The following is a 144,179-nucleotide window of genomic DNA, read 5'->3' on the forward strand; positions in this document are numbered from 1 at the left end:
AGCCAGTGTAATTTTTCATATACAATTTAAAGTATTTACTGCAAAAAAATACCAGGCATGACTGTAAACAGAAATGATCAAAATCCAATTTTTAAATATGAGGCAATAGAAAGATACCCATAGATAGCTCAGATTCTAGAATTATCAGGCAGGAATTTTAAGATAATTATGATGATTATGTTCCAGAAAATAAATGAAAAGATGGATAATTTCTCCGGGGACCTGCAATCTATTTTTTAAAGAAAAAAGGAGTGAAAATGCTAGCCCGGAAATTAAAACAATTGAAATTAATTCAGTATATAAGTGTAAAACCAGATTAAACTCAGTAGAAGAGATGATTATTGAAAAGAGTAGAAAAGATCCAGATAGATGCAGAGAAAGGGCGGGGGGAGAATAGAAAATGCAGAAATAGGTATAAGTGACATAGAAACATCATGAAAAGGTCTTAGCATATGGATAATTGGGATTCTAGATGGAGAAGAGAAAATGAAGGAGCGATAATGGAGAAAATACTGACGACTGATGAAATACATCAAGACACAAATTCGAGGGAGAGGGGGACAGAGGACCCAAAGAGTTCTGTGAGTCTGAGCAGGATATTCACAAAGAAAACCGAGTCTCACCAGCCACTGTGGACTGCTTGGGTGGAGGCCACGGTGGGCAAGAGGCACAGTCCACAGTCCGGGTATTGCCAGGACCAGGCAGAGGGTGGCATAGGATGGACTGGGAAGAGAACATGGCCGTATGTCTGCTTCCCTCTGAGTGTGTACTCCAGGAAGGAAAATCCCATCAACAGTGTTTGAAGGAAGGACACTCCAAGCTTTGAAATATTCATTCCTTGCAAGTAAAATATCAATGTTGGATGCCAGATCAAGATTCAGAGGAAGAAAAGTTTATTGATACTATTATGTTTTACCAAGGTGAAAACAACAGAGAATTTTCTCTGGTCATTAAAACAGAGAACCAAAATGGAAAACCTATTTTCTACTAATACCTCTTTAGTTGAACCAGTTTCTTCCTCCATGGAACACTGGAGAAAATGGATGAGTTCTGTTTTTCAATACATATAAAGTAAATGATTATCTTACTCCAAGTTATTTTTAGAAGAAACACTTAATTGAGCAATTATGGGCTGGGAGCAGAATAAATGTGTTTTGAGAATTGTTCTAAAAGCAAAAAGAATGGAAAGATTGTTATTTTCAAACTTGACTCTTCAAGCAAATCACACAATTTGTACATCTTTTGTGAATGGTATGAAGGTGGCTAATGGGACTGGTATAATCCATAACACAGAGCTCAATGAGAAAATGTCTATCAGGAAAGTTCAGCTTACAACTTCATTCAATCTTTCCTATTTAGTTCTAAAATAGTGTTGGATGGGGATGAAAGGCACAACACAGAGAATGTAGTTAATGGCATTGTAAGTGTTGTATGGTGACTGATGGTCGCTACACTTGTGAGCACAGCATAACATATGGACTTGTCGACTCACTGTGTTTTACACTTCAAACCAATGTAACATTGTGTGTCAACTATACTTCAATAATATATATATTGAACACACACACACACGCAAAAAAATAATAATTCCTTAAATTGTGTTTGACTCTTTGGGGAAAAAAATCAAGCAAACATTCATAGGCACATGATATAAATGGATAAAACCAAAGTCTGTAAAATATTAAAAACTACAGGAAAAAAAATCCATTGCCTTTAAATGACAAAAAACTAAGGCCTATAGCTGACTTTTCAAAGATATTATACTAGACAAAAAAGAATAGAGTGATATAATTAACAGTACACTTCCAAATACCTCTAAGGATCAAAATCTAAAGCAGGGAAGGTACTAGAAAGTATTTTGAACTGAATAATAATGAAACCATAACTTGTGGGATGCATCTCAACTAAAGCTCAGGAGACAAGACAAAGTCTTAAATATATATTAGAAAATAAGAAGGAGGGGCGCCTGGGTGGCTCCGTCAGTTAAGTGTCTGACTTTGGCTCAGGTCATGATCTCACGGTGCGTGAGTCCCAGCCCCGCATCAGGCTCTGTGCTGACAGCTCAGAGCCTGGAGCCCATTTCGGATTCTGTGTCTCCTTCTCTCTCTCTGCCCCTCTCCCGCTCGCACTGTCTCTGTCTCTCTCAAAAATAAATAAAACAGGGGCGCCTGGGTGGCGCAGTCGGTTAAGCGTCCGACTTCAGCCAGGTCACGATCTCGCGGTCCGTGAGTTCGAGCCCCGTGTCAGGCTCTGGGCTGATGGCTCAGAGCCTGGAGCCTGTTTCTGATTCTGTGTCTCCCTCTCTCTCTGCCCCTCCCCCGTTCATGCTCTGTCTCTCTCTGTCCCAAAAATAAATAAACGTTGAAAAAAAAAATTTTTTTTAAATAAATAAAACATTGAAAATTTTTAAATTAAAAAAAAAAGAAAAGAAAAGGGTTAAAAGTCAATGAAGCATCCATTTCAAGAAGCCAGAAGAGGGCCAAGCTGGGGCAAGCAGAAGCTGCATCCAGACATCGGGACTGCACTGATACCTATTCCAGAAAGCTGGGCCTGGGCACCTGACCCCCAGGAGCAGCCGCTGGCCCCTCAGGATCTCTGGCCTTGCCCCCGTGAGCCATCCCAGGCCTGGGCGAGGGTCCTGGCAGGCTAGCGCTGCCCTCCACTGGGACCCAAGAAATGGCATCCGAGCAATGCCCAGGTCCTCCCAGGCAGGAGTGTGAAGAGACTGCCCCATCTGCTACTTCGGAGGAGTAGGTAGCCTGGGACACCGAGGAGGTTTTCCGCAGCTATGTTTTTCACCATTAGCAGCAGGAGCAGGAGGCTGAGGGGGCAGCTGTGCCTACTGACCCAGAAATGGTCACCTTGCCCCTAGAACCTAGCAGCACCATGGGGCAGGTGGGTCAGCAACTCACCATCACTGGGGACAACATCAACCAGCACTACGATTCAGAGTTCCAGGCCATGCTACAGCGCCTGCAACCCACAGCAGAGAACGCCTACGATCTTTTCACCAAGATTGCCTCAAGTCGATTTGAGAGCGGCATCAACTGGGGCCGAGTGGTGGCTCTCCTGGGCTTTGGCTACCGCCTGGCCCTCGACATCTACCAGCACGGCCTGACTGGCTTTCTGGGCCGGGTGACCAAACTGGTGGTTGACGTCATGCTGCGTCATTGCATTGCCGGGTAGACTGCACAGAGGGGCAGCTGGGTGGCAGCCCTGAACTTGGGAAAAGGCCCCATCCTGAACGTGCTGATAGTTCTGTCTGTGGTTCTGTTGGGTCAGTTCGTGGTACGAAGATTCTTCAAATCATGACTCCCAGAGGGGCCCTTTGGGGTCCTAGCTGAGACCCTTGCCTGGGCTTCAGCCAAGCCTTCTCCCATCACCTCCCCCCTCCCTTACAGGGGTCCCCCTCAAGGATACAGAAGCTTTAGCAAGTGGGCACTCCAGCTTTGGGAGGGCCCTTGCCTGGGGGTCAGTCAGGCTGCCAGAGGTGCCCCAACATTGCACGGTGCTAATGGGCCCCCTCTCTGGGCCCCATCCTGTCAGAGAGGGCATATAGCCTTCTTCCTCAGCTCTCTGGGACACCCTCAGCCCTATCTATTGGGCACTGGGGAGATTCACAACTTGGGGAAGCAAGAGGCTGAGAGTCACTTCTCCCCTCAAAATTTTTAATGGTTATATCTTTATGTAATACCCTTGGAAGGACCCTCCCCCCACCCATTCCCACGGCTCTGCCCAAGCCAGGAAGTCTGGGGTGTGGGGGTTAGTAGACTACCCTGTGTTCCCCAGGATTCAGCTGTTCTAGAAGATCAGAGCTCAATTGCTAGGCCTGGAGCCCAGTTCTGGCCCTTCCTAAGCTCTCCCCCTGCTCCCACTCCCCCCCAACCCCCACCCCATATCACATTTGCAGTGGACTCGCAGGGATTCTGGGCCTCGGTATGGGGTAGAGATGAAGTTGGGGGCACGGACCAGGGCTGTCAGAACCTCATCAGCATCCCCCAAGCCCGCCTCCCAAGATCCTCAGTTCTCTCCCTTCCCCTCATCTATTACCACTTAAACCCAACCTATTCACTACAAGTGAAGCCCACCCTGCCCCCATCACTCCAAATAAAGAAGGAGGGGTCTTGGAAGTGGAGTGCTGAGGTTCCCTCCTTGCCCAGGTACAGAATTTGGTTTGTTATTGTCAGGGAAAGAGGGTAAGGAACTCATCTTGAGGTTTCTGAGAAAAGAGCTGTTAACGCCACTAGGAACCCCAAGGTTGGGATCTTCCCTCACGGCCCGGGTAGAGTGTAATCTGGGGGTGTGGATGGGGAAACTGTGAGTACTTGAACTCTACCGCGACCCCCCACTCTCCACACTCTTCACCTGCCTAAGCCCCTCCTGTGGGTGGGGTGGGAATGCCTTGTCTATCTTGCACAGTCTAGAGGTTTGGGGGTAGATTAAGCCACATGCAGGGAGGGGATGCAGACAGAGCCCACTGGCCAGCCCCCACCTTCTGAGTGTGTCTGAAATAAACTGCAATCTCTGAAAAAAAAAAAGCCAGAAAAAAAATTAAACAAAAAAATGCGAGTTGAGAGCAAAAAGAAAAGGAGGGAAAAGAAAGAATAGAAAACAAAGATACATAATATAGAAAATATTTTAAAGCTGGTTATTTGAAGTGACCAAAAAAATGGCTGATCCCCTAAAAGAACAATCAAGAAAAAAGAAGTACAAATTATTGTATGACAAACAGACAAGAAGACATCACTACAGATTCTAGAGACTAACAATGTAGGAGGATTATGGCAATTTTATGCAAATAAATGTGAAAAATCATATTAAATGGACACGTGCCTAGGAAAAAAATGCAACTTACTAAAACCACCACAAGAAGTATCAATCTTAACAGCCCTATATCTATTAAATAAATTGAATCTGTAAATAAAAACTTTCCACTAAGAAACCTCCAGAAAAAAAAAAAAGAGAGGGGGAGAGCCAAACCATAAGAGACTCTTAAAAGCTGAGAATAAACTGAGGGTTGATGGGGAGTAGGAGGGAGGGAAGGGTGGGTGATGGGCAGTGAGGAGGGCACCTGTTAGGATGAGCACTGGGTGTTGTATGGAAACCAATTTGACAATAAATTTCATATATATATAAAAAAGGAAACCTCCAGGCCCATATGGCTTCATCAATGAACACTTCCAAACATTTTAAAAAGAACTAACACCAAATCTTATATAGATGTTTCTAAGGAATAGAAAAGAGAAAACATTTGCAACTTGTGAAGAAGCTACCACAATCTTTATACCAAAACCTGAAAAAGACATTTTTAAAAAGGAAAGTTATAGGTTAATGCCCTCTCATGAATGAAGATGACCTCGTTTAGCCAAAAGCAAGCAAAATAAAAGTAATAGAAATTAGAACAGCAGCTACCTTTGGCATGCAATGACTGGGAGGGAATGTGAGGTAGGCTTCAAGGGTGCTGGTAATGTTCTGTATCATTATATCGATAGCATCCATTTTATGAGTAACTTAACAAAACTTATGCACTAATACATATGTATTTCCATTTTAAATGGTTTTTAAATATGTAATACAAGAATCGCCTTCAACCAACACTGATCATGACCCATTTGCCATAATTCCTAGCACAGAGAAGGTAGTTAATCAATATTTGTTAAAAACCAAATGAACAACTCTTTTAGTAGAGATGCAAAACCTCAGCACAGTGTCACACACACAGTTCGTGTGCAAAATATGTGTACTTTTTAAACGAATGAACCTCTGAGTGAAGGTATATCCTCTGCCAAGCCTTTTTCATGCCAAAACTCCTTGTGGAGGCAGTGAGAGACCCAACAAGAGGAACTAACTGGATAAACATGAAATAGGAGTTAAGGACAGACAGAGCAGAAAGTAGGAAAAAAGAGACTGAGAACGTTTGATGGAAAGATAGGAAAACAGCACAAGGAGATGATGAAAAGTCTCACATGGATGTCAAGCTGCTGGAACCCAGGATATACATATAGATTTGGCTGCAAAATTAAATTGGGGAGTCTCTGGGCAGAAAGCCAGGGGCTGATCAGTCTTGATATGAGGCCTTTCTTCTTCACTGATCCTACCTCCTCTTCCTTTATTTTAGGTCTCCGAATGAAGGGGTTAGAAGCCAGGACGTGAGAGATGGGAGTCCTGAGTTCTAGATCCTACTTTGTGGTGATACCTTAGGCCAGTCATTCCAATTTCCTGGCTTCTGTGTGACTAATCAGAAAAATGGAAGGAAAGGTCTCTCAATATTTTATGCATCCACTTCTTATGACTAAAAAATTCTCCCAGGGCCCTGAGATCTCCCAAGTACTTCTGAGGTCCCTTCTTTAAAGCACAGAAAACATACTGTTGCTTTGCAATTCAGAAAAGAAGAAGAAGAAGAAGAAGAAGAAGAAGAAGAAGAAGAAGAAGGAGGAGGGGGAGGAGGAGAAGGGGAAGAGGAAAAAGAAGGTACCAAGTTCATTCTCTAAGTTGGGTTGGAAAAGGCTGGCAGCAGCCTCCAGCTCCTTGGAGGAAAGGCTTTTCAATAGTACTATTTGAAGACCCATATTCATCATAATAACTTCAGCACAATTAGACAAGCTGCTTAGTTGCTCCAAATATCTGTCTCTCTTTACAAAGTATCATTGAGGCCTGTCAAAGAAGTCTTGAGACGCCCAGACCTCTCCTCTGTGAATGTCATTATGGTCAGAGACTTGGCACTGTGTTAATTACATTAGCTGGTTCAGGCCTGCGTAATCTCACCTGATTAACACTATTCCTTCCTCTTTCTCTCTTCAGGCCCTCTGTCTAAATCTTTTTGTTCTTCTTTCACTTATTCACTTATTCATCCTGGCAAGAAATATCTACTGAGCTCCTCCTATGTGCCAGGCACTGTGCAGGTGCTAAACATATCATCAAGAAGCCAGGTAAAGTCCCTTCCTTGTAGATTTCCTTTACCTACCCTTCCCATGCCCTTCATCTTCGTGGGAGCAAAAAATGGTGGAAAGACCCTTCAGCTATAATTAGGTACCTGTATTCTTGTCCCAACTCTGCTACTAGGCTAGGGGGTGAGTCACTGAACCTCTCTGGATATAATTTTCCTCTTCTGTAAATAAAAGTGTTGAACAAGAACAGTCTCTAAGACTCTCTCACATGGACTTTTTTCAGTAGCTTCTAACTAGTATCCTTGTTTTCATTTTGCCCCCTCCCTCCCTACACATTTTATTCTAAGCACAGTAGCCAGACTAATCTTGTTAAAATGTTAAGTCAGAACTTGTTACTCCTCTGCTCGAAACCCTCCAATGGGTCTCACTCAAAAGTGAACCCAAAGTCCTTACTATGCCCTGGAGGTAGTGTATGCCCCAGCCCCCGAGCCTTCTCTAACCTGGTCCTCTCAACTTCACTCACTCCACCCAGGCACAATGGCCTCCTTGCTATTTCTCGCACACTCTAAGCATATTTCCCTCTCAGACTCTTTACATTTGCTTTCTGCACTGCCTGGAAAGCTCTCCTTCCCCTCCCCCCTCCCCGAGGTTTACAGGGCTCATTCCCTCACTTCCTTCAGTCACTTGTTCAAATGTTTTTCTTCTTTTCAGAAAGCACGCCCTGGTCTAACCACCCTATATAAAATAGTGCCTCTATATCACTCTCTGCCCTGAGACCACTTTCTTCTCTTTAATCCTTATGATTGCCTAATACATCATAAATTGCCTTTTTTTTATCTTCTGTCTCCCTCCACCGGGAGATACACTCCATTAGAATGGGGATCTCTATCTGTTTTGTTCCCTGCTATATCCCCATTCCCTAGCACAGTGACTAACACATAGTAAATGCTCAATAAATATTTTGCATCATTAATGAAAGAATGAATTGACTCTAGTAATAAGTCTCAGTATAGGTCCAAATGTATTCATACTTGGAAGGGTTCAAATCTGGCTACCTATAACGGGCCACTCAAGTATTGGAATTAGGCTACACAGAATACTTATCATAAGAAATGGACCATCTGCTGAAGCAAACTCATTCCATTCCATTGAGATTTCTGTTTCATAGCATGGTAGTCACAATAAGATTAGACCTGAATGCCATTTCTTCTATGCAGCTTCTTGTGATGAGATGAAGGGATGTTACTCTCCCTGTTTGACTTAGTTAGGCCCAAAGAGATTTGGTCATTTACCCAACATCATCCAGCCTTTTTGAGGCAGAGATAAAATAAAAACATAAATCTCTGACCTCCAAGCCTGCAGGTAGTTTCGATAGTGACCTACAACAAGAGAGAAAGATCCGAGTATACCACTTATGGGCATAAGAAATACACGAGATATGGGGTAAAAAGTGTAGATTCGCAACCATGAGGAGCTTTTCCCACTGAACCTCCAAAGTGATTTCATGTTCAGAAGTTCAAAGCACTGTTTCTCTTACATACTGTCATATCCCCAAGGCCCAGCACACTCTTACTTCATGTATGCTGATTAAATAAAAGTAAGGGCCTACTAGAAAACAGGTGCCCCCAGGCAATAATTACTCTCATCTCCAGAACAGCCCAAAGCCTTGGAGCCAGTCACACCCACTACAGCAGCAGCAGCAGCAACAACAACAACAACACACACACACACACACACACACACCACATCCCTTCAAGGAAAAGAAAAAGTAACTTCTACATGCTGCATCCCACCTGCCCACACAATCGCTTCCTAGCCAGGTAAGGAACAAGCACAAAGTTGTGACATCACAGTTTGTTTCAGTACCTTCAGGGGTACAAAAATGTCACAGATAGGTGCATACATATATGCCTTTGTGGACAGAGACCATTTACAAACACAAATGTGTAAATACACATATGCACCACACATTTGCTTCAGAATTAGGGTGGCTACGGATCACGAATCAATTTGTACACACAGAAATATACACGTTTGTCTTGCCCAAGCTACTCACAAATGTACACAAATGCATTCACAAGGATAATATTTACGTCAAGGTATTACTGTGAGAAGTAGATGACATTATGGGAAGTGCACCCTAGTACCTGATACGTAAAAAGCATGCTAGTAAAGGTTAGTGATAGATATGGGTAGGTAGGTAGGTAGGTAAGTAGATAGATAATATAAATTTTTATCAGACTCCTATGAAAGTCCACCTTTAAAGCAAAATTTCCTTTTCAGTCACTACTCAAACTCATGGAAATTCTAAGCAGCCCATTACTGTTCCAGTGTGTGGAAGCCAATAAAAGAGAGTAATGTGGGGTGTGTAACAGTGGTGTGGGGGGTGGGGGTAGGGGAAATCCCTGTTGGTAGGAGGCTGGAGAACAAAGCTTTCCAGGCTTCTTCAGGGAGAAAACCTGGGCTTGGAGAGACCTGAACTGTTAAGAACTGTTCTAGGGAAAATCAACCTCCAAAAACTCAAAAGAAGGCATTCCTAATGCTGCTGAGAAAGAGGGAAGGGTTGTCCCCACTTGGTAGGCTAGGAGGGAGAGACCCCAGAGTCCCAGCCAGTTCAAATCAGCCAGAAAATCCTGCAAGGCTATAAATCCACTAAATTCTGGGAGCTTGGAGAAAATCTGATTAACTCCACCTCCCCAGCTGGGCTCTAGAGTGAAATCTATAGCTAGCTGGTTTCTGAGACTCAAATAAGATGGGAAAGAGAGAAGCAGGAGGAAGAGAAAAAAAGGAAGCAGGAGTGGTTAAGTACTAGATACCTGTGTGTATAGCTTGGCTCAATCATTGTTTTGGAACAAGACACAGCTCTCTTAGGCTCTGTTGCTGTAGCTTGTGAAATGTAAATAAAACTGTCTCCTGTCCTGTTGGAAGACTGCATATCTTCCTTATCTCCCCTAAGGGCTCCAACAGTGAGGCCAGGACTACTCCCTCTTGACCCTGCGAAGTGCTCAAGGAATTTCTCCTGTATTTTCCCATTGCAGTGGTCCAGGGGAAGAGAAGCGGTCTTTTATGGACCAGACGTCTTTTTGAAACCTCTCCTTTACTTCTGTACCAAATATTAAAACTTCAGAGCTCTAAAGAAACTCAGGGATCCGGTTTAATTCTTCCCTTTTAAGATGGTATGCTGAGCCCAGAGGCAGGTCCGAACTGGGACCCGTGGTGTTTGTTTTCCTCACATACAACTACAGTCTTTAAATATCAAGGCAATATTTTAAGAGACCTCAAGAGATTAACTCCATAATCTCCCCTACCCCACCGCCCGCTTGCAAAGGAAAGAAGAGTCGAGGATCTCGTCCAGCACTTTAAGCGTTAAACTCAACCTAGAGTCTAAAACGCGATTGGCCAAACACTGAGAAAAGATCTGGTTTTCGCAGCCGTGGGCCAATGAGCACCTCGAGTGGGAGGGTTTGAAGATACTGAGGAGTTTTTCCCCCCTTTTTTTCCTCTCCACCCCCTCCCATCGGCCTTCGCCTGCCCCCCTCCCAGCTCCCATGCCGCCAGTTTGTTAAATTAATGCAGTAAGAAAGTCTGAAGATCTGAGCGAGTCCTGGCCAAAGGAAGATGGGCGAGCTCAGAAAATCGAGATGCATCTGAAGCCCTGGGCTCCTCAGCCCCGCGGGGTCGCCATGGACCCTGACAGCCCCTGAAACTTGCCCTGAGCTCTCTCATGCCTGCAGCCCTGAGCAATGGGACACCTTTCCTGCAGCGATCATAACTTAGTCGGCGGGGACCAGAGAACAGGGATCGCAAGGCGACAACAGACTCGCACGCAGGCAGGGAAACGAGATTCCGGGACTCGGTCGCGATGCGCCAGCCTGGCACATTCTCCGGGATTTAACTGAAGGCAGCACCGTCAATCGCTTCCCCTGGCCCCTAGCCCCCTCAGGCCAGCCCAGGGGCATAAAGCCCTGCTCTCTCTACCCAAGATGCTCGCCCAATCTAACGGTCGGAGGCCAGCGCTCTGATCCCCACAGAAGATTTTTTTTCCCTTGCATGGAGCTGGCCGTTTAAACAGAAAAACAGGGGTAAAAAAGAAAATATACCCACCCCCAAACGTGCCTCCCCAGCGCCGCAGGGAGCCAACAGACAAGCTGGAGTTTAACAAACAGCAATACTCTTCGCGCTCCTGAAAAGCAGGGCTGGACGCTCTCCGTGGTGCTGAAACGCTTCACGGCTGCCTCTGTCCGTGGTACCTACAGCCCCCTCGTTCCAATTTCCCCTGGGGCTCTCCCTCCGCGCCCCTGTTCTCCACCTCCCCTTAGCATCTGGATTATTTTTTCAATAGCGCTCGCTGGTTTTGTAAGTGCCAATTTGAAACATTTTTTACCCTCATAACTCGTGGACTACAAAGCACAAGGACCTGAAAAATGTACAGCTTCAATACTCTTCGACTCTACCTTTGGGAGACCATTGTATTCTTCAGGTATGCAATTTTCTACTGACCACATCGCTGTAATGGAAATGGGGGAAAGGAGCACTGAGGCTGACTCTGTCCGTTACCCCTTCATTTTGGGGGGAAGGGGCTGCTGTATACCGCTGCAATCGGGTCCTTCCATCCCCCGCTCCCCCACCCCACCCCTCCCGCAGGGTGTCTGGCTTGTGCGTGGAGGTCTGAGACAGTCGCTGCTCTAGCAGCTGTTTGCCTATATTTTGTGATTTGTTTGTCCTTCCATCTGCTATACCCCCGCCCCATCACTGGCCCCCAGCCCCTCTGCATATTGGTTTTCACTGGGCTGAGGACTTTAAGGGGAAGCTTTTGGAGTTACTCAGTTTAATTAGGACTGCATTCTCTCTAACCGCAGTGCCGAAAACCTCAGCTCTCCCGTCTGGGAGCCAAGTGACAACTAGCGGTGACGGGGAAGGTTGCACTCGAGCTCACTGGACACAGAACATTTCATTTTCTCTCCTTTTTTGTTGTTGTTTTCTTTTTCTGCGTGGGGCGGGGGGGGGGGAGTAGGCTGAGGTTTAGTGCTTGGAAACAATAGTGTTATGACCTCAGGTTGTAAAGCCCTGAACTTGGGTGCAGAGTGGATCTACTTAGGAACAGATTCTGGGAAAGATTTCCCTTTAGAAACTTTGACTCCCTCCTCTCACCCACTCACCTTTCCAAACTCTTACTTTGTTAGCTGCAGATCCTGAACTGATGGACAATTCTTGTTTGTTTTGTTCAATTTATGTCCGTCCCTGAATCTGTAGCTGAGTTCCCTCATCCGTTATCTCTTCAGGTTAAAATTTTCTGCCTACAGGCTTAGCATTCTATGTTAGTACAAGTGAAAAGTGAAAAATCACCCTCTTCAGGAAGCATTGAAATAGATAGTTCTTTTGTAAGTGGGTGAATCAGCCATCGTCAGAGATGGTTATGATAAATTCCATTTATATGAATTGAAAAAAATTATTCTTCCTCCATGACCCGCAGGGATCATTAATCTTCCTCATTTTAGATACCTGCCTCTCATGTTTTACCATGGCACTGTATTAACAGCCATTTGAAAAGCCCACTCTAGGTTATTTTTAAAAATAAGTAACCACCAAATATTATTCTCTCCCATCATAAACCAGCAACTAATTATTGCTTTTCCTTTTAACATTGTGGAGAATTCTGCATATGAATTGTTGGTTTGACTAACCTGTCGGTTGGTTTATTAAATGAATGACTCCTCCCCCAACCCCGGATTATAAGGGTCTATATGTGAACCTCTCTTCATGTCTTTCTCTTGAGATGGAGAAAAGACCCCCTCCTTCCCTGAGATACCCAACGCTAAAGCTTCTAATCTCTAGTTCAAATAATTCTTTGATAGGCCATAGTCCTCCCACAGCTCAGAATGCAAATAGTCAGGGAGTCAGATAGAATGAAAAAGTGCAACAATCCAGGGCCCTGTGAAATGTAGCTACTTTATGGAGGAAGGGGCAGGAAGTATCCTCTTAATATCAAATCCTTTCTCCCCTACATACATATAGAACTGTAAAATGCAGCGGAGGGGTACTTGGTAACATTTGTATGCAAATTGATTCTCTGTTTGGCTTACCGAGACAGAACTGAACCAGAAAGATTAAAGAGCAAATTAATAGGACCAAGCACATCACCTTCCCCCACCCCGCCACCACACACACACACACCCGACTCCTTTTTTATTGATGAACAGTACGTTTGATTTTCTTCTCCCCGACATTGTCTTTCACAAAAGGGAGACACGGTCTAAAAGGTTTGCATTGTAATCATTTCGAGAAGGTGATGAATCCACTGTGCTAATTCTTTAAGTAAACTGGTGGTAGCCCATCAGGAAACATCACTCTACATCTCCTTCCCCTACATGTGTCAAGGCATATCTGAGCTACAATGTGTATGGGATTCTGTGTTTATAAGGAAAGAAAAGTCATGACTCTGGATAGCTGGGAAGGGATTGGTACCACTGCACTTTCAAAATATAGGAATGACTACATCATTTGAGGAGTCAATGTTGTTTCAGAACTGTTCTGAAACATAAAATAATGAAGCTAGGAATTGAACTCAGGAAATACCCTCAGCAATTTTTCAGAGAGATCGGAAAAAAAAGGTCAAAAGGAGGGAAAGTATTATCCTTGTGTCATTGGCACTTTCATTTCTAACTCTCTCATTTTTTAAATTTTAGGTGAAAATACAGAAGCATTAAAATCTGGGGACTCAATAGAATTGTATGTGGGGGTAAATGGAGACTGGCAGCCTAGCAGGTTCCATGTGAATAACCCTTTCTCCCCCAAGGGACAGGCACCGTGTTGGAATGAGCCAATCCAATCATCTCAGGCACCCAGGTACTACTTAGATTAAATGATGCCAGCTGCTCACCTTGTTGGGGGAAATCTGGGGGCTAGAAAAGGAAAGGCCATCAATAACAGAAGTGCTGCTGCATTAGTACATAACCAGCGAAATGGCCATAATGACAGTAAACAGTAAAACAAAACAGCAGTCGAAGTGAGGCAGAAACCTCATATGGTGCCAACACAGAGAACGCATTGAGGCCTTCAAAAGAGCTGACGGGGAGAGAGACATAGGGTACTGGGACACAAACAGCATTGCAGTGCTCATCAACTGTGACCCCATAAGTAAAATGAGGTGATTTGGCTGAACTTCCTCCTTTGGTATTTTAAAAGCCTATGGTTCTGAAACCATGAGTGACATCCTAGGATTCGATAACCTAAATTTTGTCTCTTTGTTTGCAGTTGGAGATGGGGCTTTATAGCCAGACTGGCCAAAAATAATAGACAAAGATATGGTTTTTGGGGGGTTTTTTAATGGTAGAAGCACATTACTTTCAACCTCCTTTGCAAGCCAAAGGGAACTTGGCTTTGATTCACAGAATGCTTACCTTCTAGCTTATGGCTGGAAAGGCCCAGGAAGACCCCAACATTTTTTATCTTCTGGGTAATTCATAGCACATAACTGTGTTTCTCAGTCTCGGCACTACTGACATTTTGAACTGGATAATCTTTATTAGGAGGGCTGTCCTGTGCATTGTAAGATGTTCAGCAGTACCGTGGCCTCGGTGACATCCCCTCCCCCCAGTCATGACTATCAAAAATGTCTCCAGACCCTGCCAAAAATCCCGGGATAGGGAGTGCAAAAATTGTCTGCAGTTGAGAACCACTGGTATTGGAATGACCAAATTCTTAATCTGCTGTTCCGATGTCCTAATTACAATGGGGAGAAAAGTCTAGTTTCCTTGAGAACATGCCCCCCATGAACCACACAAATCACCCAATGAAGCAAAAAGGGACCTAGCTCATGCTTGCAAAGGGAATAAAGGGATAGGAGATAAACCAAGTCTAACCCATGGATGGTTTTGCCATGCTTCCTTGCACAGGGCTTTGTGCTGAATATGACACTCATTTGTTAAGAAAGGTCACTAAAATCTTGAAGGAAAGATGTTTCTATTCACACAAGGGTCAAGAGAAACATGGCAGATAGATTGTTTCATACCTGGGTCCTGGAAACCCACCCAGTTGGAAGGTAAATGAGTTTTCTTTTGAGGTGCCCCCTCTGGATCTCTTCCTCCCAGTAGCATAGATGTATTTTCCCTCAAATCTTACCCGCTGCATTTTGGGCACTGCAGAAAGCATTTAAGAGCTTCTGAAATGGGCCAAGGACTTTTTTCCCGAGGAAAGAAGTTCCTTGGGCAAGCTTGCACCAGGCCCAATCAAACTGTCAGTCTACCCTCTTCTGGGGGCTTAGGAACCTTGAGTAAGAGAAAAGAAAACATCACATCTTTTATTCCCAAAGGATAGCTTAGATATGGCCCCGAGGCTGGTAAATAGAGTTATGAATTGGTGCATAACTTGTGTGTATTTGCAAAACTGGTGATGACCTATTAGGGGATATTTAGGGAATTTATCCCTGAGACCAACTTAACTACGAAAGAGGCTGCAAATGTGGTGCAGTGGAGAAAGCAGTTAGGCTAGGATTTGAAAGCCCCCTGTTCTAAAGTGAGCTCTGCTCCCATCCTGCAGCATGGCTTTGATAAGACTCTGCATCATGGGGACTCAGTTTGCTTACCAATCAACTCAAATGACTGATTCCAACACCCCTATGTTGCCTCCAGCCTGGGATAAGGTCTTTGTGAAAGACAGAGGCCCACACCCACAAAGGCTCAGAATGAACTTGCTTCAACACTGACACTGCCTTCATTTCTTCACTAGGCATTTATTTATCATGTATTTATGTGTCCAGTCCCAAACTCTGCACTCTATGGGGGACACGGAGGTAACAGATGCCACAGTCCCTGTCCTTGCAGAAAGAGGAGACACTGCTCCCTTTAAAGCTACATTAAAAACCTCTTTCCTTCTTCAGAGGGCCCGCAGAGCTCCTCTCCCGACAGCCTGTGTACGCGTCCTGCGACAGCATCGCATTTATGTGGGCGTCATTAACTTTATTTCCTTCATCAGCTGGCAGAAGCCAGAATGATTTTTAAGACGGATGGCACTGTCTCCTGCCTGGCCATCTTGACGCTATTCTGCAGGTTTTCTGCTGCTTTAGGCAAAGCAGACTTGGCCCAAAGGGCAGGAGACCTGGGATCCAGAATTTAGCTAGCGGCCTGACCTTGACAGGGTTCCATGACCTTTCTGGCCCTCAGTTTCCCCAGCTGTAAGATGAAGGGAATCAACACATCAGTCTCTCTAAAATCATTTTTAACTGTGCCAGTTAAGAATTGTCCTCCTCCAATCTCCATGATAGAATGCTTTTGGTTAAAAATATTGCCTCATATTTCAATTGTTATATGAAGTAGTGACATTGCATTATATGCAGACTCAAAAGTCTGAAAGCAAACTGAGGACCTCATTAAGCAACTTCACTCTGGAGGGTTATCACATTCTAGATACGATTATTAACAAATCGCATGGATATGTCTCTCTCCCCCAGGAAGTGCTTTGGATGATGAGAAAACATGGTGTTTGATCACTGTCCCCATAGATCTGAAGAGGAGCATGAAAAGAGACCAAAAGTTTCTATACTTTTATCAGGGATTCTATTTCGGTTTTTTTCCTCGCCCATAAAGTCTACGCTTTTAAAATTTTGTTAACCAAATCCTATACACCATTAACTTATTTTCCCCATTTTTATTAATCGAAGGCATCCATAACTGCCTTTGATAATGTTCAGAAATACTAAACATCATGGTATAGACAGTGTCGCCACACTGAGTTGACCTAAGAAAAAAAACAAAAGCAAAGACACGTGATGCCTTTTAGTTAGTCCATAGAGCTTTGTCAGAGGTAAATATGCAATTTGTTAGAGTCTCTGAAATGTTTAAAATGGATTCCGAATCCTCATTACTATTTCATGAACCCCATAGGTATCCAGGGACCCCATTTGGGAAACATTAAAGTTGATTTATTCTATATAGCTCCAAGAGAAGAACTGGAACAAATTAATGGGTAATTATTTTACTGTACACACACACAAATTCTAGCTTAATGTAATTTGGAACTTTCTGGCAGATTTGTCAAGTGGTGCAATGGGCTGCCTCAGTGGTAGTAAGGGTCCCTGTCACCGGAGGAATGAAGGCAGAGAAACCCACCTCCCATGAGAGATGTAGAAGAAATCCAAGCTGCTTTTGAGGATTGAGATTTGTAATTTACTGCAAAAAAAGTAAATGAATGCAGGTCAGGGACAAATCTTTACGATACTTATATTCCCTCTTTTCCTGATCCCCAAATTACCCTCCGATCTTTGTAAGCTCTCTGCGTACACCCTAAACACACATTCACTCATAACTTTTCCTTCTTTAAAATGGACTGGTGACGAATAAATTGGGCAATGAATACACACACACGATGCAACAAAGGATGATTAAAAGAAACCACCTGGTTATGTAAGAGGCTGGTTTTAAGAAATGAGAAGGACCTCAGACTAAGAAAATGTCAGAGCCAAAAAAGACCCCTAGAAAATGCACTGGTCTACAGACAAGTCCACAGGCACGGCTCATGCTCACAGGACCGATGGCCTGTACGGCTGAAGGCCTCTCGGCCCTGAACTCCCGCTGTCCCTTCTGAACCAACCCTCTGGTAAGCCCAACACACAACTGCCCCCCCATAGGGCCAGCTAGCAAATGCATTCAGAAAGCACGTTAGAAGGGAACAATGCCCTTAGATGCTGAGGAGACGGACTTATCCGCACAGTGCCTATGCTTTGTAATGCAAGCTCTTATGAGGGGTGCTGAGGCCCCAAAGCCTTTGAAACTCCTTATAAAGGATCACTTTGTGGTTTTCTGAAGTTGATATTGTTCGAGTCTCCCGAGGCTAATTCAGTGCAATTAGATTACCACTCTCCGCCTTTGGATTCGGCTGTTTTTCAGTGTCCGTTGCTAAATGAGTTTACCGTCTTAACAGGGAGCTGCTGACAGTCATTAATCCCAGCCGTGAAATGGGCAGCGTTCTCTCTTGCTTCATGTACTGGGCAACCCACAGGCACCTAGAGTATAAGCCTCTACCCCCTTCCTGGCAAGGTCCGTCCTCAATTTCCCTCCCATTCACCCCCAGAAAATCACACTTTCCCTTCAGCGAGTCTTAAGTACCAACAGAATCATGGAAACTTAAGGCAATTCTAGAATTCAACAGCTCTCCAATCTAGCAGTGAGCGGCTTGTCAAACGTAGAGTTTCCTACCATCGTACCAGACTACTGAAACAGGATCCTTCAGGCGGGGGACTCAGAAACCTATAATGTTACCAAGAGTCTCAAACTTTAGTGTGTGTATGAATCACCTGAGAATCTCAGTTAGATGCTGATTCAGGCTCAGAAGGTCTGGGCTTGGCGCGGTGAGAGTCTGCATTTCTAAGAACCCTCATGTGATGCTGATGTTTCCATGGACCAACAGTTTGAGTAGCAAGGTTCTAAATGATCCTGGCTAGGGACCCCTGACATAGATCAACCCTTTTATTTTGCAGATGAAGAGAGGATAAATAACTTCCTTAAGGCCACAGCGTGAATGGCAGAGCTCCCAAGGTCCTGTGGGATTATGTTCGTCCCCCAAACTTACTCCCCTGCATGTCATCTCTAAGGGCTGTGTGCCCTCGACTCTGCCACTGCACTTTCCTTCCTTTGGCACTCTCACACGCCGTCCTCCCTCACAGACACAAACCTCAGACAGCTATCCCCATTCCCTAACCGGTGGGTGGCCTGGGCCCTGAAGTCCTAGCACACCAAAAGCGCCCATTTACGCAGCCGGGCACTCTAGCCATGTGATGCTGGATGAAGAGAAGGGGCACCTGAAGAATGGGCTTTAAATCCGGGCACCGGGGGTGGGGGGTGGGCGGCCTAGGACGTAGCACTGAGAGTCTCTCAGGACTGATAGAGGAAGTAGATCAAGGTGATGAGAGGGAGGAAATCTGTGGTTTCTTTCTCCAACGATTACCCAACATAACTAGAGTATTGTTTAGGACTCCCAGATGTTCAGACACCATTGCCCCATTCTACCATCTGTCTGACCTCGGGACCACGTCCTTCCTTCTTCTCTACCCCCTTTGGCCTATTAACCTTTCCGCAAAGCACATTATGATCGTATACATCAAATAAAGTGACTGCTATGATCTTCGGCCTTTGCGAGCTGCGTGTTGATGGCGGTGTGCTCAGTTCTGCAACACTGCCCGGCTCCAGAGGAATGCGGCAAGTCTGCTGCAACCCTGGCTGCCGGGCAGAGGTGCAGCCCTCTCTTACAAGAGCACTTTGCAGTTTAAGGAGCGTTTCACGTTCACGATCCCATGGGAGCTTCCCAATCACCTTAAAAAACAGATACGAGAGAGCGGTTACTATCCCCATTTTAGAGTTAAGAAAACTGAGGTTTGGAGAAGTGACTTGCCGAACACCCTGCTGTTACTCTCAGGGTAAATCAAGGATTCAAATATAGATCTCCTTTCTCCTAGCTCACCACACCGCCATATATATATGCAATATATATACAATATATATTCCTAAGCCACAGCCCTGGGGAGCCGGGGCGTTTATCAGGCTAACAGCCCTCACCCTCTGCCAGTGGGCTGCAGTGGGAGGGTGGCAGGAAGCTCCTGACAGGAGAGCTGGGAATTTCCCATCAGGCCTTTAGTTCGACAGTCATATTCTTCTGATTCTGAGCCAGATACGGATTTCCCTTTCTCTGTTCCTGAATATTTTTAATTGTACAATATAGGCATATATTCTCTTTTTAAAAAAATCTAATACTAGACTTAAGCTTAAAACTCCCCCTTTGATATGATCTCCAGGTCCCTCCCAGCTTTATGTTTCCTTAAGGGGTATTGTACTTGATCATTTTTATTCATATATGGGTGTGCATGCATAGACGTATACATACACACATGTGGGTATAACTATTGAAATATATACGTGTAGACTATCATTTCATGGAATTATATTGCCTACATAATTCTGCAATTCGTTTCGTTCGCATCTCCACAGGTCTTGGGAAGCTTTACCTGTTGAGGCACACAGCTCACCTCATTCTTTTAACTATTGCAAACCATTTCATGTTGTGTGTATTCCATTGTTTTCCAGCCATCCCCCCCCCACTGATGGGCATTTATACTTTTTTTTCTAAGTTTTCCACTGCCACCAGTGCTGCAATAATCACAGTGTACCTACATCTTTGTGAACACATGTGACATTTTTCCAGGCAGATAACAAGAACAAGAAATGGAACGGCTGGGGCACAGAACATGTGCATCTTTTATGCTAATAGATACTGCAGTCTGCCACTCCTTTCTTCCTGAATCTTCCCTCCTCGCTCTCTTGTGCTGCTCCCTCTCAGCCTGGGCCGTAACAATGCACTAATAATAGTTGTTACTATTTATTGAACATTTATCGAATGCCAGGTACTGTGCTAGCAACATCACGTGCCTCGTCTCGTAAGCCCACAAAAACCCTTAGACAGAAGTACTAGTATATTCCCATTTATAGGTGACAAAACTGAGGCATAAAGAAGTTATGTAATTTGCCTAAGTTAAGACCACTAGCAAGAGGCAAAATCAAGATTCAAAACCAGGCTGACTGCATAAAACACTCTTTTAACCACTGCACTGACACTGTTACTCCCAGAATGAACCGGGAGGGGGAGAGAGGGGACTGAACTGGATGAGGTAGAAAAGAGATTAATTTCCCTCTCTAGATGATCAGGGGCTCATCTCTTTCCGAGGGCCCATCTCTTTCTAGATCATAATAAAGTTAACATACATCCATAAGTAGCTGAGTTTTCAATCTCCACCCTTCACACGGGAGGGGAATGGCACTAACTCCCACCCGCATTCCAGAGGGTCATGGTTGGGGCTCTAAGGGCAGACAGGTTGCTGCAGCCTTTTCTTCTTTATGCACCTGCACCTGCCTCGTGACGAAAAGCGCTCAGATAAAAGAGCTATCGAGGGTTCTGCGAGAGAATTTCTGACCTGGTGGGGAGGAAAAGGAGAAAGCCAGCACCAATCCTGGCCCTTTTGTTTTTTTTAATTGTTAATTGCTGGCCCTTAGTACTCACATCAGAGCGAAGCCTCACATCCTAACCCACAAACACACAAGACCAAGAACACCAGTTTCCTTTTACCTTCCCTGAAGGAGGTTGGAGATACAGCCCGAGCTCCAGCCCTCACCACAGGCTCCAAATTTGCCTTTCCCAAAGCACACCCAATGATGGGCTTCTCAGAATATCCCTGGGAGGGGAGGGGCTGGGTTGCTCAGTCGGTTAAGTGTCCGACTTCAGCTCAGGTCATGATCTCACAGTTTGTGAGTTCGAGCCCCACATTGGGCTGTGTGCTGATGATTAGAGCCTGGATCCTGCTTCAGATTCTGTGTCTCCCTCTTTCTGCCCCTCCTCCACTCGTGCTCTGTCTCTATCTCAAAAATAAATAAACTTAAAAAAAAAAAAAGAATATCCCTAGGCAGGGGAAACCACACCCAGGGCCAGAGGAGGGTGGTGGGTGGTGGGAGTAGAACGGGGCCAGGAGGCAAGGACGGGGCCAGCTCTCCTATCATGAGCTGCACTCCAGACCTGGCCTGTGGGAAGCCCAAAACTGTTGCCTCAGACACCTGTTTTCAACAGCTCTCTGAGTGACACCAGAGACTTCTCCAAATGTATCCCTAGCAGGCCTGCTGCTAACAGCAGAAAAAAAACACAATAAAAACAAAGTCTCCAAATATCAACCTTGAAATAAACTTGCTGGTTTGTTTACATTATAAGCATTCCATATTTGCCATAAAATATTTAAATCACATGGGGAAATATGTTTAAAACCAAAATACACTGAAATCTTACCCCCCAGGGTAAATTACTCAACAGTTTGCTATTCATCCTTCCAGATGATTTTAATAACATAATGACCAAACCATGAATGCTCGCTTTGTGCCTGACGTCTTTCTAAAAGCTGAATATGTATTAACCCATGGAAGCTTCAGAACAATCCTGTAAGGCATTATTCATCCCATTTTATAGATGAGGTTACAGAGGAGGAAACAGAGAGGTTAAATAATTTTCCCTAGGGTTACCCAGCTTGGAAACAGCAGTGCAAGATTGAAATCCAAGCAGTCTGGCTTCAGAGAGCCTTCAACTGCTGTGTTCCACTAGTGAGCGTTTCTGTTCTACAAAAATGGGATTATACTAAACACCGTGTTCTGCAACTTACTTTTTTTCACCCAGCAATAAGTTGTCAGTGTGCACACAGATGCGTCTCATTCCTTTTTGCATTTGCACTGCCCTTTGCCGAGAATGTCAGGTTTGGGCAGGACATGGCTCTCAGCTTGTCGCAACACAGCCCCTACCTACCTTCACTACCTACCTCTTGCCTTCCCACAGACCAAATTCCAGCCCAAACTGAACTTCTCATCGGTCTCTGTAATATGCCCACTCTTCTCATCCCTGTACTATTCTCACACTCTTCCCTATCCCTCCATAAATCGAGAAACTCCCCGCCCCTCATTTCAGCCCTGAAAGGCACACCAGCCAGCCCCAGATTCAAGCTAATTTGATTTTGAATCCTGCCTCTGGCACTTCCTTGCTGTATGATCTTGGCAATTTACCCAACCTTTCTCATCTTAAAACTGTTCCTCATCTTAAAAACTGAAGACACAGTTGAGTGTCTGACTCTTGGTTTCAGGTCAGGTCCATGATCACATGGTTCGAGCCCCACATCAGGCATGGCGTGTTCGAACCCTGCATCCGGGTCTGCAGGGACAGCGTGAAGCCTGCTTGGGATTCTCTCTCTCTCTCTCTCTCTCTCTCTCTCTCTCTCTGCCCTTCCCCTGCTCATGTTCTCTCGCTCTCTCTTGCTCTATCTCTCAAAATAAATAAATAAACTAAAATTAAAAAACTGAAGAGAACAACTTCACCAACAGATAAATGAAGTTACCTTTCAAGCACTTTTTCTGTGCAGAACTTAAGCCTTTAACAAAGGACAATCCCTTTTCCACTTCCCTAAGATCTTGTCCATGCCTCAAGATCCACCTCTAGCCCCACTGCCTCTGTGAGGCAGCCCCTGGACTGCGACCAGCCCCCTAAATGGGTGTAGACCCTCCTTCCTAAATCCTCTTGGAGAAATAGGCATTACCCTTGGCACTCGGTTTACTCAAAGTGCCCTTACATACATTTGGGTGCCCTTCTGACTTCCCTACTGGACTGTGAGCCCTTCAAAGGCTAGGAACTGAATGAATTTTGTGGTACGTGTGGAAAGGGCAGCAAGAAGAAAAAGAACCCATCTCCTGGTGCTTCCCAGAATTTTCACCTTATTCTCCCTCTTCCTCATAGACAGCATCATCCCAGCGGTTCATATATATTAGGTGTTCAGTGCTTGTTAAGTTGAATTACTTTGTCCCAACGTGCCTGCTCCCATCATCTTCCTGTTGGTTCTACAGAAGCCCAGGACCGGAAGGCTTCCAACAAGCCAACCCCGAAGAACTGCTGTGTCTCACCGTGATCCCTTTTTCCTCTAAGAAATGAGTCACAGTGAGAGGGAGCTGGACGCGGCAGCTCAGCCCTGGCTCAGTAGCCATTGCGGTGAGCTGCTCAGTTTTATCCTCGCTGTCTGGCTGAGCAGGTTCTAACTCCAGGCCCTGCAAAACACCTGAGGCATCACAGCTAAAGTTGCTTCCCACCATGACCGAGGTCTGCAGAGAGGCTCCTTCCACAGGACAAGGCAAACTTTCTAAAACAGTTTTTAGTTATGCCAAAAGCATGAACTTCAGTAGAGATAGTTTTCTTGATGTGACCTAAAACAGTAGAAAAGAACAATTCTTGACAGGAGCCAAGAAAGGACTGCATCATATCCAGAGCAAAGGGGCTTGGAGGAATTCGTTGAATAGGCCTTGGAATATAGAAAGCTACACTTCCTGAAGAGGAGGGTGACATGTTTCAATAAAAGGGGTAACCCCATGCTGCCTCAAGTAAGACTGCACTAGGTAAAGACTATGGGTCTTTCCAGCATAATTCTTAAATTTTTTTTAAGTTTTATTTTTATTTGTTTAATGTTTATTTATTTTTGAGACAGAGAGAGACAGAGTATGAACAGGGGAGGGGCAGAGAGAGAGGGAGACACAGAATGTGAAGCAGGCTCCAGGCTCTGAGCTGTCAGCACAGAGCCCGACGCAGGGCTCGAACTCACGAACTGTGAGATCATGACCTGAGCCGAAGTCGGATGCTTAACTGACTGAGCCACCCAGGTGCCCCTGCATAATTCTTAAATTAAGTTGGCTCATAGAACACCCAGCAGTTAAAAACTCTTGGGAATCAGTCAGATATATTCTAGAACCCTAGTTATATTACTTGATTCCTGTATGTCCTGGAGAAAGATTGTTTTTAGGACTCCTGAGCCTCAGTTTTCATCATCTGTAAAATGGCAATGATTAGTATCCACCCCCCACACTGAAAAATCACCTGAAGGATTAAATGGGAGAAGGTATGGAGAGTGTTGGCGTGTGACACACAGAAATCGTGACACACAGAAATCGTGCGAAGCAGGAAACCATGATTACTATATTACAAGGGGAGAGGTGCAAAGCATTGTGGGAGCATAAAGAAGAGTGTAACTCTGCCTGGAGGTGGGAAGACAGCAAAAAGTCAAAGGAGCCAGGACACTTAAACTGGGCCACAAAGAATGACTAATCCACCAGGTGCCAATGAGTGCCAAGAGAGACTGTTGTAGGCAGAGAGGAAAGGCTTGCCGAACAGGCAGGCTGGAGGATGTGGACATCAAGGGCACTGGATGGGCCAGCTGTCCACTGTTAACCAGGCTCAGTCCAGTCCTACAATTCTTTGTTCTCTCCCAGTGGGCCTTTTGTCAACTGGAAGCCCAGCTGAGAGTAGACAATTTGCTAATTATCCAAAAAATATTTCTTGAATTCCTGCTATAAGTCAGTGATTGTTCTAAGTCCTGGGGATAGACACAGTGATGAACAGAACAGACGTAGTCCTTACTCTCATGCAGCCTAACATCTAGAAGGATCTACAAACAGACAGCTTGGGAAACCACAGACTTTCAGATCATGGGCAGTGCTACAAACCCAGTTAGTCAGATGATGGGACCGAGAATAGTCCATTGGAATCCACCCCAGGCTGCCTACACTTGCACACATCACCTCCCTTAAGACTTACATCCTAGGGAGATGGGCAGATGGGAAAAGTCCATTTCCTTTTACTGATGAGGAAACTGAAACCCTGAGAGGAGCAGTGATTCATCCAAAGTCTCAGCCAATAAGTGCCAAAGGCAGGTGACCTCATTCCATGCAGGGAAGTCAAAAATATCCGGGACAAAAGATGAAATGGGGGGCAGGGGGAGAAGTGCAGAGAGAGTAGCAAAATGGTGTTTACGATAAGATCCCATTTTTATTTTTTTAATGTTTTATTGTTCTCATATGGGAAAAAGAAGTCTAGAGAAATGGACCTGAAACTGTTCATAGTTGTTATTATCTCTTGAGAATGAGACTATGGGGGGCTTTTCTTTCCTACATTAAATATTTTGGTAATGCTTGAATGTTTCACAATAATGTATTACTTTTGAAGGCTGAAAAAATAGATTTTCTATAAAGAGATATCAGAGAGAATGGGAACACAATCAAACTTAGAGCCAACCTAAATAAAAGACACATGTACCAGGTAGAGAAAAAAGACTTTTGCAGTGGTCTGAACCAGTGCCCAGTTGATTGGTTTTCTCTGAATAAAAATGAACCTAGAGGCTGAGTCTGTTTGGTGTGTTTGGAAGAATTTTCTGAGCAAACAGAAGTAGGTTTTCCTACTGAAGTCACTGTTCTAGAAGTAAGATGTCATTGGAAAATGGAAGGCCAGAGTTACATTATAGACTTGGGTTTTTAGAACCAGTGATAGATGGAATATATTTTCATCGGCATGATTGAAGCCCTAACCAGTTCTTTTTGTAATTTCATAAAATCCTCATGGCCTTAAAAAAAAAAAAAGTTAGAGATGGAAAGAATTATCTGACCCAATCCCTTCAATTCCCAGGGAGGAAAAGAGGCCACAGGGAAAAGGATCTGTCTAAAGTCAACAGTGAATTGATGCCCAGCCCAGACAAGGACCAAGGACTCTAAGTCTCTTTTCACTATGACAATTTTCCCTTACACCTAAAGACTGTTCCACTGGTAGTGTGCATGACAAATTTCAGTGGTACAGGATAATTTTTTTTATTTCACTAATCATGAATTTTATTTTACTAAGTACTAGAATTTACCAATTTCATTATAATATTAGTAGTTTATATTACTAAAAACTCAAAGGTAAATTAGGGGCGCCTGAGTGGCTCAGTTGGTTTAGCATCTGACTCTTGATTTCGGCTCATGTCATGATCTCACTGTTTGTGAGTTCAAGACCCGCATTGAGCTGTTAGCACAGAGCCTGCTTGGGAATCTCTCTCTCTCCATGTCTCTCTGCCCCTCCCTACTCACACTCTCTCTCTTTCTCTCAAAATAAATAAATAAATTTTTTTAATGTTTATTTAAGAGAGGGGGTAAGGAGCAGAGAGAGAGGAAGACACAGAATCCAAAGCAGGCTCCAGGCTCTGAAGTGTCAGGACAGAGCCCGACATGGGGCTTGAACCCACGAACTGTGAGATCATGACCTGAGCTGAAGTTGGACACTTAACCAACTGAGCCACTCAGGTACCCCTTCACATGCTATTATTTAATTTACCTTTTTAAAAAGTTTATTTATTTATTTTGATGGGGTACCTGGGTTATTTTGTTGGAGCACCTGGGTGGCTCAGTCAGTTAAGCATCTGACTTCAGCTCACGATCTTGCAGTTTGTAGGTTCAAGCCCCACATCGGGCTCTGTGCTGATGGCTCAGAGCCTGGAAACTGCTTCAGATTCTGTATCTCCCTCTCTCTCTCTCTCTCTCTGCTCTCCCCTGCTCAGGCTCTGTCTCTCTCTCTTTCAAAAATAAATAAACATTAAAAAATAAAATAACAGCATGTGAATTGGGCAAAATTGGTCATATGCTATGCAAGCCATTTGGGTTTCAAGAATGCTGTTCTCCACCATTCCATCTTAAACACTGCCCTTGGATTGAATGGAAAATGCCAGAAGGACTTATGAAACCTAGTCAGTTCTGAGCAAAGCCTAACTACCTTTAAGTCTCAAACGGCTTCTCAGTGTGAGTCATGGACATGGGCTGCTATTTGAATTTAAATTGTTGAAGGAAAGATGGCACGTTTGGGTAGTAAGTAGGCACACTCAGCAGACAGCTCATGCATAGCAGGGATAGGGTCACCAACAAGGACCTATTTAAACTACAGTTTTCTATTCCCTTCTCATGTTAAAACATCTGTGCTCCCACCCTTTGCCTTATGAACAGAAATTCCTCTAAATAATGTTTATAATATTATCTGATAACATGAATTTAGAATCTACTATATGCCAAGAACTTTTCTAAAAGTTCCAGATGCATCAACCATTTAATCTTTAAAGCAACTCTATTAGGTAGGTACTGTTACCATCCCCCTTTTGTGGACGAGTACACCAAAGCGGTGATTTTTACCAATCTAGGATACCTTGAGCCCAATCCATTTCAAAGTCTTCATAGGTGGGAACACATTGCACAAACCTCTCCAGAGAGGTGTAGGGGGAGGGTGGAGAGAGTAGAGGAAGAAAACTGAGAGACTCATCCCAAGTCATAGCCCTTCCCATGAGGAAAGAGGGTGGGGACAACTTGACAACACATTTCCCCTCAGTTCTGCCACCGAAAGTCCTGATTTCCTTTCCATCCATCACCATTTGTCTCATGAAGAGAAAAAGAGAATAGAAATAATATGGCGCAAGACATAAAACATGGGGAGGGGAAGGGTGTCAAAATGAGGGGGTGAAGGAAAGGAGAGACAAACAAAGTAATCAAGAGGGAAGAGTGCTAACTCAGGTCTCCTCCGGGTTCGGCCAAGAACTCCCTGTGTAAGTCTCCCTCCCTTTCTGGTCCACAGTAGTCTCATTTGTAAAATGGACGAGAGGACTGGACTAGCTGACTTTTAAGATCTCTCTCAGTGCCAACAGTCTAGGTTCAGAAACACATGAAGGAAAAGGAAGAAGGCAGAAGGCCAGAAGGGAAGAGAAAGGTAGGTGGGAAAAAGCAAATGCTAAGGAGGAATGATGAAAGGGGAAGGAAACAGGAGAAAGGAGAGAAGGTACTTCCCAAAGCAGATGGAGTCTGCTTTCTTGTTGAAAGAGGAGAAGAAAGACTCTTGTATCAAGAATTATAGCAATAAAATCTTTATCCTCAGGCAATCAGCTCCATGCTTCCCCCTGGTGGGGGCCATGACTGATGGTGGTGAAGGGTCTGAAGCAGCCCTGGGAGGCCGGAGGGGGCTGCCTGGTTCTGGACGTCTAGGAAGGAGGACAGCCCCTCCCCGTGTGGGCCTGACAATGGACAATGATGATTAGCATATTCCCAGGCTCTAGGGCATGTCCTGGGGAAAAGACTAGAGGATGTGCCCAAGGGAGCTACAGCTGCAACATTATCACCTTGTGCCTGCAAGGTTCCCCTCCTGGGAACCTCCAGAGGATATCTCAGGCCAGCAAGAGATCTTCCAAGGTCATCTTGTCCAACCTCCTGCCTCTAAGCATCTCTTCCCTAATAGCCCCATGCCAAAGAATTTAGCACAGAATGACACTTGGTCCTATTCTCTAGTTTTCATACTTGTCTGAACCATCCCTGGCCTTGAGGCTCTTGAAGACAAAGACAGTGCCTCTGGTTGATTAAATGTACCCTTAATCCACAGGGCACAGTGCTGGGCACCCAGTGGGCTCGCCAAACCTGTCTGATAATTGGTCAGTAGGTGAAATGGCTCTAATCTCTCTCTCAACAATATCTAGCCTGCTGCTTAGCATTTCAGTCTAAACATTCTTCCTTTTGTTTATTCAAAAAAAAGGAAGCATGCTTCAAAGTCCAACCTGTCATTTGCCTGAGAGGACAGAGCTGGCAGATACCTGCCTCTGTAGAAGTAAGGTAGAATACCCACTCTGCTGATGACATCTCCAAATCTGGAACTGACCCCAGTGAAAAAGTGAATAGACAGTGTCACTACATAAATGAGAACCACAGGTGCAAAGACAAAGACCATAGATCATTGTTGACTTGACATACAATGAGCAACTTGCATATACCAGGTATTTGGCTAAGCAACTTATCCGAATTTTTTATGCTTCCCAACAATCCTAACATTAGCATAGAATATTCCTAGTTTACAGGGGAAGAAACTAAGGCTCCAGAATGTTACACAACTTTCAAGGTCATAAAGTAAGTAGTGAAGTCACAATTCTAGCCCACTCCTCAGCTGGCTCATCCTCACACATTGCTCAAAGTTCAGCCTATCCAGGAACACTTCCGGCAACAAGAAACCACCTACTTGTGTTGCATCTTCCATTATTGAGCATTGTTTGACCAGCTGATCAAAACAGCCTTTCCTCACATGCGTCGGGCAGCCACCTCCCTCTCTGAAAGGCCCATCCATCTTCTCTGGCCACCTGGAACAAGTCAGTGGGCTGTAAAAGGTGCCTCAGCTATGGAATCAGAAAAATCTGGTTCTGTTCCTACCTACCACCTCCCAGCCACATGACTTTCAACCAAGTCACTTCTGCCGTCTGGGCCTCGGTCTCTTCATCTGTGCCATAGGAACACAAATAGGTACCTCGCCTAGAGTTTGGGAGAAGAAAAAATAAATAATGCTTGCAAAGGCCTTACCTCAGTGCCAGGCAAACAGTAAATATTCAAGAACATTATTTTACCGAGTCCCTCTTCCCCATGACAACCCAACAGAGATTTGTAAAAAATGATCTCTCTGCCTAAATCTTCTCTGAGCCAAACACCCACAGAGTCTTTAATTATTCCTTACAGGTCAATTTCAAGTTTGTTTACCAGCCCTGTTGTTCCTTTCTGGACCTGCTCCAACCTGTTAATGTCCCTCTTAAAATGCAGGGCCTACAATGGAATATAATAAATTAGCCAAGATTTGAAGCACAACCCACATCCCATGTTTCCTGCCATACCTGCCTCTTTTAGTCTTCATATTTTTCTGAAGTTCTTCAGAATGATTAGGTGTAACCTAGACTGGCATAAAAGTTTAGTGAAGAATGTTTGACTCTCACAAACAAAAACTTCAATTTTTATTTGTAATAATGGCTAACACTCGAAGTGGTTTCTATGTGTCTGGCACCACATCAGCATTTGACACACATTTTCTCTTTTAACCCCAACAATCCTAGGAACATATTATTACCCTCCTTTTTCTGATAAAGAAATAGTTTTGGGGGCACCTGTGTGGCTCAATCGATTAAGACTCTGACTTCAGCTCAGGTCATGATCTCACGGTTCATGGGATCGAGCCCTGCGTCGGTCTCTGTGCTGACAGCTCAGAGCCTGGAGCCTGCTTCGGATTCTGTGTCTCCCTCTCTCTCTGCTCCTCCCCTGTTTTCACTCTGTCTCTCTGTGTCTCTCAAAAATAATAAATAAACGTTAAAAAAAAAGTGACTAAAAAAAGAGGGAGAAAGAAACCGTTGTGAAGAGGTTAAGTGACTTGCCCAAGATCACACAGCTATGTGGCAGATTGGAATCTATCATGCTATACTACCTCTCATACCAAGCATTTAGGGGATGTTTATTATATATAAGTAGTTTCAGGGATAAAAAAAAAATTGGATATGATACAGGCAGAAGACATAGGCCAGGGCAATTTAAATAACTTTAAAAAAAAAAAGACATATTACACCTGCAACATGGGACTTCTGAACTATACTATCACAATGGTCTCTCTTCTCCCCTCTAGTACGCTCCAATGTCTATGGCTTCTTGGGCAGTATGAGTATATGGAGAAAAAAGAAAAAGGTAGAAGCAGTCATCTCTCATCTTTTAACTTTCACTGCCCCACCAATTCCTTCTGCCCTTGACCCTTTACCAGACTCCACCTTGTGAAGAGTTTTCAATGAGGAACCTGCTGGTCCTGGGGTTGGAGGAGAAGGGAAGTCCCTTTACACTGGTGTACTCTCTCTGCCTTAGAAATAGTCATACTCTTTGACTCAGCACTTTTGCTTGTAGGACATGAACAGAGGTTTGTGACCAAGGGAGGCTTTCACAGCATAATTTATAACAGCTAAGAAGTGAAAATAATATGAATGCCCATCAATAGAAGGACAGCTACATGAATGCTAACACACCGACATAGGCAGTCATTAATAATAATGTTTCTAGAGGTTTAATAACAAGAGAAAATTTTCATTTAGAATCTTCAGTAAAAAAAAAAAAAGGCAGGAAACGAAACCAATTATAATCTGTAGAGGAAAAGAGAAAACCCAGAAGAAATGTACTAATGTGTTAATAGTAGGTATCTAGATAATGGAATTTCCAGATGGGTTTGGTTTTGTTTTGTTTTTTCCTTGAACCTCATTGTATTTTCCCAATGTGCATTTGTTGTTTTAACCATCAGAGAAAAATGTTGTTTTTTTAAATGGTTGAAAGAATCTGGCCTGAGGGCAGCCAGCCAGCTTGTAAAGAACAGTTTTGGCCACTGGGCACTTTCCATCCAAGCAGCACCAATTACTACTCCGCCACCATCAGATCATCTTAATCCCATTGATTGAAATGCCAGAGTAATGCTATTAATTTACCACTTGACAGATAAATTACTAACAGCATAGTAGAAGGATCCCCCCGGGGAGTGTTCCTTTAGGTGTGACCGTGGGTGGTCCTTGAACATTCAAGTGCAAAGCACAAAGAAGCCTCCAGAAGTTCATCTGTTTATCCCTCATGATAGAGGCTAGATCAACCAATTCTCTCTGAATCAATACAAATTGCATTGGACATTCACAGTGTGCCAGGCACTAAAATAAGCATTGCTAAAGAATTATGTATTCTTTACATCCCCCATGAGCAACAACTACTATTACCCCCATTTTACAGATGCAGACACAAACACAGGATAAGTTACTTGTCCAAGGCCACTCAGCCAGTAAATGGCAGAGCCTGAAATTGATGGCACAGTCCATGGAGCCTGCCCCTGTTTCAGTCCAGAAGTGAGTTGCTATTTGTGGAGTACCTCGTGCTTTCTTCAATGTGACTTCAAATAGTAAATATACAACTTAGCACAGAAGGTGACTATACTCTATGGATGAGTAAACTGATGCTTAAATATGATGCTTAAATATGATAAAGGGCTTGCCCAAGATCACACAAGAAAGGAACAGGCACAAGTCAAACCCAGGATTTCTGACTCAACATCCACAGCTTACCCCATTTCCCTGAGCTGTTTTTCTTTGCCTCTGAGACACACAGCAAGAAGCAGGAAGCAATGGAACTTGGCCCCCTGTGGGGTCCCCCAATGAGCTACAAAGAGGTGACCCTGCTGCAAGATCCTACAGGGTAGAATGGAAAGAAACCCCAGAAGGAAAAGAAAGATTCAGCAGCGACCCTCACGTTCCTTCTGCCATTAAACCTCCTTCATCTTAAAACCAGAAAAGACACCTTGTCCTTCCCTCATCATCCATCTACCTTCCTTATGTCTCATCGGGCATCACAGGCTTCACGGACACATCTTGTCCTGACTTCTCCTCAGTGAATATTTCTTACAGAAGCTTATACTAAATGGAACAGGAACTTAACACAGTGCATATTCCAGTGAAGTGAGCTGTTTTAGCACATGTGAACAGCTGCTCCAAAACTTATGCCCAAATCCCACCTCAGTTAGAGTCATGCATCAGTTCTGCCATCAAAGCACCTTGATTAGGTTATTTAGTCTCGCCAAGCCTCTGTTTCCTCATTTGAGAAATGGAGGAGAAACCAGTACCTACTTCATAGAGTTGCTGGATGAATTAGAAAGCACGTATGGAAAAGTTCTTGGCTCTGTGTGTGGCACCTAGAAAGTGTTCAAGCATTGGTGGCGATTGTTATTATTCTTAGCTAACCTCTGAGTCTGTTTCCTCTTCTCTAAGTTGGAGATGATCATCCCTACTGACTTTGCAGAGCTGCAAGATGCAGTCATTAACTTATAGCAGGTGCTCAATAAATAAATGTCTTTTTTTTTGTAATGCCCAAGATGACCAGATCTCATAATTCTATGACTCTTTTGCCTTCTTCTTCCCCAAGATTTTGGAACCTGCTGAGTGAGACAAAGATGATCCACCCCACTGAGCATAGCTGCCGCTGTCTGTCTTAGAGGATTGGGGGAGGTGGGGTGGGGAATGAACAAGGGCTATTTAGAGCAGTCTCAGAACCCTGGAGCTTCCTGTAAAACTCTGTATTTACATACAAATACCCACTTCAACTAAACCCTCTCAACTCACAGTTAAGTGCTCTCTTTCTGCAAACCAGTCACTCAGTCTATTAAAAGGCAGCTTCAGATTTGAATCCAAGCTGCTCTTTCTACAATTTGAGGTCATTCTCCCTGAGAGCCCAGTGAGGGTTGTTTATTTTCTCAACATCCTTCTTTGAAATCAGTCTCCCGGATGCTTGAGGGCCACACACCTTCAAACTCCCTCCACTCATGAAAACCTCTGTTGAGTCTGGGATAAATAGCTCCCCTTTTGTGGATGCATTTCCTGTGGCTTCATCAAACCTACTTTCCACTGTAGGTTTGAACTAATACGGACTTGGGAGGGAAAAGTGATAAGCTGTTTCTAACAGCCCCGGATATTCAAGCACTTCCGCGTCTTCACGTAGGCTTTCCTCTTTTAGTTTGGGAGTTCATGCAAACCAAGGGCTATGGCATATTCACTATCTATACAGTTGAGAGAGAAATTTGTCAGGTCAGAAGTACCTATAGAAGTTACTTAACCTCTGTGAAACTCAGTTTCCTCACCAGTAAAATGGGAGTCATGACCCCCTACCCACAGGATTATATTAAGGACTAACTATCAAAAGTAAAGCTCTTGGTGTAATACCTGGCACTTCATAACTGCTCAACACAGGCCAGCTCTTATTATTAGATTATTTCTATTTTGCTTCATCACCCAGTATAATCTCTGACTTACAGTAGGCACTGCATAAATCATTTGGGATAAATAAGTAAGTAAATGAAGTAATAAATTAATACTGTCTCAAATGAGATGATGATTACCTCAAAATGCCTGGTGAATGAAGAAGGCTGACTGACCTGAGAAGGGAAAGAACTTATTTTCACAGCTTCTGTAGAAGCACTGGGACCTTTGGCCATTCACACAACAGATTGTAAAGATTGTAAGATCTTTACAAAAGATTGTAAAGATTGTAAAGGCAGATTGTATTTTTTTTTTTATGTTTATTTATTTTTGAGAGAGAGACAAAGCATGAGCAGGGGACCGACAGAGAGACAGGGAGACAACAGAAACCAAAGCAGGCTCCAGGCTCCCAGCTGTCAGCACAGACCCCGACGTGGGGCTCCAACTCACAAACTGTGAGATCATGACCTGAGCCGAAGTCAGACGCTCAGCCGACTAAGCCACCCAGGCGCCTCAGTTCATTCATTTTTAAAATACAATCTGCCTTGGGGTGTCTGGGTGACTCAGTCGGTTGAGCGGCTGACTTTGACTCAGGTCATGATCTCCCAGCTCGTGGGTTCGAGCCCCACATCAGGCTCTGTGCTGACAGCTCGGACCCTGGAGACTGCTTCAGATTCTCTCTCTCTCTCTCTCTCTCTCTCTCTCTCAAAAACAAATAAACATTAAAAAAATTTTACGTATGGGGCGCCTGGGTGGCGCAGTCGGTTAAGCGTCCGACTTCAGCCAGGTCACGATCTCGCGGTCCGTGAGTTCGAGCCCCGCGTCGGGCTCTGGGCTGATGGCTCAGAGCCTGGAGCCTGTTTCTGACTCTGTGTCTCCCTCTCTCTCTCCCCCTCCCCCGTTCATGCTCTGTCTCTCTCTGTCCCCAAAATAAATAAACGTTGAAAAAAATTAAAAAAAAAAAAATTTTACGTAAAAGAAGTTTAAAAAGGAGTGAACTGAAATGAAAAACATAAATAAAACGAAAATGTTAATGCCAGAAACATTCTGAGAGAGAGAGAATTTAATGGTCAGGAAGGGTTTGCCCGTCCCCTTCCTGTCTTTTGGGAATGGCCACATAGTCAAGAAGCCCCCAAGCACATCTGGAGATGCCGGTCATGTTATGGCTCTGCCACCCGAGACCCAGAGCAGGTCTCTTCCTCTTTCAGTGGACCCTCAATGTCATCACCTGTACACAGAGATGCTGTGGCAGGAATGGCGCAGGGAGCCAACGCAGTGATGGATTTGGAAGTGCCACGTAAACAGAAAGCATTATTTGTGTGACAGCGATCATCACACTGTTCTCAACCCACACTTTTCCAATGCCCAGAGTTCTAGGAATTCCCACTGGTAGTTCCGAGAGTCATGCAAACATTTCATCACGAAATCACGAACCAGAGCAGGTCCTCAGAGGGACTTTGCAATCGCTATCACTTAGAAGAGTCAACAGAGTATAACGGTTAATACCACGGGCCTTACAGGCCAGTTGACTGGTGGCCTTGTCCCTCATAAGCCATCCAACCTTGCCTAAGTTTCTGAAATTCAAGCTTCCTCATCTGTAATGATGTCATCTTCATAGGACTGTTGGGAAGTTAAATACAGCAACACACGTAAAGTACCCGGCACATAATAAGCATGGAGTGAATGGGAGCTCTTACATGTCTTTGCCCTGAGCTCCATTCTCTGCAAAGACAGACTTTTCCAGTGAGATTCATCTGATTAAAAAGAAAGCTGCCTCGAAGGTGATGAGAGCTATTTGCTCTCCTGTCCAGCTCGTGGGACGCATGCTGATTACGCAGGGCCTGCTAAGAGCTTTGACTCTGGCACAGCAACCCCCATAGGCCTGTTCTCCAGCATCTACATCTCTGAGGAATCCCCCTGGATTCCTCACACTGCAACTCAACTCGGGGGGACAGGTCGGGGCAGGGGGGTTGGGGGTGCTACTTGATGCGCACAGGCTTGAGTCAAGTATTCTTTCACCGTGGAACCAGACAGCAGAATGGCACTGATGGTCAGAGGCTAGGAAAATTTCCCCAAGTGAGACATATAGGAACAGTCAGGGCAAAGTGAGATGGTAGCTGTAGAATTGTGATCAGGGACCTAAGTGGGCAGAAATGTGAGGTTTATGCATGAACGTAGGTTTGACCTAGGCCCCTGGCCTGAGTCAACCCCGTGGGATGGATGCTCCCAAAAGAAAAAGAGTGGCTTCTTCCCCTATTTTCCTGCCTTGGATTTTCCCAGAGGACATCAGTATTTTCCCTAGGGACTGACTAAAGGTTTTGCGGCCAGAATTTGGGACTTTTTTACACCACTCAATTCACATCACGGAGGCCCAGTACCTGCACAGCTAAATTCTGCTCCCCCTGGAAAGCCAGCTGCTGGTCCCCCCATTTAACAAATATCTACTGGTCCCTGACCACATGGCAGGCTCTGTGCTCATGGAAATCATACTTATTAAGAGCCTGGATAGAAACACGGGGGGAAAAAACATTCCTTCAAGGTCTTGCCTACATAACACCTTGATTGCCCCTATCCCGAGGACGAGGAAGGCCAGAGAGCAGAAGGTTGAGCTTGACCCGGAAAGCACCAAGGGCTGCTGTGATTCCAGCCTTAAAACAGACACAGGGAGTCAGGAGAAGAGAGGCAAGAGGAAGGAAAACACTGACGTAAGTTAGGCAAATGCAGCAAGGTGCGCTGCAGCTGGATCACCACGCAGTTTAGCCTTAATTGTCTCTTCTGTAAAATGGGACAGACATCTTACCTCTCAGGCTGTTGGCAGGATAAAATGAGATAAAACATGCAGTACCGTTTCTTGCCACCAGACAAGAAAAATAAAAACAAAGCTTTTTAGAAATCAAATGAGAGGCTGTCAGAAGTCTAGACTCCCTCTCCAGGTAAATGTATTCAATTACCTACAGGAAACCCTACCCGAGATGGACCGGGTTTGATGTTCTCTGATGCTGTACTGTAGCGGGACCAGGAAAGACTAGGGTGAGGCAAGTGAGACTCCCGAGACACAAAAGTTAAAAAGGTGCTCTGTCTCGGGCCCCTACACGGGCACGGTCGGCAAAGCCCTGACAGTGAGTACCTCCTTCAGTCTCGCTAGGTGCCTCCTTCCCTGACCCTGCTGCTGCCTGCATTATGGAGATACATAAAATAGAGCAGAAGAGTTAGTGGACGGAAGGTTATGCAGAGGAACAGACCAGAAGCAACGATAAGGAGTATGAAAGATCCCTAGAGATTCCGACTTCCCTAGGGGCAGGGGAAGAGCCAGATGGAATCTCAATGTTCCTTCCAGCTCCAAGGATCCAAGATTTTATCTTACTGCACAAGAGAATCATATTCAAATACATGTGCTTTCTCACCCAGATAAGGGGTTTCGTTTTTGTTTTTTTTCCTAGGAAGCAGGTATAGCTGTGAGAGGTAGGGCAGGAAGGGGGAAGGATGTCTTGTGCATCAGACTCTGGGGAGAACTGGGCTCAGAGCATGCCAACTCTGACATTCTGTTCCCAGGGGTGCTTAGCAGATCATGAAGTGAGAGTAATAAAATGTCAGGCACTCTCTGGCCAGCCTAAGCCCCTTACTGCAATCAAATAAAATTGGAATTGCACAGCTGGCCATGAGAAGCCAGATGTTGGCCTAAGGATGCAAGCCAGGAAAGCTGAGGGTGACCGACAGGACCCACGTTGTGCAATGACCCCCAAGTTCCCGGATGTCAGAGGCAGGGACACGAAACTGGACCAGTCCATAAGGACAGAAAGTGCCAGCCCCATTTCTTCCCAGGAGCCTAGGACACAGAGCCAACCGTACCACCTCTCCCCATTCCTATCCCGAGGAGGGCCCACCGGTTGAAGAAGGCTTCCCTCCACAGGCGCAACATGGGCAATGGCAAATGTTGGAGCTTTCTAAAGGTGCAGAGGCTAAAATTTCATAAAACCCAGAAAAATTCTCTGATTCATGTCCCCACCTCCCCCGAAATACTGCCTTCCTCCTCCGAACCACCACAGCAGTCCGATTATGCCACCTACGCTGGGTGGCCACCTTCGATAATTGTTTATGTGCTTAATCTATTCCATCTGCTCAACAATGAACAACAAGAGGGCAAAGGCCAGTCATCAACAAATGATTATTGATTGCTACCACATGCCAAGCACTGAATGAGACAGACACAAACTCTGCCCACGTGGAGTGCTTTTTCTGTAGGCAGTGACATGTTCACCTGCACCCCTCCATAGTACCTTACGCATATGGTGGGTGCTCAATTAATCAGAAGGGTCGGAGGATTTCAGAGCAAGCGGGCCTGCGAAACTAAGACAACCTAGCACTCCACAGTCTAGTCCCTTGGCAGACAGATGTCCCATCCTGCTACCTTCCCTGCTGGGTCAAGCCCCAGAGCTGTTCTCTGAGCAGCCACCACCAGTTGGATGGAGTGGGTACTCAACATACAACTGTTCGTTGTGCCTCATCTAATGCAAAACTGCCATTTCACAGATGAAGAAACTGAGGGCCATGTAAGACAAAGAATTAGCCCAAGATAACGTGGTTAGAGACGGAACTATGACTATACCCATTCTCCCCAGCTCTCACCTTACTGTTTTCCTCTGTCCCACAGTGACCTTTAAAACCCTGTAGTAAGTAAATGCCCATGGAAATACAGAACAGACTTTCCAACAACTTTTGACTAGTTGACCAGGTGCTTTCTGCACAGAATAAACAGCAGCTCATTGGATAACCTCCCTGCCAAAGCAAAGGAGATAGAATTCTGACCCAAGTCAGAGGACAAGTTGCCTGGAAACTAAGTCGGACACCCCTCATTCAGAGATGTTTTTGGAGGGCCCATTTCCCAAGCTTGGCCAGGCTGCAATTCAGTATAACCAGCTGAGAAATCAGGATGGATTATTTCTACTATAAAGGGATTAAGGGATGGAATTCTTCCCTAAACTTTTAAACCCACCTGTAAGCACACAGACCAGGGTGTCCAATCCCTACTATTCCAACCTCCTCACCTCTTATCATTGTTCTCTCTCTCTCTCTCCCTCCCTCTCCCTCCTTCCCTCCCTTTCTCTCTCCCTCCCCCTCATTTCCTCCCTCACACACACTAAATGTCTTTCAGTTCTCCAAGTCCTCTCTCACCTCTAGACTGGATACATGCTGTTCCTTCTACTCAAAACACTCTTCCTCCCGTATTTCTTCTAGCCCAACTCTACACCCAGCCTTCAAGGTCTACTATAAAAACCGCTTTCCCCACAAAGCCTCTCGGAAAGCCCTCGCCTTGCATTAAGTGCGGGTGCGTGCCAGTCCCCTGTGTCCACTGAACCCCTCGCTCCTAGCACTGGCCGCACCTCAGACACCTTTACTTGCACATTCTCCTCTCCCCATTTCACTCCCCTCCTCTCTCCTCCCAGGCTGCACCTGCAACTTCTCCTCCAGCCCTGAGCACCTCTCCCTTGGCTGTCCTCTGCCCCTCGTCTTGTCCTTCCTCCCCTTATCCCACCCGTGACTTCCCGACCGACTCCTCTGTGCGTGTTGAACCAAGGAGACGGAATCTGTCGAGGGGGCTCCCTCTGCTAACCCAGAATGGTTCTTGGTGCTGTGGTGCCTCACAGGGTGAAATTGAAGTTGTTTCTCCCCAGTATGGCTGCCAACCCCAGCTCATTTGAAATTCAGATTGACAGCTCCCTATGGATTCCCTATGTCCAATTGATGTTGCAACCGGAGGAGGAGAACCTGAACATTGATCTGGCCTTTCTTCCAACAAATCCCTGAAAAATGAATCGTTCCACTGGAGAAAAATCTCGAAACTGGATTGGGAAGAACAAAGACACAAACACACTCACGTTCCCCCAAAAGATTCCAGACAAATGCAGATCCCAAGACCAGATGTGTATAAAAGGAGGGGGGGGGAGGGAATATGACAGACTAATAAAATGATGCACTAGGGCCAGAAGGACTCTTAGAGATTATTCTAACCCCCTTATTTTATAGTTTGGGAAACTGAAAGCCTCAAAGGGAAGTGACACCCTGAAGGTCACAGAACCCCCACTTCACCGGGTCACTCTGCCTCCATTCCCCCTGACCCCAGCTTGGACGCCTACTCCTGGATCTTTCCATGGTCCATTTCATTAGGAGTCAAAACTGAGGTCCTTTAAGTACCACAGTCTCCCAGTATGACGAATCCCCTGGCTAAAAGGTGATAGTTTAACGCTCTTTCCAGTCGGTGTGGCTTTTGCCATAAAGCCTTCTCAGAGAGGGGCAGAACACTTGGTCCCAGAAGACCTCACTGTCTTTCTGAAATTACTATTAATCAAATCTGTCTAAACTGAGTCTGATTCACTGCATTACATTGCAGTAAATCCCTGGAACAATTTGCATCATTTCCAAATACTCTTATAGGGTCAGCAAATCCTAACAATCAAATGTTTCATTTCTCGGATTCATTCCCAGCTTCTCTGTTCAGTAGCTCACAGTCTATAAGCAAAGGTTCAAGTTCACCAGGGGTAGTGGTTCTAAAGGTGCACCAAGGGCTTCTTGATGCGTGGATTTACTATAGGGGGCCCTTGAACTAATTCTGTGCAAAATGTGCTTTCTAAATATAGACCGAAATGTCCATTGATTATCAAGTGGAGGGGCATGGCTATTTTGACATTCAAATGGAGACTTTGTATTTGAAAAAGAATTAGGGATATTTGGGTCTAGGGCGGTAAGAAAAGGGGCGGTGCTTGAGGGTGGTTCACACATAATACAGGTGAATTATTGTTGAGAAATTTTTCTTTCAGTTCTTCTCATTATCTCAAGAAGAAAGTCTCAATCAGGTGTTAACACGTCTCCAACCTTTTCCCAATATTCACTGGTCCTCCCTGAGGCTTGGGGCAAGCTCGGGCTCTGAATGTTGATAAGCCACAGCATGCAGCTAGAATTTTAGACTTCTCTTTTGGTTTTGTCTTCACTGTTCTCACCGTGGTGGTTGCGTCTATTATGGCAAACAATACTGCTTTTTCATCTGTAAGCCGTGACTATATAAAGTTCTGTTTTTAAAAAGAGTAAGTTTGAAAGAAGCGAGGCAATTTAAGGAAACATTGTAACTGACTAGCAGAGGTGGTATAGAAACAAGGCAAAAAAAAAAAAAAAAAACCCATATTTTTGATACCCAAAAGAACCCACTGGTACATGATACATGGTCAAGCTGGGACTCACAAATCTCAAAATTTCAAAGAATTCCGCTGCGACTCACTTGACAAAACAGATGGCATGGTGGTAATCCACGACTGTTTCTCCTCCGTTTTTCAGTGTGGCAAACTCGGTTGTGGGTATCAGGATGGCTGGAAGTCAGACTCGTGTTTTGAAGTTTCTGCATGTCACAGAATGTAACAAGCTTCAAAAACAAATAGGAGTAATGGCAGCCATCACCCGTGGCACTCCTCCCAATTTATAAGCCTTTCCCATACACTGTAGACTTCAGATGAAGCGACCCTTAAAAAAAATCTGAGTTCTAAACCCTTCTCTCATTAAAGTGCTGTGTGACCCAGGGCCAGTTACTTAACCTCTCGGAGTCTCCACGCCCTCAAGTTCAGGTCCGCATGCCAGGGCTTTTAGTGAGTCACCTGCCAGGTAGCCAGACTGAAATGCTGTACAGCAGACATGGGAGCTAGGAGAACCAGAAGACTCTTCAGCTTGGGGAGGATTCGGGTATTAAATGGCACATTTTGCTACCAGCAAATGGTAGGGGATAATTTGGGGCGAATTCATTCTCTCACTCTATGGCATAATAGGATTCAGGATTATGAAAGAGGCCTAAGGGCCAAGAGGGGGCTGGTGCTCTAGTAGCTGCTGGGAGGGAGTACTGTGTTCCCAAATCTTATTATCTGAGAGGAGGGGCAGGAGAGAGAACAGGAGCTTATGAAAGCTTCATAACCACCACTCCTAGAGAGGTTCTAGAAGTGAATTATAGCAGCAGAAAAGTCGTAAATCACCAGTTGCGCGCCTGTGGTCCCCTTTGCTCACACCACAGCCACAGAGCATCCAGGAGTCTGGTGTTGAACGGAGAAAAGGCTGGGACTGTGGTACTGACCGAGGGCCACAGAAGGCATCTGGCAGGACTTCCCAGCCACGCGGGGCCTGTGGTGTGGCTGAAAGCGGCACTGAGACCAGAAGAAGCCCCCAGACTGACTCTGAACTGCTTCAAACACACACACACACACACACACACACACACACACACAGAGCAAGGCAAGAGCAAGCCAATAATATTGAGTGCCCACTATGTTCCAAGAACTGTCCTAGGTGTTTTTCAGCTGTGCCTTCTCAGTTACTCCTTGTGTAAAACTAACATGACCTGAGGCAACTGACTGAAGTTCCGAGAGGTTCAGTAACTTCCTCAAGGCCACACAGCTTATAAATGAGACAGAATAAATTCCAGTCGTCCGTTCTTTCCTCTTTTCTTGCACTATTCTGTACTATCTCTCACATTTCAGAAACACATACATGCACTACACATGCCACATCTATACATCCACGAAAGCATTTGACACATTCACACCCCATACCCCACATCCACACAGACGAACGCCATGCTTAACACACTCTCACATGAACGTCAGTGTTCATCTGGTTGCACACACATATCCATGTAACACAATCCACTGTGCATACACAGACACCTCCATCACACCCGAACCCCCGCACACGTCCATGTACATCTCCCCACTTGTACACATCACATCCAGAAACCTGCCCACATCACACCAACTCACAAACATCCATGCACACAAAACCAGTAAAATGCATTTGTCCCTCACCCTGTCAATCAAAACTAGTTCTTCAGTATATGGATGAGGGGATCTACTAAATAGGAGTGTCTAAATAATCCAGAAATACCCTCTGAACCTGCAAAGGAATACCAGATTGCTTTCAGTATTCTTCATCGCTGGAGATAATAGTCTAATGATTTTAAAGTTGTTAATCCATATATGAATATTTATGAATACCCTATTAGCCAGAATATTTGATTAATTAAAGTAGCATATTATTCATTCATTCATTCACTGTACAATTACTAGGTACCAATTATGCTTGAGACACCATGGTAGGCACAGTAGGGGATTAAAAGAACAAATAAACGATAAATGAAAACACCATGATTCCCCGTCTTCAAAGACAAACACAAGTAACTATATTACAAGGTAACATGGTCCGGAACCTGATAAGGGAGGGGATGTGAGAGAAAAGGGCACAAGGAGATATGATGGCTCTGAAGATTCTGGACCTGGAGGATGGGGACCTGAAGCTTCTGGACCTGTGCCGTCCGGGGAGCAGTGGTCTGGAGGAGCAAGTTCAGAGAGGAAGCCGTGGCATTGAGGTTGGGAGATGAATTTGCTGCACAGGCAGGACAGCTAGGTAGACGAGCCCTGCGGGTGTTTGCAAATGAGGAAAGGGGGCTTCCGGGAGCAGCCAGGTGGAGACACAGATGTGAGAATCATCCATTAGAGGTGATCACTTAAACCGTTACAACTGTGATATCAGAAACAAGCCAAGGCGAAGAATGAGAGAGGTTGAGTGCAGATCCTTGGGGAATGCAATGTCGTACTTGGCTGGGTGACAGAAGCTCCCATCTTACACGACACACACACACACACACACACACACACACGTGCGTGCACACGCTCATCTATGCGTTCACCTCCTCAACGTACCTGCTCCCCAGCACTACACGATAGGTCTGCGTTTGCTCCCAGCTCTCTCCTGGTGTAATTTCAAGACTAGGAAAGCTCAGTTGCCCAAAGCAACCCAAGTGATTGTTCTTTAACCCTTCAGCTTCCAATCTTGACTTTTCTAGAAATCTGTACACCTTTGAGCGTGTGGCAGGGGGACAGCAGCCACTGTTGACAGACGTCAGTAGTTCATGCTATGGCTTGAATGAGAACCTGAAACCACTTTGTCACATAGGAATGGGGGTGGGGTGGGGACAGAAACACTGTGCAGCATCCCACAGTCTGATCTTAAATCCCCCAGTCTTGAGACACCGAGGCAGACTGACTTACTCTGAGACCTACGTCCGTCTCTTCCAGTAACTGTGCCTCAATTCTCCCAACCGAGCATTTTCTAAGGTGTAGGTTTCATGAGATGGTAGTCCCATACGGATAGGCTTCTAAGCTTGTTAAAGCTTCTGAGAAGACTCCAGGTACAGATGCCTGATTATATTTCTGTTCCCAAATGCATTTGACTTGGGCAACATTATTTTTTAATTAGTGACTCTGACTCTGAAGAGAGACGCTGGGGAAAGGCTGGACTATTAGGTCTCTGAGATTCTGTCTGGTGGTGCTATTCCCCAGGAACACCTAGAAGAATGCAGGGACCTAAAATACAGAGCTGGACCTGGTGGGAAGTTAACCCTTCAGTCTCCTCCCCAGGGAGGCCCAGCAGCCATGACTGCTCAAAACCTCAGCCTGAAGACAAGGCAGCTTCTCAGCAGCAATCAGACACCCAGCTGTCTGCCAGGATCCCACATTGGTAGATATCTGGCCGAGTAAACCACAGAAGCTGACCTTTCCTCTTTAAGGACCCACACTGCCTATTTCCCAGGCTGAGAACACTCTGGTGGTTCTCGGGTCTGGGCAAGGTGGGGATAGGATCACAGGGCCATCATTAACCCGCTGCTTTTCTCTCTCCCTTCTTAGCCTTGCTGCTTCGAAGGAGGCTGACGCTGCCCGCTCCGCACCCAAGCCTATGTCACCCTCGGATTTCCTGGATAAGCTCATGGGGAGAACCTCTGGATACGATGCCAGGATCAGGCCCAACTTCAAAGGTAGAGAAAACTTTCCGTCCAGATCCTCAGGGGTCTGCTTTCCTAGATTACAGAAGCAAGCAGCATGGTATTATACGCAGACGGTAAACACATGGTATGAATCCCACGACTCTTTCCTCTCCCAGAGGCAGACATCGTTAGTCAGTTCTGTCTTCTCCCCACCAGGACCGAAACAAAGCTGCAGAGAATCCAGCTCGACAGTACCCTGGTTTCCAGGAGTCAGTATGTGCGTGAAACCCTGTTTGCTCCCTCTGGTTATGATGGACAATTGACAAACGCGGAGAAATGGGTTCATGTTTTGTTTCAGGCACAGACTTACACTCTGAACTTGGATAAGCCTCTTCCTGTCCCTGGGCCTCAGTTTCCTCATCTCTGCGGTGATAGAGTTGGCTGGATCTGTGGTTTTTATAAACTATGTTCCACGGAGCCCTCAGGCTTTTCCCACCATGTGCCCCAAAAAGGAGCAGAGGGCATAGCGAGCAAGCCCACCCTTGCTTCCCCCCACAGGCAGCTCTGGTTGTATTTGTTTCAGAGAAGAAACTTCCAGCTAAAATGCATCTGCTGAAAGTTCCCAGGGATTGCTATATAATTTTGAGACGTTCTAGCCTAACTCAGAGTCATGATTTCAAATGGCCACAGGGACTGGGCAGGTTACTTAAATGAGTGAGGTGAGCCAAGAGGAAGGCCAAAGGGAGTTGTAGCGATTCTGGAGAAATAGAGGTGCAGGCCTCTCTGAAGCGGGGGGCCTCTCCCCAGCCCCAGCCCCAGCCCATAATTACCTGCAGGAATGAGGGAGGGCCCCATGTTGCCAGATCATCCAGTAGTCTAAGAAGAGCCAGAAATCAAGATTTATGCAAAATGTCCTGATTCCTAAAATATGTGAATTCAAGCAAAACATGTTTGCAAGCCAGATACACTGCGGGGGGGCGGGGGGGTGCAATTTACAAATCCTCACCAAACTGATCTGGAAAGCTTCTTTTAACTCTCAGAGTCCTCTGAGATCTTAACGTCTGTTACAAGAGGAAACCAGCTCCCTTTGTCCATGGATGCCCTGGGAAGTTGTGGCCATCTCAAACTACTGAACAGAGTTCCGCAGGTGTGGTCCTTAAGGGGCTCCCTGTGCACGCCTGCCTTCCTCCCAGTACCCCTGCTGAAATCTTATTTCGAGGACCAACTGCCAGCCTCCTAATCAATTCTTGATTCCAAATGCCCTTCCGCACTGTTCCTTTTGGCTCAAGTGCAAGACCAAACAAGGGATGTGACAGCTGATAACAGCTTCCTAATATTTGCTCACTTCACTCGCCATTCTCCAAGTACCCTTCTCACAGTGCTCTGCAAGTGGGGTTGGTTGTTTGGGGCCCACCTCCCACTCCTGTTTACCGTGAGGCTCCCCTGGCACCTTCTCTGAGGCCATACCTTCCAACATCATTTAGCATGACCTTGCCTCCCTCAGGGACAGGTAAGTCAGGACCAAGGTCATGGCCACAGGGTCTGGGCCCAAGCCCTTCACCAGGGTCACGATTTCAAACGCCCAGGGGGATCAGGTATGGCACATGAGTAAAGCAGGATGGGGAGAAGGAAAGAAAACCAGTAAGCACAAGTTCACCTAAGAGCAGCCATTTCTCAGGTCCTAACAGTAGCTGCCAGGTAGGAATGCAGGCCCTGGGCAGCGGGCCTTCCAAGAGAAGACTTGAGGCTGGAGTTTGCTGTCAAATCATCCAAGTTGGCAGCTAAATCACATCTTTTAGCAACACCATTGGCCAAACCGAATACATTACAGACCTGACCACCAGGTTGCCTCCGTTGCCGCTGGTGGTTTTCGGGAATTCCAGCCCAGCATGCCCCCTGGTGGGCTCTCTTGGAACTCCATCCTGAGTGCCCTGGGCTAGCTCTCCTAAGGAGGAAAGCATGTGTTGGACGTGTATGCATCCAGAGTAGAGGTGTTAGCTTTCCTCTATGCATAGCACTGTACGTGGCACGTAGATGGCCCTCGATAAACCTTTCAAAAATGAATGAATGAAACAAAATATATGCTAAGGCTTAGAGCATCCCAAGGGATGCTGTCAAGACTTCAACTCAGCTACGTTTACTCAATTCTTTGTCTAATGCTAGCAATTTATTTGTGTATTCACTCATTTATTTACTTATTTGCCTATCAATGGACATTTTTTTTTATTTTTTTTAACGTTTATTTATTTTTGAGACAGAGAGAGACAGAGCATGAACGGGGGAGGGCCAGAGAGAGGGAGACACAGAAACTGAAACAGGCTCCAGGCTCTGAGCTGTCAGCACAGAGCCTGACGGCAGGCTCGAACTCACGGGCCACGAGATCATGACCTGAGCCGAAGTCGGCCACTTAACCGACTGAGCCACCCAGGCGCCCCTATCAATGGACATTTTTAAGGAGTAAAATTTCACCCAGACTATAAAACTATTGAATCAGCTGAGAACAAACTGAGGGGTGATGGGGGGGGAGGGGAAAGTGGGTGATGGGCATTGAGGAGGGCACCTGTTGGGATGAACACTGGGTGTTGTATGGAAACCAATTTGACAATAGATTATATTAAAAAAAAAATTATTGAATCAAGCAGGGCCCTTCTCCTCCCCAGTCTGAGAACCTTACTTTGAATATCTGGGCCCCAAATCTACAGGACTAGAAAATGTCTTAGACTTTTTCCAAACCTGCAGTGTCTCTCCCCGCTTCAGTCTCCTCCAAGTTGGGGGAGGAGAGAGAACACCCCTCTCCCCACCTCCCCTTCCCAAGAACTAGGAGGCAAGTTTTCTCCACTCTCCCTTGTGGTGAGAGCTGAAACATTGGCATGAAGTGTCCCCTGCCCCCGAGCCCCATGGTCCCTTCACACTCCCACTCAGGCACAAAGAAGATTCCCCACAGCCCCATACAAACCACAGAGCTCCTGAAAAGGCCATGTAGATAAGGCCCCTGTGACCCTAACACAAGAGGAAGAGGCCTGCATTGTTTGAAAACTGCACAGAGTGATTAATCACTCAGCAGTTTCCTTCAAGCACCAGAAATTTTGCCTGCTCCTGAATCTCCTGAAGGCAGGGGTGGCTGGGAACAGCAGGCTGAGTCTGCAGAACACCGTGGCAATGCAAAGCGTTATATGGAAGTACAGAGCACTAATATCGGAGTCCAGTCCTCCCACTACCGACCCGATAGCGTGACCCGGAGAGAATCACTTGACATGTCTGGGCCTGTTTCTGCATCTGTAAAATGATCCAGTAGGACCTAGGCCCTTCCAGCTCTGATGTTCAGTATCTTCTCTAAGACTCTGTGTAGGATAATGGCTCCCAGGATCAGGGGCACAGCCTAATACAAACACATACACAAAAGCAAAATTAAACTTTAATATTTAATGAAATATATACATTATCCTGCTGCCAAAGGCAGCCAGATTGTAATTTTCTCAAGGATAATTTAATTTCAGATTTATATCAATGAACCGCACCTCCCCCATGGGGTCCCTTCGGCTGGTACCCTCTCACACACATAAATCAGGATCTAATTTGTATGGGAGTCACAGCACCACACACTTGCAGGGCCTGGGTGGGGGCTCTGGGTGTGTCATTTCAAGGCATGGGCAATAACTTTTGGGGGCATCTTAATGGTATGCGACTGAACGAAAAGAAAAGCCCGGTCTGAGTCTAAATGAGGACCAAAAAAAAAAAAAAAAAAAATTAATGGGTCTTCGTTGAAGTGGTAGTGACAAGGAGGCAGGCTTCCTCTCAGCATAAGGGAATTTTTTTAGCAGACAGAAGTACCCAACTATGGAAAGGGCTGCTCAAGACAAAATGAGTTCCCCAGTACTGGAAGTGTTCAAGTGCTCAGCCTTGAATGGGTAGCTGGTGCCATTATAGCAATGGTTCCTAACCTTGGCTGTACATGGGAATCACCCAAGTTAGCTTGTTAAACAAGAGTGTCTGGGCTAATCTCCAGGGATTTGGGTTCACTGGGTCTGGGGTCGGGCTGAGGAATCTGCAGTTTAACCAGTTCCCCAGGTGATTCTACTGCAGACAGCAGGCTGGGAAGGAATTGATTAGGTGACCTTTAAGAAAACCTTCCAGGCCTGAAATCCTGTAACCTTGTAATTCAAATGGAGAACTTCCTTAAAGGAATTCCAAACCAAAGGAGCTCAGAGTGTCTACCCAGGTCAAGAGCTACTGTCCCAGACTGAGGGGGAAATTGTTACCCAGAAACAGGAAAAGGCATGCCTAAATAAAGTAGCCAGTGCATATTGGAGCTTTATCGAAAACCCAGGGAGACTGGCACTCCCTTGGAGGGAAAACCTGGATTCCCACCAAAGACTGAGTCCCTTCCTACACACCGAGATTTCTGAAAAGAAGGAAACTTTGGCTGAGTTTGGGCAAAATGTTTGGGCTACTTTTTAAAGAGGGACAGAAGGGAGGGGGTAACAGAGGACACAAGGATTGTCTGCTTCCTTCTTTCCACAATCAGAAAACTTGGATTTGACCCCTGGCTCTACCACTTGCTGGCTAAATAAACCCAAGGAAGTTTATTAAAACTCTCTGCTCCACAGCAGGGATGATAAATTTTTTCCGGCTCCCACAGGACCTCATGGGGATCAAAAAGAAAGCAGACCTGAAAAAAATTCACAGATTGCACATTGCAATCTTCACGTGAAGGATTATGAGTTCTCATCCAAGTATTACCATTTTCAAGGTCAGCTCAAGGTTTATCACCTTCCTGAAGTCTTTCCTAATGACTTGCTCCCCAGCACCTCTCTCATACCTAGACCCCTATTGCTTATGGCAATCTTAACCCGTAGTCTCACATTCCTCTCTGGCTATTTTATACTGGTCCCCTTGTCAGCTCATGTGGAAGCCCAGCACTTAAAATCCTGGATTCTGCCACTCTGTAACCTTAAGCATGCCCCTTCCTTTCCTCGAACCTCTTTCCTCCAAGTATAGCGAGCCACCAGCTTTGGAATTAGATAAATCTGAACTCAAACCCTGGCTCCACCATTTACTAGTTGTGTGGTCATGAACAAATAACCTCTCTAAGCCTATGTTTCCTCATCTGCAAAATGGAGGTAATAACCATGTCTTCTTATGGAGTTGTCGAGAGGATGTAATGAGACAATATCAGTAACACTCTTAACACAGCAGTGAACCCTGTAATGCTCAGTAAATGGTAACTGCTACAACTAATACTATAAAATGAAGAGATTGGGCTTCAACTGGACAGAGGTCCCCTAACAATGAGATCCCAAAGAGCAAATATCTCGCCATTTGTGTCCTCTCCTTTTCAGTAGAATTCAAAAGCTTGCCTAGCAAGTATTTAACAAAGACTTATGGACTTCCCTGGAGGTTCCCTCTGGATTCCTCAGCTGATAATTCCCATCAACGCCCTTTCAGGCAATCATTCTTGGTTCATAAGTTCAAGGCGAGGAACTTGCTGTTCCTGGCGATTCCCAAGATGGCCTCCAAATGTTGTAGCCGTAAATGCATTTCAGCCACAAATTAGAAGACAGCCGATGGGGTTTGGGGAAGGGATTTCAACCATATGGCAGGATGATGAATCATCCTGTGTTAATGAAAGTACATCTCAGCTCAGCCTCTGGTGTTCTGTACCTGGTGCTCACTTGGGGACCAGGGAATCTGGCATAGCAATGTAGCTGGGAGTCCCAGCTGCTCAGGGGTGGGGTGGAGGGCAAGCAAGGGTCTCCACCACCAAGAGGGATCCATCCCTGGAGTCAGTGTCCCAACAATGGGTCCTATCCTGTGGGTTTCTTCCTGACCATGGAGCTAAGCAGCAATCTCTCTTGATTGGCAGGTCCCCCGGTGAATGTGAGCTGCAACATTTTCATCAACAGCTTCGGCTCCATTGCTGAGACAACCATGGTGAGTGAGTCAGAATACAGGCTGCTATTTCCCGCTGGGGGGTGTATCTCTTCCAGAAATATGGCACCCTCTGCATTGCGCTTCCCCGAGGAGGCGGGGAATCTGGTGGGGTTTGGGGTTTCTTTGTTTTTTTGTTTTTTTCAGATCTCTAGTGTATATCAGACTTGGACATTTTTACTGTCCTATTCAATGTTTTGGGTGAAGACGTGCATCTGAAAATGGTCAGAGAGCCGGCAAGGCTAGAACATGCCAAACACCCAGGATCACAGGAACAACATTATAGCAACAGGCTGAAGTTTTAGATGAAAAGAAAATACAAAGAGCTGCTTATAAGTTTACAGCTCAACTGTACAATAGCAGAAGACAGCTTATAGAAGCTGCAGTGGGTATACTGGGTTGATTCTACTCCTCTCTCTGCTTTTGTGTGTCTTTCAAAATTCACATGGTAACAAGTTTAGAATAAGTCAACTATAATGGGGGTGCCTGGGTGGTTCAGTGGTGTTAAGTGTCCAGCTCTTGATTTCTGCTCAGTTCATAATCTCACAGTTCATAGGTTCGAGCCCCACATCGGGCTCCGCATTGACAGCTGCAGAGGGAATCCCAGCTTGGGATTCTCTCTCTCCCCCTCTCTCTCTGCCCCTCCTCCTTGTGCACACTCTAGCACATGTGCGCTCTCTCTCTCTCTCTCTCTCTCAAACTAAATAAATAAACAAAAATAAAATAAAACAGAATGAAATAAACCAGCTATACTGGAAAAAAAGACTAGAGGGGAAAATACAAAAAAATGTTAAGAGCAATTATCCCTGGATTGCAGATTTATGGATAATTTTCAATTTTCTTCTTTCAGTATTTCCCTACTTTCTGAATTTCTGCAAGGAGCAAACATTACATTTGTGATTATAAATAAATGCAGTGATGCTTCAAAAATTTTTTTCTCAATCCTTGGGGAAAAAAATCAATTGTACTTGTTTCGAAAGGAGTGATCTAACTCATGAGAAAAGAATTAAAGCAGCCTGAAGAGTCCTCTCTTTAGGAGCAGACTGAGAGCAGCCAGCCAATCACCAAGTCCTATAGACAGATGTTACTGCCAGGAAATCCTCTCAGCCACCCATTTCTGGACATCCCCGTCCCCCTAGTCTCATTCAGGCTTCCATGGGGCTTGCTCACATTACTGCAAAAGAGTTTTAACTCCCATCCTGCCCCACGCCCATCCTTCTTTCTCACACACTGGCCCTTCTAAGACCACAGATTAGACCACACCACTGCCCTGCTTCCACACCTCCCCTGTGGCTCCCCCCGGCTTCAGCATTAAGCCCCCTTCCCTTGCTGACTGCTATTCTCCTTTAAGTCTATACTTGAATTACCTGCAGAGGCAGACTTCACATTCTTAACACAGGTGTACACGTGCAAGTTCACATGTGTGCTTGACCCAAGGCTACAGTGAGTTCTTCCCACCCATTCTCATGACACGTTTGACAGTCCCCATACTAGCCCTTACCACACATGCATACCACCATTAAGAGTCTGCTTATTCGTCCCTGTTCTCCCTGTAACGCAAGTTATTCTGGGCTGGAAGCTTGTCTCGTTTCCTGTGGTAACCTCAGCAGCTGGCACAGTGATTTAATAACGGGTACTCAATAACTTTTCAAAATAAATAAACCAACTCAAATATATTGTCGGTTGATTGACACGGTGATTCAGTCCTAAACATTTAGAGAGATTAGATATAATCTTTCAGTCCCAGACTGGCAAAAATCACTGAGCTCTATAGATCATGGGGCAAATGGTCCAAAATCTGTCCTTTTGTAAAGAGGCCTGTCTTCATAGGATCACGGAGACCCTGCCCACATCCAAAGGATGAATGATCAAACTCCTTAAAATTAATAGGCGTCTTACCTCCAAATGGAGATGATCCGACCTGTTGACTAGGAACAAATCCAGCTGCTTTTCACTGGGTATCCAGGTCAAAAAGCCAGGTTTTCCCATACTTTGAATGGATGTCTTAAGAGCGCCTAAGGAGCCCCCCTGCTTTTCTTCTTGTCCCTCCCAAATCAGAAGCTCATTGACACTTGCATTATTCAGTCTTTGTGTGGTGAGTATTGACACTTCTGCTCTTCTTCTGGAATAGTAAATAGTTATCAGATCAAGTCAGGGACCGCATAGCTATGTAAAGAACTTATTATTTGAGGACAGGTATACATATCCGCTCTCTACCCCCACCCCAACTTGTTTCTAGGTGATGGCCACAGATCTTGACACAGATTCCTAATGGAAGAGCAGTCTGCCTTTATTTTGTGTGGTGGTTAAAAGCCAGACTCTGGTGCCACATAGACCCAGGCTCATTCACTATATGTGAGGAACTAATTTGTTTCATGTCTTTAAGCTTCAGTTTCCCCATCTGTAAAATCCCAGTGGTGACTAACATACTGACTTCCTTGAGACATCATGGGTGGAAATTATGTGCAAGAGAGTGTTTAGCACAGTAAAGAGTTTTTGTAAGTGGTTTTCATGTTTCCCATGATAATGCTGATGGTGATGGTGATGATAATGGAGACCCCAAAGCTATCAGTAATTAGCTATACAATCTTGAGCCTCAGTTTCCCCCTCCCCCATGTCTCCTGTCCACCTTTCCAGACTTCACTCCTGCTGCAATTTGCTCTCTACAGAGACAGTGTAACAATTAGGACACAGCCCTCCATGGCCAGACCAAACCTGAGGTTCAGCTCTGTGACCTCGGGCAGAGTAGCCTGAGTCAGCCTTCCCATCTGTAGAGTGGGGTACCATCCGCCTTGTGACGTGTTATGAGGACTAAGAGACAAAGCACAGAAAATGCTAAGTGCAGTGCTTGACACAAAGTACACACAATGAATGTCTGCCATTACTCTTAAACACTCCTCCTAATTTTCAACACATTTCACACTCACTGTCTCTTGTCAGATTCCTTCACTAAAACTTTGGTCCTGCAACCACTCTCTATACAGTAGACATGGTGGACACTATGTCCCCCAATTTGCAGCTGAGGAAACAGATTTGGAGGTATCACATCACAGAACCAGTGAGCTCCCAGGCAGGGATTAAGATCCAGTTCTCGAAAGCCAGAGAAGGTGTCTGTTGTGCATCAAACCACCACAACATCAAAGGGCCAAGACATAGGAAATGGAGGGACCACAGACCCACACAGCACGCTTATGCAACCACCTAAGTGTCGTCAAACGTCGAAATCCAACCTCTTTTAAGTAGGCTATTGTTGAAAGTGCCAAATTAAAAGAGGTGGGATTTCTATGTTTGGCAACACTTAGGTGGTTGCATGGAAACCAATTTGACAAGAAATTTCATATTTTAAAAAAATAGTAAAATAAAATAAAATAAAATAAAATAAAATAAAATAAAGAAATCCAGCCTCTTATGGTGCCAGGCTCAGTATGCCTCAGGAGGGAACAGTCAATAATGAAAATCGAGATAACCAACAAGGGAGGCCCCGGGGGGGCCATGGTCCCCTGGGGTGGAGATACATAATCTCTAGACAAAGAATGAGAAACTGGCAATGATCTGCCTCCTTGGGAGTGTTCCACAGGGGACAGAGTTTACTCCTTAGTAATTAAAGTTAATCCAAAAGAGGAGTTACCATTTTCAGCTTGTACATTCCACAATACTGTGATTTTTCCCCCCACTGGGTCCTTAATTATCTGTATGTGTTTAATTTACTTTGCAGATGAATTAGGAAAAACAAAACATAATACCTCAGAACTAGAAAAAAAACCTTAAGAAATTGTCTAAGACAGGCCTTCATTTTACAGAGAGGGGACCTGATGGCTAGAGTGAGGACGTCACTTGAGCAAGGTCACACAGCATGGAGCAGGTGGGACAGAAACCCAGGTCTAATGCTGTTTGCAGTAGCCAAGGCCTCCCCTCCCTCGCAGCTTCTTTCTAATGTAGATCCCACCAACGAAACCCTTTGGACCACTTTCCCATTCAAGCCTCTCTCCTTGTCACTCAAAATGTGTTTGCAGAGCAAGACTGGACCCATATTAACACAATAACAAGAGCAACAACCATGTCTAAATGCTACTATGTGCCAGGCAGTGTGCAGAGCACTTTTGCCAATATCATCTCATTCAGACCTCACAAAAGCCTCTGTGAGGCAGGAAATGTAATCCCCATTTTACAGATAAGTAAGCCAAGGCTCAGAAACATTAAGTCACTTGCCTAAAGTCACACAGCAGATCAGTGGCAGAGGTGGAAGTTGAACTGAGATCTGTCTCACCCCAAAGGCTGTCTTCTCCTGAGCCAAATATAAATATTTAATCCCTGGATGTTTGGAATTACCCAGCCCTTGCTTGTTTCCTTTCATCATAAGGAAATCAGAGATGAAAGGGAACTTCACTGAATAGACAGGCCCAAGCCCCCAGACTTCCAGCCCAGCACTCTGCCTCACCAAAAGCACACAGAGCTGACTGTGCTTCCTGGGACCATGGTAATATGAGCATAGTCCCCATGCCAGAAACTTTCCAGCCTGTGTTTGTTCTCCAAGAGCAGCGGGAGTGCATAGCAGCTCTATAAACAGCTGGAGTCCCCAGGCCCGACTGTCTGCCTCCCAGGGCCTGGCTTTATTCACTGGAGCTAGCAGACCTGAGAGCAGAGAGAGGCAGCCAGGAAAGCAACAGGGGTCTCTATCCATTCCCGACGAGGGGAGGGCTGAAGCTGCCAGCCCTTCATCTGACCTTTCCAGGCAGTTTCATTGAGTCTACACAGAAAACGAAGGTAGAGATTGGAACAGGAATGGGAAAGAGAGAAGAGGGAGAGGGGTCCTGAACTAAACAGCCCCTTTGACAAGCCATGAGAGAAAGATCTGGAACTAGAACCCAGAGGGATCCATCCAGCTTGTCTGGACACATGTAAGTCCCTATACTGCAGCATCTATGTGTCCGTGTAGTATTTACACACATGTGTATATTGTGGGATTGTGCATTTTTGCAGATGTACAAAGAGGCATGTGTAAATGTGTATGCTAGCTTACAGAAAATGAAACAGGGAACATCAAAGAGAAATGTGTATGACCAAGCACAGATACGAACGTAAGTCTGTTTCTGTGGTGATAAATGTACATGTAAATAAGTGTGGATGTGCACATATCTGTGTGCACACATATATGTAAAAGTACTTAAGAGTGAACGCACATGAGGTATATTATCTTCAGTTATGCAATTATATATGGATATCTGTGAATATATGAGCACATATTTAAGTACAAATCAGCATCTGAGTGAGCACATTTATGTGTGTATGTATGTACACATGAATATGTGTATGTACAATTACATGTGAATAAGTGAAAGAGGATTTAAATGTGTATCGGTATGTGAGTATGTCCACACACATACATGCGCAGGTACACGTGTGAGTGTGTATATGTGGGGACACATGGATAGCTGGAATTCATGTAGAATATATGTAAACAAACATGAGAGAGAGAAGAGTATATGCGTGTGTGTGTGTGTATGTGTGTGTGTATGAGTATGTGTGTCTGTGTGTATGTGTATTGACACCGTCTGGGCACGAATCCCAGTGTTTCCATTATTAGGACATGTGCTCCAGGCTCTCTTGCCAAGTCTTGGGCTGGCCTGGCATAGAGACAGGCACACTGTGTCCATGACCCCCAGTGACTGGTGAAAGTCTATCCAACTCTAGTCTACAAGTTTGGCCTCCTTTGTAGATATTAAGGAGCAATGGACAGAGTCCTGAACCAGAAATCAAGAGACCAGGAGTTGAGTTCTAGCTCTGCCACCATTTAATGCCACTCAGACTCAGTCCCCTCTAGGTATCTGGCTTTAAGAATGGTGTGTAGGAACACATGAGTAATAGGTATGAATGCCTTCTATGAATGCTACAGAAATACAAAGGATTATTAACTATTTTTTTAAATTTACTTATTTATTTTGAGAGAGAGAGAGAAAGCAGGTGAAGGGCAGAGAAAGAGGAAGGGAGGGAATCCCAAGCAGGCTCAAAGCTGTCAGTGCAGAGCCAGTCGCGGGGCTCGATCCCACAAACCGTGAGATCATGACCTGAGCTGAAACCAAGAGTCAGACGTCTAACTGACTGAGCCACCCAGGCACCCCTAAAGGATTGTTAACTATTGAACCAATCAACCAAGGACTCCAATACATAAGCCTAAGGAAACACCTTCTTAGGTTTATTTCTTCTGTTCCCTATTTTATTCATTTATTCTTTCCACCTCCGTTATTAACCACATCCTATACATACTGAATATGGCATTAAGCTCTAGGAAAAGAGTTCTGTTTTACTCATATTAGGCTAGGCTTTCCTGCAACAACAAACAATCCCCCAAATCTCAATGTCTTCAAACAACAAAGATTGATTTATCACTCATCTAAAGTCTGCTATGGATATTTGTGAATATATGAGCGCATACTTAAGTATAAATCAGTATAAAGCAGATGTGGGGGACTCTCTAAGACCACTGCCCTCCCTGTGGTGGTCGAGCATTGCATTTCCACATCAATGTGTGATTTCACATTTGCCATGCAAGGGAAAAAGGCACCGAAGCCTTGAACACCGGCAAGTCGATGCTTTCCTCCCAGAAGTGACACAGACCACTTCCGCTCATATCTCACTATCCAAAGGAAGTCATGTGGTGCTGCCTGAAGAAAAGTATAATCCCCACCCCCCGCCCCTGACCCCATAGGTCTCTGCTTTCTCTATGGAGACAGTGAACAACAAAACCAAAGGTAACAACAGAGTGTGATGAGTGAGATCACAGAGGTTTGCACAGGATGCTATGGGACATAGCGAATAATGACCACCGATAGCAATATTAGCCCTCACTTATTCACACGTCTTATGTGCGGGGTGCTGTGAAAATGCCGCTGTGTGAATCTGAGCAGTTTTTCTAAAGAGGAAATCTGATCGTGGTACTCTCTCTGTTAACACCTTCCAGCAGAGAATGATGTCATGGAATGACCCAAAGGTTGGGAGGTGGGGGGGAGAGGTTAAAAAAACTCATGTATCCAGCAGTGCTAAAGGAGGGGGGCAAGTCAAGTAAGAAAAGACAACAGCGTCCGATGGGTTTGGCGATGGTGGATGGGGAAGGGGATGGTGTGTGAAATTCAGGAATGTGATATCAGGGGCATGAAGAAAGCAGAAGACAAAGTGTAACAAAGACAGTAGGAAGACAGTTCTTCCAATGAAGAGGTGAGGTGGCAGTGACTCTCATGTATTGACTGCTTTACTGTAATCCAACCATGTAATCCATGTAATCCAACCATCCCATTTTATAAATGTTCATGTAATCCAACCATCCCATTTTATAGATGAGGAAACTAAAGCTCAGAGGGGCTTAATTCACCCAAGCTTTTCCAACCAATAAATACCCTTGCTAGTTACTATCCCCGGGCTGCCTGACTTCTGGAGCCCTGATCTTGGCCACGTTCACCTGCTCAGCACTGGGCAGGAGGAAAGGTGGTGGAGCCAAGGAGATGATGGGCCATGGGTCTCCTGCACTGTGGTCTGGTTAATCAGTAGGATTTGTGTGATTCTATCAGAACTTTTATCACAGCAAGACCTTGGCCATCCATCCCTTCAGATATTTGCAAATGAGGCCTCAAGACACACGAAAACAGCTACCACTTAAGGAGATGAAATGCCCCTTAGCCCAACCCTAAATGTGACTCCATTGTTTGAGCAGCAGTATTTCACAAGGCCAACCTACTTCTGGGGTCAACTGATTGAATGAAGTACATGCTTTGAATCATAGAAGATAAAACTAAATCCATATACTTTTCTCCAACTCTGCTGCTGTCAACTCCAGTTAAACTTGGCATCGTCTCTTTCCTACTTGGCTAAAACTACCTCCTAACTTGCCCCCATGCCTCCCTTCCTCACACCCTACACTGCTTCCCACAGTGGCTAGAGGAATTTTTTTAAGCCCTAAATCAGATCACAGCATCCTCCTGCTTCAAACCCCACAGCAGCTTCTCTTACTCTGTTCTGCTCCCTCTGTCCCCAGAGATCTCTGTGTGAATGACTCCATCTCACCCTGCAGGTCTCAGCTCAGATAGCTCTTCAGAGGGCTCTTCCCTGACTCCCTATCTAAAAACGTTCCCCTCTCCAGTCACTATCACATCACTGGGTTCCAGTATCCTTGAAGCGATGTCTCAGATGTGAAAATTCACTGTTTGTTTATTGTCTTGTTTGCTCTTGTGTTGGGGGGCTTATCTCTCTCAATCATCTCCATATTTCCAGTGCCCAACACACTGCCTGAACCATAGGAGCCCAATCAATATTAGTGGGAAGAATTAACCTTGGAGGTTCTCTGGTTGAACCACCGTCTGTTGTAAGAATCTCAGCCACAAACACTGTGGCCAAGTAGTTTCTGCTTGGATACCTCTAGAGACAGGGAGCTCCCTGTCTCCCAAGACAGCCAATCCCACCTTTGGACAACTCTGAAATCTCCATTTACCCATGGCTTTCATTATGATTCTAGGGCCACAGAGAATCAATCTATTCACCTGACAGCCCTTCAAATAACTGAGGTCAGTCCTCTTGCCCCTTGCCCACACCTGGCTTCTTCAACCATTCCCCATGGTGCGCAGTCCCTTTACCATCCATGGTGCTCTCTCAGAGTACATCCAGTGCCATTGCCTTCCATCTTGAAATGAAAGGGCAAGAAATGAACCCTGGCCCCCCAGGACTGCTCAGAGCAGACCAAAGTGGAGCCATCATTATCCCAGTTCTGGGTTAGTAGGCTTCAAAGCATTGTTTTTAATAGCAGCCCTACCACCACAATTCATTTTAGGCTAAATCTTATGTGGCACTTTGACAAACTGATTTTTTTTTTACAAAAAGGCCTGTTCTGGATGAAGTGGAGCAGAGGCCAGGAATCTTACTCCTTTGGTTTTTCCCTCAATCCATGCCTTCCCAAGGCGGCCTCAGGCAACCTCCTCAGAACCCTAAAATCACTTCTATGCATGCCACTTCAAAGACGTTTCAGTTTGGGGGTGCTGGGTGACTCAGTCAGCTGAGCGTCCAACTCTTGATTTCGGCTCAGGTCATGATCTCAGGTTGGGGGGTCAAGCCCTGCATTGGACTCTACACTGAGCATGGAACCTGCTTAAGATTCTCTCTCTCGCGCTCTCTGTTTCTCTCCCTCTGTCCCTCCCCCACTCACATCCTCTCTCTCTCTCTAAAAAAAAGAGACATTTCAGTTTAAGTAATCATGTCACAGTGTTCACTCACACTATGCTACAGACAAGAAAACACTGGAACATCTTTTTACGTACATGAGTAACAGATGAAAACAAGCTTTTGTACTAAGTCCAATAAAAAAGAAAAGACAGAGGAAGAAAACAGGAATGCCCCTGAGTCCCACTGTCCTAGCCTGTGTTAGCCACTACAGACGAGCAAGTTAGTGTACATCCTACTACCTTCCCCAACCACACATACATATATGCACATCGACGCGACCTTCATTTAAATAGGACTGTGCTCTTGCCATTTCCACCAACGCTTGGAATCTCTCCCATCACTACATATGGGTCTAACTCATTCTTAACTCTCTGCACACCACCAACGTGGAATATAAGAAGTGGCTTATTATTACTATATTCAAGATACGACAAATAGGGCACCTGTGTGGCTCAGTCAGTTTAGCGTCCAGTTTCGGCTCTGGTCATGATCTCACACTTTGTGAGTTGTAGCCCTAAACTGGGCTCACTGCTGTGAGCACGGAGCCTGTTTGGGATCATCTGTCCATCCCCCACCCTGCTCTGCTCCTCCCCTGCTTGCGCTCTCTTTCTCAAAAATAAATATTTTAAAAAAGATATGACAAATAATTTTAATCTGTGTCCAAGCTTTATGGCCTGCCTAAACAATCCCATGCCATCATTTCATGGTATCGATCCACTCTTTTCCTGATGGATCCTTTGCGTTTAGGTAGCCTTTCACTAATACAAACAACACCCCAAAGGATAGTCGTGTCTACAACTCTGTGTGTTTCCTCAGGATATATTCCAGAAGTGGAATGCCTTTATCAAAGGACATGCACCTTTCTTGTTATTTCAACAGACACTATTGTCCAGCTCACTTACAAAACAGCTTCCAATTTACTGTCCCCATAACAGTGTTCATTTCCCTTTATCCTTGCCAACCCACGATATTATCAAGCCTTTTCATTTTACCAAACAGGATTTTTAAAATGGTACCTCATTGTCAGTTTTAATTTTCATTCCAGATTCCTGGTGAATTTGAGTATCTTTGCATATTTTTTTTTTTTTTGCATACTGGGCATTTTCAATAATAGTCTAGATTTCTTTTTTTACATATACCTCCTTAATACAGTTAGGGTTTAGTTTTCTGCATAGTATTTGGTGGTGGTTTAACTCTATATTTCTCTGATTAGATAGTAATTTTTCTATCATTATGCCTAGGTCTGTTTCTAGTCTCAGTTTATTATTCCATTGCTCCTTTTGTCTGTTTCTGCACCAATACCACACTATTTTAATTTCTAAGGCTTAACATTTTATTTCTACCTCTGCTAGAAAAGTTCTCTGTTGTTCTTCTTCTATAGGTTTTCCTAATGTTTCCAGTCCATTTTCTCTTCCATATAAACTTTAGAATCCACTTGTCGAGGCTGATAAAAATGGCCTCAAGTTTTTATTGAGATCGCATTGAGTTTATAAATTAATTTGGTAAGAATTGACATCTTTACAATATTATGTAAACACGGTACATCCCTCCGTTTATCTAGGTATTCCTTTGTGCCTTTTCAGTAAAGTTTTAGAATTGTTGTTGTTGGTGGTGGTGGTGGTGGTGGTGGTTTTTTGCTTTTTTTTTTTTTTATTGTCTACAAGTCACACATTTCTTGTTAGGTTTATTCCTAGATATTTTGTGTGGTTTGTTGCTATTTGGGATGAAATCTTTTCTGTTGTTGCTTTTTTCCATTACACTTTCAGTCTTTCTACACAGCTAATGCTCGGTCGTTTTTTATACTCTTGGGTTTGGGGGATCCAAGAGAAAGTCTATTAAATGTCATCCAATTAGATACGGCTCAACACTCCACAAAGCCTTGGTAAACTGAATACTTAAAGAAGGCCAAGGATAGAACACTCAGAAATGCCATTAGAGTCTGTTACAGGCAGGAAATGGGGCTTCAGGCAGCTTTGGTATCCTCTGCTGAATGCTTCTCTCCCAGCACCCCACTGAGGGAGGCATCGCAATCGTGAATTTATGACAGCTCAGAGTTGGCTCTCCATCAGATCAGATTCAGGAAGGCTGACTCATGACAGTCAAACCCAGAAAAGACTAAAGTGGGTAAATAAGACTGCCAAGTTATTTAATTTACAGTGGGGCTCTCCATTTGAATAATAGGAATGCTCTTGTCCTCTGTGAAAGCACTCCCTTCCTATTCTCTGAATACCAGGGAAGCCAATCAAAAGTTGCATTTGACATACGTGGAACTGGACAAAAAAGAAGGAAGAAGACTGACAGTCCTGAGGGAAATTTTGTCCATGCCAGAGAGAGGTCTAAGAAACCATCCCTGCCTTACCATTCAGAAAACCTCTTTCCAGGAATGAAAATGTTGATGTTCCCCCATCCCGATGATGCTAGATTACCAGTTGCCAAATTCTTGTTCCTCAAATACCCTTTTCTCATACTACTGAGTGAATGTCTCCCATATGTTTATAAAATAGTCCTCTAAATGAGACACGATACAGTAAATTAGGGTTCCAGTTATTAAATTACAAGCACAGGCCTGTTCTAAATCATTGGGATTACATGTGGGACTTTGTGATTGATTCTGGGCCTTGCCAAGCTCTTCTACTGCATATTCTTCTCTGCTGTAGTTTAACCCACACAGAGCAACCGGTTTTCCATTTTTCCAAATGGGCTAATGGCATGTCTCACTACTGTGCCCTGTACTGACAACACTGTCCTCTTGCCTTTTTCCAGGGTAACATCCGCCCTTCAATTTGCACTCCTTGACAACCAGTTATGAATCCACCTCACTGTTTAATATCCCAAACCAAAGTTCTCCACCTGATAATTGACTATAAAGGCATGTATGAGCCAACCAGTCACATGGGCTTAGTGGGGTCCCAGTATACTATCTACCATATTTCTCTCACCTACCCACGTAGGAACTTGGTTTAAAAAAAAAAAAAGGAAATAAAGAGGCCACATGTAATTGTCAAAATAATGTGAAATTGAGAGCCAGATAGTCCTGGGTTCATGTCCATGCTCTAGCACCTACTAGCTATGGGAGTTTGGGCAAGACACTTGACCTCTACTGAATAATAGATTTATTATCAAATAATTTCTGAATTTCAGTCTCCTTCCCTGTAAAATGAGTATAATACGCAGTGTGCAAGGTTGATGAAAGGCTTAGAGATACAATGCATATAATGTTCTAGCAAATGCCAGAATCCCAATAAAAACAGCTGCTATTAGCATTTTTATGTAATTATTAAACTCATGCTGTGTTTTAGTGATCCCCTAAAGATAAACAAAGATGCTCAGTTCCACTGGTCCAACCCACCTACAGTTTTTTACAACAAATGTATCTCGGATTGTGTGAGATCCAAATCAGAATGCACCAAACAGGGTGGTGACTTGGGAGAGGTTCGAGGCACAGAGCAGGCATCTGGAACCAAGAAGACAATGGGACAGGATCTGGGGATTCTGCCAGCACTGGACTTGAGTGTGGCACAGACAATGGGTCAAATTCAAGGGTCAGATCAGCAATGAAGTAGGAGCACTGGTGGACTGCGGGACCTGGGGCAGAAGCTTTTTGTTTCTTGCCCCTTTTAATACGTCCTGATAATTATGGGTATCTACAAACCCACAGCTACATAACCACAGCCAGAGATAGTATCAGGTGGCATTAAAGTGTCATGAAACTGTCACTTGGGGCAATTCTAGGAGATCCTGGGCAGTGTAGTCTAGGAGTTAATTGCTTGGCATGAACATCTTAGGTCCAAATGTCAACTTTAGCACTTGCTAGCTGTGTGATGTAGGAACAGTACTTTAACCTCTGTGTGCCTTGATGTAACTAACCATAACATGGGAATGATAATAGAACCTACATCGCAAGATCACCATGAAGATAAAATAACACACATCATGCTCTTGGCATCATTCCTTACACGTGGTCAAGTCTCAAGCCTACGTATCAGTATTATCAATCCTGGATCTACCAGTAACTAGTGGTGAGAACTCAAGATTTTAGGGCTTTAGATGCCACATCTGTCCAAGGTGGAGAAGAATCTTCTCTTCATGCCAAACTTCACAGAACAAAATTAACATAAGGGTGCCCTGAAAACTAAAAAGCAGCAACCCCAAATCACGCATCATCAATAAAAGAAGCCAGTGCAGCATACTACTTAAAAGCAGACTTTGGAGTCAGCCAGTCATGGATTCAAGCTTCAGCCCTGTCACTAACTTTAGATGAAGCACAAGATAGCCCCCGGCCTCAGTTTATCTATAAAATGGTGTCACTGTGAGAATTTGGTGAGAGGGCTCACTAAAGCTCTTAGCACAGTTCCTGGCACTCAGTCGGGATTTGGTAAACTCTACATGTGCCAATGAGCCAGGTCCTTACTGTGAAGAGCTGGGGCTGACTCATCTCACATTTGGAGACCTCGTCTATGACTCTGGTTCCACGGTGCTTTTCAGAGGGCTGGGGAGGGCAGTTCCCTCCTGGGGTGGGAGAGGAAGAGGCAGCTCATATAGCAAGGCTAAGCACCCTCTACTCAGATTCCAACCCTCCTGATTACTGTGTAAGTTTGAACAAATTACTTAACCTCTCTGCCTCTCCTTCACCTCTAACTTAGGTTGGTTATATCTATGCTATAGGGTTATTTTAAAGATAAAACGAGCTGAGGGGTATCTGGGTGGCTTAGATGGCTAAGCATCCAACTCTTGATTTTGCCTCAGGTCATGATCTTACAGTTCATGGGATGGGGCCCCATATTGGGCTCTACACTAGCAGCACAGATCCTGTTTGAGATTCTCTCTCCGCCCCTCTCCTGGTCACATGTTCTCTCTCTCTCTGAAAAAATACATAAATATTTTTTTAAAAATTTTTTCATGTTTATTTTTAAAAGAGAAAGAGTGTGAGCAGGGGAGGGGCGGAGAGAGAGGAAGACACAGAATCTGAGGCAGGCCCCAGGCTCCGAGCTGTCACCACAGAGTTCGACGCAGGGTTCAAACTCATGAACCATGAGATCATGACCTGAGCCAAAGTTGTATGCTTAACCAACTGAGCCTCCCAGGTGACCCTAAATAAACATTAAAAAAAAAAAAAAAAAGATAAAAAGAGCCGAAATGCATGGCATGCTTAGCACAACACCTGGAACATAGTAGGTCCTCAGTAAGGGGGACCTTTTATTACTTATATGGCTAGTGGTTAAGCTAAGCTGAATGGTTTGAATGCCCCTACCTACACACCTCTGCTATTCCTTCTACACGAGATTCCTTTGACCTGCAACTATATATATATATATATATATATATCCTAATCTAAATTCACTGAGGCCACACCCTAGTCCTCAAGCCCTGTCCTGCTCTAAGCCTGACTCCCCACCCCTGGACTTCCTCCTCACACATCAGTGGCCTCCTTTCCAGCTGAAACTAGATATTGTTCCCATCTCAGAACAATACCAGACCTGGAGGTGCTAACATCGAGGGGGCTGGAACAGACTGAAAGGGGCTATTTCCAAAGTCACCTTCCCTCTGAAAGCTTTTCCTGATTCACCCAAGCTGGCTGGAAGTCATCTCAAAGACTCGAGAGCAATATCTAATAGCAATTTTTTAGAACCTCTTTGACCTTTGTCACTGCCAGTGTTGTGTGGTAGTTTTTGTGTCCATATCTTGCATCACCCGCCAGATAATTTGAACTCTCTGAGGGTAGAAACCAAGACCTTATGCCTCCACCCTCACTGTTCTTCCTCTAAGCCTAACAAATATTTATAGAGTAGAATTGAGTTTAGACAGAAGAGACCCCTTTGAGAGCTGGATACGGAGACCTAGGAAGGTATGAGAATCTGGCCTTTGTCCATGCCTTGGACACTATCTCTTGGCTCTGATTGCAACGGGAGCACATCCTGTCTACCACGTTCCCTTCTCACCACCACATTCATCCAGGCCCCTTCCTGTTAAGACACTTCATGCTTCCTAATTGACCACAGTGCTGAGTTTAGGAGAGTTTAGTGGGAAAAATTGGAGCGTGAAGTTAGACACAGCGGGGATGGCAGTGGGGGGCAGATCCCACTGCAGTGGCACACAGGAAGCCCTCAATAGATGTTTGTTGAGTGGTAGAATGAGTGAATGAAGGAATGAATGCTCTACCTTGGTCTTATAAGCAAGGTAGTTGCCCCATTACCAGAAAACAGACCATCAGCGACTCTCGGAGGCAGGATGGGTGAATTGATCCTAGATACTACGGAGCGAGAGCTCAGGAAATCCCTCCCACCCCAGACTTAGATGGGCTAGCCTTGAGAGCTCGAGACCTGGAAGCCAACTACCGGAGGTGGAACCTGAGGCTCTAGGGTGGAGAATTCAAGTGTTGCTCCTCTGGCCGCTGACCCTGAACGGAGACGCCGAGCATGTCAAACGCTGACCAGTGTGATTGCAGGGCTAAGTGAGCAAAACAGCATCTAGCTTTCAGCCTATTACACCAATTACATTGATCTCTTCTGAACTGCATTTCCCACTGCTGTTTACCAACTAAGGAGGAGGAAATCGATGGCAACAGTTTGTTTGGGTAGCAGCCTCTGAAGGGAGGAGCAGGGGGCTGCTGGGAGGAGTCATGCTGCTTGTGGACACCAGATACATTCTCCAGGTCTCCGGCTTTCCCTTTGCACTGGTCATTTCCTAATGAGGCCCCACCGCTCTTGTTTTCTTTTTCTACTTTTAAGTGATGTACCTTTATCTTTTTTACGATCAACATGCATTTACTTTTCTTATAAGGAAAACTAACATATCTTTTTAAATATCAGTAATAACATGCAAGTGTCATAATGCCCTCCCCTACTTAAAATTTTTCAAAGGCTCCGCATGACTCTCGGGATGAAGTCCAAATCCCTCAGGAGAGTTTGCAAGGCCCTGCAAGCACCTTCCCCTTAACACATCTACTTGCTGTTTTTTCCAAAGGACCATGCCCTTCCTTTTTTTTTTTTTTTTAATGTTTACTTATTTTTGAGACAGAGACAGACCATGAGTGAGGGAGGGGCAGAGAGAGAGGGAGACACAGAATCCAAAGCAGGCTCCAGGCTCTGATTTGTTAGCACAGAGCCCGATGCGGGGCTCAAACTCATGAACCACGAGATCATGACCTGAGCCAAAGTTGGACGCTTAACCGACGGAGCCACCCAGGCGCCCCTAAAGTACCACATCCTTCCTTTGCCTCAAGACCTCCCAGTATGCGGCTTCTACTGCCCAAAGTGCTTTTCCTCTCTGGCTCAATCTTATTTGGCCTCACCTTAAATATCGCTTCTTCTGGAGCCTTCCCTGACCAGATTTAGCCTCCTGCCCTAAATCTGGCTGGAGGGCCTGTCTTCTACATCTCCATGGCACCCTGTATTTCATCCCCATCGCAGCCCTTGTCTCCGTGTGGTGTAAACATTACACTTAGGCTCTGGGACTGCAAGAATATGTCTGTCTTTCTTGTTCTTGGTAGATTCTCCAGTGCCTAGAACTGTGCCTGGTCCTTAATAGAGGCTCAGTTAAATGGAAAAATAAAAATAAAATAAAATAAAATAAAACTAGTAACAATTAGCTGTTCGATTTGGAAGGGTTCTTAGAGACCATCTATCCTAACTTTTTTTTTTTAGAGAGACATTGACAGTGCAAGTGGGGGGGAGGGGCAGAGAGAGAGGGAGAAAGAATCCTAAGCAGGTGAGGCAGGCACTGTCAGCGCAGAGCCCGACGTGGGACCTGAACCCATGAAACCATGAGATCGTGACCTGAGCCAAAACCAAGAGTCAGACACTTAACTGACTGAGCCACCCAGGCTCCCCTATCCTAACTTGTGTTAACACTGAGGCCTAGAGAAGCCAATAGGTCCTTTACTGAACCGCTACGTGACCTTAGAAAAACGCCTTCCCTCTCCGGGTCTCAGTCTCTCCACTATAAAATGAGGAAAGCTCTTCCTACTCTAACTTTTTCTGGCTTTGCTTCCTCCTCCTTCTGGGTATTGGGTAGCTCGTAGGTGCACTGACTGCGTGGGTAGGTGGGACGGTGCAGGAGAAATATAAGGTCAGACTCATCCTCTCAACTTGCTGCCGATCAAGTTGAGAAGATAAGGTGCACCCAGTGCTAAATTAAATGTTCCTGGTGATTCCGTCTTGCCAAGGAGATCAGAAAAGGAAGAGATCGTGGAAGTCTGGAGGCATTGAGACTCCTGCAGGAGACAGCACCTAAGCTGAGCAGGCAGAATTTACCGAGGCAGTGAGGATGACAGAGCAGTATCTCTGGCACAGAACTGGCTAGTCACACCTGTGGGACATAACAAAGGGCTGGGCTGACGCATTCAGGGCCCAGCTCTGCCACTTACTAGCTCTGGGCCTTGGGCAAGTTTCATAACCTTTACAAGCCTCAGTTTCTTTCCCCTCACTAAAGGAACTTGAATGTCTGGTGTGCAGGGGTTTCGTGAGGATTAAGTGTGTGTGACAGTACCTAGAACAGCACCTGGTGCCTAACAGACCATTTTAAGAAATGCCACTTTGTTTTCTTCCTTCCAGTCATGTCAACAGGTGTGACGTATCACTGGCAAGAACATCAAAAGTGCAGCTGGGGTCTGGGGACTGAAGACTCTTCCTGCCCAACCACTCATAGTCTCATTTACTCTGACACGATTTGTCCAGTGCCCCGTTGCACACACAAACACATGCATGCAAACACATGCTCGAGCGCACTTCACGTAAAATCCAAGAGAGAAAGAGAGGCTAGTTCTGATTCCCCAATCAGATGGGGCCAGATTGGGAGCCCTCCATTACTGTCAGCAGGAAAAACAAAGTATCAACATCCAGGTCTGGCCTAGAGTTCTCCTCCACCACGGGACTTATAAGACATGAGATTATGAGACCAAATGTCATTTTCTATAGGGCTGTAGGGAGAGGCCTCAATGAAATTATAGAACAATCCTATATAATACCTTGGAACATTTTATGAAGCTATGGATATTTCTGAAGGAGAACAGAATGAGGCATGTGCTGTGGGGGATGCTGGCAGGGGTGAGGGTGAGGGTGGGGAGGAGGATTGTTTTAGTCCATCCCTGCTGATGACAGACCCAGAGTGATTAGGAAAAGAAAATGTAGCATGATCTCATTTATCCAGCACCTTCAGGGAAAGCAGCAGGTGCTCCTGTGTGGAGACTATTGGTGAAGGAGAGCATTCAGAGTTGGACTTGAACTGAGGTCATTAATCTTTTAAGGAACTATAGACCCTTTTGAGAATCCAACATAGAGACCCATGTTCTTCTTCCCGGAAAGCACAAATATGTCCCAAATTCTACTTGCAGTGACATAATATTCATAGATCACAGATTTACAATGCCTCCCTAACAAAACTGAAAACGTTTCTTCGTGAAAATATTTAACTTCATTACCCACTTTCCTGGCACAGAGACCCACCACCCCACTAACTGCTTCTCAGGCTGTGAATGGAAACTAAATGGACTCTTTCGGCTCCTCTAGAACCAAGTGACCAAATCCTCTGCTAGGAGTCAGGACTCGTGTTCCAGAATCAACTCTGACCTGCTTTTTCAGAGTGACACCAGGTCGGTCTTAACTCTGGACTTCATTTTGTCCATCTGGAAAAAAAAAAAAAAAACAAAGGTGGACGGTGGGGGAGAGAGTTTCGACTAGGACCGTACTTCTCGTAGGTTCTATAGAAGACAAGCATCATGTACAAACACAAGAGCTCTATAGCCAAAATAAATCGAGGAAATAATGCATATTCTATTCCCTTCTTGGAGATACGTACAAATAGTCAGCATATTAAGGTCTCTGAGAAGTCCTACAATAAAAAATCCATTGCATTTGGTTTAGTCCAACATTTCCCTCTTGGGTTTGATCACGACTTTTTCAGCCACATAACTCCACTACAGTCACATCAGAGAAGCCCTTAACCAAGCACTGAGTTGAGAACCCAGTAAGGTATAACTCCACAACATCTATGCATTCTCTCCAGGGGTGGCTGGGTCAGTTGGAAGAGCATGCAACTCTTGATCTCGGGGTCGTGAGTTCAAGACCCACATTGGGTGTAGAGCTTACATTTAAAAAAAATTTTTTTTTGAGAAAATTCTCCCCAAAGAAATAAAGCAACATATATGATAGAAGGTTGCAGAAGGCTGGTATTGAAACAGAGAGATGTGAAGCCTACGACCATTGAATTCACCCATCCTTCCTTCGCTGCTTGGGAATCAATTGCTCTCTTTAGACAGAATAGTGTGAATGCTCAGGCATCAGCTTTTAGCCTTTCCTTTTGCTCCTTCAATCCATCTAGAGCAGTGACTCTCAAACCTCAGTGTGCATGGGAATTACTGCCCTGATGGCATCGATAATAAAAGGGAGACTTCAACCTTATCAGTGATGGACTATTAATCTCACCCAAAAAAATGAAGCAAACAGGGCAAAATGTCAACAGGATGAAAACAGGTGTTTATTACACCAGTCGGTGCTTTATTTTTTGTTTGTTTGTTTTTATTTTTTAAGTAGGCTCCACGCCCAGCAGGGAGCCCAGGGTGGGGTCTGAACTCACAACCCTGAGATCAAGACCTGAACTGAGATCAAGAGTCAGATGTATAACCTACTGAGCCACCCAGGTGCCCCAGTTGGAACTTTATTATTTTTTTTTAATTTTTCAAAAGAAAACATTTAAATAACTCAGTTCAGAACTAAATGTACTTAATTTAAGAGGATTTCTAGGAATGACTCCCCTGACTTTTTCCTGATGCACAGACTTTACATCTCACCCCATATTAGGCACAACCACACTCATAACTCTCCAGAAGGGACTTTGGGGCATGCTGAACAAAAGCACCAGGGGTCCTCTGAGAGTTGACATCCCAGGGCCTGACCCTGACTCTACCTCCTCATCTCCTGGCTCTAGGACTATAGGGTCAACATCTTCCTGCGGCAGCAGTGGAACGACCCCCGGCTGGCCTACAATGAGTACCCGGATGACTCTCTGGACCTGGACCCATCCATGTTGGATTCCATCTGGAAACCTGACCTGTTCTTCGCCAACGAGAAGGGGGCCCACTTCCACGAGATTACCACAGACAACAAACTGCTGAGGATCTCCCGGAACGGAAATGTCCTCTATAGCATCAGGTGAGTTCCATACAGGTTCGCCCCCACCCTCCTCCTCAGAACACACCTTGTCCCGTTGCCTTCGGGGAGCAGATACTAAGAAGTGAACCAACCAGGCGTGAACAGGCCCTGGCAACCCAGCTCCTTTGCACAATACACAGAGCCAGCTCTGTAAATGACACTCAGCGACTGAGAATCCAATACCTTGAGAAATCCTAGGAGTGAGTGGTTCATTATAACCAGGGGAACCGAGAAAGCATCCTAAAGAGCAGGAGGGGGGTTAAGGTTAGGCCCCCTAAGCTCACCCACAATTTCAATAAAACAAAAATGGAAAAGAGTATTCAAAGGCAGTGCTCAGTGGCAGGGCTGTTCAATTACTCAAAATGAAGAAGTTCTAGAGAGATGACATTCAACATTATGCCTACAGGTAACAATGCTGTATTGTACACATAAACATTTGTTAAGAGGTTGGATCTCACATTAAATGTTCTTATCAGAATAAAAAAAAAAAATAGCAGGAGCAAAGGCACAAAGCCTGAAAAGTCATAGCCACTTCAACAGCCAACGAAAGGTGGATGGTGCTACTCACAGATATGAGCCAGGGCTGCCCCAAACCCTTTCTATCTTCCATACCTTGCACTGGGTCTAGGAAGCTAGGACCCCCTTCCCAGCTGGGAGGTATCCTGCAGATGTTGTTTAGGGGCAAGCTTTCACAGTCTCCTGCCAACTCTCCCCACCTCATTCCCAACTTCTTCCCTCGAGCCATGGAAAAAATGACCAATGTCCATTTTAGATTCTTACATACCTGGCATCCACTGAGAATTTATTAAGCTGGGTATTTTACATAAATTATTTGTAATCCTATAAATCCCATGAAGTATTTTTTTATTATGCCCACTTTGCAGATTAGACAGGTGACGATCTTAAAGTTTAAGTCATTTGCCAAAGTTCCCACAGTCAGCCTAGATTCTCATCTGTTAGCATGGATCTGATGCCTGCTCAGGACCTGGAACAGTGTAGGGCATTCGATAGGTACTCATTTGATGAATGAATGAATATGTTTTTATTTCAAAGAGCTTAAAAGGGACTGTGGCCCTAAATGACTCCTCCTCCCCCTCCAGTTCTTTGGCGGAAGAAATCTTCCTGTTTCCATTAGCAGATGAGCTTTAAATGTCCAGGACTATAGGGGAGTCTGCATACACATCCTAACCCTCAGATGTGACTGGACTCAGGGTGTCTCCTGAGAGCAGGACAGGTAGGAGGGGGGTTCTTAAGAACCTCAGCAGGGAAAGGAGGCACTAAGGAGGGGATGGCTGGGTAGAGCCAGAGGCCGATGTGGCCTTCCTCACCCCGGAGCCTGTCCTGCCAGTGCACATCCAGATGGAAGGGTGATGGGCTCATGAGAGCCACCAAGTGCCCTGACTGGCTGGGGCAGGAGAGGTTACCCTGCTTGGATTTTGCTGCTGCCAGGCTAGTTTTGTATCTCTACAAAGCTAAGCCCCATGCAGCATGACAGAAGGACAAATCAGCAAAAAGTGATGTTCCCAAGGTCATTCAACTTCAGGAAATTAACCTAGTGTGACAGCTGCCCCACTTTGGAGCTTTTATCTGCAGAAATTCAACTGTGTTCACTTTCTCTTCACCTTCCCCTTCCCTCTCCCAACCCATTCTTCCCTTCCTTCTCACCTCCCTTTCCCCCCTCTTGCTTCTTACCTTGTGCTTAAATGGGACCCAAATCCAGACCAGTTGGAAGTGAGCTGGAGGGAGGAAGTGGACACAGGGCCATGCGCTCACCGTCTGCAGCTAAGATGCCAGCAGCTAAGTGTCACTAGACCACCGCCAGTGAGGTGCCTTTCAGGCTGGCAGTGTTGGAAAGCAAACACATGAGCTCAGAATCCAGTGGCCAGGAGACAAAGTTTTGAATCCTGCCTTTGAGCCATCACTTGCTGTGTGACCTTGCCTGAGTCCCTACCAATTCTTCTCTGTACCTCAGTTTTCTCACCTGTCAAATGAGGGAGTTGGCCTGATGATCTAAGGTTCTTTGGGGTTCCGAGAGCCTTTCTTCTCTATTCTCTGCAGCAGGTGCTCAGATGTTGGCACAGCCTTTTAAGCTGAAGCCTTGCATCCTAACCTGAGCTGCAGACTCCAGCTCTGTTAGGGGGACTCCCTCTGGGTCTAAGGCTGAGCCTCTTCAAGGGTCTAACAACCTAAAATAAACGGCTATCCCAGAAGCCTGGGGGCACCCACCACTTCCCAACTGACTCCAGCGTGAGCCCACAGGTGTGAGCCAGCTCTGTTTGGACACCCAGAAGGGCCTCTTTGAAATGGCTTTTGATAAGTCCAGTGTATGAAGGGAGGCAGCAAAGAACCACTTGAAGCACCTGACAGGTGCACCTGGGAAACCTGAGACCTGGGGCTACTCAACTTAAAATCCAGACTCTGCAGAAGACAGCCCCTGGCCTCCAGGCCTTCAGGCAGCTTGCTACAGGCAGATGTCTAGAAGCCAGATAGTCTCCAAAGAAACCCACGAATTCCACTGACTGTGTGACTTTAGGCAACCTACTGTATCTCTCTGAGCCTCCACTCCATAGCTGGAATATAGAAATAGACATGTATTATTTCAATACACGCCAGTTCCCTGCCCTCCTTGACTTGTCCAAGTTAACTGATTTTCTGGTAATCACTAGCACAGAGGCACAGCTTCCCTGGTCTGTGGGTCTACCATCATCCAATTCTTTTCTCTTCCCAGAATCACCCTGACACTGGCCTGCCCCATGGACTTAAAGAATTTCCCCATGGACGTCCAGACGTGTATCATGCAACTGGAAAGCTGTGAGTCCCTTGCCTGAGGGTTTTAGAAAAAACCAGACTCCCCTTTACCCAGGGGACGAGCAGAACTTCCCATACAGCTACTCCTAACTGCTGGACCCCAGGGGATTACTGCACTAGCCCAAAATACCAGATGAGGGGCTTTGCTTTAGAAAATGCATTAGAAATATAACCCCCCTTCCATTGTCTGGCTGAGGCCCAACTTTGAAGCCAGCAGTATTTTCCCAAGACTCTGTTCCATGTCCCTTGCGGACATGCTCTCCAGGAGTGCAGCAGGAAGAGTTTGAACAAGCCATAGTCCTTGAACTCACAGGAAGATAGACAACTAGATGCACAAGTAACTCTAACACAGGGCGGCAAGCGGTAAGCGTGTTGTGAGAAGTACAAATGCTGTGGCCTCATGGCAGAAGAGTGCTTCCTTCTGGTTGGGAAAGAGAAGGGGTGCTAGGGAAGGTTTTATGTAGGAGGTCACAAGTGAACCTACCAGAGGAGGTAGCTGCCTTCTTTGATTGCAGACAGAAACCAATCCAATTTAAAAGATGGAAAGAAATGGAAGGACATAGGGGGTCCTCATGGACTTGAAAGAGAAGCTGAAAGCACAGGAACCAGGGCAGAGGATTTAGGCAGCAGGAACCAATGGGGCAGCCCCTTGGAGCACCACCTCTGAGCGGAATTGGCACCAGCTGACTCTGAATCTTTTGTCACTTGACTCAAGAATCAAATCAGGAGACTATAAATGCTGGAGAGGATGTGGAGAAACGGGAACCCTCTTGTACTGTTGGTGGGAATGCAAACTGGTGCAGCCACTCTGGAAAACAGCATGGAGGTTCCTCAAAAAATTAAAAATAGATCTACCCTATGACCCAGCAATAGTACTGTGAGGAATTTACCCAAGGGATATAGGAGTGCTGATGCATAGGGGCACTTGCACCCCAATGTTTATAGCAGTACTTTCAACAATAGCCAAATTATGGAAAGAGCATAAATGTCCATCAACTGACGAATGGATAAAGAAGATGTGGTTTATATATACAATGGAGTACTACGTGGCAATGAGAAAGAATGAAATCTGGCCATTTGTAGCAACGTGGATGGAACTGGAGGGTATTATGCTAAGTGAAATAAGTCAGGCAGAGAAAGACAGATACGTCTCTCCACTCATATGTGGATCCTGAGAAACTTAACAGAATACCAGGGGGGAGGGGAAGGGAGGAGAAAAAGTTACAGAGAGAGAAGGAGGAAAACCATAAGAGACCCTTAAATTCTGAGAACAAGCTGAGGGTTGGTGGGGCGTGGGGGAGAGGGGAAAGTGGGTGATGGGCATTGAGGAGGGCACCTGTTGGGATGAGCACCGGGTGTTGTGTGGAAACCATTTTGACAATAAATGTTAGATAGATAGATAGATAGATAGATGATAGATAGAATCAAAGTCCTGCCATAGAGGATCTGATTGATATAGTTGAGTCATTAACTCACACCTTGGCCCCCAACTGATAGTCCTACAACAGTATTCTATAGAATCATTCCCCAGAGGAAAAGAGGGAGCTTGCAAGGATGGTGTGCAGGCAAAGTAGCAGATGTGAGCTGAATATGACCATGGGGGTAAGTATTGGGGACAAAAGGACAAGCCAGTGTCAGATGGTGGCGGGGGGGGGGGGTAAGAAGCACGGTAGAAGGGCAGGGGGCTAGAAATAATTAAACCAGTTTTAACCTCTTTTGTTGCAAGTGGGCTGGGAGAGAGTGGCAGCAAGACAACATGGTCTCATGAGTTCCATCTAGTGCCCAATGCCTCTTAGTCTCTAACCCAAACCAACTCTGACATGCTTCAAATAAATGCTTCTGGGTGGTGACTGCTCCTTCTTCTGAACCCCCATCCCAGTTGGCTATACCATGAATGACCTCATCTTCGAGTGGCAGGAGCAGGGAGCTGTGCAGGTGGCAGATGGACTAACTCTACCCCAGTTTATCCTGAAAGAAGAGAAGGACTTGAGATATTGCACAAAGCATTACAACACAGGTAGGTGCAAGGATGTCCTCCTCAGGTCCCACCCCCAATCAGGGTCAGAGGTCATTTCAAACATTCATTCAATCAAGAGGCGTTCTTGATGGACATAGCTTTGTGTTAATTACCTCATGGTTAAGAGAATAGGCTTTGAAACCAGAAAAGTGGCTCTGACCCTTTCTTCCTGGATGTCCTGGGGCAAGTCACTGAAGCTTAGGCCACACTTCATTGCAAGGGAGTCTGGGAGATACGGTCTCCATCCCAGGTAGCAGCATCCCCAGTCAAAATGAATCCTACTCCTAAGGCAGAAGGGCAGAGCTGATATTAGGAGGACATCTAGCAGAGTCTGTCACAGGGGAGCTGTCATTTCAGACAGAGCACAAGTACACAGACTTCAGCAGGAGGGAGCTGAGAGGTGGCACTGAGGTTATAAATAAGTACAGTTGGAAAGCGTCCCCTAGATTGTGAGCTGCAAGAGGGCAAAGAAACCACCACTGTTTTGCTCAGGTCTCTGTTTCCCAGGCACAGCACAGCCTTCGTTGGAAGATCAGACACAGGAATGAACTGGAGTCAAACCAGGACTGGCCTTCCTTGCCCTGCCTCAGGCTGGGAAGGAGCTTCATGGAGGCACAGTGGAAGAAAGACAGTCAATATGGCAACTGGAGGGCTGGGTAGGAGGCTGCTGTGTGAGCCCAGCTGAGGAGAGTAGAGGCATGAAATAGGCTGATGACAGATGCCAGAGAGAGGAGGAGGTGAAGCAGGGGTGTTGAGAGAAATCACTATGTGCTCTGGTGCAAGGAGAAGGCCCAGAGCAAGGGCCGGTGGCATGAGCTCTGGGCTGTCTGGGACAGATGCCCCTTCCTGTGTAACCTCCGAGGTGTCTCAGAACCTCGAAAGATACTCTCTTGATCCCTGGGCACGCTGAGCCTTAGAGAGGTAATGGTACTCCCATTAGCAGCCATGAGAACAGTGACTTCCCATGAATCACATAACCACACTGACTCTCACATACCACAGCCCATCATCGTTTACACAGCGCTTTCTCATTCACTACCTCATTTGTTCTTGACTATTCCTATTGAGGTGAGAGCAGAGTTCTGTGCTTGTGCTAGGCCCTGTGGTTACAAGCGAGAAAGGCTGATAAGGCCCTGCCCCATGGAGCAGACAGTCCAGGGAGCTCTAGGAAATCACCTAGTAACTGTGCTGCAGTGGACTGGAGCTGAGAACACCCCCATGGGACTGGCTCTGTCTCAGTTCCAGGGATGCACAGGTAGGGAGGAGACCAGCTACCCACAGTCCGGTGCAGAGAACAGAGAGAGAACGATGTGCCTGTACACTCACTGTATTGTGCCCTAAAGGCCCTGATGACCGTGTGAATAGAACTGAACTGAAGAAATCTATGGGTTGGGGGGGTGTTGAGCCTAGGGCATACCACATTCAAAGCATCACAGAGGAGCAAGGTGCTTGCTTTGTCTGGTTGTGGGAAGGAGTCTGGGCATTCCAGACAGAGGCATTAGCAGGAGCCAAAGCTCAGAAGTGGCAAAGTGCAGGACTTGCTCAAGGCAAGGGATAGAATAGAGGGGGTCATGATTAGGGTGAAGAAAGAAGGGAAGAAGGATGGAAAAGCAGGCCAGAGCATGTCTGTGAAGAGTGGACTAAAAACTTTGAACTTCTCCCTGTAGGTGAAGGAGACTTTCTGGTCTGAGGAGAGAAGGAAGGAAAGAAAGGTTTTATAAGAGGAAGTAAGAGGGGCCACCTGGGTGGTTCAGTAGGTTGAGCGTCCAACTCCTGATTTGGGTTCAGGTCATGATCTCACGGGTGAGTGAGATTGAGCCCCACATTGTCAGCCGCACTGTTAGCATAGAGCCTGCTTGAGATTCTTCCTCTCCCTTTCCCTCTGCTCCTCCCCCCACCCTCTCTCTTTCAAAATAAATAAATAAATATTAAAAAAAAAAAAAGAATGGTCTACTTAGGCCCACTCTTAGCAACACAATAAGGCTGATGAGGATGATGGCAACTGACATTTCTGAGCATTAATGATGTGAGGACCGTACTAAGTTCTTTATAGGCATCATCATAGTAACCAAATGAGGTAGGTACCATCACGACCACCACCACCATCATCATCATCACCATCCCTACTTTACCATAGATGAGGAAACTGAGACACAGAGCGATTCACTTGTCTTGTCTGAGGACACTTGTCTGAGGACATAGCTAGGGTGAGCCTGAACCAAGCCCCAGCTGACCTCAAAGCCTTGGTTGTTTTGACCTCAAAGCCTTGTTCCAACCCACCAGGTGACTTTGCCTTCTCACTATAATTTCTCACAGGGAAATTCACCTGCATTGAGGCCCGGTTCCACCTGGAGCGACAGATGGGCTACTACCTGATCCAGATGTACATTCCCAGCCTGCTCATTGTCATCCTTTCATGGATATCCTTCTGGATCAACATGGATGCCGCGCCAGCCCGTGTGGGCCTGGGCATCACCACTGTGCTCACCATGACCACCCAGAGCTCTGGCTCCCGAGCATCCCTGCCTAAGGTAAGTCCTACTGCCCAAGAGCACAGAACACCTGGACAAAGGACTCTCATCTCCCCACCTTGCCTGAGATAAAGAGAGCGCAAGGAATTAGTCACTATGTATCTACTACACTTGGCAGGATCCAGCACTCTGGGGGTGTTTTTGTTTGTGTTTTGGAGTTGTTGCACACAGTAAACTTATTTGCAGCAAATAAGGAGATCATGGGGAATAACTTCCAAAGCCATAAGTCCCTGAGTGAGGGTGAATGGGTTCCTTTTATTTAGGGTCAGGATGCATATAGAAAGGGGAGTCTCATCATTGTATGTAGAGGCGGGCGTAAGGTTGCACATGTGCCTTAAGGAAACATGCCAATACGTATATTATGTGAATGAGGCTTGTGCTCCACCTTGGGTGGAGATTTTAGTATTAAAATGAGGGAAAGGTAATGGTAGGTCACTCCACAGGTCACTCCATGGTCCATCTCCACAGACATGAATCAGGGGTTGAAGCCCAACTAGGATCCAGCATTCTGATCCAGCAGACCTCTCCTCCAGATGTGCATTATGTTGTATACAGTTACCAGACAACACAGTTTGCTCCATTCCCTGCCAACATTGCACACACGTCCTGCTCACTTACTATTAACGCTCAACTCCACTTCCTCCTCCATTCACTTTTAGTGCTAAATGCAACACCCCGCTTCTTTCACCAGTAACAGTAGATACTTGGTGTTGGGTGTCTCCAAGACCATCCCTACATTCAGAGATTTGATACGACTCACAGGACTCAGCATAGCACTGTACTCACAACTAAGATTTCTTACGGTGACGTATTAAGGACATAAGCTAGATGATAAAGGGAAAAGACACAGGCAGAGTCTGGAGGAATCCATGTGCAAGCTTCCTTGTTTTCTCCCTCCCACGAGAGGGACCACACGGTGTACATTCTGACCCCAACAATACAAAAGCAGTCATGCGTGTGAGATGTTTCTGCCCAGAGAGGCAGAGAAATTGCTTTGAGATTCTTTTAAGATTCTGTATCAGTGTTTTTTCTTGGGTGCTCGTCACATGCTCTGCCTAGCACATACGAAAATTCCAGACTCCCAGGAGGAAAGTAAATGTTCAGCATAAACCATATCATCTGTACAGGCATTCTCTGCACAGCAAGACCCCCTGATCAGTTAGGGGAAGTGGGAACATTCCCCAAATCCAAGTTCCCAGATGTCAACCAAGGGCCAATCTTACAAGCACGTCTTTCGAAGGATAGCAGCGTCATCTTAAAACTCATACGTTAACACTTTTCTGCCCCTATTTCTTACATTTCTAATGTGCAACAACACATCCCGTCACTTTCACTGTTCACGCTTGAGCCACAGTCTGCTCCGTTCACTATTACCACTAGACACAGCATTTCACTCCATTCACCATTAAAGCCGGATACACATTCTGCTCCATTCACTCTGTACTAGACACAACATTCTGCTCCATTCTTCTAACACCAGACGCGGCATTCCACTTCATTCATTACCGACACCACACACTAATTCTCCTCCAGTCACCCTTACAATAAATGCAACATTCTGTTCCTTTCACTGCTAACACCAGACCTCACATTCTGCTTAATTCACTTTTAACACTAGACATAATGTTCTGCTTCATTTACAATTAACGCCAGACACCACATACTCCTCCAGTCACCCATTCGTGAGGTACAACATTCTGTTGCCTTCACTATGAATGCTTGATGCCTCATTCTGCTTTACTCTCTTTTAATGCCTAGACACTGCATTCTACTCCGTTCACTACTATCGTTTGTGCCGCGTTCTGCCTTAATCACTCAACAGCAGACAAAACACTCAGCTCCACCGTTAATGCCAGACTCCATGTTTGGCTCCCTTCAGCCTTATGCTAAATGCAACACTGCACCATTTCCGATTAAGGCCTCACTTAGCATTCTGTTTTGATATAGAAAGGTTGGAAGACCATACAATGAGCGCTTGAATACCCTTCACCTGGATTCCAACTGTTATCATCTTGCCACATTTACTTTAGCTCTCTCTATACACAGGTAGGTGGGTAGGTAGGTAGGTAGGTGGGTAGGTAGGTAGGTTGGTGGGTAGGTAGATAGGTGGGTGGGTAGGTAGGTAGGTGGGTAGGTAGGTAGGTGGGTAGGTAGGTAGGTGGGTGGGTAGGTAGGTGGGTAGGTAGGTAGGTGGGTGGGTAGGTAGGTGGGTAGGTAGGTAGGTTGGTGGGTAGGTAGGTAGGTGGGTGGGTAGGTAGGTAGGTGGGTGGGTAGGTAGGTGGGTAGGTAGGTAGGTGGGTAGGTAGGTAGGTGGGTAGGTAGGTAGGTGGGTAAGTAGATAGGTAGATGGGTAGGTAGGTAGGTGGGTAGGTAAGTAAGTAGACAAATCTTTGCTGTGTCATTTGATGATTACACACATCATGATAAGCTATCTCTAAGTAAGGAAGAAGGATCATGATACTTGTCACACCTGAAAAAATTAGCATTAATTCAATAATAATTATATTTATATAAATTATATATATTTACCAATTTTATATCAATAATTATTGAATTAGAAATAATTCTGTAGTGTCATCTAATACAGAAACTTTATCTAAATTTCCCCAGTTGTCAAAAAGCATCATCAGTAAATATGGCGAGGGATCCAATCACGGATCCAATAAAGATTCATGTTGTTCATGGTTTCTCTTTTAATCTAGAACATTCTCCCTACTGTCGTTTGGTTCTATGACCAAACTGTTCTACTGTTCTACTAACTCTCAATGTGAGAGAAGACATTCTGCTTCATTTGCCATCCACAGTAGACACCACTGTCTCCTCTCTTCACTCTTACACAAAGCTCCCTAATCTGCGCTTTGCGCTATTAACACCAAACTTTGCATTCTGCTCGATTCACCATAGATGCTTGAGACCAAATTCCGTTTCCTGTTACCACTTGACAACACACTGTGCTCTGTGCAACTGTAACAGCAGATATATCTGCTTTCTTTTCCTTATGTTAGACTCAACATCCTGCTCCACTGTCTATTCATAGTCGATGCCACATTGTCTTTCACTTATAATTTACACTAGACTCAACATTCTGTTCCACTCACTGTAAACACCAGACTCAGTATTTGACTCCATTTGCTATTATAGTAATACTCAACTTCACATTATTCCCCCATTCACTTTTTTTAAAGCATAAAATTCAGTGACTATATATTCACAAAGGTGCACATCCTCACCACTATCTAATTCTAGGACATTTTCATCACCCCAAAAAGAAACCCCTGTGTTCATCAACAGTCATTCTTCATTCCGCCCTCTGACCAGCCTCTGGCAAACACTACTCCACTTTTTACTTCTGTGAATTTGCTTCTTCTAGACGTTTCATATAAATGGAATAAGATAAAACGTGCACTTTCACTTAGCATAAAGTTTTCAAGATCCATCTGTGTTGTACATTCTACCAGTTTTTCTTTCTCTTTGGTGGCTGAATAATATTTCCCTTGTATGGGTCTATCATATTTTGCTTATCTATTCATCGGCTGAGGGATGTTTGGGTTATTTCCACTTTTTGGCTATTTTAAATAATGCTACTATGAACCTCCACGTACAAGTTTTGTGTAAACAAATATTTTCAACCCTCACAGGGTGTATACCTAGGAGTAGAATTGTTGGGTCATGTGGCAACTATATGCTTAACTTTCTTAGGAACTGCCAAACTATTTTCCAAAGTGGCTACACCATGTGATAATCTCCCCAGGGTTCCAATTTCTCCACTTCCTCACCAATGCTTATTATCATCTGTCTTTTGGATTACAGACACCTTAGTGGACGTGAGGTTGTATCTCACTGTAGTTTTGGTTTGTGTTTTCCTAATAATAATGTTGAGCATCTTTTCATGTGCTTATTGGCCTATTCTAGATCTTAGGAGAAATGTCTATTCAAATCTTGTGCCCAGTTTATAATAGAGGTATTTCTTTTTGTTGTTGAGCTGTAGCAGTTCTTTGTGCATTGTGGATTTTAATCCCTTATCGTATATGTGATTTGCAAATATCTTCTCCTAATTTGGGGGTTATCTTTTCACTTGATTGGTAGGATCCATTATACACTAAAGGTTTTAATTTTGATGAAGTAAAATGTATCTATTTTTTCTTTTGTTGGTTGGCCTTTGCTATCATATTTAAGAAACTAATGCCTAATCCAAAGTCACAAAGATTTCTATCTATGTTTTTTTCTAAGAGTTTTATAGTTTAACCCTAAATTTAGGTTTTAGTCCGTTTTGATTTTTTCATATGGTGTAGGGGAGGGATATCACTCTTTTTCATGTGGATACCCAGTTTTTACAGCACCATTTGTTGGGAAGACTATCTTTTTCCCTCCGTTGAATTTACATCCTTGTCAAAAAGCCATCGACCATAAACGTATGGGTTTATTTCCAGACCCTCGGTTCTGTTCCGTTGATCTGTGTATGCATCCTTATGCCAGTACCACACAGTTGATTACTGTTGCTTTGTGGTTAGTTTTAAAATTGGGAAGTGTGAGTCCCCCACCTTGGTCCTTTTTAAAGATTGGTTTGGCTATTCCGGGTCCCTTGCCTTTCCATTGGAATCTGAATATGAATTTTAAGCTCAGTTTTGTCAATTTCTGCAACAACAATAAAAAAGGAAGTGAGACTGAAAATGCACTGAGTCTGGAGATGAATTTGGAGAGTATTGCCATCTTAACGATATCAAGTCTTCCAGTCTATAAACAACAGATGTCTTCTCATTGATTTAGGTCATTCCACTGCCTTCTAGACTGCTTAGTTTCTGATGAGACATCTCGTTCCTCAGAATCACAGTGCAGCTCTTTCTGCCCACAGGTCTTGTCCCCATGCTTTAATAATCTCGAGCTGCCTCCCCCAACTTAAAAGTATATAATCAATCTAACGAGGAATCAGCTGTTATTCTTATTGAGGATCTCTTGTACATGATGAGTTGCATCTCTCTTGTGGCTTTCAAGATTCTTTGTCTTCTGACAGTTTGATTGTGAAGTGTGCAGGTGTGGATCCCTTTGAGTTTATTTTGCTTGAAGTTCATGAACTTCTTAGATGTGTACATTAGTGTTTTTCTTCAAATTTGGGGAATTTTTGGCCATTACTTCAAATATTCTTTCTGCTTCTTTCTCTCCTCTCCTTCAGGCACACTCATTAGACACATGTTAGTATACTTAATGGTTCCTCACAGATCTCTGAGTTTCTTTTCATTCTTCTTCATTCTGTCCCTCAGACAAGATAACCTCAAGCTCATGGAATCTTTCTTCTGTCTGCTCAAATATGCTATTTATCCTCTCTAGTGAACTCCTCAGTTCAGCTATTTAATTTTCAACTCCAGAATTCCTATTTTGTTCTTTTTATCATTTCTATCTCATGTTCTATGTGGTTAGATTTTGTTCTCATGCTTTTCCTTAGTCGTTTATACTAAAGGTTTAAGCTAAAGATTTCCTTTAGCTCTTAGAACATGCTGAAAATAACTGATTTAAAGCTTTGATTAAGTCCAACATTTGGGCTTCCCCAGGGGCAGCTTCTTTTGACCACCTTTTTTTTTTTTTCCTATGGATGGACCTGTCTTAGTCAATTCAGGCTGCTGTAACAAAGTACCAGAGACTGGGTGGCTTATAAATAACAGAAATGTATTTCTCTCAGTTCTGGAGCCTGGAAGTCTGGTGCCAGCATGGCAGGGCTCTGGTGAGGACCTTCGTCCAGTTGCAAACTGCCAGCTTATTATTATATCCTCACATGGTGGAAAGAGATCTAGCTATCTGGCCTCTTTTGAAAAAGTCACTAATCCCTTTACGAGGGCTCCATTCTTATGATCTAATTACTTCCCAAAGGCCACACCTCCAAATACCATCACATTAGAATTAGGATTTCAACCTATGACAGGGAGACGGGACACAAACATCTAGTCCACTGCAAGGCTAGCCTTTATTTCTTTGCGTATCTTATAATTTAGGGTTGAAAATTACACACTTAACATAATGTGATGTGGCATCTGTGGAAATCAGATTGCGCTTCCTCCTCAGGATTTGTTGTTTTTGCTGTTTGTTTAGTAACTTTTGTGAACCAATTCTGTAACATCTGTATTCTTTGTTGTGTGGGGCCACTGAAGTCTCTGCTCAGTTAGCTTGGCCATTACCTAAAATTGGACAGAAATTTCCTTAAATGCCTGGAACCTATAAATCTCCTGGCCTTTTCCTAGGGGCTGTACATATATATTCGAACACACCTTCATCACTCAGCCAGGCAGTTTACAGTTTTGCCTTACCCTTCACTTGCAGCTTGCTCAGTGTGTCAAGGTTAGCCAGAGTTGAGAGCTAAGGGGCCTTCCCAGTCAGGTCTTCCCTGAGTACCCACACAGGCCTGTGCATGCACACAGATTCCCATGTATATGTCAGAGCTTTTTCTAAAGCTCCCGTGGACATCGCATTCCCAGATTTTCCTTTTAAGCTTTTTGATCAACCTATTGTTTACCTGAACTGTTACCTACTACCTCAGGAGGATGTGATGTTCAACAATTGCCACTGACTCTTTTCAACAAATGCCCCCAGGGAAAAGGCCGTTCACACTGAGCCAGTTCCAAGTCAGCTCAAATAAAAGACTGCCTAGTGAGTGAGGTCTTTCAGTGAACCACAAGACAGGTCAAATAATGACAGTTCTCTGGGAATGAAGCTTTAAAGAACCTCTAACTCTGTTCTGCCCCGGCCACTGATTGCCTGGATACTGGTTTTCACTGTGCTTGCAGGCTGTTGGTTTTCAAGTCTAGCACACAGCTGGGAATAGGAGGATGCGAATATGGCAAGTTGAAACACCACAAGGCCCCAAGAAAAATAAATACACATGTCCACACAAAAACTTGTACATAGATGTTCATAGCAGCATTATTCATAATAGCCAAAAGGTAGACACAACCCTAATGTCCATCAGCTGATGACTGGATCAACAAAACGTAGTATATCCATACAAGGAGATATTATTTGGCCATAAAAAAGAATGAAATATGCTACAACATGGATGAATCTTGAAAACATTATGCTAAGTAAAAGGAGCTAGTCATAAAAGACCACATGGTGTATGATTCCATTTATATGAAACGTCCAGAAGGGGGAAATCTGTAGAAACAAAAAGTAGATTAATGGTTGCTTAGGACTGGGGGGAGAGGACTTGGAGGAATAGGGAAAAGAATGATGGCTAAAAGGTATTACGTTTCTTTTAGAGGTGCTGAAAATATTCCAAAAGTGACCGTGATGATGGTTGCACATATCTGGAATGTATTAAAAACGATTGAAATACACACTGTAAGCGTGTAATATCTCAATGAAGCTGTTTTCTTTTTTTTTTTTTTAATGCCACCAAGTTTGATGCTCTTGCTGGCATTCAGCTGACTTTTTAAATGCTTTCAAGATTGCTGTTAGCCTTTGGTTAAGAGGGCTTCTGAGAAAGTTGATTCTGACCATTTTTGCTGTTGTCCTTGTTGCTTTTATAGAGGAGAGTGTTTTTGAAGATCTTACTCTGTCGCTTTTGCTAACATCCTCTGTTTACTTTTAATGTTAGGTACACCGTTCTGTTCCTATCACCCTTAGCTAAACACAACATTCCGTTTCGCTCAGTGATGATGCTCGATACACCATCCTCCTCTCTCCTCTCTCTAGTACTCGTCTAGGTACCATATTTTATTTTCTCCAATGTTTCATGCCGTCTTCCTGATGCATTTTTCTTCTCTTTTCTTCTGCACCTTCCTAATACCCCAGCTGAGGAAGGGGATAGCAGTGGGTAATGGCAGAGTTACTGAGAAGCAGAAATACTGAGATATTTCATTCTCCTCTGCCCTCACCCTCCTGTGTTCGTTCCCATCCCCACTCCAGGTGTCCTATGTGAAAGCCATTGACATTTGGATGGCGGTGTGCCTGCTCTTCGTGTTCTCAGCCCTGCTTGAGTATGCCGCTGTCAACTTTGTGTCTCGGCAGCACAAAGAGCTGCTCCGATTCAGGAGGAAGCGAAGACATCACAAGGTAGGCCTTTGGATCACTGCCTAAGGAGGGACAGCTGGTGATAAACACAAGAGTTTCAGGCAGCCTTGTCTCATGACAGTTGTTTCGCTGGACCATCCTTCTCAGGGGGTAAGGCAGACACAAAATAGGGATTAAACTCCTGGAAGCCCTAACTTCCCCTCCCATAAACAATGCCTTGATTGAGTCTGTGGGCAAGTTATTCTTCTAATCGTAATAACAGTATAGAAATTATCAGGTTACACCTGAAGACAGAACTGATGGAACACTGATGGGGTTACGATTATAACTAGCTGTGACCTTGAAGCTTGGCAGGCTAAAAGATGCATTATTTCCAGGGGTTTGGTTTCAGATGGAATTGCACCACAAAAAGTTAAGATCTTTGAGTAGAACGTCCAGGTGCCAGGCCTTTGCTTCCTACTTCCAAGAAAGGGGCATCGAGCAAAATGCTCCCCCAAAGTGGGTTCTCTCACTTTATGACAGCTTGAATAAAGAAATACTTGGCAGGCCATCTCTGCAAAGTCACCAGCCTCTGCCAACTCAGAGACTGTGTCCCAAAACCAGCAAAGGCCATTGGGGAGTGTGCAGTCTCTGGGAGCAAACTGGCTGCATACCTTGGTCTAGAACTACTTTTCCAAAAGAAGTTTCCCATGGAGATCAGAAAACCTACTTTTCTCTCCAGCCTCATCTTTACACTGCTTTCGCCTTTTTTCTCTGAGCACCAACCACCCTAGTTTTTCCCTAGTTGCTCAAGCATTTACATGGGACTTGTTCTCTCCGGAAATGCCCTCCCAGCGCACTTTGCTTAATGTTAACCAAGCGCTCACTTTCCAGCTCTCAGCCGAGGCATCTTCCCCGAAACCTGAGTCAAAGTCAAGGTCCTGTATTGAAGTTCTCATGCAACAGTCGAGTATGGCAGCACAGATTGTATCCTACACGGGCCCCTAGGCCACGAGGCACTTTTCTCTGAAGTCCTGCCTCAGTATGGACTGAACAAATGGACAAATGAATAAACTAAAGAACCAAGAAGAGCCTTTCCAGTCAGAGAGCCTACCACGAAGTTTTTCCAGCAACAGATTAGGGCGAACACTATGAGCTGTCAGGCCACACCACAAACCTGCCGCACACCAAGGCCCTCCAAGTTTCAGACTGACCCACTTCGAATAGCTGTCTACTCAGCTACAATGTGCTGTGGCAGAGGACTCTGTTTCTTTATCACTGTTTGGTATGTGACTTCAAGCTAGCCTTTTTCTGGGCCCGTTTTCTCCACCTGTAAAATGGACCAAATTGGCACAATTGGGGACTGTGGTCAGGACTAAATCAGATTACAAAGCAGCTTTAAGTTTTTGTTCCTGCCACACAAATGCCAGGGAATAATGATTACACATGCACAGGTTTCCATCAGTATGTTTCTTGAACATCAGCAATCTGATTCAATTAACTTCTAGCAGGTTACCATAGGCAGGAGGTAGACGTTTCAAGACAGAAGATGTCCGTGGGAGTTAAGGTATAACCACCCTTTTAACTCCACATTAGAAGAGAAAACTGTCTTACGTGCAGTAAGCCAGACAGGATTTCTTTCTTTCTTTCTTTTTTTTAAGTTTATTTATATTGAGAAAGAAAGTGAGCCTGAGCAGGGAAGGGGCAGAGAGAGAGAGGGAACAAAATCCCAAGCAGGCTCCATACAATCAGCACAGAGCCCAATGCAGGGCTCAAACCCACAGACTGTGAGATTCTGACCTGGGCCAAAATCAAGAGTCAGACACTTAACCAACTGAGCCACTGAGGCACCCCAATAGGATTTCTTTAAAGACCTCTAGTCTTAGTCCTTACTGCTCATTGGATACTGAGCCCCTGACTATTACAAGCAAGAACTGGCCAAACACAACTATCTTTGGAATTTATTATTTTTCCTGGCTAACTGCTTTTTGCATTTTCCTCTGCTAAAAGAGGGTTAATACATTTGTTGAAGAGACACTTATTTGGGGAGACTATGTCTGAAATATTTGACTAGCTCCAGGCCACTAGACTATGCATGGCACAACCCCAGGGGGCACTATGCGCATAGACTAAAATGTAAATGGAGCCCCCTGCAGATATGTAGCATGACAGGCCTGGAGGACCTCCAAAGGCTGCCTCTGCTCTCACCAAATCCTTACCAGTTGTACACACTAGAGGAAGACAAAACTTTCTCTTGGGTCGGGGGAAGTGTAAATAAAGCCACAATCAGATTTGATCAGATAACCCTGCTCAGTTCCTTCCTCATTCTCTCACAGCTTGTTAGTGCTAGAAGAGCCTTAGAGGGCATCTTGTCCACTCTTCCCATGCAAATGACAACAGTGAGGAGGGGCAAAGTGATCACTAGGATCACAGAGGCACTGGTGGCAAAAGCAGGGTAGGTGCTGAAGGTCCCATGGCTTTTCTCAAAAATACTGACCACACACAGTATTCATCAATGGTTTCCATCCCGAAGTGGATAAAATAGCCCTGTATTTATTAGATGACAAATAAGAACTAAGACTTACCCAAAGGCAGAGGTCAAAAACCAGTAGCCAGAGATCAAATTCAACATGCAACTGTCCCTAATTTCACTAGCAGTGTCTTAAAAGTCTAGAATAAGGGGCCAGCATTTAAAAATCACACTTCTATCTTCAGTCAAAAAGTCACAGCCTCTGATCCCACTGCAGTCCCATCCCACCTCATACTGGGGCACAGGAACTGCCGTTAGGTAGGGAACACATTCTCCACTTTGCCACGGTCCCTTCTGACCAGAGATTTTTTTCAGCTCTGGTTCATTTCTTCCCTTACATTTCTCCTGCGTGGCCCCTGTGTGTGGTTGAATCAGTGTGACCTTGTTCCTAAGGCCTCTGAAATTGACTCAAATGTCAGAAACTACAAGGATACAGAACTGGGCTCACCATAGAGCAGCGCTTCCTCTGGAGTAATCCCCTCTGGATGTGGCTTGTACGTTGGCAATGTACGAGCCTGGGCTGCAGAAACCTCCCTTCAGCCGGATGTTTGCAGAGGGGGTTTTCAGCCCCAGATGGTGAGTGAAAAGGAGCTAGCTCCATGCCTGAGTTTCTCAGAGCCTGTGATCTTGGCCGGGCTCCTCAACTCCCACCATCCTCCCATGTTACCTCATTTGTTGGGCACAAAGCATCTGGTCCTCAAATTCCCTGGCTGGCCTCATTAGTCAGATTATTAGGAAACCTGCGAGCCCGGCTGGGCAGACACACTCCCAACCTCCCTGGGTTCTAGATCACACCTGCTGGATTTCCCCTGCTCCATCCCCAAGCTTTCATTTCCTGCCATCTGCTGGGGAGAACAGGAATAGCAAGCATTTCTCCAGTCATTCCCAGGGAATTTCCTTTCTCCGGGCTACAATGTGAAATTGATGATCATCTAACTAGATGGGGCCTCCAGGCCACACCTCCACCCCTTCCACTCCTATGTTTAATTGATGAGGAAGGCAGAGAATAATTTGCCCAAAGCTGTATATAAAATTAATTTGGTGCTTCCCCTGCATAACTAGAGCCCAGTGAGAAAACACTTTCAAGCACCCTATCCTGCGTCAAGGGCAGATTTACACTGATAAGCAATAGAGTTGGGTATCCCTTCCAGGCACTGGGTCCAGTAATTTGGCCAGTTCCCCCAACTCCTTTCCTTGGCCCTGGCACAAACACCCTATAGTCAGCCGCCCTACTCACAGACAAAAATTTATTGAGATCTATTTGCTAGGCACTATACATGTTCTTTCCCCATTTCCGCAGTGAGGGTGTTGGACCAGTTTCATCCATTTGCCAAAGATTTCTTGAGCATTTTTCATGTCTCAAATCCTCCTAAGTGCTAGGAATAAAATCCCATTTAAAAAAGGGCGGGGGAGCACCTGGGTGGCTCAGGCGGTTAAGCATCTGACTTCGGCTCAGGTCATGATCTCACAGTTTGTGGGTCTGAGCCCCGCATCAGGCTCTGTGCTGACAGTTCAGAGCCTGGAGCCTGCTTCGGATTCTGTGTCTCCCTCTCTCTCTTCTCCTCCCCTGCTTGCGCTCTCTCTGTCTCTCAAAAATAAATAAATGTTAAAAATTTTTTTTAAAAAAAAGGGAAGCTAGGAGTAGTGAAGCTATACTGGTAAACATTTACTTATTCAACAAATATTTGCTGAGTTTTGAGCTTATGTTCAGGAACTCTTCATTTGTTCAGTGTTGCAGGTACAATGAACATGAATAAGACTGCCTTCATGGAGCTTAGAGTCTAATGGGAGGACAGACATTAATCAAGAGCTTTAAAAAAATAGAGAGGGATGGGGCGCCTGGGTGGCTCAGTTGGTTAAGCATGCAACTTCAACTCAGGTCATGATCTCACGGTTTGTGAGTTCGAGCTCTGCGTCAGGCTCTGTGCTGACAACTCAGAGCCTGGAGCCTGCTTCAGATCCCGTCTCCCTCCCTCTGCCCCTCCCCTCCTCGCACTCCATCTCTATCAAAAATAAATAAACATTAAAAAAAAATTTTTTTAAATAGAGAGGGATGTACAGGGAGCTATGGAGCACACAGCAGGGACACCTAGTCTATCCTTGCCCTCAGGGAAGGCTTCTGAGTCAGACATTAGTTCAGTGGAAGAGGAGTCAGGAGGAGAGGTGGGGGTAGGAGTATGTTCCAAGGAAGAGAGAACAACTTGAGCAGAGGCCCAGAGTTAAAAAGAAGGAACATGACCCTTTTGAATATATGTAAACATTTCAGGGTCACTGGTGTACAGAATGCCAGATGGAGGATGGTGCAAGATGAGATGACGCTGGAGAGGCAGGCAGGGATCAGGTCATCTTCAGCCTTGTTTCCCATGCAAGGATTTTAATCATCCTGAAGCCAGTGGCAGCCCATTAAAAAGTTCAAGTGAGGGACGCCTGGGTGGCTCAGTCGGTTGAGTAAGCGTCTGACTTTGGCTCAGGTCAAACTCTCATGGTTTGTGAGTTCCAGCCCCACACCAGGCCCTGTGTGGACAGCTCGGAGCCTGAAGCCTGCTTCAGCTTCTGTGTCTTCCTCTCTCTCTGCCCTCCCTGGCTCGCACTCTCCCTCTATCAGAAATACATATTTTTACAAAACAGCTCAAGCGAAAGATGACCAATCAGATCTGTGTTATGACAACTCAGGTGGCTTGGGAGGGCCAGACCGGAGGCGGTAGGAAGACCGGGCTGGAAGTCATCGCAACAAGCTTGTCTGGTGGCCCACGCGAGCTTGGCAAGAGCTGAGCCGGACAGGGGTTCTTATGCTGTGTTTCCTGCTGTCTGTCAGCCCTGTCCTGCACAGGAACAAACAGAAGATAGACTTTCTTCTCTAGAAGCCCTCACTACCTAGGAGGGCAACGTGAGCTGGTAAAAATTCCCCAGAGCCACACGCTGAATCAACAGCTCCGCTGAGACTCTCAGTGCCACCACGGAGCTCACACGGGAAGATAACGAAGCCAGACATGATGCAAGCGGACAACAGTGTCTCCATGAGTCAGATCAGGAAAAGATCCCCGTGAGCTGGGAAAGGGAGAAATTAGAAGAATAAGGGCAGCAGGCATGTTGGTGGTGAGCATAAGGCAGGGAGGGAGAAATGCACAAGGGATGGCTGGCAAAGGGCAACCCAACTGGCAGGTGTGCAAAGCAGAAGGTAAGGGGAGGGGCAAAAGCCTGTAAGGTAAGTTGGAGCCAATTGATGAAGGGCTTTGAACAATAATTGAACCCGGAGGTATGTCTGAGGTCACAACTGCCAGGGATGTGGGAACATGGAGGCAGAAAGGAGCTGCGGCTTCCCCGGCTTGTGAAAAGGAAGTAAGGCTCTTGCTGTCTCCTGGGCCATTTGCCCCCCTCCCCCCAACCCACTCGAGGAAACATCACCTGGGGGGTGGGGTGGGTAAAGAGGGCAAGGAGGCAACAGAGGCAAAGCAGGGGATCTCTCCAAATTGTCTCCTCGATTTCTAACCAAACAGCATTCAGAGTATCTGCTCATCTGTAATCTCTGATGGTCAAAAGAACCTTTTGATGTAGCGGGGTGAATCTTCTCCCCCACTTATAGGAAAATATGAAATAAAAAACCCCGAGACTCAAATAAAGAAGTGACTTGCCTCAGGTCACACAGCCAGCAAGTGACAGAGCCAAGACTTGAACACAGGTGCCAGACTCTATGCCACATTCCTATCCCCTGGTTTGTATCTGTTTCAGCAAGCAAGCGGCGCCCCTCTATAAGGCATTACTCCCCAGCCAGCCTGAAAGCCTTCAGAAACCTGGAATGGTAGAGTCCAAGAGGCAGGGAGAACCAGATGGGTGAGGCCAGGCCCCCAGGGGAGTGCCTTGCAGGGAGGGTGCCCAGCCCCTGTCTTATTTTAAGTAGAGCCCCATGCTGAATCTGTTCCAGGAGGATGAGGCCGGAGAAGGCCGCTTCAACTTCTCTGCTTATGGGATGGGCCCAGCCTGTCTGCAGGCCAAGGATGGCATCTCAGTCAAAGGCGCCAATAACAACAATACCACCAACCCCCCTCCCGCACCGTCTAAGTCCCCAGAGGAGATGCGAAAACTCTTCATCCAGAGGGCCAAGAAGATTGACAAAATATCCCGCATTGGCTTCCCCATGGCCTTCCTCATCTTCAACATGTTCTACTGGATCATCTACAAGATTGTCCGCAGGGAGGACGTCCACAACCAGTGACGGGTCTGGGATGGGGCGGGAGTGGGGGAGGCTGGGAGAAGGCAGAATGGAAATAGCACAGGAATCTGAGAGCCTAAGGAAGAGAAGGGGAAGAGAGGGAGGGGGCACACATATACAACTCCCTCTTTCTCTGAAAAATGTGCAATAGCAAAATGCAGTGATGCATGAATCTTAGAATGTGGCACTATCTATTTAACCTCGGGTGGGCTGGTGGGGGGGGGGAGGGGCTTTTCTAATACAGGAGCAGAGGGGTCGGGAGGAAGGGGAGGGGTGGGTGGGGGTTAGGGAGTGAGGAAAAACAGCTTTCAAAAACTTGAGTCCATGGGCTGTGCAGTTTTCCTATTTGGAAGGAGAGTGCAGTCTGCCCCAGAGCAGAAGGAAAGCCATGTAATATATGATATATATTCATGCTTAATATTAATGCAAAATCACAAGAACAAAGGATTTGTTTCTTAACCTATCAGCCTAGTAACTGCTTAAGTTTTTCAAGTCACAGAAGTGATGGACAATTTTTCCCAGAGTGGAAACAGTCACAAATAAGCTTTTGCTCTGGTGTGTGTCCTATACCATGGCCTTCCAAATGCCATGCCTGTTTTCACACTGGCCTGGGTGGACACATGCCAAAAAGGCAGTCCACCTCTGCTTCAAGAGGGTTGTGCAGCCTGGGCATGGGCAGTGGAAATGGGGCAAAGTGGAGAGAAGAGAGGGAATGACTAAGGAGATGGGGCATTTTCAGAGGCCCAAGGATTGATAATCAAGAGAACTGCACCTCAATCCTCACGTCTCAAGGCTAAGGACCACACCTGCCCCTCTCTGAGCCCCTCTCGCTTCTGTGCTTCAACGCCCACCCCACTTACCCTCCACTGCCACCCAGAAATGGCTGCCATGGTTTCTCATTATATTGCCAATATGCAATCTTTTTTATGGTGACAAAAAAAAGTAATAATTTCAAGAAATAATATGCAGATAGACTGAGTATAAACCGATGCACTTTTTTCAAATGTCTATTTTTTTGGAGAGTCTCTTTGGAATTGCAAGTGGGTATATATTTGGGAAGGTAGGGTCAGTGGGATGAAATGGACTTCTTACAGAGCGGTTCTACAGAGTGAAGTTTTAAGAGGTGAAAGGGTAGTAATGAGGCTGCCACAGCTGAGATATATACGGGTGGAAAGAGATGGTATGTTTAGAAAGTCTGTTCATTATATTTTGACATTTCCTATGCCACAACGAATGTGGGAAGCATGGGGAGATGACCCCATTATATTTTTATAAGTCTTTTGTTTGTTTTCCTTTTTGGTGCTTTGCTTAGCTTTAACATTTAGGCAAGTTAGACAAATATTTCTTTCCCTCTAACTCTGATGTGCCAGAACTATCCTAGGTTGGCTAGGGCACTCCAGGGGAAAAAAAAAAAAAAAAAAAAAGGAGAGGGATTAGGAAATGAATCGTGAAGGGTGGGGGACCCTGCTGAAGGACACAGAGGCTCACAGTTGGGAAGTCTGCAATGTGGACCATGGGATTAAAGACGGGAGTTGCTCCAGCAGCCTCTGTCCTCTCTGCCAACAACGCCACGCCTGTAATGATGGCACGACTCTCTGGGGCATGCTTCCCACTGTGGCCTGTGACCAGGGTCCTGGGGTACATTTCTTTGCACTTCAGTGTCTTGGCTTTGAATCAAAGTAGCGGTAGATGGTGGGACACAGTGGCCAATCGGTTTGCCCTGAGGCTTGGGGTTTTACATGTGTCTTTCAAGTATCCCCAGTGTGGGGCAGGAGAGAGGGGAGATGTTGGGAGCCTAACTCTTCCCTAAAGCCCCTTCTTCCGGAGAAACTTCTCCCATTTCCTGTGGCACAATTGCTAATACCTCTAGAAGCCCTCCCCACACACCCACCCCCCCACCCCAGAAAAGCAAGTCAAGACAATGATCTAAGGTGTTTAGGTAAAGAAAATGCACTAAGCAGCCAAAAAAAGGATCTGGCTTTGAGGCTTGAATGATCAAACTGTTTACATCCAGGTTCAAGGTTTGTAAGTCATTGCCTTCCTTTCTCTTGGCCTGTGTAGACCAGGAAGTTAAATTGTATTCTAGCCTTGGATGATGTGGGATGGAACCCGGCTCCTGAGGGATGGGAGCCATGTGGGTAGGAATCTCTCTTCTAAGACTATCCTGTTATCCTTTTCCCAACCACAAACTGTCTAAAGGAGGAAAAGGGAACCAGAGGGATTTGAACAAGTACAACCAGTTCAAGACTGGAACATCAGTGTTTGAACTGCTATCGGCACTATGTTCACTTTATTTAAGGGAGGGAATCCTCAGCCCTGCAGTGATGCGTGAGTCGCTGGAGAGGCTATTTGCCCCTTTTACTAGCATTTTACTCACTTTATTTAAGGGGAAAATCATTGTTTTCATAAGAAAAAATTTAAGAAGCCCTTTTCCCTAGTTCGCTCATGACGGGACTAAATTCAGAACATCTTGAAGTCTAGGTGATCGGGCAGCGAAGGCATCAGGCCTCTATCAGGGACTAAAGACAGTATCAATTGTTCCAAGGCATTCTGCCTCTGCTTGAATGGCAATATCTACAGATTTCAAACTGGGCTCCTTGTATGAGGTGTCTGGAATCTCTCCGAAACAAAGACATCACTGGGCTGTTTGCCCAACCTCTGCTGGGTCCTTGAACTTCTGCCACCATATTCAACCAGTGGCCCCACTGGGAATGGCCAGGTCTAGTTGACAAGATCTAGCAGACAATAGAATCATCCTTTTGAGACACAGAGGGGGAATGTCGCTGAAATCTTCTCTCCGACTGTTCCAAATTTGGTATCCCTCATAGAGAATAAGTGTGAGTGAATGCATTACAGCAGTGAAAGGAAGAACCTGAATTTTAGTCCTAGCACTAATATGTTGGGGAAACTTGGATAAACGCTTTAGCTTTAGCTCCTCTACAAACACAGTGGGGAAAGGGGTATAAACCTCTAACCCCTTCTAGCTCTAACTGTTCTGTGTGCTTGAACCGATCTATGGGAAGTTTACACAACGAAAGGCTTAATGCCGCTTTCATTTCCGAACCCTCTCAATAGATCTAGATAGATCCACACATACATGGATCCACACAATCCTCATGGCCTTTCTTCTTTGGGAAATTTGTGGAATCGTTTTTCCTTTCGCTCCACTTTATCAAAGATGAGCAGTGGCGGGAAAAGAACGTCCATCATTGTAAAGTCAAAAATACCCTCATGAATTAGAATGGAGCATGCTCAAAGAGAAGGCATTGTCATTAATGTATAATGTAGTGAGGATTTAGCAATAAACTACATGGATTTTATCATTATAAAAAAATCAAACTAGATAATTTAGGCCAAAAACGTTTTGTACGTGGCTCCAAGAAATAGGACAATACTTTCTCAATTTCCTCTTCAGTCTGTACACAGAGGATATCATACCTTGGGACTACATACACCAAATGCTATGGTAGGGGGAAAACTGACTAAGGTATAATGGGTGGCTTACTGGTCTTCCAACCTCTACATGGTTAGACCAGTATTTATGCATGGAGGTAGAACTAGACAGGGCATAGAGCGGATGGTGATTTCCCGCACCTCCAAAACTGCAGCTATTCCTAGGAATCCAATTTGAGAAATATCAATTAAGCAGATAATAATGCCAATAACTTCTCACCTTAGTCTACAACTTACCTTGATTAGTTTCAAGAGCAGCCAAAAGAAATGGCTCATCTCTGCCAACCTCTGGTCTTTTCAAACTTTCAAGAGTCCGTGCTGGGCTAAGGCTATAGAGAGTAACCCAAGGACAGGAGTGAATATAAAGATGTGGTAGGGTGTGTGTGTGTGTGTGTGTGTGTGAGAGAGAGAGAGAGAGAGAAAAGACAGTCATTTAATCCAGATTATTTCTTCTTCTAAACTGTCAATAAATAAGAAATGTATCCCTCTAAGAAGCCTATCAATATTTTTCATAGACTATGTTTTCATACTAGGGAGAAAACAAATGAATATGACAGGAGTTGGTTACTTTCTTCAAAGTACACATTTTTATGGGCATCATTAAAAAGAGATTGTGTTTTGTGAGCCTCCATGATATTAGATTGCAGAGCAGATTAGTGTCCCAGCTAAGCTGTTACCATCACTGATAAATCAGTCTTTTGTGAAAATTACATTCCTTAGTTAATTGCAACACACTGAAATTGAAGGGAGCCATCCTTCTGTCTGCAGCAACTGCCTCCTTGGTAGAAGAAGCTCGTAGGCAAAGGGCTTGGTGGTGGTACCATTTGTGTCAGCTGGAGGACTGGGGTCGAGAGCTGAGGTCTACTTGTCCCCATTCTGGCTGGAATCCTGGCCCGGGGACAATGAATACCACTCTGGAAGCTATCGGGTTTATTCAAAAACAAGCACCTTCTGCACATTCTGCCTGCCCTCTGCCCCAACTCTGAAGAGGAGGGCAAGATGGGGTTTTCTCTACAGGCTAGGCTTCCCAGATTGACTAGAAAGCTTGCATTGAGGGGCTGGTAAGATCTGCTGAGGAAGGCTGAATGGCCCTCTACCCTCCAAGATAAAGCATCCTTAATTCAGGAACCGATGACACCAAAACAGGCTTACTATAAACAAGCAAGTAGAAACCATGTTCTTAAAATATAATTTATCTTTTTTTCCTCCACTAAGCCCTTTCTCTGAGAAACCAGCTTCAGAAATTTGAATTGAGAACCCTTCTGTTTTCCTGTAGCTCTACAAAGCCAGAAATAGGACCTCACGCTGACCAAAGGAAGGATTAAAAGAAACGTGCCTTGTTTTGTTTGAGCTGGCTTGCCCAACGACTTGTATCTGTGTAGGAACAGTACACGTTGGAAAGGCTTTGGTTTCACAGTATCCTGAAATCCCAATGAATAAGGAATATCGTTAGATAGGTTGAAATTCAAATAAAGAACTTGGAAAAATCCTGAAATGCTGCCGTCCCCACCTAAGTAATCTAGAGTCTTGGGGGCCCAGACTAGATGATGCCACTACCAAATTATTATCCCGTTGCTTCCTTTGGGATTTCTCAAGCTGTAAAGACAGCAACGGCAGAAGACAGGTTTGTTCATACGTGGGTGCTATTACATGCTGTTTTGATGGAGCTGTGTGGTTATTTAAAGCAATAATTAAGGTGCTTTATCATTCTTTAGAAAAGCAAAATGAGTTCCGAAGTAGATATTATTGCCCAATAATTTCTAGGATCATTAAGGCTTCTTCAGTTAGCATCCAGACCATTACTTCTCCCTCTCGCACTCTCTCTCTGCCTCCTCCCACAGCCTCCCTGTCAGCATCTCCTCTGCTTCATCATCTGTGCCTCTCATTTGGTGAAACCAAACTCTTCTAGAAGATGCTGGTTTATTTCCGAGGGGGTGGGGGGTGGGGAGGACTAGAATGGACGTAGCAGCTCCTGTCTCCTTTGTTTTAAGGCTGCGATTTCTATTCTTCCTCTTCCCTGTGCGTTTTGAAATTTCACTGCTCTGGAAAATTTCCATTGGAACATTGGGTCGAGAAGTCAGAGTCTAGAGAATGGCGAGCCAAAAATATACCCAGTGATGAAAATTATGTTCTACATAAGGCCATTAACTGGCTACAGAGCAGCACCAGGTAACTGATGTGGGGAGGAAAGACATTTGCTGGACGCACATGGATGCAAACACAGTGGGTCTCCCGTTCCCACACTTCCCCTGCTCCACGCTTCCCTGCGTTGCCTTGTGTCTGGCTTGCCTTTCTTCAGATTCCACTGTTTTCTTAAGCAACTTCAGAAACCCTGTACCCTCTTTAAACACACCTGCCTTCTGAGGCGGACAGAGGCCGGTAGGAAGTGGGTCCTTGTTCTGGCATCACCTCAGGCTCACCATGGAAACTGCAGGTAAGCTACTTCATCTTTCTAGGCCTGCTCACTACCCTGTAAAAAGAGGGAGTTGAAGGAGATTGCTCAAAGGCAAACCCTGGATACTTTCATGGGTTAAAGAAAAGAAGAAAGGGTATACCATGTGTTAGAGAAGATTTCATTATTCCCCCCTTTTCGGTCAGGCTTGGAATCCCATCCCAGGCCTTTTGGTGGACAGGTGGGGAGAGGTTAAGAAAGAGGAGAGTCTTGGCCCTTAAGGAGGTTGCAATCTTAGTATTTTGGTGGCTCGTTGTGGTGGTTGTTGTTGTTTGCCACGAAAGTGAAGGTATTTCACGGCACTGATGGACTTGCCTCTAAGACTGGCTTCTCACCGGAGAATCCCATCAAATGCCAGGACAACATTCTACTCTGGTATTTTAGCATGTGTGTCCTATGAAGGCTGTAACCCATTTCCCATGGCAGGTGAGCTCTGTCCACCAGAGCCTCTGGAAGAATCAAAGAGAAACACAATCAGAGCAGAACTCGTGAAATACCCCAAGGGAAATACTGCAATGACTCCAAGTCCCCTCTCAGCCTGTTCCCCGCACACACAATTTAATCATAACGAGAAACTTCCAGCAAGATTTAAGAATATTTTCCCATTTGTACATCATGCTAGCTGCAGTTACAGGCAGAAAAAAATGGGATTGTTCCAGGCCACTAGAGACATTCATCTAAATTCATACCATTAGCTAGGCTACCCTAACAAAAAAATAAAAAATCTTACAGCAGGTGTGGCTGAAGTTGGGCGAGCTCACTGCACATCCTCCCCCCACCCCCCCACTCCCCCCCGCCAAACAAAACCTCACCCTGGCAATGATGTTTCTGAAATTGCTTCCACACTCCCATAGCTCCAACAAACACTGCTTATAATCAGAAAACACTGCCCCTATCTTTCCCAGCAAGGACATATTTATGCTTTCTATCAGTGGAATCACTTCGAAACATTTATAGGTTGACATTATAACAAATGATCTCTACTCTGTCTTCATCTGGCCCTGGAATTAATGGGAATATTGCAGACTGAAACGTTTTCCTTGTTCCCAAGGTTAAGAGTTAACAGGCTTTTTAAAAAAGATAATTTTAGATTTCCCATAATAAAATAGAAACCATATGGTAACCCAATAACTTCCTACCCTTGGCCCCCATCACCATATAGCCACTTCCTTCTTTGCCCCTGAAAGACTCAAATAAGAGATTTTAAAAGACCTCTAAAATGAAAGTGTGATAGCACAAATACAGGGAAATGGTAATTGTATAGTCTAGGTGGTTAATATATAGTCCCTATAAAATTCTTACATGTTTTCCCCTCCAACCCTCAGTTTTCCTATCTGTACAACAGGAGTACTGAATTTCCCACTCTTCACTTTACCCTCTCAGTTTTCCTCTCTATACCCATTTGTGGTTTTCTAGTGCAGGGAAAAGGGTACTCGCTTCCAAGAAGGCTGAGATGCAACTACCACAGGCACCTGATCTTGAGCAAGACCATTCTCTCTCTGACCCTCAGCTCCTTTATGTATTTGGAGACAATAATGCCCCCCTCACACATCCATCTTCTAGATAAAATGAGACAGTACATATTATTAACTCCACCCCCACTGTAAACAATGTAAAGCACTGTCACACTATCTCCGTCTCTCCCAAATTCCTATTTCTTCCTCTTTGCCAGAAGAGGGCAGCCAAGAGCTTCCTTTTAGAATTGAAGCTGGCTCCCAAAAGGCCAAATCCACCTGCCCTAACAGAGCAGCCTATGACCCTTCCGGACTGGCCCCTCTGTGCTTCCTCTAGCTTATACACCCACTGAAGGGACCTACACTCTAGTGCTGATCTCACTTATCAAGAATCTGCATCCCTTTTGTCCAAGTATCATTTGAATATTACCTAAATAGAAAGCACACCATAGCTCTGCAAATAGCTGTCACTCATGTAAACTAGTAAGATTGTGAATGAACCCTGCAAATTCCAATACTGCCAGTGAGCACCTACCCTAGGTCAGTCTCTTTAAATTACATGATCTAGTTTCAACGATGGCCCTGATCTTCTCAATTTGTACATGAGGAAACCGAGGCTTGGAAAGTTTATCATATTAGCCCAAGTCAAAGTCTTGCCAAAGTTTGGACCTGATTCTATAGACAACAGGAAGCTAAGTTTTGGAAACAGGCATTATGTGTTTACCTCTTCCACTTACCTGTTTTTGACCTTCAAGAAATTATTTTGCCTTATTGATGACCCTAGTCCCCACCCCCCCTCCCCATAAAACACTCTATCTTCCCAAATTATTGAATATAAAATCAAGACATTGATGTGGTAACTTACTTTGTCATTAAAAAAAAAAAAAGTATACAGGTGTTTATTAGTTCATTTTAACTTAAATGAATCTTATAACTGCTGCTAAAGAAGTATGGACCCTTTTACTTTGGTAACATTCTACTACACAAAAATTTAAGCTCCTGTAACGTGTTGAATGCCAAGGAATACTACCTTTACTAGGCTAGAAATCAAACATCTTGATTAAGAACCAACCAGACAATCCTTGGCCACCTTCTTTTCAGAACTTGGGTAGAAACAATATAAATCTATCAGCCCACCTTAAGAGGTTGAGAGTCTACTAATCAATCCAGTTTGGGGCATATGAGGGATTTAGACTTGATATGGTACCATTTTCTGGGTATAGCATTGTGGAATAGAATAAAATGAGTAAGCAACAAGGCAGGGTGGGAATATATGACATTTGGAAGAGAGTGAAAACACCCTCGTTTGTAGTCCTGCATGAGAGACCACTTGTGTGCTGGAATGGCCTGGATTTGGCCAGCATCGAGAGTTAAGGACTAGACTTATTCTGGAAGTCTTTCCTAAGTCTAGAATCCCTCTAAAATATTCACTCAACTAAGAGCCTACTACAAACATTGCCAAGGCATAGGAACGAAAGGTAAACACCATCCCTAACTACAGAACTTACAATTCAGAGCAGTGAGATGTGATATGGATATGAATACATAATTTTCAAAGGATGATATGGTGACAAAGGAGGCAGAGACAGAATTCAGAGAAATGGTACCTCACAGGGACAATCCAAGGTCTCCTGGAGAACAGAACATTTGAGCTCAGACTCTAAAGCAAAAGAATATTTTCCACAGCAGTTTACTAACTGGATTTATGTAATTGTGGTCTCATCCACCTTTCAAAGGGTTAACACAGGTAACCATTTCCTCCAGGCAGGTGTTCAGGCAAAGTGGGAGCATCTCTCCATATGAGATACCATTGTAACAAATGTATTAAAAATGGCAGGCTGACCAATGTCCCAGTCAAGGAGGGCCTCCTAATGGTCCTTTACCCCCATCCAGGCTCTGGAAATAAAGTGTGACAATGGAATTACAGGGAAATGCATGAACATACCCTGCCCCCTGCCCCCCTACCCCCCCCCGCCCCCCCACACACAAAGTACTCTTAGAAGCCACAGCTTGTCTCCAAGTCCTTTTGTTCCTGACTTAAGAATCCCCTGGGTGATGTGTAGGAATTAGCCAGACCAGTTCATGAGACAAGGCCTCTGCTTACATTTCCTAGGTTGCACTTGCGTCATCCACATCTCTTCAGTTGTATCTAGAAGCTCGGGCTTTGGCATAACAGAACCATGAGCTATAGGGCAGTGATGCCAGGAATGTCTTAGTGCTCTGCGGACTAGGACAGCTCCCTCTGTGCAGCTCTGAATGCTGGTGAGGATAGGAACATTCTGAATGGACCCTAGTGACATCAAGTCAGATTCAGCGGGTGTCCAGGTCAACTGCAACAGACTTGCCTTTAGATGATTTTTTGCAATGTCCCAGCCTGGAGGAAGCAGTTCAGCCTTTCAAAGTTTGAGTTACACATGGAAGGTCAGGGAACAGGTCTCAAAAATTGTCAGTCAGGACTAGGAAATGTACACTCTTTCACTTTTCTATCAGCTTTGTTTTTAACCTCCCTTGCATTTGCCTGTCATCCATCCACCTGTTTATTAAATCTATTATGGCAAGGGCAGTGTACTTTGAAAGCAGGGCATCAGAATGAACTACGGCCCCTTTTCTTACAATATAGGAGGGGATGCTACAAGTGCCAAAATAATCACTAATGTGGAATGCAGAAAATATGTTAACGGAGAAAGGAGGGTGCCGCAGAGCAGGCAGAGAATAAACCATAAAATGTTTCCAGGCTTACAGGCCATTTGAACAGTGGTACCTTAAAGATGAAATTTTGACGGATGGGGAGAGTCTTCCAGCAAAAGGAACAACATGAGTAAAAATATGGAGGTAAAAACCAAAGGGCATATATGAGGTATAGCGATTATCTGTTTGGCTGAAGTGTAATGAATGGAGACATGTTTGGAAAGATGATTTGGAGCATATCATAACCACCTTAAATATAGAATAAGGGATCGGGACTCTTGAGTATGGCAATTCTCAAAGACCAATCAATAAGGTATTCATTCCTTCATGGGCAGAACAGCTCATTCTGTCTCCTTTCCATTAGCTGACATTTCCAGCCTGAGTCAGATTTTCCTGTATTTATTTCGGGAGAACTTACCTTTTCCTCCATCTCAGAAGCAGTTATTGTACCCACTAGAAATTCACATCTTCAAGGGCATCAATTCAACCCAACAAGTATTAAGCATTTAGTTGTGCTGGGTAGGCACTAGAAGGGGGATAACAAAGGTATAGTAAAGTCATGGTTCTACAATGAGCTCACTATTCTACAGTGATTCTGAAAAAGTTACTTAATCCAGTGCAGATATTTCTAAAGGAGTGCTTGTGGTCCAAATATTATAACCTTTATGTTGGTCTGAAATATTAAACAGAGCTGACCTAGAAGGAAAATATAGTCTAGCGTATCCTTTTTATTCTCAGCTGCACCTGAAATGGCTTCTAACCTGGAGAGCACTTCTCTATTCAAACCATGAGATCATGTCCATAAAGAAAAAAGGGTATAGAGGTGGGGAAAGTCAAATATGAACAGAAAGAAAAAAAAAAAAAGTAACTGGTTTTTAATCAAGTCATTGCTACGGGAAGTATGCAAAAAGAATAGTTTGTGGGATTTTTTTTTCAGAACAATTTTTCTTAGGCAAATTCATTAGAAAAAATATTGTGGGCAAATAGATTAGTATAACCTACCCTAGTAAATCAAAGACTACCCTCTAAGTCTTCAAAAGTATTACCATCAAGTAAGTAGTTTGCTAAACTAAATTTTTTCCACATTAGGTGTATTTCTACCTCATTTAAAAGTGTACCATGCTCAACATGCCTGAATGGTATGTAAAAAGCTGAAACATTGATGTTCCCACAATTAATCTCAGAACATTTAAAATTCATATTATTTCATACTTTCACGGTTCAACCTTCCAATACTTAATCCATTATTCTCAGCACTAATGGTAGTTAAAGTGAGATGAGTGAATTAAACCCCAATGGGTGCATCTTGCTTAATTAGTCTATTGAATACAGATAAAATGCCTACCTGAAGAAAAAAAAAAAAAAAGCTAAACAGCCAAGTTCTACTTTCAAGACAAATACACCAGGTACCTCAGCAGCCTCCAAGTAAGTTTGAAAAACTGGACACGATACAGGTCTTCAACTGCTGTAATTAGACCTGAAATGTACAAAATGAACCACAAAGTGACCAAGACAAGATGCTTAATACTTTTAAGCCCTCTAGGTAAGAGTGACAAAGGATGTCCATGTCTCAGTGTGTAGGTCGGCATCATAACTGACCAGTTGGCTAAAATCACTTTGTCTAAACTGATGCAAAGTATCAGTTGGAAATTGCTAGCATTTTCAGTCAAGAGCGGTTGAGGCATGATTGGGAAGGACAGTGAGGGCTTACTTTCTAAGTGTGCAAACATACTCCATCCAGTGCTTCCAAATCACAATTCTTTGGTCTTCTCCCAAGACAAGCCATTTCCAGACACCTCAAACTCGACTGGCCCAGGGAACCCATGGGAGGAGACCCAATTACCTTGCAGCCATAATTGTTGTAAACATGCTGGAGCCATAGTTGGAAAATGGTCTACAGAGAAACGGGGACAAACAGGACCACTAGGGATTTTCAATTCACAGCTACGTCAACATTAATGAAAAAGCAGTGTTAGATTGATTGAAAACATTCCACAGGACTTATTATCAAATAAAGGCTCAGTCACTAGGTAAAAGCATATTTTATTGACATAATTTATCTTAGACTTAGTAACTTTAACTCAAGATTCATCCACCAAGGTGGGCCAGTTTCTGCCAATAGAACCAGAGTGCGCACTCTCCAGTCTCACCCCAACCTTGCCAAAGCGAAGGACTTCTGCCTAACTGGAAGTCATCTCCAAAGGACTTGCCCTTATATTTTCCCCATTTCATGCACTTAAGATATTTGCACAACAGATGTACCCTTTGTCTTAAAAGTTGCCTGATTTGATGTTTAGACAGAAGAGCAAACCCCATGTTATTCTCCTGCAAGTGATTTTGCATTTCTTTTTTTTTCTTTTTTTTTTTTTTTTTTTTTTTTCAAAAAGGTAGCTACCGACTTATGGATGTCACGACATACAGGGGATAAAAGCGTTAACTTGCAACAGGTCCAGGGTATGTTACCTTGACACCTCAAAATTTGGTTCATTACACTTTAACTACTCAAAGTTATTTTAACCCCAAAGAACAGACAGGCACCGTGTATTTCTTCAGGTCACAATGCCAACACTGGCTGTGGAGTCTGATACAGGTAAGACGACTACAATTTACAATTCTGACTGTGATTCCAATACTTTTGGGAGATGTAAAATATGCTGGGCTGGGCAGTGTGAGTTAGTTAAGCTACAAAGTGCTTCATCACCCATAATGGAAGAGGTTCAAGATGATTCATACTTCCACGTAAGACTACAAAAGTCACAAGCCCACATAAAAGCAACTGACAGCCAAAGTAGAAGAGATTTCAGGAGCCTGGGGGCATCTTAAACAATTAATTGGCCTGGAAAATTGGGTCAGAATTACTCACAAAGCTCCTCATCCTTTCCCAGAAGAAAATGTGATAGTATGTCTTTTATATGGAAATTTCTTTGTATATATGTATAAACTTGGTATGGCCTTAATGCTGCAGTTAAGGATTTGTCTGGCTACCACCTTAAGCAGCGTGTTAAGCAATCGCTTCCTTAATGTAACATTTTTACTTCTTACTGGACTCTTAACCTGAAACAACCAATTCCCTTTTGCCCCTTACTCTTCGCCCTTTTTTGCATGGAATCATAAAAGTTATGGCAGTTATTTTTTGGCTTATAAAAAAATCTATTTCTGCAGTTTGAAGATGTAATGTAAAATTTCTGTGATACATGTATATAAAAATATATTTATTGAACCATCCATATACACATATCCACGCTGATTCCAATGGAAAAAAATTAAAGTTTTCTGAAATTTTCTCTGTGGTCAACTCATAGTTGTCACTATTTAACCAACTTTATCTGTGAAAAAACTTTTGAAGTACTGTGATTATCCCAGAGAGGAACCTACATATAATCTAGAAAACATCATTTCACTAAGACAAGGCTGTGTGTTGTTCATTCAAGAAACATTTATTGATAGGTACTACGGGAGATACAAAGATGACTCCAACACAGACCCTGCCCGTAAGGAGCTTACAGTCTAGTAGGGGAGACAGAACACATCCATGGGATACATGGTCAGAGCTACGTTTCAGTAAGATGAATCTAATATTGTGTATAAGGTAGGCTGGGGGTAAGAACAGGTAAAGGAAGCTGAGATGCCACTGAAATCATCTAAGTGAGGAGGAAAGAGGTGTGAAAGCCTTGAGGTAGCACTGACAGGACTTAGCTAGAATAAGAAAAAAAAAAGCAGAGGACTTAGACTTTTGGCATGGGTGAGGACACAGAGAGAACAATGGACTAGGTCTGGGAAAAGAAAGTTGGCACATAAAATTCTTCTGCATAGGAACAAAGTGGGATATACTGGGCACAATCAGAAAGAAATGGCTAATCACCCAGACCAAGGGTGGAAGTACCTCTGAGTGTCCCCAGTGACTTCCTCCCTCCTGTGCCCACCCCTCAAAATTTCCCAACAATCCCCTCCACTATGAATTGTGATAGTGCCTAAAAATTTAAGTCCTATCTCTAGGCATGTCCTTACTTGTGAGAATAAAAACAACAAATACATTAATTTATTCAACTCAGTGAGTCCTCTTTTAAGGACTCTTTTCATGGAGGTCACTGTACCTTCTGGTGAAATACAGGGATAATGAACCAGTCCTTGTCCTCGAGGAGCTTATGGTCTAGTAAAGGAGGAGCTAATGGTAGTAAAACTCATACAGGTCATTCTAATTGCAGGTTGAAGGGTAAGTTATATGAGCAAGGAGAAAGGTTAAAAGTGCTCTATGAACACACATTTTTAAAAATGAAGGTTGGGACAGAATCTCACACAGGAAGGACGACGTAGGAGGGAAGGAGATGAGAATGAATTTGCTCCCCACTTCAAATTCTGGCCAAACTAGACCCCAAAAAAGGGGTTCCTCACTCCTGTTGCAAATCTTTTCTCTTAGGGAAAAGGAAAATGGTCTTGAACTGGGTTTTGAAAAAAGCAATTTCGATGGCAAGAGCTTTGGGGACAGGGGGATGTGGATACATATCTATCTTCAGGGAAGAAAGAAGGCACTTGAAGCCACGAAAATCAGCAATGCCAGGCTTATTAGAAAAACCGTAAGTAGTTTAGCACGGCTGGCGCATCACCTCCATGAAGAATGGGAGAAATCACCGCAAAGGAAGATTAGGACCCTGACAGGTACGTGGCGTTGCCAGGCACTGAACAGGGTACATGCCTAAGACCAAATTGCTGCCCCTTAGGAGCTTACAGTTATAACATTACAAGGTGGGAAAAGCACCACAATGTACAGAACGCAAACTGCCGAAGGATTCAGGAGAAAATTACAGCTGAGTTTCAGCTATTAACATTAGGATACCCAATAGCTTTCTGACAGCTAGTAGTAAACCCATCCCTGAGGGGAGCACAAGGTAATAATGTCCTTAGACAACAGGCCCTGGTAGAAGTGGGCATTAAGACAGTTCGAAGAAAACTGAGAACAAGTGGGTATGAAAACTGAGCTACAGAAGCAACCGAGTATGCATATAAAATGTGGCTCCTTCCCTTTTCTCCCCACATCCTGACCTTTAACAGCTCTGGCTTCCTTCAGTGAACCTAGGGCAGAGTGGTGACCCTCAAGGTGATCCATGTTACTTCTACAAGCCAATGTAGGACTCTGCGCTGATAATCTCTTCTCTGAGCCATTTAGCTTTTGAAGAATGAAGAGGTTGTACAAACTTTAGTCCTTTCCAGCACTAACATTCTATGATTCAGAGAATTCTAGGAGTCTCTCCTGTCTCTTATGGCAATAATCAGAATGGGAAGAAACACTTTAAATATTCTGATGTGTCTCACTTAAAATTATGATTTTTTCGTACAAATCACAATGATCCTTATCCCACCAGCTAACTTCTACCTCCACCCATTCTCCATAAACTAACATCTAACTACATGAATTTATTTTCAACATGATGTGTTCTACATAATCTACTTAAGCATACACTGAATCTTTAGAGAAAGGAAGACCTGTTCTTCTCCGCTACTTCCGTATGCCAGCTTTTTGGTATAACGACTTTCATTTAAAAGGGCAAAATCAGGGATAAGATATCATAAAAATTTCCTAAAACTATCTAAGAATTTAAACCAAATCCAAACTCAAACAGGTGACATCAAAGCTTGGGGAGAAAATCAGTAACCAAAGTAGTTAATTACATCATATAGTTGAAAGTGTTTATATCCAGATTAAACAAGATATAATCATCTCTAACTTACGACCAGAAATGTATGCAAACTTCCCATAAGCAGGTTTCTAAAAAGTAAATACTCGTTAAAGTAATTCAATAGTGAATTTTTGGTAAACATTTGCTTTTTTAAAAGACAAAGACACACTGGATGACTGCAAGTCCCTTATGAATCTGTGACACTGGCCACATTCCAAGGTACTCATATGGATTTCTGTAACTGGCCAGGTCACGTGGTCTATGGAAGTAACCATGAAATTGATTTCCAATACTATTTTCCTCTCGTAGAGAGCTAACAAAAGCTACCGGGTTCAAGAGGAAACTGGAGAAGCAGAGACCGTCCGAAGTTTTCAAAACAAGTCATATAATCAAAAAGTGAACAACTTTAATTCTAAGCCAAGACAGAAGTATAATCAAACCAAAGCTGGTTATGGACTTTTTTAGACCACTACTAACCAACTTCTCACTTTTTATTCAGGTCATTATGAGACCGTTTCATGAAAGCATTAGCAAAGCACATGAATTTCAGCATTATCCTGAAATAGCTACATAACCACTAAGAAGTAAATAAGTTTCAGCTCACATGTGCTACCATTTCTCCTTTAACATAGTCTCGTAAGAGTTCACAAGCCCACCTATGGTCCCCAGAACCTCAGTATCACAGTACAAATCCTAAAACATATTACTATCTTAAAACCATAAATCCTTACTTATCTAGTGCCACATGGCCATTACTTGATCAGCAACTTCCCACGCAAAATGTTGCTAAGTTTCTAAAACTCTAAAAACATTAGGGTTTCTAAAACATTTGTGGAAGACTATCTCTAACTGTCCACTGCCCATCCGTGGCATATTAGGCAGTTCACTACAACCTCATATTCGAAGAAAAGTTGAAGTTGCTTTTTTTAAAAGGTTCATAACTACTGAACCAAAGGTCTTCTCTGTACGCAGTTCCTGCAGAGATTTCTCTTAAGTAGCACAAAAATAAAACTTCAATATAAAGTTATCTTTAGATCAGTAGATTTGACAAATGCAACCATATAGATTCTAACAAATTGCTTTCTATAAAGTGCCACGTTTTCCCACTAAATTATTAAACTCTACAAGGATTTTCAAATAAAAGGATGAAGAAAAGTATCCGAGGATGGCAGTTACAAGCACAAAACACAACTGCTATAAACCCACCTGGATTAAGGTACTACAAAATTATTGTTACCTTCCACATGTAGGTTCAAGGTTATACTACATGTACCAAAAATTCAGGTGAGAAAATAACCCAAGAACAAATCATGATTATTGTTACCACAGTCTATAAACCAAAGTAGCTCTACAAAATCAATGTTTCCTTATCTTGTTTACCTTAAAGGAAATGGAGAAGAGTAATGCTAACCTTTCTCTGAATGTTTTACAGACTCAGGTCTCTGTACTGTGGTAACTTATTATGGTCATGTCTTATTTAATATGTCACTCAAATGTAAAATAGGTAGGCCTTAGGGTTCTAGAGAAAAAGCATCAGTTTTGGAGGCCAAGCTGCTTCCTGCTACTTGGATGACTTAGAGGCCTAGTCATTTAACTGCTCTACGCGATTTCTTCTTCATCTATTACTTTGGGAAAAATAGCACCTAATCCACAGGGTAATTGTGAAAATTAGTTTTCTAATCAGAAACTAAAGTGCACTTCGACTAATACTGCGGTAAGTAACCTACCCATCCAAAGCCAAACAATGATTTTTGGGTTCTCTATTTCACTGCTCCCAGCAAAAGCTCACAAAGTTGACAACACAGGAATACAAGAGCAAAAGAAAACAATGTACTTTTGTAAGGCCCAAGATGTGCTTGCTTTCAAAAGGTCTTACAAGACTAAGACTCACTGACCCAAACTAATCTTACTTAGCTAAAATACTCATGGGTAAAGGGTTTAAAGCTCAATAGAAAAGAACTGTACATTGGGGCATTCTTACAGATGAGAAAAGTACTTTAAAACCCGAAAAGCTTAAATTTGACGAGTTGGTGCTTGCCTAGAGACAATCTTGCCCTAACCTAGTTTCACTTTCTACCTGTGGGAATATATGTGTATCTAGGGTATCGTGCTTATTCTATTGGCAATAATGTAAACAATGATATTGGGATTCTTCATAGTGTTAACCATGATCCTAAATCTGATACATAAAGTCCAATGCTATTTAAAACGCCACAATCATCCCAATTCTGAGGACTTGAAATTACTAAAGCAACCCTTCTCTTCCTAAGCTTATGCAACAAGTTACAAAAAGCACCTAGCATATTACTACCTGTCCAAATGTTTCTTTAAACCCACACATGGGTAAAGGAAAAGTGAGATTATTAATTACCTGCAGATGTAATTCCTGAAAGAGATCTGTTTCATAATTCATTTAATTCATCTAAGGCTAGTTTTCAAATGAAGGAATCTTCAAGTTGCCCTCATCCACCCCACCCTCCATCCTCCATGCATTATAGGGAATGAGGAATATCCATGATCTCAATGGGGGGTTGCTTCATTTTTATGGAACATTTAGCGTTGTCAGCCCCACCCACTAAATGCCAGATGTGTGTGGTGTCTCTTCTCCCCTCCCCCCCAAATCTCGCCCATTTCCAAATGTCCTCTAGGAGGTATTAACAGCCCCAGTTGAGAATCACTGCATCCAGTTAGTGCCCTTAAACCATGGAGTAGGAAAAACACCTATTGTGAAATGTATGGTTTAGCATTTATTTGTGAAAAAGGATTTCTAGGTTATCCATAATTTATGACTTTACAGTTACTACAACTTAAAAATTTTTTTCAAAAATATCTCCAGCTAAGTTTTTTTCTTTCCACCACAGGCTTAATATAAGCTACAAAAGTACAAGCTGAATGTCTTCCAATTATCACTGGCCTGGCCCAAATGGTTACCAAATAGTTATTTAAACTAACCCAAAAAACAGTCATGTGACTCAGTTATGTAATTTTCTTTATGTGAAGGAGATGTTCCCAATTTTCAAATATTTGAGGTACTGAGGACCGATAATATCAAACTTCATTTTAGTTTAAGACTACACCCTTCAGCAAACCTAGAGTTTCCCAGTAACAACAAACAAACATTCCTATACCTACTCATATACTGTCCTCAAACAGTCCAAAGGATTGAACACTGTTAAGAAAATAAATAAGTTAAATTTGACAACCTCGTTGCCCTTCAGATTAGTAGGACAAGTTATCACACAAAGGCTTGCTTCACAAATGTGCACACAAAACCTTCACCCACCTCACACCCAGCACTCAAGAAATTAACATACTATGTAAAACGAATATTAGTCTATATTGCCAGATTAATTTTTCTTCCAGAAATATTTTAATAAAAATTGGCCATTTCCAAGGAACACCCACTGCATGCCCATCAATAAAAGAGAACCATAACAAAATAGAAAATTTACCATATGCCTATGATTTAAGAAAAAAACTGGCAGACACTCAAGCACAAAGTCCAATATTAAAGTCATATTCCTTCTTACGGGCTATGATTAGGATTCTGAATAGATACCGAAATAAAATACAAATGCTGGACTATTTAGGTCAAAGGACCTCTAAAGAAGCATGTCTGTCCTCAAAGGCATTCCAGTTTGAGACTCAATTTAAGAATAAGGCATAAAACAAATGAACAGAAGACATACAAGGTGAAAGCGGGATTCTTCAATTCCCAACATACTCTACACCTGGTAAAACAAATCTAGACTTTTTTTTCTTTTTTATTTTTCTTTAAACAATTGTCAAGGCTGGAATCAAAGATAAATAGAAGGCACAACAGTTTCGCTCTGGGTTTTGTGTTCTTCGAATTTTGGGGTTTCTTTTTTTGTCGTTTTTTTGGTTTGTTTTTTTTTTTTTTTAAATACAAATTAAACATAAAAGACCCTACTTCAAAAGAAATCTAAATTAGTTGCATCCTAGACATTTAAAACCTATCTCACAAATTTAAATGATAAAAACAGTAGGTTTATAATTGTTTTGTGATCACATATCCAAAGGAAAAAAAAAAAAACTCTACTAACACCTTTTATTCAGTTTTTAACCATACCAGCAAGAATCAAACTGTCAATTTTTCCAATGGCAATTTCTACACACCAGAAGGTAGTCATGACTCTCAAAGAAGAAACAATTTAGATTTTTCCTGCCTTCAAAATGTTTATCAAATCCTGTGTTTCTCACAGGCTTTTGAAACACATAGAAAATAAGAAATATTCCAATGAATGAAACATACCAAATGTCAGTAATAAGGTAAGACACATTCCTTTGGGGAAACGGCTGTTAAAAAAAATCCAGTCTGTATATGCAAAAGTAAAGCAAGGAAATTCAGTCTTTTTCTCTTCTTTAAAAATCTGTTTTTCCTAAAATATCATTCCACAAAATTGGAAGTGAAGGACTAAAAGGTGAGGAGAGGGAAGGGAGGGAGAGGGAGCACACATCATTAACACAAAAAGTAAAATTGTACAAACTTAAGCAGTTTATAATAGACTAGGGTCATACTCCAGGATACCAAACGCTGGTATAAGAAATTCACCATTCTGCAGGAGCTAGAAGATTTGTACTGCTGCGTGAAGATCAACGAAGAGCAATTCACTGCCTTGGGGCAATTCCCCTTCCCACTCCAAATCCTGGTTTCTGCACCATGCCTCCACGGGGCGGGCCTCTCATTCCACCACCCAGCCCACCTCGAGGACCTCCAGGTCCCCGCAGGCGGTTATCTCGACGGTCCCCTTCCCGGGCAGCTCGAGTCTTCTTCTCTTCCACATTCAGACGGACCTCACCTCTGAACATGATGGGCTGTAGAAACAAAGGGGAGCAGACTTAAAGAGTGCTTATGGGATACCAACTACCAAAGATAAAACCAACAAAGCTATCATAAAGAAGCAGCAACTTACACATCAGCTACATTCTCAGTTTTTATTTCAAGCTCAGAACACATCATTAAATAACATGGAAAGGTGGAGCTAGGCATGCAAACTGGTTCAAAAAAAGGACAATTTAAACAACACAGCAGTGCAAGTAACTCTCATTGTATTCTATGAACAAAACGTATTTTCCCATAGAATTATATAAATAGAACAATGTAAGTAAGAACGGCCAAAAAAAAAAAAAAATTGCTACCTTCACCATGGATTTGAAGGCTTAGAATAAACCCCTATCATCACCTAATGTGGAAAAGATGGGGCTACACATACTTCTGCCAAGTACATATACATCTCAAAAACATTATTAATTTCATCTAAATAAAACTGTAACAAAATGCTATTTACCTTAACAAAATTTGGGACAATACTGAAGATAATAAAGAGGACCTTAGTGAAGAATAAAAAGATACATCCACACTAAATCTTGGGCCTTGCTTTCAGCCCAATAGATCTGAAGTAGAAAACAAAGGGTTACTCGAGATTTCAACAAATTCAATTTATGCTCCTCATTGGCACACACTGGTTTTCTAAGTGACTTTTTCTTTTCTTTTTTTTTTTTTTTTACTTATTTTTGAGAGGGGGGCAGAGGGAGAAAGAGAGGGAGGGAGAGATGGGGAAGGGGCAAAAGGAGAGAGGGAGAATCCCAAGTAGGCTTCCACGCTATCAGCACGGAGCCCAACATGGGGCTTGAACTCTCCATCCATGAGATCATGACCTGAGCTATAAGAGTCGAACGTTTAACAAACTAAGCCACCCAGACACCCCAGTGACATTTTTTTTTAAACAAATACCTAAAAGTACTGACTCTGATAAGAAGTGTTCTATATGCCTCACATTTATTTAATGCTCACAACCACCCTTCAAGGGCTGTCATTACACCACTTTAGAGGCCAGCCAACTAAGGGCCAGGAATGTTCAGGAACTTAATGGGTCACAACATAAAGAGCAATGGAAGGAGGAGGAAATGAAGGGATCCTGACAGGCAAGTAAAAGCTTTGAACCATGAGGCTAAACTACAGCGTGTCAAACACCATGGTCAGTCTTACATAAGCTATTTCTGTACTCATAAAAAATTACTGAAGCGAGTATGGCAGAGGTCTGCCAATACAGTAAGAAGGAGGCAAAAGACAAGCTACACTTGAAGCTCCCAAAGTACAAAGGGGTGATGTGAAAGTACACATGAGGAAAGCTACATAAAGGGTAGGGTGGGGAGGGGAGGCCCCTTTGAGTTGATTTATATTTAAAATTCTGATTAAATACATAAATTTGTATTTGTACATTCATAAATATATTTAACACTAAAATATTTATGTAATGTTTTAATATTCACACTATATTAAATCACTTCACACACATGAATCTGATGCACTGTTCCAGGCAATATTCTACATACAATGGGGAAAATAAAACCATACTAAAGTCTAAAAGGTAAGAGAAGTTGGAGAGGTTTTAAAAGGCAGTGACTGAAGACATCTCTGGGTAGTTATCACAAGGGTAGAAGCAATTTGAATGAGAAAAAGGTCTCAGACATACAGCCTCTGAGAAAATTTCAAAAAGTTCTTATGCATAAAGATGCCATGGCTTATCCATGTGCATTAAATGAAACAAACCCCCCTTACCTTGGACAATTAACTAAAAAGCCAGTTATCAGGTCTGACCTCTTTTGGCCCACTGGGAGTATCCTAACCTCTAAGGATGAATTCAAGGCTGCACCACAAAGGTGCACTGGACCTTTTGCATGCTGAATTATGGATTTCTGCACGAGACCTCTGGGACATTTCTAGGTTCAGTATTCTGTGCCTATGCTAAGAAAAGCCACTGTTCTCTCCTTACTTCTAAGTGTTTTTGCAGGAGATGCATCATAAAAATACTGGTGAAATAGTTTGAAAGATTAAATACACATTTGCAGATTAAGGCTCACTTAATGTTATGACCACAACAGTAAACTGGACAGTATAACAATCAACATTCTGAAGAACATCAGAAGTTCTACAGAACCTCTGGGAAATAATGACCTACAAGATTTTTATTACATGGTTAAGACAATGTGTAGTTTCAATCTGCAGAGACTGAATGAAAGATGAGTTGTTGTGGGCAACTTTTGATGCAAATGCTTTGTAGACAGACAGGTGATGACTGCGCATCATGTATTACAAGCCATTAATTTTTATACTTTACAATAATGGGAGGCCTGGGTGGCTCAGTCAGATAAGTGTCCGACTCTTGACTTAGGCTCAGGTCATGATCTCTCAGGGTTCATGGCTTCGAGCAGGTACCCTGCTTGGGATGCTCTCTCCCCCTTTCTCTCTGCCCTTCTCCCTCCGGCACTCTCTCAAACTTAAAATGATTAACTTTATGTTATATGAATTTCACCTCAATTTTTTTTTAAGTGAGATTTTTTTAAATCCCACACCCATCACAATAAATTAACAGTATTTATACTTTTGTTCTCTACTACTATTACAGAAAGTGTTTTGTGCTAATGAAAGATGTGGAGGAAGGGAAGGGTTTCTTTTTTGTTTGTTTGTTTTCTTTTTTTTCTTTATTCTTTTTTTTTTTTTTAATTTTTTTTAACATTTATTTATTTTTGAGACAGAGAGAGACAGAGCATGAACGGGGGAGGGTCAGAGAGAGAGGGAGACACAGAATCCGAAACAGGCTCTAGGCTCTGAGCTGTCAGCACAGAGCCCGACGCGGGGCTCGAACTCACGGACCGTGAGATCATGACCTGAGCCGAAGTCGGACGCTTAACCGACTGAGCCACCCAGGCGCCCCGGGAAGGGTTTCTTAAGAACCACACAGTAGTAAGATTCCAAATCTACCAAATCCCTCTATTATTAGAAAGTACCTGTAGGAAGAAGTACTGTTAATAAAATTGGTCCAGGCTGGGTGACTCCAAACCTACACATCTGCCCCGGGAAAATTGGCTCTTAAGTTATCTTAGTTAAAAGCAACACTGCATTTCATCTCCTAAACCAAAAATCACCAAGGAAAGAAATCTGCATAAATTTCAGTGCACTGGTAACTATTAGTTATCTCATTCTCATCATTCAACTCAAAAATAAAGTTATTTAGACAGAAGTTTTGTTACTCTCAACTCCCAGGCAAGTCTTTTAACAATAATGGCCCATCACAATGGAACATACTACCAAAACATGTTGGAATAAATTGTACTTTCCATGTAAGAGATATTTGTAAAACGAATATATTCAAAGATCCAAGTTATACTTATAAAAAAAAAAAAAAAAAAAGATGAAAAACTGCTTACCCTGTTGCTAAGGACCTTCTGAACAGGCTCAGAATCATCAAACACAACAAAACCAAAATTGGGTAATTTCCCGCCACTGTTAATGCGTAGCTCCACCACATTCCCATAACCTGCAAAGGAAACAAAGACTCTCAAGTAACATCTTAGAACATTTCCTTTAAATATTATACACACACTAATCAATGACAGCCGCTAGTCAACATGGGGCTACAGACCGCTTGTAATGTGGCTAGTCCAAAATAAGAAGTGCCGTAAGTCTAATACACACTGGACTTCAAAGACTTAATATGGAAAAACGTAAAACAGCTCTTATTTTTACACGTTGATGTTTTTGACACACTGGGTTAAATCAAATATTAAAATTAAATTATCCAGTTTCTTTTTACCTTTTAAAATGTAACCAGTAAAAAAAATTAAATAAAATAACCACTAGAAAACTTAAAATTACATATGTAATTCACTTAGATGAATGAATCTAGTGTTTAAATCTCAACAGATAGATGTATTAGGTAAATCTAGCACTTAAAACTCAGGAACTTAGGAGCGCCTGGGTGGCTCAGTCCGTTGGGCATCCAACTTCAGCTCAGGTCATGATCTCGCGGTCCATAAGTTCGAGCCCCGCATCGGGCTCTGTGCTGACAGCTCAGAGCCTGGAGCCTGTTTCGGATTCTGTGTCTCCCTTTCTCTCTGACCTTCCCCCATTCATGCTCTGTCTCTCTCTGTCTCAAAAATGAATAAACGTTAAAAAAAAAAATTTTTTTTTAAAAACTCAGGAACTTACTTTGAAAAAAATCTTTAAGTTCCGATTTATCCACTTCATGTGGCAGATTGCCAATGAAAAGTTGGTGACTATCAGGGTGTCTCACAATTCTTCGGGGTTCAACGTCACCTTGCTCACCAGCCTCACGGACTTAAGAAAACAAAAAACAGCAGCAATGAAAGAGAAAGACATTTTCAGTGGCTATTTCAATGATTTTTTTTCTCCACCCCCAAACACAGGTAATTCCATCAGCCCCATAATTTATTTTTAAAGTAGAAAATATCAACCACCCCTAAAGAACAAGCTCTCACCTCAAAATCCCCCAAACCAGAGAAGTCACCCTTCTGAGCTCTTACTTGGTCTAGGTCCCCTCTGGGGAGGAATATTTATTCGTTGTTCTCGCACTCTTTGATCCCTCTGAGGCCTCTGCGGTGGAATCTGAGATTCAGGCTTAGACTCCGGACGAGGCTGAAAAAATTGTAAGTTAACCTCTGTGTAAAAAGAAAGCAAGCTTACCTTTTTTCCTGTAAAGTTTCTTAGCTAACAATAAGGTTTAAAGAGAAAATGACAGGGGTGCCTGGGTGGCTGAGTCGGTTAAGCGTCCGACTCTTGGTTTCAGGTCATGATCTCACGGCTTTGTGGGTTTGAGCCGCACGTTGGGCTCTGTGCTGGCAATGTGGAGCCTGCTTGAGATTCTCTCTCTCACCCTCTCTCTCTGCCTCTCCCCAACTTGTACTATCTCTCTCTCAAAATAAACTTTCAGCGTCCAACTTTGGCTCAGATCATGATCTCACAGTTCATGAGTTCAAGCCCTGCATCGGACTCTGTGCTGACAGCTCAGAGCCTGGGCCTACTTCAGATTCTGTGTCTCCCTCTCTTTCTCTCTTGAAACTAATTAAACATTAAAAAAAAAATTGTTTTAATAAAAATAAAAATAAAAACTGACAACTCTCCAAAAAAGGAAATTATTAAAAACCACCCTGTACTCTTCTCTGCTCTGTGTACCAGTACCCACATTCTCCAAACCTATGTGAACCACATTACATGAAATACAAGCAAAAGTGCCCAATATACAAGCTTAGAAACCCACCTGCGAAGCTGGTACTTTAACAACGTGAGGTGGTATCCCAGTAACCGGAACAGCTCCACTGGGTGGAAGGTTCTTACTGGTCACAGATGCCCAAGAAAATGTCTAAGGGAACAACATTACTTGATTACCCCTTTCAAAATAATATAAAAGCTATTAGTCCTTAATTTCTTGTACATAATATATGCGTCACATTTTCATACTAGGTAGGATGTTGTTTGTTAAGTATCTTGAGATTCCTTTTCTTCCCCGACTTACAAATTTAGTTTTAAAATCCCCTAGGACTAGTCATCAAGTATCAGCAAAGTAAGAAAAGGTTTAAGGTCTAAGAAGCTACTTTCACTCAATTTCAGGTTTGTGAATCAAAGAAAATTCTCTCTCCTTCAAAACAAGCTTCCTTCTAGGATTCTCCCAATTAATGGTACAAACATCAACCCTGTTACATCAACTTTAGAATTCTCTTGAACACCTTTTCAATCCGTATCAAACTTCCCAATTCTTACTATTTACGGCTTAACTACCTTCACTGCCACAACCTTAATCCCAGGTGTCAAGATTTCTCTCCAGGGCTACAATAGCAGTCACCTAACTAGTCATTCCTTCTCAATCCAGCCAACCTACTTTTCTCCCTGCAAGCTCAAGTCATTTCCTACTCACCTAATCACTGCCCTCTAGAGAGAGACCAAGAACCCTACCTGTTTTACCAATATCTCCCACACCCAAAACAATGACCAGCAGAGATGCTTGAACTATTAAATAAATGATGTAAGAAAGAACCTTAAGAATCCTGACCCCATAAATACAGCACAAAACACATTCCTTCACAGAACACCAAATGTAAATGTTCTGTGATCCCAGTTAACATCACCCTGAAATGCCTCAGGAGTAACAGAAAAGCTTTGAACTTTGAAATCAAGTATTCTAATTAGAAAAGTGGCTGTAGTTTGGCAATTTGTTTCTACTTCTACTGTAAAGTTATCCTCAATTAGAGTCAGAAAAAAGCAGGAAAAAGTCTGTTGTGCCATGATATATTTTTAAAAGGTACATTATCACTTGTTTTTAACAAGCATTATTTTGAAACAAAATATTTAAAAAATGTGAGGTTGTTGATATGGTGATAAAAGAGCACCTGAAATTTCTGGTCTAAAAGTATTCAAGTTTCCTTGGGTGGGGAGGAGAATTACTTTCAGAAAACAGTATGCGTCTTAATTCCTATCTGAGGTATGGCTCATTAGGTAGTAAGTTTCCCTGAACAAATGAAAACATACCCATAAAGTCCACCAAACAGTACTATAAAGGAAGAGAGGTTTTTAAAAATCACCTAGAAACAGGAAGAAGGAAGACATACTACATACCCTCAGGTCTTCCTGTACTGTCTGTGCTATGTCTGCAGGTGCTGGGGAAGAACTCTTCTGGGCATCCTCAGGAGCAGTTTCTTCCAACACTGGCTCAGACTTTTCCTCTTGGATTTCAGAAACAGGTTCTTGTTCCGGTTCTGGTTCAGGATCAGGCTCTGGTTCAGCAACAGGTTCCTCTAAATGTTCTTCCAAATCATTGCTTTGGAAAATTTGAGAAACATCATTCTGCCTCCACTGATTTAGCAAGAAACTCCCAAGTATTTATTAACTATAGAGACCTGAACCAAAAAATAGCTCCCTGTCTCCAAAAAAAGATCTGAGTATTAAAACAAGACAACTCCTTAGAAAAGGATTCAATGAGCAAATCAGATTTGCTAAATTCTCCTAAGCAAATACATCAAAAACAGATCAAAATGAACCAAATCGTGGTTTGTTACAATCCTGAAACTATCACAATTCACTTAGCTAACCACACATACAAAAAGACTAACAGCTTGTGGGGAAGGGGAAAAGAGTTGTTCAAAGGTTACAGTTTTACTTTTGCAAGATGAAAAGTTCTAGAGACCTGTTGTACAAATATTTGCATATAGTTAACATTACTACTCTGGGGCGGCGCCTGGGTGGCTCAGTCAATTAAGCGTCCCACTCTTGATTTCAGCTCAGGTCATGATCTCGTGGCTTTGAGCCCGGCATGGGGCTCCGTGCTCACAGAGTGGACCCTGCTTGGGATTCATTCATTCATTCTCTCTCTCTCTCTCTCTCTCTCTCTCTCTCTCTCTCTCTCTCTCTCTCTCTATCCCTACCTGGCTTGCACTGTCAAAATAAACAAACTTTAAAAAGGAAAAAACAAATATTACTACACAGTGCACTTAAAAATGGTTAACAAGGGGCGCCTGGGTGGCGCAGTCGGTTAAGCGTCCGACTTCAGCCAGGTCACGATCTCGCGGTCCGGGAGTTCGAGCCCCGCGTCGGGCTCTGGGCTGATGATGGCTCAGAGCCTGGAGCCTGTTTCTGATTCTGTGTCTCCCTCTCTCTCTGCCCCTCCCCCGTTCATGCTCTGTCTCTCTCTGTCCCAAAAATAAAAATAAAAAAAAAACGTTGGAAAAAAAAATTAAAAAAAAAAATGGTTAACAAGGTAAAATTTGTATTACGCGGTTTTTAACATCAAAAAAAACCTCTCAGAACTTAAAAAAAAAAAAATCACACCAGTAATTCTCGGGAAAGAAGTTATGATTCAGAAGACTTCTTCTTAAACCTTCCAGAAAAATCACAAGGAATGTTTGTTAATGCTGCAAATGATTTCCCCCTGAAATTCTAATCTGGCAGGTTTGTGGTGGGACAACAGATCTTTTTCAACTTGCAACCCAGGTGAGTAATGTGGTTAGTTTGTCACCACACCTGGAGAAACACGAAAACATCCTTTAAGCACTAAGTACTAAGAGTTTCATATCAGATGACAAGTAAATATTTCTATTCCTATCATATTTCTGTTCCGTTGCAGATTTTAAAAAGTTTAAGATATAGTCACATATTTAGTGTCTGAGTTAATGAAATTATTTAATTCATGTCTGAATTTCTATCAATTTATGCTTGATCTCTAAATAAGTCCTTGAATATATTTATTCCCCACAAAGCACTTAATGCAATGCCTTGATGTGTTAAACACTTGATAAGAAATCCCCCAAATCAGGGGCACCTGTCTGTCTCAGTTGGTAAAGCATGAGACTCCTGACAGAGGTTGTGAGTTCCAGCCCCATGATGGGTATGGAAATTTACTTAAAAATAAAATCTTTGAGGGGCACCTGGGTGGCTCAGTTAGTTAAACGTCCAACTTGACTTCAACTCAGGTCATGATCTCAGGGTTCCTGGGTTCAAGCCCCACATTGGGCTCTGTGCAGACAGCATGGAACCTGCTTGGGATTCTCTCCCTCTCTCTCTGCACCCTGACCCCTGAGCTTATGCTCTCTCTCTCCCTCTCAAAAAAAAAAAAAAAAAAAAAAAAAAAGAATTTAAAAAAAATTAAATAAAATCTTGGAGGAAACAAATAATCCCAAAATCTATTTTTCACTTATGGCCAAGAAAAAAATGAAACCAAAAAGCAACTGATGGATACTATTTAAGTAAGTTCTCATTGTGCAATAGGAATTAAAACAAGTTATAACATTTTTGTTAGCTCAGAGATACCAAAAGCAAAACCTTTCTTTTAGGAAATTAGTTATTTTCAGAGATAATTCTGAGAATATACGACTGCTCTCCAACAAAGGGAAAGACTAGACAACCCAAATTCTCATGCAGGTCTGGACAGATAAAGTTTTTCTTACCTGACAGTCTGATCATAGAAAGTTCCAGATTCATCAGGTACTACCTCAGGTGTCTGCTGTCTTTCTTCAGGTTCCTCTACCTCTTCCTCAGATTCTAAATGAGTAAAGAAACAAAGTAATTTGTGCTTAATTCTCAAATACAACTGACCCTTAAACAAGACAGGTTTCAACTGTGTGGGTCCACTTATATGTAGATTTTTCTCATTAAATACAGTACAGTACTGTAAATGAATTTTCTCTTCCTTATGATTTTAATAACATTTCCTTTTCTCTAGCTTACTTTAAGAATACAGCACATAATACATTTAACATACAAAATACATGTTAATCAACTTATGTTATCAGTAGTTTCCAGTCAACAGTAGGCTATTAGTAGTTATAGAGAGTCTAAAGTTCTATGCAGATTTTTGACTGGGGGGGGGTTAGCACCCCAACACTCATATTGTTCAAAGGTCAACATTATATTCATTTTTACAGTGTTCATCACCATCAAAAAAGTAGTGAGTGGGGGGATGAGTTAAATAGGTGATGGGGATTAAGGGGTACACTTGTACTGAGCACCTAACGTTATACGGAAGTGTGGAATCACTACAGTGTACACATGAAATTAATATTACACTGCATGTTAACTGGAATTTAAACAAAAAGTTTAAGAGAAAAAATGAAATAAAAACATATATATAGAAAGTAAATAAAACACAGAAGTTTGGTAAAATCATGGGAAAAGTGTAAGGACAGAATTAAGGCTAATGTAGTGGCTGGGTTAAGAATAAGAACATGGAATCTGAGGTCATTTTGAGGCCCATAATCCAATGCAGGCTCTCCCACGTAACTAGCTATATACAACATCAGGCAAATTACTGCTCTGTGTCTCAGTGGCCTCATCTATAAAATGAGAACAGTACTTAAAGTACTTATCTATAAGGCAGTTGTATTATACAGTAAATATACAGTACTTAAATTTTTATTTCAGCCATATAAGAAGTACTGATATACTAATTATTATTAGTGTTTAGAGACCATTCTTCAGGTGTCTCTCATGTTTCTTCTGCACATCTTACAACTAAGGCAATGGCTACCTTTTGCTCCAGACTATCCTTTAGAAATATTTATACAGCAGCCTCAGAAAAGCATCTCCCTCCAGAGCAAAGGGTAGGCACTTACTCCCTATTGTAAAAGATTTTGATCCTTGAACTTAAGGTTCTACTCTTGCAATGCACCCTGCTACAATGCAGGTGTCGTGCAGTTCATGAGATCTACCATTGTTGCAGTGAGTAATTACCTACTACTGACTTTGGAGTTTTAGGTCTTCCGTGAAGCAGGCTGACCTGTTAGATTCGAGTAGGTTAAAAACTCAGACATTCCCGTCTTGACAATTAGAAGTTGTTAATAAAGAATACAGAGTATAATAAACACACTCAAGAAACCCATACTCTCTTCAGGTCAACCTGATGCCATCAAAAAAAAAATTTAGACAAGTAACTTACCCTCCTGAGGCTCAGTGACAAAGCCACCAAAGACCTCATCTTGGTATCTGAAGATATCATTGTGAACGTAGAACTTATTTGCAACAGAGCCCTGCAATGCCAACAAAAACTTTTCATTTATTCAGATCTTCACCAAAAGCCAAATCACCCTACACCAATGGTTCTCTACTAAGAGCAATATTGCACCACCCAGACACATCTGGCAATGTCTGAAGATACTTCAGTTTTCACATGGGAGAGTGCAACTGAAAGCTATTGCTTGAGTAGAGGGCAGGAATGCTGCTGAACATCCTACAATGCACAGAATGGCCAGCCACAACAAAGAATTATCTGGTCCAAAATGTTACTAACACCAAGAATGAAAAACCCTGCTCTGCATTATAGCCATTAAAAACTACACTCAAATATATTGCTCCCTTAAAATACCACCAGATGGACAGCCAAATACTGGTAAAGTACATAACATGTCACCACCTCAAATTTGAACAGTAACTACTTTTACCAACTGCAGCACGTACTTAAAATTCCTTAAATCTGTATCCAAGAATATTGATATAAACACTCAACAGTGCTACAGCTGAAAAGGTCTGCCTAGAAGACCACACCAGAGTATAAATCCAACTATGTCATTAACTATTCAAGCTCCAACACTGTCTCTTCATCTACATTTAAAAAAAAAGGGGGGGGGGGATATCACATCTCCTATCTACACAGGAGCTTTGGATATTAAATGAGACAGTTCATATAACAATGCATTATATAAGGTAACGTTAGATTCTTCCTTTTTAATAGGAAAAGGAAATTTAAGCAAACTTAAAATAATTCTTAATCATATCCCATGACTCTGTATAGTTAGAAATTCATCAAGTTTTATACTACAGATAATCTAAGCCATCCTCTAAAACTCATGACTAAAATGAAACACGTTAATTTCTCAAAAAGACAACTGAGTTATTATTCAAACAGTAAGATGACAGGGGTTTTAGATTCATTATTTCTGAACAGAAAATTATCTTTTATTCATTCATTCATTCATTCATTTTCATTCATTTATTTATGGGGGACAGAGAGAGAGAAAGAGAGAATATTCCAAGCAGCCTCCACGCTGAACGTGGAAGCCCAACACAGGGCTCAAACCCATGAACCATGAGATCATGACCTAAGCCAAAATCAAGAGTCGGAACTTAACCAACTGAGCTACCCAGGCTCCCTGAACAGAAAACTATCTTAAGGGTAATGCTAAAGAAAACATCTAATCAGCAGGTCCCTATTGAGCCACTTCCACATGCGTATGCAGATAGGCTTCCTGACTTTGTTCAGTGTGCACCAGTCAGGAAGACAGTACAAGTGCAAACTCTTCAACATAAACCTGTGGCTCCTTTCATGATAAGCAGGAAAAGAAACAGGGCTCCCTGAAGAAACAGCAGATTCTAGAACTGGGGCTGGGGCTAGGACTAGGGCTGGAGCAAGGAGAATATCAAATGAACCTGAAACATCTTGTGCCACAAAAGTTATAAAGTGCTCCCCCTGCCAAAAACAAACAAATAGATAATGGTACTGTAGTTAAGAAAGAGTATTCCTTATGCTTAGGAAAAATGCTCACTGAAGTATCTGAGGATGACTAGGCATGATGTCTCCAACCTACTTATAAATGGTTTTGAATTAAAATGACAGGTAAATAGAAAAAGCATTACTAATGTACAGGCAAGTGTTGGCAATGGCTCTAGGTAAGGAGTATGTATGAGGTATTGTACTATTATTACAACTTTTCTGTAAGCTTGAAATTTCAAAATAAATACTTTCTAAAAAGATTTGTACAACCTTTCATGGTTTGTTTCTTCATACCTCAGGAGCAAGGACAAATGTCTGCATGAATCTCCTCAAAGCCTGGTTGTTATTGGAGAGCAACCCCATCACCTGGACCACCACCCCATCATTCAGAGTGGCATGAGCATCAACATGGCGAATCTTAGTGTGGCAATTGGTAAAGTTTTGTGACATGACTTTCCTATGGATTTCCTAAAGAATCAAGGGAAGAGTTAATGACTTAAAATTTACAATCTCCAACAAAAACAAGTTTTTAATACAACACAAGTAGAGATAATCTGCACATTTAAATTACAAACTACACAGACCCTAATTTGCCTTAGAACAGGATATCCCCAGTGACCGCCTTGAGCTTTTTAAAACTGTCCTGAATTGACATACCTAAAAAAGGTTTACAGTAAATGAGAATGATCCCTGTGCTAAAACCAATTACCTCCTAACAGAAAATTTTCAGAACAAATTATTCAAAATAAGGAAATCTGACACCCTAAGCTTTTCAATGGCTTTACCAAATAGGTACTGAACACCAAAACTGCTAAAAAGAAATTGAAAAACTTCGTCTTTAAATATCAGCAAATCTGTTACGTATGTACCTGCCTCAATATGGGTTATTTTCTAGCTGTGTAACAGCCTACACAAAGCTTGGGATGCTTACTTTCTGTCCATAAACCGCATCTGCTGGCTTTCCATTTGAATCCAATCCCCCGTGGACATAAGAAGAGTTCTTTCCATAAAATCTGTAAAACAGAGAGATAATTTACTTGTCAGGTGCAAGCATCCTAAGCCTTGATATTTATTTTTCATGTTTGGTATCTATTTGCCTCACTGGCAGAATCTTGGAAACAAGGTGTTTTTCTTTTTCATTTTTGTATACAATCATAGATCTACTCCCTACATGTCACTCAACATTTGCTGAATAGAAATAGATTTGGTCAATGAGGCAGAACACTTTACAAGTCATAAGCTCCAGATTTCAGAGTAGGATGATTGTGTTGGGAAAGATCTTGTAGTTCATGTCAGGAAGGCTACTTAGAAGAAAACAAGTTCCTGTTTTCACTCAAGAAGAAAACAGGCAGCTTTAATACAGATGAGGACATCTACACTATCCCGTAAGCTTACAAAGTCTAAACCTTTTATATCTGAGAATGCATGTGAGGGGATTCCATTAAAAAATCAGTAATTTAACAACAAAAACAAAACCAGTAACTCCTGCAGGTGAGGTTTAAGAGTAATTTTTAACAATTCTTGCTGATGCATTAAGAGCTTCAGACTTTAATTCCCCATAGCTTGAATTCATCTATATCCTCAATTGCTTTGTTTTTTCATTGTAACACTGGATCAAGGGGAAAAAAAAAATACTGGATCAGGAAAGCCAGATGCAGACACAAAGATACCCCAAAAAGTGCCCCAACCCAGAAATAACTGCTATTAGAATTTCTTGATAACTGGGGCGCCTGGGTGGCTCAGTCAGTTGAGCATCGTACTCTTGATTTCGGCTCAGATCATGATCTCACGGTTCATGGGTTTGAGCCCCACATCTGCACGGATAGTCTAGGGCTTCCTTGGGATTTCTCTCTCTCTCTGCCCTTCCCCTGCTCACTCACATCTTCTTTCTCAAAATAAATAAACTTAAAAAAAAAAAAAAAAGAATTTCAGGGCGCCTGGGTGGCTCAGTCAGTTAAGCATCTGACTCTTGATCTCTGCTCAGGTCAGATCTCACAATTCTTGCGTTTGAGCCCCCATCGGGCTCTGCACTGATGGTACCAAGCCTGCTTGGGATTCTGTCTGTCTTTCTCTGCCCCTCCCCTGCTTGTGCTTTCTCTCTCAAAATTAATAAATATTAAAAAAATTTTTTTCAAATTAAAAAGAATTTCTTGCTACCTATACTACCTACAGATATGCAATTTGTCACAAATGAACCCATACATATCATTCTACATCCTGTTCTGTCCCTCTCTGGCCCCTCAAATAGGACAGTTTTGGGCCCACAGGTACCCTAAGTCTACCCTGCAAATTTTAAAGTTATTAAAAGGCTACACATCTGCCAGTGCATCAGTTCAATGCTGGCTAATCCACTTTTCATTACAGGTAAACATCAGAGATATCAGAGTTTGGTTCCAGATCAGTGCAATAAAGAGAATATTGCAATAAATGGAGTCAAATAGGCTTTTTGGTTTTCCAGTGCATATAAAAATTATGTTTACACTACACCTTTGTCTATTAAACGTGCAACAGTATTTCTACTACAATGTAAGCAATGCAAGCAATGTACATACCTTAATTAAAAAACACTTTGTTGCTTAAAAAAAAAAAAAAAAATGCTAACCATCATCTGCACTTTCAGGGAGTCCTAATCTGTCTATTGGTGGAGGGTCTTGCCTTGATGGATGGCTGCTGACCAGGGTGGTGGTTGCAGAAAACTGGGGTGGCTGTGCCAATTTCTTCAAGTTAAGACAACAATGAAGTTTCTTCCACCAATTAACTTTTCCTTTCACTAAGGATTTTCTGTAGTGTGTGATACTGTTTGACAGCATTTTACCCACAGTGGAACTACTTTCGAAATTGGAGTCAATCCTCTCAAATCCTGAGAGCCACTGCTTCATCAACTCAAGTCTATGTAATATTCTTTTTTGTTGTTACTCCCAACAATCTTCACAGCATCTTCAGCAGTAGATTCCATCTTAAAAAAAAAAAACACTTCTGGGGCGCCTGGGTGGCTCAGTCAGTTAAGCGTCCGACTTCAGCTCAGGTCATGATCTCACAGCTGGTGAGTTCAAGCCCCACATCGGGCTCTGTGCGGACAGCTCGGAACCTGGAGCCTGCTTCGGGTTCTGTGTCTCCTCCTCTCTCTGCCCACCCCCCCCCCCCCCCCATGCTCATGCTCTATCTCTCAATAATGAATAAACATAAAATAATTTTTTTAATTAAAACATTTTAAAAAACACTATCTTTGCTCATCTTTAAGAAGCAACTCCTTATCTGTTAACATTTTATCATGAGACTGGAGCAACTCAGTCACATCTTCAGCCTCCACTTCTAATTCTAGTTCTCTTTATATTTCCACCACACCTGCAGTGACTTCCTCCTCTGAAGTCCTGAACCCCTCAAAGTCATCCACGAGGACTGGGATCTTCTTCTCAACTCCTGTTCATCTTGATATTTTGACATCTTCCCATGAATCACGTCCAATATAAAGTTGTTTCATCTACACTGAAAATCTATTATTGTCAGTGTAGCCACCTTCACCACCTACCTTATCTAGATTTTCTGGATGGCTTGCTGCAGCTTCTACATCAGCACTTGCTGCTTCACCTTGTACTTTGATGTTACGAAAACAGCTTCTTTCCTGAAACCTCATCAACTAACTTGTACTAGCTTCAAACTCTTCTTCTGTGGTTTCCTCACCTCTCTCAGCTTTCATAGAATTGAAGAGTTAGGTCCTTACTCTGATCAGGCTTTGGATTAAAGGAATGTTGTGGCTTATTTGACCTTCCATCCCACTACTCAAAGTTCCTCATATCCACAATAAGGCTGTTCTGCTTTCTTATCATGCATGTGTTCACTGGAGTAGCACTTTTCATTTCAAAAACGTTTCCTTTTTACTCACAATTTAGCTAATAGGCCAAGAGGCCTAGCTTTTGGCCTATCTCAGCTTTCAACATTCCCTACCAAGCTACTTATGGCTTTTGATGTGAAGGGACAGACAAGTGACTCTTCCTTCCACTTAATACCTAATTAAAGCCATTGTAGGGTTAAGTTAACTGGCCTAATTTGAATACCACTAAGTCTCAGAGAATAGAAGGCCCAAAAACAGGGAGAGAGATGGGGAACGAGTCAGTGTAAGAGTCAGAAGACATACAGCATTTATTGAACATTAAGTTCATGGTCTTACATGCGTAGGCATATGCCATAAAACAATTATAATAGTACCAACAAAGGTCACTGATCACAGATTACCATTAAAAAATATAATAATGAAAAAGTTTGAAATATTGTGAGAATTAGCAAAATGTTGACAAAGACACAAAATGAGCAAATACTGGAAAAATGGCACCAATAAACTTGCTAGACTGAAGATTGCCACAAACTTATAACTGCCAAAAAACACAGTATTTGCAAAGCACCATAAAGTGAAACACAATAAAATGAGATACGCTTGTATGTATGTTGTACTTCAAGATAAAATGTGAAAAAAAAAAGGTCTTGAGTCAATAAATGTATCGACAAGGACTATATTAATTTCACTTAGTTCTCCTAAGTTTTATGTATTAATTTGAGAGAGTGAGAGCAAGCAAGAGCAGGGGAGAGGCAGACAGGGAGAGCAAAAAATCCCAAACAGGCTCCCCGCTGACACTGATGAACTGTGAGATCATGACCTGAGCTGAAATCAAGAGTAGGATGCTTAACTGACTGAGCCACCCAGGCACCCCTTGCTCCTTTTCAAAGTCCAAAGTTACCTAATCTCTGAGGACATAGAAACAAATTTTGACATAAAACACAAAAAGAAAAAAGGGAAAAAAAACATGTGAAAACCTGTTCAATCACTTAAGTCATGTCAACACCAGATTTGTTTTTAATTTTCTATTTATTTTTGAGAGAGAGAAACAGAGAGAGAGAGAGAGAGAGAGAGAGAGAGAGAGAATGAGAGGGGGAGGGGCAGAGAGAGGAGATACACAATCTGTGAAGCAGGCTCCAGGCTCTGAGTTGTCAGCACAGGGCCTGACGCTGGCCTGGAACTCATGAACCACAAGATCATGACCTGAGCCAAAGGTGCTTAACCGAATGAGCCACCCAGGCACCCCAACACCAGCAAATTTTTAACAGCTTACATCCTTACCTGCAAAATAAAGTTAACTACCTAATAATGTCTTACTAAAAGGTTTTAGTAAAGATCAATAGGAAACAGGTGAGAGCAGAAAATTGTAAATTCTCAAAAATATATATATTTTCCATTTTCACAACAAGGACTCAAATTTATAAATTTTCTTTTTCACCCAATAAGGACGTAATATCCAATATGCAAGCTGGTCAAAGTAACGAGGGAAATAGTCTGGTCCAGCAAACACACATTTTGGCATCTCTAAGAAATTATTCTAACAAGTCTATAAATCAACCTGTATATTTATAGCTTTGTATAATGCTGGACTGTTTGTAAGAAGAAATAATGGAAGCAACCAACAAATTCACCACCGGGGATTAAAAGATGCTATATATCTCTATAAAATAAAAAATACGTGAATACTAAAATTAATATGATACATGTACTACCCTTATGAGATGACCCCCCAAATTATCAAGTGAAAAAACTAAAAGACAGTATGTTAAAAATGTTTGCATATACAAAGAAAAATTGTAAACATGGTTTTACTAGAGCTTTTTGTGTTTATTTCATAAACTGTTAATTTACAAGCCTATACCACATTTCCAAGTTACCCTAATTTTTAAAAGCACATGGACACAAAAATGTTACTGTAGGAATAGTCTTCAATACATTCTTACAAAATATTCATGATTCACCAAAAAACACCACAAAAAACAGAAACAAAAGCATAAATACCATATTTTTACATTTTCAGCCATGATTTTTCTGATAATGTGTAAGTTTAGGTGACTTAGTCTAATTTCTTTATACTTGTATATTCTACTTAAAAATTTAATTTTAATAGCCATCATTTATTGGCTCTTATGTACAAAGCACATATATGCAACAAGTCTACAAAGTGCATGACAAGAGACTCTGAAGGATAAGTAGCTACATACTAAAAAACATTAGATCATGCATGGTTTAAAAAAAAAAAAAAAAAAAAAAGTTTTACCTGTGTAGCATGTCTGGGGCCTGGTTCAGCAGCGTGTAATACTGCCTCACAAATTCCCGCCCGACCAGCAGGGGACTAGGCTTCTCCATAACCATTGCTTTGGTCAATTCAACCTGGAAAAAAATGGTGAAGATGTTCAACTTTAAAGATCAAGTACACAGGGGAAAAATGGCAGGGGAAAAAACTGAATTATTTAGCTAAAACCAACTCAAAGACAAGACACTTTAGCAATTCTTGGTTTTAAAAAATAAGCATAAGAATAAAACCCCCACAGACCAGGTTAGATTTTTATTCAAGTTTATTGTAATCTGATGAATTCATTATTATTCTCAAAAATTAATTTCTTTAAAATGATTATAAGAACTTCAAAGGTACATATTTCCAGCAGGTACCTTATCATAATTTCTCTGAATTTTTTTTAATGTTTATTTTTGATGTTTTGAGAGAGAGACAAAGTGCAAGTGGGGTAGAGGCAGAGAGAGGGAGACACAGAACCTGAAGCAGGCTCCAGGCTCTGAGTTGTCAGAGCCTGACGAATTAATGTTTATTTCTGAGAGAGAGACAGACAGAGTGTGAGCAGAGGAGGGGCAGTGAGACAGGGAGACCTAGAACTCAAACTGGGCTCCAGGCTCCGCGTGGTAAGCACAGAGCCTGACGCAGGGCTCGAACTCACGAACTGTGAGATCATGACCTGAGCCAAAGTCGGACCCTTAACCGACTGAGCCACCCAGGCACCCCTCTCTAAATTTCTAAACCCAATTAAGAGTGTTCCACTTCTAAGATTACAAGCACATTCTTATTTGTTGCAATACTAGATTCAAGGGTGATAAATATAGCTCTGACATACAGGAGGCACATGTGATCACATTTTTAGTTAGTATCAGGGAAAACTTCTAATATCTTTAAGAGAAACCATAAAAAGCTAAAAATGCTATGCTTAGTTCATTTCTTGATGAAACCGAATATAATCTGAAAAAGGGTGAGCTAACAAAATGTTTTTTTTACTCAAAAAAATTATCTACCACCTCAAAGTCCTCACAATGACAAAGTATCTTTTGAGTATTAAGAAAGGCAGCAAACACTAAGTCCTCAATTATTGTTATTATCAAAATAAAACTTTTTGGGAAAAATATCTGGTAGGAGATAATCCAACTTTTCATTTGAGGAATAAAATCATCCTCAAATTAAACATACAGGCAAACACATGTACAGATCAATTACAGTAAAAAAGGCAAGACATTTTATTTCAGTTTTCTCAAAGGACAGGAAAACAATTTGATTGGTTAATTCCTGAACAATTTGTGGACATATGTTTATCTTCATCTAGTGCATCTGCCATTATCCTTTTATCTTAAAAAGTTTATTTTGAGAGAGAGCGCAAGCGCGCGCGAGAGCGAGCATGCGCACATGGGCACACGAGCAGGGAAGGGGCAGAGAGAGAATCCCAAGCAGGTTCCAAAGCTGTCTACACAGAGCTGGGCATGGGGCTCGAACTCGCAGAATGTGAGATCATGAACTGAGCCGAAACCTAGAGCCAGACACTCAACTCAGTCACACAGGCACCCCTGCGTTATTCTTGAATATCTGTCCAATTTACTACCTATTTCACTGAAACCTAAGAAATTAGTTCAAGGCCAGTCCACATTTTCCCCAGATTACAGGCACTAGATCAATACAGAATACCTTCCTAGTCATACTGGAGAGTAGTTTACCTGTAGGCATGGTTACTAGAGTATCAGTAAAAAGAATTTGGATCCTAGGTCTTAAACAAATATACTTAGACTAAACCAGAATGAGAAATTGCTATATTTTTCCCTGGATCATAGTCAAACAAAAAAAAAAGAAAAAAAAAAAGAAGAAGATAATTTCAGATGTTCTTACTGATCCTAAATTCTTCAGAACTTCAAAGTTACAGTTGGACGTGAGATCACGTCATATAACTTGTGTTTTTCAAGTTTTAAGATTTCCCATTACTATGGTACTATTACTATGATCTGATGTAAACCAGATCAACTACACTTAAAAAAAATTTTTTTTTTTTAATGTTTTTATTTCTTTTTGAGACAGAGACAGAGAGGAGAGAGACAGAGTCAGAGAGAGGGAGACACAGAATCCAAAGCAGGCTCCAGGCTCTGAGCTGTCAGCATAGAGCCCAACGCGGGGGCTTGAACTCTTGAGCTGTGAGACCATGACCTGAGCTGAAGTCAGATGCTTATCTGACTGAGCCACCCAAGCACCCTTCCACCTGAATTTTTAATGGAAGGGCTTACTCTAGGCAAAGTCAAAAGAGCAAAATATCTTATGATCTGCGTAAGAATGCATATGGAACTCTCATACAAATCACTAAAATAAAGAATAACCCAAGAGAAAAACAGGCAAAGGAAATGGAAGAGCCAATTCTCAGGAAAGTAAATGGGCAAGAAATGATAAACTAAGTAACCAATAAAACGCAAACTAAAACCTATCACTTCTCACAGAAGATCCCCTGAAATATTAAAATATCAGTCAATGTTCAACACTGTCAAGAAGTTGGGAAAAGAGAACCGGCAAAGCTGAAGAAATGCCAACTGCTGCCACCACAGTGGAGAAGTTATCTAATAAAATCAACAATGCTCCAATGAATCCAGCAATCTTTTCTAGACACATACACAAGAGAAACACCCACAGGCACAAGAGATAAAGCGAGAAATTAACTGCCACCCTATTTCTGAAACATAACACAAATAACCTATGCTATCTGTCAAACAGGAAATGGATTAGGGTGCAGTTTATACAGATCATTCAAACACTGTATCTAAGATAATCACATGGGGCACTGACAAAGATTGAAAAGCAGTACTATTTATAATTATGCCAGGTTAACTGGAGTGAATTAGGGCTGTCCCTAGGAAACCAAGACATAAAGTCATCCTATTTATAGTGGTCAAAGTCAGCATGAAATAGATCTCAAAAACAATGTTAAAATGAAAAGTCAGTTGCTGAGTATGTACTGTATAATAGCTTTTAAACTTTTAAAAGTGTTTTTAGTATACACAAAACATTAGATATTGTTCATAGTACTTTTCTACTTATGAAAAGCTTTATTAACATTATGCTGTCATATACAGTACACAATAAATACTTTAGTCCTAACTTTGAAGTATTTGTTACTTCCATTGGATCAGATTTTCTTCTTTTAATATTTAAGGCCTAAAAATTAGCCTGATACATGGAGTATCCCAGCAGAAATTCCATTTGGACAAGAAAACCATTCAAATTATTCTGCTTATATGTAAAAATCTTACTATATGTCATCAACTGTGATACTTAGTTTATGTAAACAGATGCTTTTACTTGGTAGAATTAATTTTAAAAATACACCCATAGGAGCATAACTGATTATCTAATTTATGCTTTAAACTATAGTTTGACTGCAAATGAGGTACTTTGGAATAACTTCATCACCTATGATAACTCTTACTCCAATCTACCCTTTTGGTTTCCTTCATCTGTTTTTGTTTTTATCATGATTTGTATTCTGCAGCCATTTCCAGTTTTTTTCTTCCAAGATTTAATTTAAATTCAAGTTAGTTAACATATAGTGTAGTATTAGTTTCAGAAGTGTATTTTCATGATTCATCACTTACATAACACCCAGTACTCATCCCAACAAGTGCCCTCCTTAATGCCCATCACCCATTTAGACCATCCCCCACCCACCTCCCTCCATCAATCCTCAGTTTGTTCTCTATAGTTAAAAAGTCTCTTATGGTTTGCTTCCCTCTGCTTTCATCTTATTTTTCCTTCCCCTATGTTCATCTGTTTTGTTTCTTAAATTTCACATTTGAACGAAATCATACGATATTTGTCTTTGACTGACTTATTTCACTCAGAATAAGGGAAAGAGCCAGGGTACGTGGGTGGCTCAGCTGGTTAAGCTCCTTGTGGGGCCTGCACTGAGCGTGGAGACTGCTTAGCGTTCTCTCCCTCCCTCTCCCTCTGCCCTTCCCTTACTTGCGTGGGCACACACACGCTCTCTCAAAAAATATATACAATAAACTTTTTCAAAATAAAAAAATAAAAATAAAAAAAATTATGGAAAGAGCCCAAATGTCCATCGACTAATGAATGGATAAGGATGTGGTGTGTGCATACACATACACACACACGCAAAATGGAACATTATCAGCCATCAAAAGGAATGAAATCTTGCCATTTGCAAGGACATGGAAAGAATAGAGCATTGGTATATTTATTTTTAAAGTAGTCTATAAGTAAAAACAGACAAATAGATCCATAGAACAAAATAGCTAAGAAATATACCCACATATAAAGGGGCAACTGGGATTTTTAACATAAATGCAGATAATTCGGTAGATAATTCGGTAGAAAAAGGATACTCTGTTCAACAAATGGTGGAAGAATTGCATATCCATACATTGGAAAAAATGAACCTCACTTCACGCACCACATTAAGTTTACTCGAAATGGTTTTATGTAAAATCTAGAACTATAAAATCTGCATGACCTTGGGTTGAGCAAAGATTCTAGTTACACTGAAAACATAATCTATATGAACACTGATACTGTAGATTCTGTAAAACTTTCTGCCCTGCAAGACACTTTTAAGAGAATGAAAACACGAGCTAGACTGGGGGATAAATATTTCAAAGCATATATGATAGGAAAACTTGTTATCTATAAGAACTCTCATAACCGAATAACAATCCCATAAAATATGAGCAAAAGATATGAAAAAACACTCCACCAAAGAAATTATTTGAATGCCAAATGAGCCCATGAAAAATGCTAAACATCCTTAGTAATCAAAGAAATGCAAATTAAAACCACAGTAAGGTACCACTACACCTGTCAGAACGACCAAAATAAATGCTGACCGAGGTTGGCCAGGATATACAGAAACTCTCAGGATATACTCAAAATTCTGCTGGTGGGAGCGTCAAGTGGTGCAACCACTTAAGAAAAGTTAGTCAGTTTCTTAGAAAGCTTTATTTGTAACACCCTAAAGCTGAAAACCAACCAAACATCCATCAACAGGTGAATGGATAACATTCGGTGTATTTACAGAATATAACTTTTTTCACAAGCACATATTGTATGATACAGCTTACATAAAAATTCTAGAAAACATAGGGGGCACCTGGGGGGGCTCAGTTGGTAAAGCTTCCATCTCTTTGATTTCAGCTCAGGTCATGATCCACAGTTCATGGTATGGAGCTCCATGCCTGCTTGGGATTCTCTCTCCCCCTCTCCTGCCCCTCCACCCCCAAGCTCTCTCTAAATAAGGAAAGAAAGAGAGAAAAAGAGAGAAAAAGAGAGAGAGAGAGAGAGAGAGAGAGAGAGAGAGAGAAAAGAAATAAAGAAAAAACAAGGAGTCCTACTTAAAAAAGTGATGCAAATTGTTAACTGTCAATTCTAAGTACTAGGACGTTTAAGTCGTCTTTTTGCCCTATCTTAATAATTTATCAAAAACACTAAGAAAAAAAACACCAAGGGTTTGTGTGCACTAATATGAATATATATTAAATTATCATAAATTTTGTAGCAAGGTTATGCTATGTATTCAAACATTTGAAATTAAGGCAGTAAGAGAAACCAAAATGTTTTCCCAAAACCAGAGAAACTTTAATACAAAAGCCACTGTCTGTACTCATAGCAAGAGCAGTATCACCATCACGGGATCTACTGTTCAATCTGTTTTCTAAACTCTACACGTTTACCACCTGCACCTCCCTTTAATTCTTCCTGATAGTTCCTTGGAGAAATGGTTGACTTTAGGGCTGGGAAAGGCGAAATACAAGGTGAGCCTGAACTACCCGGTAAATAAAGAAAATGTTTTAAGGGGTGGCTCAGTCAGTTAAGCATCTGACTTTGGCTCAGGTGATGATCTCTCGGTTCGTGAGTTAGAGCCCCTCTCAGGGCTGTGCTGACAGCTCAGAGCCTGGAGCCTGCTTCAGATTCTGTGTCTCCCTCTCTCTGCCCCTCCCCTGCTTGAGCTCTGTCTCTCCCTCTCTCAAAAATGATTAAAAATTTTTTTTAAAAAAATGAAAGTGTTTAAAAAAAAAACCTCAGGGCAATGTTAAAAGGACACAAGAGCCAAAACTGCACCAATTTGAGCAGTAAGTAAAAAAGCAAAAATAACTTAGATAACATTGGATTACAAACCAAAGAATAAAATATCCATTAACAAAAATAAATGCCTAAATAAAAAATTTAATGAGTAAGAAAATAAAGTCAATAAAAAAATAAAGGGGAAGGAGACAAAGCTGCCTTACAGAAGAATTTCAAACAGAGGGAACAAAGGAAATAAAGAATCACCATTACACTAAGATAATAGCCACAAGCAAGATCCAGTAATAAATGCTATAAGGAACCTTTAAAGAAACATATTAACATATGCTAAGAAACATAGAAACAAATTAACATATGCTTAAGAAACCTTTAAGAAACAGAGCTAACATATATTAGCATAACTTTGAAGTGTCTCCCCCCCCCCCCCAAATATTTAGTAATTACAATAATAGCTTTAATACATAGCTAATTTATGTCCACAAATTCTGATTCTCCTCTTCCTTGGGGACTGGTTTTTAACAAAGAAAACAAGGGGAAAAATCCTAACCTGGTAGACACCACTTAATCGACCAAGGTTAAATTCAACCAGTACATTATGTACCCCTTGATGTGATAAGAAGGCTAAGTCACCTCTGTATTCTTCCCCCAAATCCATAACCTCAGTCTACCTATAACACCAAGTGTACCCAAATTTAGATCAAGTGTCAAGGTCATAAAAGACAAAGAAAGAAAAGAAACTGTGACAGATCAGAGAGAGACTCAAGAGACTGCAATGTGTTATCTTAGATTGGATCCTGGAACAGATAAAGGACGTTAGTGGAAAAACTAAGGAAATCTAAGGGCAATCATTTCGTTAATAGTATTTTATTCAACATCAATTTCTAGCTATCTCAAATTCAAGTTTTCTCAAAAGAAAAAAACTTCAAAAGGAACTGAAAAAAACTAACAATTTACTAGCTTTTCTTGGTTTTTTAACATCCATCCATTCCCCACTCCAAAGTTAAAAGCTAATCGGCTGGACTTATAATTGGGCAACAGTGTATGTTCTTTCTCAGTGAGGTGAAAAAACACTTTATGGTTAATACTACTGCCTCATCTATGAAATTCCTGAAAACATGAATTTCCCATCCTTTAGATTGCACAAATCACAGAGCAGGCTCAGAGAGTCCATGAACACAGGGTATACTTGAGTCACAGCCTAAAAAAGCCTGGAAAGGTTTTGGACTCCAGATTCTGAATCTTACAAACTTTCTTGAATAAGGAAATAGCTACAGTCTACAGTTCACTGCTAGACGTATAAGCTTTACAAAACAGACAACTTTTTGGGTTTCAGAGCCTCAATTCCCTTTGTAAGCAAAAACATAAGACTACTAAGACACGTAAAAGCACTTTTAGAATATATAAAGGGCTATACAAATACACAATGATGCTGTTAAGTAGCCATTTAACATCCCCAGAGTTGCAGTGTGCCCCATCTAGGAAGCCACTTTCTCTGAGCCATCTCTAGCATTTACTTTTTTAAATACCTGAAACACAACAAGCCGAGCAGCTGAACAATAGTACAACATGACAAACTGCCAGAGGATGAAAGGGGAAATCAATTCATCTAAACACACTAAGGCCACAATCTGTGAGAAAAATGTTTTAATTACTTTGTTTTATAAAGGCCACTCTTCATGTGCAGATTATTCCTGGCTCTTCACCATTATCACCTGGCTTGCAATTCAGCTTTCCCCACCCAGGCCAAACAGGGTGTCCAAGGATACTTAAAAAAAAATAAACAGGTGATTTTTAAGATTTGAAAAACATAATAAACCTAGTTAACCACCAGTGTGATCAGCAACTACAAGTGAGATTACAGTTGCTGAATCTAAATTTAACTCCATGGCTGGAAGGGCAGTGTTGCAACTAAAGGTTTTTCCTACTAGCTATGAACTGACTAGCCAGGGGAGGGGGGGAAAGCAGTTTTTAAACCTACTTACTCTGACAATTCTCTTTGCAAAAGAACACACAATGCATGTGTGAATTCTGAAATATCATTAAAAAAAAAAAAATCTAATTACAAAAGGTTGAACGATCAAGGAGGTAATTAAACTGGCAAAAAGAAAAAATTGGTTTTGGTCACAAATTCAGGCTTTATATTAAATTTCATCTTTTAACATTGCCCCAACCATCCTAAGAACCACATACAATTCATAAACCTATAAAAATTTAAGTTTAAGGCATGAACCTATAAAAATTTAAAACTAACCTCTACCCTTTGCTTTCTATGCAAAGTACTAAAAGAACAAAATAATAACGTAAATTACAAGGAAAGAAAAAAGAAAAAACGACCGCAAGTAGGTCAGCAACAAACATTACCAAATCTTCTGATGCACCCTTAGCAGACTGTCAGCTGAGAACAGCCAACTGAATGTGAGTTAAAGAACAAAGAAGTGCCTACTTTTCTATCAGTTAGAAGCACAAGAGCTTAGACACACAGGATTTAATAACAAAAGTAACGTGACTTGGCTGGGAAGAAGGGAGGCTCACCAGCCTTGTATTATCACAATTTGCTCCGTTTGTTCCTAATAAACGCACGCACAAGAGATCAACCAGGCTACCAATCTGTAAAATACCTCGGTTTTCATATTCCTGACCAACTGATAACCATTCGCCTGAGGCAAAGAACAGGTTAAGAAATACTTGAAAGAGAAACAAAAGTTTCTCTCAATGCATAAGGATATTTCATTCTGATACATTCTACTCCCAGCAGTGATAACCATCAGCTGGATTTAAAAAACTAACAGTTTCTATGTCATGTTTTAACATTTGAAACCTAATGCTAACTCAACAGGCAACCCCAACTAAATAAAGGTAACTAAAATGGCTACATGAGAAGGCCAGTTCTAAGTAAAACAATGTTACATTCTAAAGCAATCTGTTATTTATGGCAACATCAACAAAAAACTTGGCCATACAGTATTTTGATTTATCTATTGCTACTTTCTGTTAACAAACATGGAAAGTACTGGGAAATGGAAACACTTACAAATATTGATTCTTTGTAGTTTTTTAATTTCCTAACAAGGATGTAAATTATGTATTCCCTCCTACTACAAAAAAATTCTTTAAAGACCAATCCTAAAAGCTCTGAAGGAAGGCTGAAAGCCATCCCAAGCAAAATTAATTCACAAGAGCTAGTCCCAAAACTTTTATTGTAGTTTTTTTCTCTCAAGTAGAGATATTTGTGATGTCAAGTAATGATCTGAACCTACAACTATATTTTTTAAGTTTAGTTAGAGAGAAAGTGAGGACGAGCAGGGGAGGGGCAGAGAGGGAGAGAGAGAATCCCAAGCAGGCTCTGCACCGTCAGCGCAGAGAGGCCGAGGGGGAACTCCAACTCACCAACAGATCGTGACCTGAGCCCAAGTCCAGTCGGGCACTTAACCAACAGCCATCCAGGCGCCCCTGGACCTACAACTATTTTATTAAGCCAAGGAGCATACTGCCTTTCAAATATCGCAAACCTGTACTCGTCTTTAAAGGTGACTTCTGTATTTGCAGCATACAGACAGGAACCTAACAGGAAACGCTCAACACATGAACTGAATGCAGAGAGGCTTTCATCCGCAGAAGATCCCGACTGCCAGGTCCCGACTGCCAGGTCCCGACTGGCGTAAGGGCAAGACTTCCAACACCTCTCAATCACCTGTAATTCACCTAGCATAAGCTCCAGTGGTTAAATTTACGTTGTTAACTGGGCACCATCCTTTCCGTCCCAACTTCACATCTCAACCCACGCAGGCGGGCGAGATGTGAAACTCATCGCTCTGACTCGCATTTTCTCCAACTACAAAACGAGGAAGTTAAACGATCCTCCCGAAGGTCCTTCTCAAAAGCCTGCCCCGGTGAAGACAAGAAAAAGGTTTCAAGGTCTAGACCAATTTCGGAGCCTAACTGGCTGCTGGCGGGACTTTCCCACCACCCGTATCAAATCCGAGGAGGAACACCGTCCACGTTCATTCGCACGTATTCATTCGATTCTATCCTTTTTCCGGAAGCGTGGAGGGCGGCACGTCCCTCCGTGCGAATACACGTAGAAAGGAAAGCCCAAAGCCTCTCGTGTCCTTTGTCATAATCCCACTTCCAACCCGCGTCTCCCTGAAGCCCACAAGTGGCTCCAGTACAAACGCCAATGCACTCTTCGCAGCAGTTGGCCTCGCCAGGCTGATGCTGCTGCCCCCAGGGACCAGGGCTCCGGGGACAGCGGCGCCCTGGAGCCGCGCAGGGCGCTGGCACAAGGACGAAAGGAGGCTGCGGGACTAGGAGTCAGACGGCCCGCGGGTTCCAACCAGCACCTGCCTCTTACCGTCTGTGTGCCTCTGAGCACGCCTCTCCACCGCGGGCCCACCGAATCCACTGCCATAGGGCAAATCCCCGCACCTACCTCCTCGGATCCTCGTGGGAGTGCATGAGAGCCACACAAGTTGCTCAGCACAGTGCCTGGCACACAGTGGGGGCTTAGAAAACACAAGGGTTATTATCTCCTCTCACTATCCATGCATTCGCTGCTCCCCCTTTAACTCCCTGCGAAGCCGAAGCGCTGCACTTCTGCTTCCCGAGTCGAAAAACCCTCATCGCGCTTTCGTGTCGCCCCGCCCCAAAATAAAAGCCTCCTCGGGTCCGGGCCAAACTGGAGCCCCTCGCCAGGGGAGGGAAGGCTCTGCGGGCGCGCGGGAGGGAGGCGGCGGGCGGGAAAGGCCGGCGAGGCCGCCGCGCGAGGCCCCAGGCCCCCGAGATCGCTCTGGAGCCCGGGCGGCGGCCGCGGCTCGCTCTCGCCCCGCGCGGCCGTTGGGCGTGGCACGCGCACGAGGCGGCCGCGGACACGGCCACGCGCGCCGACCGGTGGGAGCGCGGCGAAGAGGGGGCGGGGAAACTCCGCGCGCCCGTGCGCCCGCCTGCGGCCGTTTGGGGGGGTGGTGTGCATGCCTCGCGCGGCCGCCGCCGTCGCTCGGACTTCTCCTCCCTCTCACAACCGTCCCAGCTCGTCTTCGTCCCTGGGCCGCCCCGCCCCGCCCACACCCCAGAGTACCTGCGCGGCTGAGCGGGAGAGGAACAAGCTTTGCTCCACAGCACGGCAGAAGGCAAAAACCCCTCACGCAACTGCGTCCGCACACACGCGTGCTCCGTCGCCGGTCTATATAACCGCGACTCAGCCTAACTTGTTGCGGCCAGGTCGAGCAGGCTGGTGACCAATCCCGACTGCGTCCTCCGGGCTCTTCGAGCAGCAATTGGGTACTGCCGCAGGATGAAGGCGTGGCTCTTGATTGGCTTAGACTCATGCCTATGAGACTGTGAGGATCTCGTTTCCCTAGTAACAGATTGGCATTGAGAAAGACCAATTACTTAAAGGTACGTCAAAAAGAGGGCGGGGAGTTCTTTAACCGATACCCATAGTAGCCAATAAGTGCGTGGGGCCGCTCCCATTCGATAAAATGTGTTCCCCTGGGCGGAGATCGGTTTTCCATGCAGGAGCGGTTGCTCCACAAGGTGGGGCCCGTGTACTTTGGGGAAGTAAACCCCAAGCAACTAGGAGGTGGGCGCCAGGGAGGCCAAGGGAGCCCCTGGCCAATCACAAAGCGAGGAGGAGCTGATTGACGCGGGGGTTGGACTGTGCCAAGGAGACCGAGCCCCAGGGCCTCCGTGCCCTCTGGGGAGATCCTGAGGCTCTTTCTGGCCCCGGCTTCCGTCCTCTTTCCTTTCTCTCCCCCACTTGTTGGGTCTGGCCCTGAGGCCCCTCTCCCGCCCCCTCTCCCGCCTGTTCTGCAGTTTGGTAGCAGGGAAGCCAAGTGGTAAAGTTCCCGTTGTTTGGGTTTTTTCTTCTTATAGCAACTTTTTTATTTCCATACGGCCGCCTAAGGGCACTTGCTGGCTCTCACCATTAGTCAGCACTATTGTTGGACCACAGTGAAGGGAACACCGAAGGGGAAAGTAGCGGCCGTCGCGTACCTAAGATCGTGTAAAAAGGTCGCCCGTGAAAACTGCTGCCGAGTTTGAGGACACAGATGTCCACCCTGCTTGTTCGTGGCAAGTGCTGCAGCAGGCCGGTCCCATGGCGGGCTCGTGGGAGTTCGCTGAGGTCTTCCCTCTCTCTTGCTGCCAAGGAACCGTAAAGTCTCCGCTCGGCTTGGTCCTTTAGTGCAACATCCTGTGCGTCACCCCCATTGCCATTCAGTGTTCGAATTGCTGGGGGTGTGGGGGCCCCTTTCGTGTCGTTACTACTTTAAAAGGTAATTTGTCAAACTCCTACACGGACCCCCCAAAGATTGCCCGAAGCACTTCAGGGGCTAAGTGGTGCTCCAGCCCGGTCCTGTCCACGTCCCTCGGTGTGTTATTGGGCCCTCTGTTGGTCACCATGAGCATTCTGTAAGGCAATACACAGACGCCTCGGTCAGTTCTCATTCCAGGCATGTGGTCTCCCGTTAAGTTTTGCAGAGAATTTGGTAAAGGAGCACCTGGAGCGTCTCCGTGGAG

General features: G+C 43.4%; 2 protein-coding genes, 1 long non-coding RNA gene and 1 pseudogene across 7 annotated transcripts in view; 3 read left to right on the forward strand and 1 right to left on the reverse strand.

The window, feature by feature from the left end:
- The first annotated feature begins 2,676 nt into the window (after positions 1-2,676).
- LOC125177224 (bcl-2 homologous antagonist/killer-like) lies at positions 2,677-3,312 on the forward strand (annotated as a pseudogene).
- Positions 3,313-11,311: 7,999 nt separating this feature from the next.
- GLRA1 (glycine receptor alpha 1) lies at positions 11,312-92,984 on the forward strand. Of its 2 annotated transcripts, none has more exons than XM_047849023.1 (9): positions 11,312-11,367; positions 44,553-44,680; positions 50,493-50,560; positions 70,685-70,908; positions 73,637-73,719; positions 75,596-75,733; positions 78,050-78,264; positions 86,158-86,304; positions 92,670-92,984. In XM_047849023.1, exons 1-9 carry the CDS (start codon positions 11,312-11,314, stop codon positions 92,982-92,984), a joined length of 1,374 nt encoding a protein of 457 aa, XP_047704979.1. The 2 variants fall into 2 exon arrangements, with proteins under 2 accessions (XP_047704979.1, XP_047704988.1); XM_047849032.1 differs by having other exon boundaries at positions 92,694-92,984.
- A 13,460-nt stretch (positions 92,985-106,444) lies between these two features.
- G3BP1 (G3BP stress granule assembly factor 1) lies at positions 106,445-143,028 on the reverse strand. 4 transcript variants are annotated; one of them, XM_047849001.1, is made up of 13 exons: positions 142,093-142,477; positions 139,316-139,428; positions 131,592-131,704; positions 126,431-126,512; positions 125,794-125,967; positions 123,949-124,039; positions 122,462-122,555; positions 120,138-120,339; positions 118,786-118,887; positions 118,052-118,163; positions 117,717-117,845; positions 116,936-117,045; positions 106,445-113,539 (listed from the first exon to the last, which is right to left on the reverse strand). In XM_047849001.1, the coding sequence occupies exons 3-13, from the start codon at positions 131,684-131,686 to the stop codon at positions 113,333-113,335; spliced, it is 1,398 nt and encodes a 465-aa protein (XP_047704957.1). In that variant the 5' UTR covers positions 131,687-131,704; positions 139,316-139,428; positions 142,093-142,477; the 3' UTR covers positions 106,445-113,332. The 4 variants fall into 4 exon arrangements, with proteins under 4 accessions (XP_047704957.1, XP_047704941.1, XP_047704949.1 ...); XM_047848985.1 differs by lacking the exons at positions 139,316-139,428; positions 142,093-142,477 and adding an exon at positions 142,738-143,028; XM_047848993.1 differs by lacking the exon at positions 139,316-139,428.
- LOC125160260 (uncharacterized) overlaps positions 142,970-144,179 on the forward strand; it is a 7,336-nt gene continuing 6,126 nt past the window's right edge. The window contains exon 1 of the long non-coding RNA XR_007150183.1: positions 142,970-143,057. This is a non-coding gene — a long non-coding RNA (uncharacterized LOC125160260). The remainder of the gene's footprint in view (positions 143,058-144,179) is intronic.

This window comes from Prionailurus viverrinus, chromosome A1, assembly GCF_022837055.1.
Source record: "Prionailurus viverrinus isolate Anna chromosome A1, UM_Priviv_1.0, whole genome shotgun sequence".
Classification (NCBI taxonomy): Eukaryota; Metazoa; Chordata; class Mammalia; order Carnivora; family Felidae; genus Prionailurus; species Prionailurus viverrinus.

Bases quoted from the DNA above. Each gene is read 5' to 3' on its own strand.
- GLRA1 (XM_047849023.1), top strand. From the start codon at position 11,312: ATGTACAGCTTCAATACTCTTCGACTCTACCTTTGGGAGACCATTGTA. The intron at 50,561-70,684 runs GTGAGTGAGTCA...TCCTGGCTCTAG, and splicing joins CCATTGCTGAGACAACCATG to GACTATAGGGTCAACATCTT. The intron at 86,305-92,669 runs GTAGGCCTTTGG...TATTTTAAGTAG, and splicing joins GGAAGCGAAGACATCACAAG to AGCCCCATGCTGAATCTGTT.
- G3BP1 (XM_047848985.1), bottom strand. From the start codon at position 131,686: ATGGTTATGGAGAAGCCTAGTCCCCTGCTGGTCGGGCGGGAATTTGTG. The intron at 117,846-118,051 runs GTAAGAGCTCAG...TGTTTTCTTAAG, and splicing joins CCAGAGGGGACCTAGACCAA to TCCGTGAGGCTGGTGAGCAA. The intron at 117,046-117,716 runs GTAAGTTCCTGA...TTTCCTTTGCAG, and splicing joins ACTTAAAGATTTTTTTCAAA to GTTATGGGAATGTGGTGGAG.